Below are 144179 nucleotides of genomic sequence, written 5' to 3' on the forward strand. Positions count from 1 at the left end.
CCCATTTGTTAATAATCCAGGGCATTCTGAACGGCACTTTATTGATATGAACAATGCGAAATGAGAGTGTTCGGTGTACTGTGGTTTCATTTGTAAAATATATGGCTCCTGAAATTTTCATCTGGATTGCATAGTAGAGTCCCCAAACTGGTTATTCCTTTTCTGACAATTTGGGCTCCTGATTTCCTTTGATGGTGACAGCTCTAAAATTTGGGTTTATAACATTTGTTGATTCTTGGCATTTAGCAATTTGCTCTCAGTCTCCAGGGGGATATTGTAGGCACCTTACTAACTAGTTTAAGGTCATGGATAAGGAAAACTGTGTATCATCATTAGAAGATAGCCCTGCAGTCTGTCCTCTCTAATCATAAATGTTTCCAGAAAGATGGGGACTTTGGTTTTCATGTGGTTGCGTTTGGATTTTAATTTGCCTACCTCTAATGAGGTAGAAAATCCACCAAATGAACGATGGTTCTTCATATGTTGGGCTCTGTCTCAGGGATCAATCTTCCTTGACCGTGAGCTCCGTGAGGGGCGGGCACTCTGTCCTGCTCCCAGGTGAATCCTCATCACTTAGCCGGAGTCTGGTGCATAGTAGGTTCTCAGGAAATGTTCGCTCAGCCAACAAGGGACTGAATGGGTGACTCTGTGGAAGGTTCTATCAGTGCTTCCCCTACAGTTCCAGTTAAATGAAAGGTTAATGATCCACAGGATAAAAGTGTGCCCATAATACATGCCCCTGTCGGAAAGGCAGCCCAGTGGCCCTCCTTAAGCCCTCGTTTCTGCTCACTTGTGGCATCTAATTTCTGGTCTCGGCCTTTGGTTTTTTCACCTGGACTCATTCTGAAGAATGGGTCCCCCATGCACCGAAGGCTAGTTTGGGACCTACCAGTTTTGGAGACATAATCTTAAATTAAAAAGAAGCCAACTTTTGGTTTCCAAAGCACCTGAATGTCAATATATGAATTAATCTGTGCAATTTGGCAGTCCTTTGTTTTCACAGTCTGAAGACTTTCCAGGCCCTTTCTCTCGATGCTACCCAACTTGACCTAGGAAAGGGACTACTCCAGGAGGAGGCCAACAGATTTTGGCTTTGCCATCATGAATCCTAGCAGAGTAGGGTGAAGCGTGAATAACGTAATCCAACGTCTGGCTTACTCGTAGACCTTACGTCCCAAATCCAGCTGTTTCCAAATGTCCCATAAGCAAGACATCTGGGTGGTAGCCTGATTTTTCATTAGGCTGTGTTGGCATTACTGGAGATGTGGCTTCAAGGGATGGGGCTCCCACGGTCCCTCTGGGTCTCCCAAAGGCTTTAGCCACCAGGACTGAGGAGCTGGGTGATGGAGTGGGCACCAAGGACAAAAGCAAACTCTCTGTGTGTTCAGTAAAGGCCCATCAGATCTAGAGCAAGCTCATATAGCCCATTTCAGAGACCAGGGAGCCTGGAGTACCTTTCCTTTCAAGAGTTTGCCAGAGCTCTTTGGTTGGGAGGAGGGGTTGGCAATGAAACTATTGTGAAACTTTATTTCAGTTCTGAGGAGTCACATGGCCTCTCTTTAAATACGAGTTTGTCCATGCATAAATGTGAACACTGAAATTTTGTTAAAATGAAGTGCCCAAGTGTGCGGACTAGTATTTGCCATAACCATACCTCCTAGAGATCACAGGGAGACTCAGAGCAATTATGTCTCCCACCAACTATCTGTGTACATTTTACAGGTAATTGGCTACTGACAACTCATTACTTGGCTCCACATTCCTTCCTAGGTGCGTTCTTTCTGGCTTCCAGGGGCCAGCAGAGCTCATGAGTTGGGTGCCATGACAGTGACTTAAAGAAGTCTGGAGATGGTCCTTTGGAATAAATTTGCTCTCCTCTTTCTGAGGAGGACCCCAGCAAGGAAAGGCTAGGGATTGCCATGTGTCTGTTCTAGCTCCGTGGGTCTGTGTCTGTCTGCCATTCCTGGGACTGAAGTAGGCACCATTACTTCCCTTTGCTTGATCATTTCATTTGCCCTGAAGGTTAAGAGCAGCCAGGATCCAGGAGGAAAGAAAAGGCAAAGGGGCACCTTGGTCCTACTCTCCACCTTGGAGAGCACGCCAGAATCTTGTGGAAGCTCCAAGTCTATTCCTCATTGCTGCAGCAGGACGGTGGCTCTGGGGAGTACTTTTTGTGCATCTGTGAGTCCTCTTTACAGAGAGGCAGAGAGGGGAGTAAAAGTTGCTCCTTCGGCATCTGAGTACATCTGAATGAATACTGGTGGAGAGCTTCAGCAGATGGGGCTCCTGTGAGAAACAACATGCTTACAGTCCAAGCTGCCCAAATCTCAGTGGAGCCCAAAAGCTCAGGGTTGTGGCTCCTCACTAGGACACGTGGACTCCCCTGAAACATTCAGAGTTGGTTTTTATTTGTCTATTTTCATTACAGGAGATAAACTTTTTTACCTATACTCTAAGTCTTCTTGGCCTCCAGGCTTCTTTTTACTCAGTATTCTGTTCTCTGAGACCTTTGCTTTGCCTATAGTCCATCATGGCCTTTGAGTCTTGACCGGTCAGTTTCAACATCTCTTGCCAATAGATTCTGTGTCTTGGTGTTTCTTACAGAGAGAATGCAGTTGGCTTAGTCCCATGGGCTGAGTTACATTCTTTCGTAGCTGGTTCCTGTGTCAGATGGGTCTCCTGTCCACTCGGCTTACGTCAGAGGGCAGAGCGTGGATATAACACACCAATAGGGCTGAACATAAGGCAGACATGATTGCTGGGACTAGCAAAGGCAGGGGAAGTAGGTGGCCTTGGAAGTTTATGTCCGTGACCCATGTCATCCTGGACCCTTTGGGAGCCACTGACCTGGATGGGACTTCATTGTACCCCAAGAAGGGCCTATGACCAGATATTGGCTTATTCTGCCCTGGGACACCATCTGCTCCAAGGACACAATCATGAGTAGGCTGGAACTGCTCCCTTGGGGCCTGTGGATGGCCAGGGAGAAGTTCTTCTTGGTTCATGAGCTCATGCCTCAGGCTGGGATGGCTTCTGACACCACAAGGGGTCCCACGGAGCTTTGATAGCTCATAGCAGGTACTGCTGTGTGGTTGGGCTGTGAAGGGGACTCCATCTCACCATATGAGGGAGGCAGAATGAGAAGCAGGCAGGTTTTGGGGTATGAAATCCTTTGCTTTTTATTTTATAATAAAAAATTCTAACAGCATATGAACACTCTGTTCCCGGCAGAGGCCACGGATGTAGGAAGCTAATTAGAAAGTCAAGCATTAAGTGTCGACAGCAACAACTGAGCTGCTGTTCAGTACTTGTCTTTGCCTAACGCCTAACATGTGTGTGATGCAGTTGGTGGGGGTGGAGGGGGAGTGTGAGTCTGGGTTTTCCACTCGGAGTGACAGCGCACATAGACGTGCTCGCGTGGCCCCCAAATTGTTCAACAACAGCAACGACACAATACAGCAAGGATGAGGCTGGCTTTGGGGGCAGTTCCAAACTTAGGAACATCTTCATTTTTTTACTTTATGGAGGTTTTAAAAAATTTTATAGAATATGTGACAAATTAGTTTAGTGGATGGAAAGAGCTAAAATATTTCATTAGAAAAGACTGAAGCTAGTGCTTCAATAAGGATACCTTCAAACATACTTTTCAAAGCCTTTCGTATACAATCTGCCCCGTGCTCCTCACGCCCACCATGGATGGGTAGAAGCGCAGATGCTGTTGTGCTCGTTTCACAGATGAGGAGTCGGAGAACGGTTTAAAGGGAGTTGTCTAAAGCCTTGACTCTTTATGCCTTTTTCAAAATTTCCAGACCAGAGAATGATACTCTGATTCTGTTTGGTATAAACTTTCTCTCTGTTTGTAGGTGGGGGTGAAGTTAGACATAAGGAAGAGATGGGGGAAATCAGGGGAGGTCACAGTTAATTTATGTAAAATACACTGACAGCCTCCTGTAATTTATAAAAGTCTGGCCAAGGTCAGAGAATGAAAATAATCAATTTCTAGAATTCATTATATAATGGTTTTCACTGAAGTATGGGGTTGACCTCTGGAGACAAATTCCGCCACATCACAAATTCCCCTATCTGTGAAACATGCATAATTAAGCAACTTAACATTGTCTAAAAGAATTTGTTTCTGGCACTATTCATTCCATTTCCTGAATATTCCTTCCCAGAAGCCCCCTCCCTTTTAGCACTTACCATAGGATAGGATTCTATTCTGTAATCATTCACCTTAAGAAATCAAGAGATCTTCCAATTCTCAGGACACTAACTTATTATATTCAGAAGGGCAGAGCCACAATAATACCAATTCAAAACTAATTTTGTTTCAAAAGGCTCTACAGAGAGGCTCATCAGCTTCCTCATCCATGCAAGTGGGTGGCCATGAGCTACATTCACAGCACCTGAGCTAAGATCATGCAATTCAACTTACAAGTATTTACTGTCTGCTGAGCAAGGTGTGGGGCTTCTTGGGCCTTGACCAGAAATTGCTCTCAGACCCAGGATCAGTAGTTGGGGATGACCCGTGGTTGGGGCAGCGCTGGCCTGTCCCCCAAGGTTTCAAATGGGTGCATTCCCACATGATGGAAAGGTCAAGGATGACCTCTCTGCTCTGTGGCAGTGTCCACGGGGGCTGCTCACCGGCTGCGTGGTATTCTAAGAGTGCCTGTCAATTCCAGTCCTGAGGACCTTTCTTCGTTTTGAAGGTTCTGTCCACTTATGCTCCTCCTCTGTGTACCAGCCCCCAACAAAGGCTCTTACCAGATGGGTCAGTCCAGGGGGCTATGCTGGTCTTACATGACTCTGCCTCCTTGGTGACAGCTGAACGGAGAGGCACGTGACCCAAGGGTGGCTGGCTCATCCGTAAGGCGGATGAGCTAGACCAACCAGACTCTCAAGATTTGGGCGCAGAGACAGTAGTCAGAGAGGAATGGGTACAGGAAAGACAAAGTGGTGTGGAGTGGGTCTTGGGATGGATTTTCAGCTACATATACAATAATGAGAAAACAGAGAATGCTAGGAGGCCAAGGTAAGCAAGAGAACTGAGCTGACATGCAGAGAGAAACAGAGGAAAGTCTATATGGAGAGAGGATGCGAGAGAAAACAATGAGTTGGCTGTCTCCAGCCCTTTCCTGTATGGGTGCTGTGGTTAGTGTCTGTGAAATGGCCCTGTATTCTCTCCATCACCCCCCCACACTTTAGAGCTAGTCTGAATAGGTTTCTAGTCCTTGCAAAGGTCTTTGACTAGAATACCTTTAAGGCTGGACTGCAGGGGAGAATTTAATTTCTACCACTTGGACCCAAGTCAATTACTGCTCCAAGCTAAATTACTCTATTGCCCTAAAAGTGTTTGGCTGTATTTTGTAAGCAAGGTCCAAACTATTTTCTGGTGTGTGGTAGAAGGAAGAGATTAAGTTTAAATTATGTTTTCAGACCTTAGAAATAGAATTTGTTACTGTATTCATTAAACATTGAGTGCCTGAGTAGAAAAAGGTGTCTCATGTAGAAAAAAGCTTATTTTTCTACAATCAGTGTTTAACTTTTTGATCCGTTTCTCTAATTTCTGCCAGTTAGAGAAACACTTCTTTTTAGTTAGGTATTTAAATTCCTATCTTCCTCCATCTGTACTCTGATTTTTTTTTAAGTTAAAAATCTAACAATTTCCTATCCATTCTTCCATCAAGACTACTAAGAAAAGACACACCTTTCAGCTGAATTTTTAAATTAGCAAATAAACAATATAATCTCTGGGACCAGAGAATTGATTCTTAACATAATCCACCCGGTCTCAGTTGGCCCAGGCTGCCATAACGAAGTACCACAGACTGGGTGACCTTTAAACAACAGAAATTTATTTCTCGTACTTTTGGAGCCCAGACCTACAAGATCAGGGTGCCAGTGGGATTGGGGTCTGGTGAGAACCCTTTTCAGAGCTGCAAGACTGTTGACTTCCTACTGTAGCCTCATGTGGCAAAAAAAGAAGGCAGTAGGCTCTCTGGGATCCCTTTTATGAGGGCACTAATCCCATTCATGAGGACTCCACCCTGATAACTGAACTACCCCCCCCAGGCCCCACCTCCTAATACCATCATGTTGGGGTTAGGATTTCAACATATGAATGGGGGTGGGACACAACAGTAAGCCCACAGCACACCCTGAAAGAGAGCACTTCTGGTGCTGTAGGTGATCACTGCCATCTCAGATCCTAGGTACCTGGGCACACGACAGACTTCCAGGCTTCTGCACATGGGGCAGCCTTCCCTAAGGCAGAGCAAAGAATCTGTGGCCCCCACATGACACGTGGTCATGGCCTCCCTCCCTGCTCGTTTGGATCCATGGCACTGAGGAATGCACCCCTGTAGTCTTGAACATCAGCAGTTGAGGAGAACACCATTTCCTTGATGACTCTCTGGAAAAAGCCAAAATGCATTTCTTTTCAGGAATGCAGAAAACTCACATCAAAACAAGTTCTGAAAAATGTTTATTATGCCACAAACGCATCGTCCTCTATACACTTTATCTGAAGTCCTCTACATATCCAGTCATCTTTTCTCTTCACGAGAATATAGGGCGTCCCTCATCTGACCCTGGTCTACTGTTTAAACTTCCTAGCACAGTTCAAGAAACGTGTCACAGACAAGCGTGCAGGCAGCGTGGTGAAATGGAAAGCAAGTTGAATCATGAATCAGCAGGCTTGGGCTAGAATCCTCAAGCAGGTTGCTTTGCTTTTCCAGAAAGTCTTCTCCGAGACTGCCAAGGTCCTTCGTGGCTTCTTCAACCATCTGGAAGGTCAGGAAGAACGTAGAGCCTCTGGGCTCTCACAGAACTCTATTTTCACTTCCATGAGGCACTTCTGCCCATCTGTCTTTGCTCACAATCAGCTGTCCAGGCATCTGTCCCCTCCACGAGGTCAGGAGTCTCTTCAGAGAAGGGACCACATAATTTACCAGTCACAGAAAATCTAAAAATGGCAGCTGTCTCCCTGGTGCTGGAAAAATCATGAACAGATTGATTTCTTTTCAGCTTAAGGTTTTCCTCCCATATACTTTTCTTAAACCTGTGGTGTCTAGTTTACGAGTGTGTCTGATTTAGCACGCTATATTTTTAGTCATCTCAGTTGACTGACTCAGTACTTCCTGGGGTTCTGCAAAGACCGCAATGATTTGTTTCTCCGTCCTCTGAGCAAGCTAGAGCCGCACCACTACTAGCTGTAGGCTCATTCTCCGTAAGTCACTGGAACATCCAAAGCTCGGACACCGGCTTTGAAGTGTCTAGTTTCATCACACTAAGGTCTTGAAACTTCATTTTCACATACAGGATATCCAGGCATTTACCAAGTAGACAAAGTACTGGGTTGCTATCATTGCACTGATGAAATATTAATATTATTGATAAGGCGGGACAATGTGGCTGACTTTATCAGACTCATACCATTTGCATGAAAAGGCTGAGTTTCTTTGGCTCTTTGTTCATTCAAGTGCATTGAATACCTATTTGGATAGACTTAGGCGCTGTGTTAATCTGTCAATAAAATCTTACACCATCCACAGTGTTTTGCAAGCTGATTTAGGTTTTGGACTACAACAACTGGCCATTGGTAGAAATATACCATATATACACATGGAAATTACAAAAATACATTTTATTTATAGCTGATTTTTTTTTTTTTAAGTAACAAAAAACTAACACTATGAAAGATCGACCAGCATACCAAAAGGACACTACCTAATATCATCCGAACAAGAGACTTGTTTGGGGGGATTCCATGACACATCATCTCTGGAACTTTCCAGAAAGGGCAATTTGCCATTGGGAAATAAAAACAGGTTCTTTGAAAAGTCTGTGCTTTGACAGTTTGAATCTCCATTCTAATCAGTTCCACTCCTACTCGTCTCTCAACTTTTAAATTTCCACCTTCTCTCAGTAAAGACCAAAGAAACTCATGAGGAAAAATGGCAAGATGGGCTCAGAAGGCATGGACACAGCTGAAGCTAGATGGGTCATGGGTGAAGGCAGGACAGGACCTCATTCTCCAACAGACACCAAGGAGGCCCCCACCAGAGCTGGTGAGGGAGCCAGAAGGTTCCCTCCTTGGGGCCACCTGAAGTCGGTGGCTGGTTTGCTTAGGCATTGACGGTCAGCAGCTGGTGCCTCGGGGCTGCAAGGCAGTGTCCACCCAGAGCTCTGGAGACCGCCTCACCATGCCAGGGAGTGCCATTTGCCACATGGCGGTCCTAAAGTAAGCCAATGTCCTCCTGCATCCGTTGACTGTGGGGGCGGGGACAGAGGGAACTGGCAAACTCCATACACTTTTAAAAATGGTATTTACATCTAAACATAAATCAACAGATTTTCTACATTCAGAAGCTTCTATAAACAGAGGCTGCAGCCAGGGGAGGGGGAGACCGGGGATTCACTGTTTCTGCTTCGGAAGAGGCATCAGTTACTCTGTCCTTCTCTGTCCCTCGGCAGTGCATGCTGGACGTCGCTGTTGAAGAGACAGAGGTTTTCCTGCAAACGTTGATATTTCTTTTATCTCAAAGGAGAGAGAAGCTTTGTTCTCAGGCCACCTTCATTGCCGGGCAAAGAAAGACCTCAGATGTATGACTGGTTTTTTGTATAATCCTCAAAGCTCTTAGCATCCATTCTCTTTCAGTTAGATACGACCTTGCAGGGCACTTAAGTTCCAAAATGACAACACCTTTCCAAAAATATGTCAACCCAAACCCACCATTCCCCCTCAATCTTCTCTCTTCCTCGGCCTTTGTTTAATGAACGGGAGGAAAAAAGGGTCAGGACTATTTATAGGTGGAGTCATAGACAGTACCGATTTTCATCCAATTCATCTGACTTTGAATCTGAACCTTTAAAAGAAAAGGGCTCGAGTTTCTTGGCTGGAGTCAACGCCTCCTTGACGGACCGGAGGTGACTAATGATTACAGTCACGGCTGAATGAGAGAGAGTGCGTGGTCTGGCGCTTAATCAGATGCCTACATCGCCTTTAACACAGAAACAGGGTTAACATGCAGAACTCACCGAAGACAGAGCAATGTTCTTCCCCTTCCGGTGACTTATTAAAAAGTGGCCTTGGACAGGGATCGGCAGATCAGTTAGTGTCTCTTGTGACTAAGGCTCCGTAGGGAAATACACCACAGTTCAAACATTTAACTTCACAGACTATCAAACATGGGGTCCCACACGGGGACTTCTTGATGTACAATCAGCAGAAGAAGCCAAGAATCCAGTTGGCCAAGAGTGTCCTCGGTGGCCCAGAAGCCCAGTGTTCACCTTTTCAGAGGGTGAGAATGACTCCCACAGGGTCTGTGCCTCAAGTCCCAGCAGGTCAGGCCGAGGCACCGGAAGACTGTTTCCTTGGAGTCTGGAAGTCCCACGGGGCGGAGGTATTAGACCTGGAACTCAAACATGTCTGTCTGTTTCTTGGCCAGCTTGGCGACCTCCTCCCGGATGGCCTTCACAAGGGCCGCAGTGGAGATGTTGGTCAGGGGTGCGTCCGATGGGTCGTTCTCGGCCAGGCTCTGCTGAGAGGCCGCCGTGGACGGCCCCGGCGCCTGCTCCAGGCTGGGGTGCATGCCTGCGGGCTGGCTGTACTGGCGAGGGAGTCTGGACGGAGAGTTCTGCTGATATCGTGACCGGGGGTAAGCCTCGATGTACCCTGGGAGGGGGACCTGCAGAGGTATCGGGAGAGAAGGGAAGGGTCCAGGATTAGGAAGGGGCTCCAGTCACAGGACACGCTTGGTATTGGACACAGGGGTGGGGACTGAAGCCAAGGGAAGAGCTTTAGAAGAAAATGGAGACCATGCACCATTGTCCATATATAAAACCTGGAGTCTGCTCAGAACACAGGTAATTTGGACTCACTGGGTGATGCTGGGTGGATGGATGAAGTAGGGGTTTTGAACCTCGCTACAAGCAATTGGCATGTACCTGAGTCTACACCTGAATCTACCTGCCTAGCTTTTAACATGAGCACAATCCAGCAAACAAGTGTTGTTCTTCACGGACTGCAAAGAGCTCCGGGATTACCGACAGGAGACTCCTGACACGGAAGGAAAGCCCTGTGCTAAGGGCTTCCCACACCTTATCTCGTTTGATTCTCAAAGCAAGAACCTCAGAGGCAGATACTGTGGTCCTTATTTTACAGGAGAGGACACCAAAGCAGAGTGCCACAGTTGTGGGTGACATGGTTAACAGGCCACTGAGACACGCTTGGAGCAGCTCTGTCTGACGCCAGGGGCTGGGAGTTAGTTCCTGCACTGTCTCAGATCTGGGATGTGACCTGGGTTCCTTGAAAATTTTTCTCTTTTTATTCAATGTGGGAGACACATACTTTGATGCTTACATATACGGACACTTCTGGTGATAAGGACACGTCAGTGATCTGGAATTCAAGATAAACTTTCCCACAGAAACAGTGCCACAGGGGGGGATGGTGTTCCAGAACAACTCACAAAAGGCCTTTTTATCCCATAATGTTAGAGAGACCCCTGTGGGATGCATGCCTGTGGGCAACAGAGACACAGGGTGCTGTGGGGAAGGGACACGTGGGGGGAGTCAGGCAGCCTTCAGAGAGATGCAGCTTAGCTGGGTCTGGAAGATGAATGAACGGGCTGTGGCCAGGAGGTCAAGGTGGGAGGGGTTTTCTAGCAGAGGAAAAGCAAAGACAGAGGCACAGGGGTATGTGTGGAGGACAGTGTGTCCAGGAAGCTTCGAAGAGTTCGGACTGACCAGAGAGGATGTATGGGGTATGAGAGAAGCTCAGGGAAGACAGACAGGCAGGGCCGGATCAGAAAGCCACCGAATGCCAGGCTACAGAGTTCAGTTTTCTATGGCACGCTTCTCAGAAATACGGCATGTTCCCATTCTTTACAGAGACACTTGTCTCCCTGGTGAGGATGGAGTAGGATGGGGTTGGGTGATGAGTCAGAGATTTTGGATGGGCGAATGTACACCAGGAGAGCAGCCTCCCTCCACTCCCGCCTGAGATGTTCTGACAGCCCCCCCACCAAGCAGGCAGCTTTCTGAGATGCACGCCTGACGCCTGGCCTGGGGCCACCAGTGGGCGTCAGGCAGAGGAGGGGCCTGTATTTTAGAAAGGACACTGGAAATAGACCCACTGGAGGTTGAGAGAGTTCTGAGGCTACATCAATGGGCTAGGTTAGGGCCCGAGTGAGGGAAGAAGTGGTAGAATCGATGTCCCAAAGTTTGAGTCTTCAATTTCCCAAGACCTGGCAAAGAAAGACAAAGTGGCAAATGGGTGCTAATGGTGGGTGTTTCCACACAAGGGCAGTACATATTTCTGTACGAAAACCTGTATGAAACCCTGAAAACCAGGGTCGAACTGTCTGTGTCCTTGGGCCACAAGTGCTGGGAACGTATAAGCGATTGTGGGGAAACAGAGCCAAGACCAGGACAGAGGACCAACACATCAGGTCTCAGCTCAAAGGTCACTTTTTCCAGGACAGCCTCCCTTGCCCTACATTAGCCGAGGGCTCCCTGGAAGGTGCTTCCAGGCAGTTTCTCTAGAGTCAGTCATCGCTCATGATGTCATCCCGTCTTGGGCCATCAACTTCGTAAAGGCAGAATGGTGTCTTGCTTCTCACTGTGCACCGGTGCCCAGAATTATGCATAGTACACAATAGGATCTCTCAGAACTTGGGGTTCTAAGGAACATGGTCTGAAAATCACTGAAGGATGACCAGATGGTGCCCTATATTTGTGAGGGAAGCTGTTGTATCCCCTCTCCCTGCATTTCAAGTTCAGCTGGAGCTGAGAGTCAGTGTCCGACTCTCGAGACTCCTCAGCTCTTGGCGTCAAGCATCTTGGTGCCAGTGGCTGGCACAGGCCAGGGATGCCTGACTTCCACTCCAGTGGAGTGGAGAAGATGAGCAGATGAGAAAGTCTTTCTCCCCTAATATTAGATCCAGGCTGGAGCCATCACATCTTGCTCACCAAAATTTGGGGCTGGCAAACGCTACTACTTTCCCAGGCAGTGCCCAAGACAGGCATCATCTGTTGATCACAGCACACCTCTCCCAACCCTTCTCCATCCAGTGCCGAGGATGAATTCTATTAGTCAGGCCTAGGTTGAAGTGATTTGGTCTGAGCTACCTCTGGATGTCTGGATACCTGGGGATCAGGAAGGTCAGACACCCAAATGATGGGGGGGGGGGTTTCCTCCTTCTCATCTGGATGTGGAAGTGGACACCATCCCTGCCCCAATTTCTCAAGCTGACAACTGGTCCCTCTGAGCCTTCAGAACTGGTTCCCTTCTGAGTGGAGTACAGCTTTCTGTACTTTCATTCACGTGCAAGAAATCCCCCTGCTGTGGTTCCTGGCTACTATGCTCCATGTGCGGACCCTCCACCCTGCTTAACTGTAGGTGGTAATGGGGCTCCAGGAAAGACCCATTTAAGCCACAGTGATCATGTTCCTCTTAAATACAACTAATAGGAGACGAACTCTCCTTTGTTAGGAAGGCTGGGTTTTGGTTTGCTGGGTTCCTGTTCATCTTTAAGGCACTGTGAACCCCAAAGCCTCTGAAAGGGGCCCTAAACCTGGCTAAGTTATTATCTTGAGGGCAAGGGCCGAAGTTCTGGAAGGTATTTCCACTGACTCCTGCAGAGTACACAGTGGAACTTTCCATGTAGAGGGTGAACCGACAAAGCTGGATGCTTACTGCCTAATTGTCACAAGTTAAGTATCATCTATTTTCTGAAAAGCACACAGTATGTTTACATTGTAAGTGGAATTATGGAGTCAAGTAAGCTCTGAACTGATCAACACATACCCAGTGATTTCAGCTGTTTAAAATAGCCGAGCACGACAAAGGAAGCGAAAGGCCCACAAACCACCAAAACAGAAGCCATAAAGTCTCACATTAAGATTTGTAGACCTAACAATAGGGATTCCCTACAGTTACTCTTTTTTTTTTTTTTTTAAAGATTTTATTTATTTAGGGGCACCTGGGTGGCTCAGTGGGTTAAGCCTCTGCCTTCAGCTCAGGTCATGATCTCAGGGTCCTGGGATCGAGTCCCACATCGGGCTCTCTACTCCTCAGGGAGCCTGCTTCCTTCTCTCTCTCTCTCTGCTTGCCTCTCTGACCACTTGTGATCTCTCTCTGTCAAATAAATAAAATCTTTAAAAAAAAAAAAAAAGATTTTATTTATTTATCCGTCAGAGAGAGAGGGAGAGAGAGCGAGCACAGGCAGACAGAATGGCAGGCAGAGGCAGAGGCAGAGGGAGAAGCAGGCTCCCTGATGAGCAAGGAGCCCCATGTGGGACTCGATTCCGGGACGCCGGGATCATGACCTGAGCCGAAGGCAGCTGCTTAACCAATTGAGCCACCCAGGCGTCCCTCCCTACAGTTATTCTTAAAGCTTATTTACTCCAACTTGACAAACAATTCCAATGTGTTCAGATATGCCTCATTTGCAGATAACAGCCCATTAGGAAAAGCGTGTTTAAGGGTGAGTATATCTGTGGAAGCAGGGACACTGACCGCAATAGATGGTCTGGCTGGGAGCAAGGTTGAAAAAAGAGAAAAAACATATTGAGGCTTGTAGTAACTGCAAAAATAGTAGTTGGGAGATGTGTGGTGTTGGCAATCATCCTACCATCAGAGCACATCTTACAAATGTCATTTAAGTATAGTAAGGCATAATGATGATGTCGGATCATTTGCTAGAGACAAATTCAATTGTGTTCCTCTTTTAAAGAAGGAAGGAAGGATAAATTCATTCTAGAATTTTTTTTTAATGCAAGATAGCATATACTTTAAGTGCTTTGAAGATTAAAAGGATAAGCTTTGATTATCAGGAAAATTAATTTATATAGGTTAGCTTTACCCCGTTGATGGCATTCAGATGTGGCATCACTATGATAAGAACAGAACCAAGGCTGAGTTGAACCTGCAAAGGTAGAAAGTATGGAGCCCAGGAGTTTGGACAGGGAGAAAAATGATCTGGGCCTTGGGCCTCAGCATGTTTGCTAAACCTAGGATATATTTCAAATGTTGAGACCAAACCCTAAAATGACACACAGTATTAGGGAACCCTCAGATTGAGCCTGGGAGACCTCCTGCCTTTCTTATCATAGTGGATGGTCTCATGGAGGGATGGGGCAACCCACACTAGAGGCCATCATTGTGTTTTTGTTTGCTTGATTTTTTTCACTTAGCAGCCCTTGACAAGTGACTCTGAGGCAGGTTTGGGTGTGATTATCCAGGTTCAACATGTTGCTACCCCTCTTTGGTGTCCGCTAGGCCAGATCCACTGTGCCACATACGCCTACTTATGATGGAGGATGGAACCAGGCGTCCTGATAAGACGGTCCTTTGCTGGAAGTCAAGTGGAATGCCTTAGGATCTACTTGCAAAGTAATTCAATCTTGACTTCCTAAAACTATATGTTCTGGTATTTCATCTATAATTTTTACAGAATTTTAAAACTAAAAGGAACACAAGATGTTTGGTTGGTTCAGTCAGCTAAGCATCTGCCTTCGGCTCAGGTCATGATCCCAGGGTCCCAGCATCGAGCCCCGCATTGGGCTCCGTGCTCAGTGGGGAATCTGCTTCTCCCTCTCCTTCTGCTCCTCCCCCTGGCTCATGCTGACTCTCTCCCTCTCAAATAAATAAATAAAATCTTAAAAAAATAAAAAATAAAAGGAACAAAATTAATAAAGGCTTTGGAACCAGAGCGATGCAGGTTTGAATTTTGGCCTTAGCACCTCCCTACAACTGTGTGACTCTAGACAGGTCACCTGACTGGGCCTCAGTTTCCACATCATGGGAATTGTTAAATAAGGTAATACAAATAAAATATCTAACATGGTGTCTGGCACATAGAAAACACTCAAAAAATTATAGTGGTAATAAAAATTTATTTGATTAAGGTCACCCCGCTAGGAAGTGGAACCTGGACTGGAAGGTGGGTCTCAAGTCCCTCTGTCACAAGACATCCCACCTCACCACTCTGTCTCCTCTCAAATGACGGACGTTAGCCACCTGGTTAGTGGGAAGCAGGTTGAGATAACAAAACACTGTCTCAACCTCTCATCCATTTTCTCCCTTGAGCGTGTCTAGCAGGTAAGATTGTGAGGGAATCAGCAAGGGTCTCACCGAATCGGCCCACTGGCTTGGGAGCTCATTTTCTCCTGCATAGGACATCCAGGCCTGGTTCCTGTAGGACGAGGGAGGCGTCGGGATGAAGTAGCCGGTAAAGCCAGGTCTGTTGGCAGCTGGGATGGCGAACACTGCCGGCACTGTATTACCTGGTGTGGGGGAGATGCGTGGGGAAGATTAGACCAGCGCCCCACCTCTTGGGCTGGCCTTTGCACAAGCTGGGGGAAGCTGGGAAACGGCGGAGGGGAGGGGGAGCTCTGGCATGGGGAGAGGAGGTCATGAGGTGCAGAGGGGACCTCCACCTGCAGTCCTAGCCCCGCCCATCTGTTGGGACACAGACCCGGTTTTCTAGAGAAATGATGGTGCAACTCCCCTTGCAAATCCCCCAGCCCCATCCCAACGCCCTGGACCTACTGCAAGAAGGGACATCTCTGTGTCCAGATATTTTTTCTCCTAGGAGAAAGAGGTATGCTTAAAAAGGCAAGAAAAGGAGCCAAAAGGGATGGATTCCACTGATTGAATTTCTGGACTCAGTGAACGCTTTAGTAAGTGCTGGCAACCTAGTGCTTGCAGTTTTAGCCTAGAAGGTGTGCTTTCAAAAGACTGAGAAAACCACTTAGGGCATGGATAAACCTTGATGTTCATTTCAGCACTGTTTGTAACAGCAAAAAATTGGAAACAACCCACATGTCCTTCCTTAGGGGAAAGGAAAACTGTGGCACATGGTATCATTGAATCCATATGGAAGTTTCAACAAATGAATTAGAGCTACACATACCTACCCATCTTGAACCCAAGGCTGAGTTAAGAAAACAAAGGCAGAGGGAAAGGCACAGTTTGATGTCACTTGTGTACATGTAAAATACCAACAGCATTAACAGACACAACTGCATATACATACCCATGTAGCAAAAAAGTTAACACCCTCATTTAAGGATTGGGATTACCTCTGGGAAGAGGGGGAATGATATAGGGCTGGATAGTTCTATCTGTAATGCTTTAAAGATACATATAATTACAAAGAAACCCTGAAGTCTGGCAAATGTTAATGGATACCCTACCTATAACATTTTTCTTCCTATTTTGTCATATTTCAGATTTTTCTTTAAAGAAACAGAACAATAGCTCTGCAGGCCGGGGCTACTGAGGTCAGACATACAGTCGCCTTATTGACTGCTGAGGATGACAGGTAGCAGGTGGCGAATGTGGAAGTGGGGGGCAGGGCAGTGCAAAGAGCACACACACAGCACTGGGGTGCGGCTGGGGTGCAGCGCCGGCTTTTTTCAGGCGTTTCTCCTCTTGCCCACCTGAGTAATTTAAAGCCGACTGATCCAACTGCGCCACGGACACGGGGCCTCTGGACACCTGCGTGAAGGAGGCGCTGTCGTGCAGCTGGGCGGGCTCGGGCCCCACAGACTCGGCCATCCTGGTCTTGCTGCCCACGTCCGAGGTGGACCTGCGGGCGGAGAGGGGCTGCGTTAGCCGCTCCCCACACCTGCCGCCGCCACACCACCCAGAAGTTCCCGCCCGCCTGTCACCTCTGGGGTCACCTCTGGGAGCCGCGGGTGACCTCCAAGCCCCACGAGGGTGCGGTCCTCAGGCCTGGATTTGCCCCCCAGTCACAAAGGAGGCCAGCGGGCCCAGACCTGCAGCGGCAGTGGTAGTGGATCGAGCTGGAATCATTTTTAGATATTCAAGGTCAGTGTTCCCCTGAGGGTGGCTCTTGTGTCTCTGGGGAGTAGCCCACTTAATTTCCACATAAAAATAAGCCAGGCAATTAGCGCTGGGTATTAGCAGGGGGATGGTCGGCCTGGGAGGGGATGACATCATCATCAGCCAATGAGAAGCCTCTGTCTGGAGTGCACGCCCCCACCCCACCCCACCCACCCCCTCAGCCCCGCCCAGGGCTGGTGACCCGGGAGGGCATCCGAGGGCCACGTTCCCTGCTATTGCTGCTGCTGCTGCTGCTGCTGCTGGCAGCAAGAAGCCCAAGACTCGGGCTGCTCCCGGAACCAGGAGCCTAGCACTTTCTAAGCGTTATGAATGACAAGCACTTTTTTTTTTTTTTTTTGGTCCCACAGGCAAGCAGAGAATCCAGCCCATTAAAGCACATCGTATTTCCACTTAGTGCTCAGAAAACCAGCAAGAAGAGGGCTGCCTGGGCGCCACGGGGGCCAGCCTCTCCCCCTCTAATAAAGGGTGCTTTAGCCAGTATCTATCCTCCCCTTCACAGAGGGACTTAAGGCTCTCCTAAAATTAAAGTGGAAGGAGGCAAAGGCGGCCACAGCAGGTGGCAGGCTGCCAGCCCATATGGCCACCCTCTGAGCGGCAGAGGGTCTGTCACTGTTGGAAAAGAACAGAGCCACAGCAAGGCAGCTGGACAGAGAAGCCAAGTCTGGGTCCTAGCTTCCTCCCCATGCTGAGCCTCAGTTTCCCTGTTTGTAAAACAAAGGGGGGTGGATGCCCCCCCCCCCCCCCCAAGGCTCCTCCCTGCTCTAATCCTCTGAGCCTAAATGGAAAGCAGTGACCTGCTGGTATCCAGCTAGAGAGCAGACAGTGTGGAAGGGCGTGGGAAGAGATGGAGGGTTGAGAGAAGAAATAAGAAAGGGACACTGGCCCTTAGCAAATGGGCCACAAATGACTGCTGTGAAGCTTGTCCCATTAGAGCTCTCAGCAGTAATAAAAGCCCCCACCACTGCCCAGGGAGAGTGAAACACAGAGGCCGGCATGAGCTGACTCAGCTTCAGAGTGGGTGCTGGGGGCTCGGTAGTGTGGGGTCTCCTTTTCTTTCTCGCTGCCTCCCCTCTTTCTCCTGGCTGCTCCCCCACTTCCCTGGATTCCCACATACTCTCCCAGGTATCTGCTACAAGTTTAGAAAACCCTTCCCAGGAAAATCCCCGGGTTCTTCTCCATACACTCAGCCCCCTTGGAGGAATCTCTGAGTCTCTGCCATCAGTTAGACCCTTGCCCTCATTTTATAGAGAAGGAAACAGGGGGCCGGCAAGTTGAGGCCACTCGCCTAGGGTTACACGGCGGGTTAGGCTGGAACCTGGTCTGCTGCTTCCCACGCCACCCCGGGCTCACTGTGGTCAGGAGCTGGTGTCTACACACAGCTTGGTGTTCGAAACCCTGGAAAATTAGGGCGGGGTCATTTCCGGGGTGGGGGGGGGGATCATTTTTCTTCACTATTTCCTGTGATCCCCAAATAGGGTGTGGCTAGCATGTCAGGGGGAGCCTGGGGAAGGAGGGCCAGGGCACTGGCCTGTCCCTACCCCAGGGCCCAGCTGTTTCTTTAATCCTGGACCCTTGTTTCTTAATCCTGGACCCGATGCCTATTCTAGCATCCCTCAGTGCTCACTGGGTTTTTTCTTTCTTGCTTATCTTTATTTAAAACACAGGCTTGTCAGATCATTACAGAACAAAGACAATATATCATATCTGAGTTGTAGCTTTCTGAGTTTATCTCTTTATACATATCTGAGTTCCTGTGCTCTCAGCCTCCTGGGAGTCAAGAGTGAGGGTGGGTGCCTAGACGTGCCACTCGCTGGCCTCTTGGACACCACCCCTAAATGACAAAGGGGCTTCGGGGCACACACACGTGCCTGGAGCTGCCCAGACTGGAGGCAGCCATTGTAGTGGCCTGAGTTGGAATAATTTTCAGATGTTGCAGGTCAAGGGATGGGTTGGTTGACCCTGGGTTTCTTCAATTGTAGGTTCTACAGGACATTCCATTTCAAATGAAAAGAAAGTTGGTCAACCCTCTGTGTGCCCCCACTTACTTCGTAGTACTCGGGGTGTCCCAAGCACATGGTTATCTGTACAGGGGATGCACCCTGAATGGGGGCAGGCATGAAGGAAATCTGTCAGGTCAGAGTACCCGGGACCAAATCCTATCCAGACATTCCAGACAAGGCCAAGAAAGGAATGTGTTACCGCCTGAGAGAAGCAACAGCCACAGGGCCAGTCCGGGGAGGTACAGGCGGAGGGGGAGAGCCCATGACCATTTCAGGAAGCTGGGAAAACCTGTATGCCTGTGAAAGGGACAAGCAACAGAGGAAGATATGTTAAAACACAGTGTTGATCAACACACAGGTTTTTCTTACTGAAAAGGGAAGTATGGGGTACCTGGGTGGCGCAGTTGGTTAAGCGTCTGACTTTGGCGTGGGTCGTGATCTCGGGGTCCTGGGATCCAGCCCTGTGTCAGGTTCTGTGCTCAGTGGTGGGTCTGTTTATCCCTCTGCCCTCTGCCCCTCACCACCCGCCCACCCCCGCTTGTGCTCTTTCTCTCAAAAAAAAAAAAAACTTAAAAAAAAAAAAAAAAAGAAAGGAAGAAAGAAAAAGGAAAAGGAAAGCAAGCTTCCAGGTCAGATTTTTCTTCCTTCCTCCAACTCTGCCCTTAGCTCTTCCTTCAGTCCCCCAGCCCCCTCTTCTAGCTCATCTCTGACCATGCCGCCCTATGCTTGAACCACTGTGGTTATAGAGTCCCTGAGCTGATCTTAGAGTAAACCAAGTGCTTTCCTGCCTCTGGCTTTTATACATGCTGCTGTTTCTCCTTGGGATGCTGTCTCCCAGGTCGTCCCGGGGTTCCTTCCTCCATCTCGTTCAGCCAGCCCCATGCTCCCCCAAAGGCCCAGTTACTCTGTCTCCATACTCTGCTTTATTTTTTGTCATAGCAATTGTCATTCTCTGGCATATCATTGCTTATTTCTGTGTTGTCTGCCACCAGGTAGAGTGTAATGAAGGTGGGGCTTTATTGTCATCTCTATCCTGATGCTTGCCACGGGGCCTGGTATATCACCCATGATCAATAAATAGTAGATGAATAAATTAATGAATCACTGATTGCATTTTACTTTCTTATTCATGGAAAGCAGGTTTAGTGGGTGAAAGCCATGGGTTTACAGTCAGTAAGTAAGGGTGGAAGTCCTGGTTTGCGGACAAATAAGACTTTATGTCCCTAAGCAAGTTAGGAGGGGCCTCACTGTCCTCTTCTAAAATGGGGACAAGGATGCCTTGCTCCAAGGGGGGGGGGTGGCTAGGAAGATCAGGCAAGTCAGTGTAAGTATTTCACAATCTATAAAGCACTATTCAAAGATGAAAGGATTGGAACTGTCACAAAAGTGAAGACTTTAATCAACACGTGAGGGGATAAAAGGAAAACAGGCAGAGATAGACAGGATCAGAGAGCCAAGCCACAGCCTCCTTTAGCAAGAGAAAATCTGGAAATGCTGTCTGGGAAGACAAAGCTTAACTTGTGCTTCTCATTCATCTTTTTCTTTAGGTATCATGCCTGCTAGATCTCTTGAGGAACAGGATGACAAGACTTTAAGCCTGAAGGCATCAGGACAAAAAGCAGCAGCAGAGGGAATCCATAAATAGGGTTCTTTGAACTGAATGAGGTCTTCTCCCCTGCAGCATTTTAGCAGACTACATACTTGTAAGGGCTGACCCATGAGCTAACAACTAGATCCTAGATGAAACATACCTCTTAATGCACAGCGGGAATTGCAAGATGTAAGAGAAACCTCAGGGACCCTATGCACCACCCATTCCCTTCCCTCCCCGCAACCCTGCACACACCTCAGCACACTAAAACCAAACCATGAGCTGAAACCAGAGACAGAAGTAGAAGTATGCAAATATGAAAGGTGGGTTGCCTGGAAGACAAGTGCCATGTTGGTAAATGATTAAGAGCTCAGGCCTTGGGACAGGCAAGGGGGTGGGGTGGCAAGTGGAACAGAGAACCAATCTGCGAGGGGCTGACATTGGTCCCTTCCACGAAGGCAGGCTGGTAGTGCTCCCAGGCTCAGGCAGGAGCAATTTCAAGTTTTCTTTGGAGGCAAGCTCCCTAACCCAGGCTCTCAGGAATGGCACAGATTAAGATGAGCAGAAAGGAGCTCATAATCAAAGACCAGAAAACATAGGTGAAAGTCAGGAGAAAAACAAACAACAGATTTAGATCTTTAAGGACTTAAGAGTTTGCGATTTCTAAGTTTAAAACAGAAAACAGAAAGGTAAAAAATGTTTATAAAAAGTAAATGACCAAACAGAGATATTCTCAGGAATGATCGGGAAATTTGAAAAAGAACGAATAGGACTTTCAGAGGTGAAATGTACTTACTGAAAGAAAACACTCAACGTTGGGAAATGAAGAAATTGAGGTGCCGCAGATGAAGGGAAACTTAATAAACTAGAAAATGGAATTGAAGGAGTTACCAAAAATGAAGCACAAAGAGATAAGAAATAAAATGTAAAAGAGCAGTAAAAAATACGGAGGACAGAGTAAGAAGGTCTAACATGCAGCTAATCAAAGTCCCAGAGAAGAAGAGAGGCAATATTTTAAAAAGCAATGACTAAGAATTTTCCAGAATGGATAAAATCAATGAATTACTAAATTCAGGAAGTGCAATGTATCCCAAACAGGATAAATGAAACACACACCTGGAAACATTGTACCGAAACAGTAGACTGCTGAAGCAAAGAGAACATCTTAAAAGCAGACAGAGGGAAAAGGCATATCATCTACGAAGGGATGACATTTAAACTGACACTGGACTTCTCAACATCACCCAGAAGACCATGGAATGCAAAGTGCTCAAAGAAAATAACTGTCAGCCTAGGAGTGTACCAGCAATGCTCACTTTCCAGAACAAGAAAGAAAGAAAACATTTGCCCAGATCTAGGGGTACCAGCTGAGTCAACTTGGAAAGCTCCATTACTGTGCTGCATTTCCATTTTCTTTTCTTCTTCTTCTTTTTAATATTTTATTTATTTGACAGAGAAAGATCACAAGTATGCAGAGAGGCAGGCAGAGAGAGAGAAAGAGAGAGAGAGAGAGAGGAGGAAGCAGGCTCCCCGCCGAGCAGAGAGCCCGACGTGGGACTCGATCCCAGGACCCCGAGATCACGACCTGAGCCGAAGGCAGAGGCTCAACCAACTGAGCCACCCAGGTGCCCCCATTTCCATTTTCTGAGCATTAATCAATGATGTATGCTAAGGTCGTATTCAGGGAGTCAAACTCTGAAGCTCGACTAGATCCTAAGCTCCTTGGGTGTCAGCAACCATGGTACCCAGACCTTATGAAGCAAAATGTTTTGCACCTAATCATGCTTAATCAGTATTTGCTCAATGAATGTTGAGTGAACTGGAGTCAGGAGACCCAAATTCTCATCTTGATTCAGCTGTTCACTTTCTGCACATGTCAGTTGGTCTCTGCCCCTCATTTTTTGTCATTTTCCTTGTGAAATAAGGCCTTGGAGTAGCTATTGGCTTCCAAGCAAACTTTTCTATAGTCATGAAATCATTACAACATAACCTGAACACATACCCAGGTTAGGGCAGAGCTTCTGTGGTTGAAGTTGGTGAGGGGGTGCTGGTGAATTTGACCCTTCACTGACCAGCATGATGACAACTTGGGACCTCCCTGAACTCTAGGGTTTTGTTATCTTGTACTTCCTTATTATCATAAACCCTCAAGTAAGGACATGCCTTTCCCAAAATAGAGAAAGGGGTTTGGAGCCCCTCTTCTCTCTTCTAGCCTCTCTCACGATACTTGGTAGAGGAGACAGACGACCTATTTTTATCCCTGATTCCTGGAAGGCTTATTCTATGCTCAACAGTTTTTTCAGCCAAGAAAAAGCCTTTCTATGCCTGTATCTGTCCTGTTCACCAAAGAATGGATTAAATATCCTGAACTTTTGATAAGTACCAAGGGAATTCCTTTCTTTGGAAGATTTTTCCAGATACAGGAGATCAGACCATCGCCTTTGGGCTGTATCCTCAGGGCCCTGTGGTAGCCACAGGGATCATATAAAAAATAGAGCCTGTGTCCTGTGCTTGGGGGCTGAGAGAATGACCTCCCTTATGTCTTCCTCCCTCCCTCTGTGCAGGTTCCCCAGACTTCTGAGCCTTCACATTCTGGTTTCCCTTGTTATGTAGATGGAAATCTGGCTTCCTGCTCGCAGCGTCATGATTGGGATTTCACTGGAAGCTATTGCTCAAAACTGCTGTCTGGTTCCAAGTTCCCTGTTCCATGACAGTGGCCATGAGATGTCCAGCCTGGTACCCAAGGACACCGTCTTTTGGGATCCCTGCCCTTTCCCTAGGAAGGAGATCAGAGACTCAGAACTGAAGGCAGTTTTGTAAATAGGTCTGAGGTCTCTGAGGTAGAAGGAGCCTGGATGTGACTAGACTCGGCCACTCTTCAGGCTTCTTAGAAGGTTGGTTATAAGAGTAGAAGGGAAAAAGGTAACTACGTAGTTTGCTCAAAGTTTCAGTTGCAATGTTTTTGGGAGGTGGTGGCAGTGGGTCAAGGCCATCCTCTCTAGTAACCTTAGTTACTTGTTATAGTGCTCAAGGGGAGCACTACAGGGATACAGGTCAAAGGGGGCAGCCTGCAGCTGGAGGGACAGGGCAGAGGGTCTCAGGCTTTGCCTGGTGCGGGAAGGAGGACTGACAGGCCACAGTCGACCCATCCTCGTTGGAGGCTTTCATCCAGTACCAGCAAGCCAGTCCCCGGTCAAAGTGGGCGCACCAGTCTCTCCATACCCGCGAACAGGGCTAGGCTGCGTTGCCCCGTGCCCCCTCCGGTGCCCTGTGCTGACACTGACGGTACTGCTCCAGGCAAAACAGGCATCTACGTGGGGCCGCACAGAGCTTTACGTCCTGATGTAGGAACTAAAATCTTCCAGAAGGACAGTTCATACTTCGTTGAAAACAGAGGACTTGGTAATTGAAGACTAACCCCATGGTGAAAACCCAGGGCTTATCTTGGTCTGTCAGTTTACCATGAGCTACTGTTAGGGTCCTATCTAAGGTTTCCAAGGCCTTGGGACTCATAAAAGGTTCAAGCTGGAAAGAGAGCAGGAGACATCGAGACCATACCCTTTGCCTTAACCAAGGGGGGTACTAAAGCCGAGAGGTCAACAGACTTGTCCAAAATCCCATAGCCAGTTAAGGCCGCTGCCTTGCAACTCTGAGCTAAGGGTGGTGTGGTGCAGAGGGCTCGGGTTTGAAATCAGACAAAGCCAGGGTTGAATCCTGGCTTGATCCTTAGCAGCTGCTTGACCATGAGCAACTCATCTGTCTGTGCCTACCTTCTTCACCCGCTCATGGTGGCTATGAGACCCCAGGCCAAAGGCTGCTTGAAAGACTCATTTTGTATGTTAATGTGACATCTGGCACACAGTGGGTCCTCCACAAGGAAAACCACTTCCTTCTGACACCGGGGTAATCCTTTGATACAGTAGCTGTAGTAAGCAACACTTTCTTCTCCCCACAATTCCTGGAATCCAGGGCCCTCCTCCTACCCCAAGCAGCAAGGGCACCCGGCCTTCCTGCCCCAGGGAAGGAATGCCATAGCCACAGCCACTGAAGAGGGCCCAGAAGCCAGTTCTCATTGGCGTTTCAATAGCGGAAACTATTGAATTGAGGCTTTTGAATATCGAAAACCTAAGCCCAAAAGCACCCAAGGCCTAAAGTTGATTTTGAAAGAAGAGATTTGGAAGGAGAGGCACCTTTAGACTATTTTGCCTCTAGATGAGGTAAACACCCTGGGGTTAGGAAAGGGGGAGAGTTGGAGGGAAGCCAGAGGGCTTAGATGCTGATGGGTCTGGAGAAGGGGCTCTAGGTCCTGTCTCGAGGGGGTAGGGTGTGGGGGAGGGGGGGGGGGTGCTAATATGAGGAAGATCTAGACAGGGGAGAGGGATAGGGTGTGTGTGTGTGTGTGTGTGTGTGTGTGTGTGTGTGTGTATGGCAGGAAGTGGGGAGGGGTCCAGACAGAGCTTGCAAACAGAAGGCCGGGATCCAACTGTGCTCCTCCTGGACTAACAGCTGGAGATTAGATAGAAACAAGGACTCCTCAGGGACACCAGCCAGAGTAGTCAGAGGAAGACAAACTGAAACCAGATTCTGATGTCTTCTTCCCACCCCTTCACCAGGCTTTGCGTCATGTAAGACCCCACAATAGCTCAACTCAGGGGTAGGGAGGGAGCCCTTGAACTGAAATAGAGCTTTGGGCACATGGAGAAGAGAAAACTAAAGAAAAGTATATGTCCTGCTCCTCCTGAGTTTTGTGGGCCAAGTTTTCTCCAGACTTCATGTCCTGCGCCTCCCCTTCTCCCTTCCCATGCAGCCCTCCTGGATAAACTGTGGTTTTTATTCACTTGAGTGATTTTTCTAAGCTTCGAGGGTGTGCCTTTGCTGGATGTTGGATACTCGGCTGGCTTTCGAGGGGCCTTCCTCAGGGTGATCCAAAGGCAAAGATCCCCATGCCGGGGCTAGAGGACAGTGAGAGTGTGACCTGCTTTCAAGGACTTCCAAGAGTTGGACTGCGACCCACCAACCAACAGTGCGGGGGACAGATCCTCTCCTGGTGTTCCAACTGTTTCCCAGCCACCAATGACTTTGGAGCAACCAGAAGTGGAGGGAGCCCAGTAAAAACTGACACTGAATTTTCCACCCCACATGGCCAGATGCGAACTCAGAATGGATTCAAATCGGATTCTGAGAAACATAGGAAACGTAATTATCTCTGAAGTCAAGTATTGTGGCGAAGGCAGACTCATACCTGACAGGTCTGTGTATCTCATCAACAGAGGTTTTGTTTTGATTTTGAGGGGAGAACAAGAAAAAAAAAAAAGATGTGAAATTCTCAATTTCATCCTAATAGAGATGTCTCCCTACCAGTGGCAGTGATAGGAATGGGCGAAATCTTCTCGGGGTCAGCTTCCTTATGAGGAGATCACACTCTGACATTCTGGGGATCTGAGTCTCCCCAAAGTCTGGAGGACACCCTAAGGCCCACTGGGCCAAAGGGTGGAAAGTATGTGGGCTCTGAAGTCAAACAGTTCTGGGCTCCTACCCCATGTCTAGCCTCAACAACTGTGTGACCTTGGGCATGTTTTTTCAGTTATCTGAGCCTCAGTTTCCTCACTGAGCACAAGCGGATAACAATATTGACCTCACAGGATGCTAGTTAGATTCGAAGAAATAATGTCTACACAATACTTAGCTTCGTGTCAGCACATGATGGGAACTCAGTAGATGGCCGCAGCTGACATTGTTGTAATTATTACTGTTAGTTGCCCCAGGCAAGGCTGTACTTGGGAGGTGGTTTTAACGCTCCTGCCTTGCTCTGAATCCCCTTCTTTGACACCAACAGGAAGGACGAAGGATGTTTTCATTCCACTTGACACATCAGGGGCTGCCGGCAAAACTGATTGGTCGTTAGGTGTCGAGTCCATCCCTTCACAGACTCTAGGGTTGAAATGGATCAAGAGTTCCCCAAACTGCAACCCCGAGGTCCCAGTCTGGCGGCAGTAACCTTTTCCGTGATAGAAATGCCATCAGCCTGGCCTAGCTCATTTAAAACTACCAGCTTCATGGGGCACCTGAGTGGCTCAGTGGGTTAAAGCCTCTACCTTCAGCTCAGGTTATGATCTCAGGGTCCTGGGATCGAGCCCCACATCGGGCTCTCTGCTCAGTGGGGAGCGTGTTTTCTCCTTTCTCTCTCTCTCTGCCTGCCTCTCTGCCTACTTGTGATCTCTGTCAAATAAATAAATAGTTTTTTAAAAAAGATTTTATTTATTTATTTGACAGAGAGAGAGAGAGAGATCACAAGCAGGCAGGCAGGGGGGCAGGAAGCAGGCTCCCCGTTGAGCAGAGAGCCCGATGTGGGGCTCGAACCCAGGACCCTGGGATCATGAGCTGAGCTGAAGGCAGAGGCTTAACCTTCTGAGCCACCCAGGTGCCCCTAAATAAATAATCTTTAAAAAAAAAATAAAACTACTAGCTTCCAATGATCCTCCAACGGAGCTCCAAGTGCTTCCTTTTGGAAGCTGAAAAGTAATCATAGTTATCCTTCTAAATTGCCCCTTTTCCTATGGATTCCCACATTATCGTAGCACAAGGGGGCTCGGCAAGAACTCGGGTTAAGAATCATTATTTCTACTGTGTATCCTTAGCTATTTTTTTCCTTTTATGAAAATAGGGACCCCATGTGTTAGCAAAAAAGAGGAAGCCTTCCTCACAAGAGAAGTGCCTTTGATACTGTTCTGGTTTGATGGCCCATCTCTCTGCTGTGTTATTTCTCAGTTCTCTCCCAGTTTTCTCTCTCTCTCTCTCTCTCTCGGTGGCCTTATTTTTCAAGCCTAGAATGGTGATGTTGTTGCCCTTCTCAGCACCACAGCTAACCCCAAATTATGACAAACAGAATGATCTAGGCTTCCCTATGTCCCACAGTGAAATTTTCAGATGGTTTTGTTAAATTGAGGCCCCGTGGATGTGGATCCCATCATCGGCTGGAAGACCCTTCCTGGTGGTTTAGATTTTTTCGCTCTGAAATCAGATGTCTCTATGGATCCCCAGAGTCTGGCCTCCAGCCAGAGGGGTCTAGTTCTTCTTGAGAATTATCTCCCAACAGAAGTGAAGCTTCTTTGGGACCCCTAGTTGGGGCACTGGAGCCACCCCATAAAGGAATTTAACAGAGCAGGAGGAGGAAATGATAGAGTCTCAAATCGGTCAGGGGAAGGGATGAAACTAGAGGAATTCCCTGAAAAGGGCAGAATATTTTTACAATGATGACTACCATTGATCAAGCAATTTGAGGTACTGGGCATCACTGGAAGCCCTCTGATTAATACCAGCAAACAAATAGCAGGTGCTAAACTTTTTCCATCACTTCATCCTCACCGAGGCCGTCTTATCACCACCATTTCATGGACGAGGAATCCAAGACTCAGAGCTGCAGTCCCTGGCTACCGTCATTCAGCCACTGTGTGCCCTTCTACTCCAGGCTGAGGTCAAGTCCAGGGATGGGGTCAATGTACGGAGGTCAAGAAGGATGAACCCACGAAACTGAAGTCAGTATGAATCAATACAGACAGATACAGGTGACCCTTCCCAGGGATCAGACATTTAACAGCTGTGTATAAATGTGGTAAGATTCAGGTGTTTTCTAAATCTCAGTGAGAAAAACCCTTCTTCCCCCATTAGGGTTAGTACTGATTTAATGGACAATTAGAATTGTGCAAACTGTAACATGATGGCCAAAGGAAAGTCTTTTAAAGGTGATGGATCTGTAAAGCTTGGTGAGAATTTTTCTCTTTCTGAGAAAAGGATGTCTGGACTCCGGCTAATGGGAGCATGGCCTGTGTTGGCCTCACAGTTGCTGACACTCTTCTGGAAGGTCGTGCTTCTGGATATCCAGCAAACTTCCCTGATCTGGCAGACTCAGATTCCTGAGAGCTGGGCATGGTCCCCAAGTCTTCTATTTTAGATTAAAAACTATTTTAAGAATTTTGCATTGTATTCTACCCATATCTCAGAAAATGGGATGTAAAAAAGATGGCTGGTGTTTACCCTTTGTCCTTCATTGTCAGTACTCTCCAGGTTTGCATACCACAGATGGAGAAGAGAGCTCCAATAATAACTAGCTCTTCCTCTGACAATGTCTTACTGTCCTCGGCTTGGCTTTCACCAAATGAAAGACCACACTGAGCCTCAAACGTAAGTATTCTGGCCCATGTGGTCAGCCAGCTTCTCACTGCAGGTTGCTAAATTCGAATCCTTAATAAAACATTTTTGGGGGGCACCTGGGTGGCTCAGTGGGTTAAAGCCACTGCCTTCGGCTCAGGTCATGGTCCCAGGGTCCTGGGATCGAGCCCCGCATCGGGCTCTCTGCTCAGCGGGGAGCCTGCTTCCCTTCCTCTCTCTCTCTGCCTGCCTCTCTGCCTACTGTGATCTCTGTCTGTCAAATAAATAAATAAAATCTTTAAAAAAAAAAAAAACATTTTTGGGAGCCTAATCAGAGTGAGTCAACTTCCCAGGAGCTGATCCCTGTGAAGTGAATAGACAAGATAGAAATTCTGCACCTGCCGAACTAAGGACAAACGCTTGCGGATGGTGGTCCCCCACACACAGCCACCCTACCCTCGAGGTTCCATTTGAAATAAACCTGTCTCTCCTGATAAAGCTTAGACACTGGGAAAGGTTAAGGCTAGACACTGACATTCCAAAGGGAGGGATGAGAAGCAGGGTCAAGGGGAGACATCTCAGTGACTTGGAGGAGAGGGGGGAGTCTGGAGCAAAGGAGAACAACAAGGAAATTCACAACAGGCTACTTATTTACATAGCATAGCAATGATTTATTAAGTGCCTGTGTGGTGTGGACCATGGAGGGTAGGGGCATGAAATTATCACAAGGGTCCACAACCCCATGGATGTCCCAAATAGTCTATAGCAGATGAAAGAAATAAGACGGACGAGGAGGCAAGGTAACATCACACGAGGGAGAAGAGCGTGCTTGTTAAGAACACGGGCCCTGGTGCAGACCGCCTGAGTCTGGGTCCCAGCGGTGCCCCCTCCTGGCTGTGGGACCTGAACATGTGTGTAATCCTCAGTTCCCTCATCTGTAAAATAGGGAAAAACTAATACCGGCCTCAGTGGTCCATACGTAGTAAGGATGAAATAAATGAGCTAGCATGATCAAGAGCATACGTGTACACATGATCAAAACGTAATAACAGTAAAACAGTAACTGTTGGCTTTTGTTATGTCATCACACATCTGTTAATGAGTAACCCTCGGGAATAGGGCAGAGACTCTTACAAGGATGAAACCTACATATGTACAGTGCATTGTTTATTATGGTCCACAGTTTATCTGTCTTTTTAAAAAAGTATCTGTAGATGCTCTGGTAATGAGTGAAATGCACGCTAACTAAAATTCTGGTTTAAATCATGGAAGCTGTCAGTCACCGGGCGCTTTCTCCGACCCTGAAGTGCACTTACCAGCGAACGAAATAGGCATGACTGACACTGCTGTAGCATTTACTGTGTGCCTGGCATTCTTCTAAGAGCCTCAGATAGATCGACTCGCTTAATCTGTACAACAACCCTAGGAAGCAGGTTATTTTTCTTGCTAATTTTACCTGCAGAGAATTTAAGTGATGTCTCCAAGGCTAGAGAGTAGTGGAGCAGGGACTCCGAGTCAAACCTCCTGTCGCCTGAGCCTCTGTGCTGAACCACCAGGCCCGTGGCCCCCTAATGTGTCCCAACATTGAAAATGGGTCCCCACGCTGGGAAATGCAGGAAACCACCAGTGCATGAAGAGTGAGGTTAAGCCTTCACAGGAGGGATCGTCGAAAAGGAAATTCATTCTGCAGTGTATTACGGTTTGATGTAAGGGCTTCCTGTGTGTGTGCACCCACAGGCTTAGTCTTGGATCGTGGGTGGAGGATGGGAAGCGAGCCAAGAAACGTTTGTCTCCAAATCCCCAGGTGGTTTTCCCCTAGACATCCCAGGCCAGAGACCCCTGCGGGAACACATCGGACAGAGCTGACCCCCTGGGGTAGGGGGAAGGGACGTCTGACTTACCGGCCGCGGCAGACTGTACTGGTACATTTCTGGGCGATAGGTGGGCACCCACTGCACCCCTGCCCTGGGCCGCGTCATGGTCCCTGGAGCGCTGGTCACCACCTCCGAGTAAGGAAGATGCTGCGCTGAGCCATAGGCTTCCTGGTGCCGGCTCTGGCCTGCGTGGCCCGCAGATGCCAGGCTGAAGGCCTCTTCCAGTAGCATGTGCATCTGCTGCCGGACCTCGTCGATGGAGGGCTGGGAGCTGAGCGTGGACGTCTCTGAGTGGCCCTTCACCTGCCTTGACCTGCCGTAGCCGCGGGGCTCATTCACCCTGTCAATGTTGGTTTCCTCTATGATCTCAGGCTCCGTCTGGGGGATCAAACACACACCCATTGATTTGTTAATGAACTTTCCTTCCCCTTAACGCTGTCTGCACTTTAAAATGTTCAGCTGGGATGGGTGCTGTTAGGGACAGTGCTCATTGTTAGCACCTCCTCGCTGCCCCAGCCAGGAATCTAGCCCACAGGGGTGGTCAGCTAGCATTGGGCTCGGAAGGCCACAGGCCAGCTCTCCGTGTGCGTTTTACTTTTCTGGAGCTCCAACGGGGCAGCAGGCTTTGCTAACTGGCGTAAGGAGGATGAGAAATGGCTTTTCAATGACGACATTAATGGTATTCCCTAAAACCACTTTAAGCGAATACCATTTATGTTTATTTATGTTTAGAGACATTCTCCACCCTTGTGCCTTTCAGGTAAAAGAATCTAGAGCGTCTAGTGGTCTATACCCCAATGGTTGAGGGTCTGGACTCTAGATTCACTCCCTAAATGGTCCTGTGTCCAGCCATTTAGGGAATCGCTGGCTGCCTGACACCAGTTTTATTGGAGAGAGCAACAAAATCCTGCCTTTAGATCCTTGATCTCATGGTAGACAACACTACATCAGAAGCTCTGGAGCAAGGCCTAGCAACCTGTGCTCTAGCCAGCCCTCCAGGAGACTCTCCTGACTGTTCAAGAGGCCAACGGTTCTAGAATGTTCTCCTGCTTTCCTCCAGCGAACCTTTCATTTGGGGGGCAGCTGCAGTCCCCGAGTGGGCAGAGGCTAGGGCATCCCCAGCTTCCAGGGCAGGCTGCACGGTCCGTCCCATGCTCGCCTGCTAATGAATGCTTATTTAAGGAGTCCACCTGTGTCTGGGTCTCTGGGTCTGAGACTTGCTTCTGTGACACAGCCTGAGAGCGAGGCTGTGGGAGGATAGTTCACATTCACACAAGCATGTCCATGGCTACTACTGTCTGCTAGAAGAGCTCGAGGGTTCCGTGAGAATAAATCAGCACAGATCAGTTTACCAGCCTGTTCTCCGTCCATGCATAGTGACACACTGCCGCTTCAGCAAAATTAGTCAATACGGTTAAGTAAGAGTGGAAAAAAAAATTCTAAAAATTCATTAACCTTTGGTGTACTTATCCCACTCCCAAGCCTATTGGGGTGTGCATGTGAACTCCTAAACACACACACACACACACACACACACACACACACACACACACATCCATTAAAAAGATTTAGATATCTAGATCCTGGTTCTGGGTGCTTATTACTATTTTATAGAGAATGAATATTCTCCCACCTGGGTGCCAGAATTTAACAGTTAGGTGTCCTTGGGGCAATGTCTTAACTGAGGCTCTCCCATAAAGCAGGGCCCAAGATGTACTTTATTTACAGATCATTTGTTTTGGAAAACAATTCCAGGGAATAGGAGTCAGGGCCTAGAATGAGTAGACTGGGGGAAGGAAAAAAAAGCCAGTCAAGGGCAGGCATTAAATTAGTGATTGTCATGGGCAGTTCAGACTTAACCTCTCTGGGGGTCCTCCAAGGAACCAGGCAGAACACTCTTTAGGACCGTATGACAAAATTTTGTCCGCCAGCTCTCATCCCCCACTAGTCAAGAGTTGGCTCCAGCAGGTGTCCTTGAACTCTGAGATCTCTGCAGGCGTAGGGAGCAACAGGCTCCCATGGGTGTCCCATGGAACAGAGACAGAGTAGCCTCAGGGCAGAAGTAAAAGCTAAGGGACCACTAGGGCCATCAGGTTGCTGCTGCAGAGGCCAGATCTAAAGGGTGTTTTGAGAAGATACAAGACAGGGCATAAAAGATGTTCAAACCAGGAAAGTTACTTCGCTTTCTGTCACTTGAGTTCCTCATCTGTGAAGTGAGGATAGTAGTAGCATCTGCCTCCAGGGGTCTCACGAGGATTAAATACGATGATACATACAGAGATTAGAACAGTAGCATACGGCGCAACACAACGGCCGCCGTTGTCACCATAAGTGTTGTTATTATTACTTTTATATATTCAACTGCACCTGTTTCTCATGGAATTACTATGCATCAGTCTCTTGGATACATGAGATAGAGCACAACGAGAAAATGTCACCAGGGAACTCGTTCATAAAGGGAAGTCTCTTGCTCCTTAAAATCGGTACACAGAGGGTCAGAAATTTGTTATTTTTCCTATTTTGAAAACGTAAAGGCACTTTCCATTAGTATTAAATTAATGTAAGTGCATTAGAGAAGAAATAGAAAATGCAGAAAACACCAAGAAGGCAAGAGACATTTCCTGTAATCTATCTTATCACCCAGAGTTAAGGCTTGGCTGTAGTTCAAGATAAAAAGATGAGGTGTTTGGGTGCCTGGGTGGCTCAGTGGGTTAAGCCTCTGCTTTCGGCTCAGGTCATGATCTCAGGGTCCTGAGATAGAGCCCTGCATGGGGCTCTCTGCTCAGTGGGAAGCCTGCTTCCCGCCCCCCCCCCCGCCTCCTTATGATCTCTTTCTCTCTGTCAACTAAATAAATAAAATCTTAAAAAAAAAAAAAGATGAGGTTCTCTGTAAACCTTCAGATCTAGATTTATCAACAAACATCTACAGTAAGAATTGAGAATACTATTTTTATAGGAACACAAGCAAAAATGGGTTATGGAGTAGAAAGCAGAATTACTTTTGCCCTAGTAAACTCAGAAACGTTTCTTACCTGGGTGCATGCCCACAGGGACTCTTATCAAATGGGGATCTTTAGGGAAAGGCCCAGAAATGTACTCCCTGATGGTTTGCTGACACCTTCTAGGCTGGTGAATGCAACTTCTGAAACAAATTGCCTTCATGATGCAGAGAACATTCTGGAGAGAATTTCAGACCCTGAAAGGACTTTAGGAGACCAGTGAATCCAAGCCCCATTTCCAGATGGGGTGGTCAAGGCCAGAGTGGTTGAGGTAACTTCTCCAAAGTCATCCAGGGTGGCTGTGGCAGAGCCTGGCTCTCTCAGCTCCCATCCCTCCCACATCCTGTGGCACCATGTTGCCTGTTACATTTCCCTATCAGTGCTGTTTGCCGCCCATACACTGCCCTTCCTCCCTACATCCCCGTCTCCCTAATAAATAATGCATGCTTAAGGCCAACCTGCTCCCAGGTGAAAGATTAATGGCACTGGGGGGAGCTATGATTCTTCCCACCCCTGAGCTGTCCTATGCATTTCCAGTCATATTGGTGGATCTATTAGGTGAATTTATAGTTGTGCTTTAAGCAGGGCAAAAATATACTTCTTGGCAACAACTCCCTGCTCTGCCACTCTCCCAGGAGCCCAGGCGGCGGGGGTGGGGGGTGGGGGGCTGTGCCAGTTTGGGGGTTCTCTAAGTTTGGTGGGAAAGATATTGCCTTCGATGAGGAGGTGGAGACACTTTCTCCAGGCTCCCACTGCACCCACCCCATAATACCCCAACAGAAGTCGACCTCTGCTTCCCACCCCAGAGCTTCCATTTCGTATGGAAGGGGGCTTCCCTTTAGCTGGAGGGACCAGAGTTATACCCCAAGTGACCTCATAGGTTTGCTCTAGCCTCCTTCTGTTTTCCTACTGTTCTCACTTGGTTTTTCAGTCTCTGGACATCTACCAATGGAAACAAGATGAACTGTCATTGTGCCCTGGGCTTCCCCCTCCTCGCACTTGTATGTGCTTATTTAGTGTCCATCTTGCCCAAATCTGGATGCTCCCTGAGCCCATTTCACCTCTGTCTCTTATAAACTTAGCATACATAGTCAAAAAGCTTTGTGATATTAAACCAGTAAGAAATTCTGTCCAGTTGTCCATGGGGTAGAACCTGAGGTTAAGCTAAAGGACCCACATTCCCTGACATGTTTACTCCACTGCTGATGAGCTGTAGGACCACAGGCAAGTCAGGTCAACTCCCTAATCCTCAGGCTCCTCAGCTGTCAGATGCGGGAGCTGAACATTGATCTGGGAAGGACCTTCCGGTTCTCACATTTACTGTTTCTTGGACTCTGTCTGCCCCAGGAAGAGTCCTGGGTTTTCCACATGTGTTGCCTCACCCATCCCTGAGGACCATCTGGCTGTACCCATTTTCCAGATAAGGCATATCACCTCTATGCTACTGTAACTTGCTTAACTTGCCCCAAGCCCTCTCTCTAATTTGCACGTTTCTGAAAATACATTTTGCTTTTATTTGTCAAAAAGGGGGAGACAGGAGCAAAGACAAACCTCCCAGTGTGGGCTGATGGTTGACTTGGGTAAATGTTGGGGGCTGTGTCTGGGACAGAGACTTTATTTTTAAACCTCTTTAACTTGAAGTTTACCGTGCTTACTTCCCCAACCTCCCAAAGCATGGGGGAACTTTTTTTTTTTTTTTAAGCTATTTTCCAGGTTAATCAAGATAGACTTCAATAAAAATTCTAACAAATTAATCAGGGAATGTCCATTCATGGTAGGAAATTAGAAAACATGGATAAGCAAAAAGAAGACAATTAAAATCCCTCTAATCCTCCTTCCAGAAACAACTACTGTTAACATTTTGGCCTTTGTGTGTATCCTTCCAGATGTTTTCTATGCATATGAAATAGGAGGAAGATTATGGGGCTGGAGCCTTGCCATCACCTCCCCACTCCTCATCAATCCCCACCCCCACGCTCCCATCCTGGGCCAAAATGAAGAATGCAGGCTTGGCCCTGCAGTTTCTCCCCTCCCCCCCTTTCAAGAACAGCCCCAAGCAGGCCACCCAGATTCTCCAGCTATTGTGATGGAAAATAGGAAGTGGGGGAGAACAAGCAGGCAGAAGGGGTGTGGGCTGCAGGATTTTTAATTGGGATTCTGGAGAGAGGTGCAGAAGAACCTATGACAAAGGAACGGGAGAGGAATTTAGAGAATTTTGTGAGTATTACAGTGCATGATATAATCGCCTTCATGTATATGATAAATACGAGTAAAGGAATAGGTGTACTTAAAAATTACTTTTGTTGTACAGACACTCAAACTGAGCCATCTGGGTCATGCTTTTATAAACAGAACACACAAACATACATACATATATATGTATGCATATATGTAAGTATATAAGTTTTTTTTATAAAATGGGATTGTATGTAATATTTTGAAGCACTTTTCATATACAATATTGTGAAATGTCTCTGCCAGTAAATATATGTATTATAGGGAATAACTTTAAATGATTTCATAGCATTCTGCTATATGGAGTTTTCGGGCTATATGTAAGAGGATTGTAGGTGGGGTCCTAATATCTTGCTATAGAGACAAAGCTGACATAAATGTACTTGCGAACGACACTCTGCACATAACCATGGATTCAGCCCTAGTTTAGATCCCTACAAGTGGAATTATGGGGTCAAAGGATATGCACATATGGAAGATCTTGGACTCTTCACTATATATCTTCACTCAGCAGCAAAGGCCACTGGTATTTAGAAGAAATTAAGGCCATTTCTTCTCCACACCTGAACACGCGACCCCTCCCCCACTCGGGGTGTGAGCTCTGGTACTCACTGGAAAGAGTGAGAATCTGTGACCCTTTCAGTGTCGTTTTCAAAAGAGCACACCAGGACGGCTCACTCAGGGGCTAAGTATCCATGTAACTTCAGCTTCTCTGAAATACTACAGGACAAACTTGAAGGGAATGACAGCCCTACTGGGATCCCCACGTACCTTCTTTCTAGAAAATATTCCAACACAGAACACGGCTTAGGACACAGCTTAGTCTTACTGCCCAGTCCCGGAGCATATTCTAGCCCTAAGGCGTCACCAAAACTAAAAACTAGTTTTCTGGGGTGCCTGGGTGGCTCAGTCAGTTAAGTGTCTGCTTTGGGCTAAGGTCATGATATCAGGGTCCTGGAAATGAGCCCTGCATTGAATGGCATTGCATTGGGCCCCCTGCTCAGCGGGGAGCCTGCTTTTCCCTCTCCCTACGCCTCCCCACCCCCCTCATGCTCTCTCTCTCAAATAAATAAGTAAAATCTTAAACAAAACAAAACAAAAACGAACTGCAAAACTAAAAACTACTTTTCTATCAGACACCTAATGAAAGGACAAGCCATGGACCAGGAGAAAATACTAGGATTTGTAACCTGAACATATATGGAATTCCTGCATGTAAAGAACAGAAAGACAACTCAGTTTAAAAATTGGGCAATGCAAACAATGAATCATGGAACACAACATCAAAAACTAATGATGTATTATATAGTGACTAACATAATAAAAAATAAAAGTAAAAAAATGGGCAAATGGCTGGAATTGACATTATCAATACAAGAAGATATATAATGTGTCTCATAAACACACGAAGGAGTGCTCAACGGTGGTGGGTAATTAAGGAAATTATATCATTTCACATTTTAGCGTGCGATGGCTAAAATTAAGGTTACTAACAGCAAGTGTTGGTGAGGTTAAGGAGTGAAATCAGAACAATTTGGGCCTCCCACCAATGGCATAAGGAGGCTCAAATTGGTGGGAGGTTCAAATAGCCCACATACCTCCTAGACCTGTTTGTCGTTTCTTAGAAAGTTGAACATACACCTTATGACCCAGAGATTCCACTCCTACAGATTTATCCAAGATAAATGAAAACATAGTGTCCTGGCTCATTCCAGTTGCCAGAACAAAATGCCACAGACCAGGTAGCTTATAAACAACAGAAATGTCCTTCTCACAGTTCTGGAGGCTGGAAGTGGGAGGACACCAGCATGGCCGGGTAAGGGTCCTCTTCCGGGCTGTAGACCTCAGATGGAGGAAGGGGTCAGGGAGCTCTCTGGGCTCTCTCATCTGAGGGCACTAATCCCATTCTCGAGGGCTCCGCACTCATGACCTTTTTACTTCCCAAGGGCCCCACCTCCTAATACCAACACATCAGAGGTTAGGATTTGAGCACACAAATTTTGGGGGATGTAAATCTTTAAAAAAAAAAGGTGTAGGGGGGGTTCCTGGGTGGCTCAGTTGGTTAAGTGTCTGCCTTCAGCTCAGGTCATGATCCCAGGGTCCTGGGATAGAGCCCAGAGTGGGGCTCTCTGTTTGGCGGGGAGCCTGCTTCTCCCTCTCCCTCTGCTCCTCCCCACCCAGTGCTCTCTTTTGCTCTCTTCTCTCTTTCAAAAAAATAGGTAAAAATCTTAAAAAAAAAATTGGGTTGACCATAGCACATATGTTCATAAATGATGAAAATATTTACAGTAGTGTTTTCTGGTAGCTTCAAACTAGAAACAACCCAAATGTCCAACAACAGGATGGCAGACAAAGAGTGATCTATTTATGCCACAGAATACAACAGAACAGTACCCAGTAATAAAAAAATAAATAAATGACAGATGCATGGAACAACATAGATGAATTTTTTTTTTTTTTTTTAAGATTTATTTGACAGAGAGAAAGAGAGCAGAGGGAGAGGGGCAGAGTGAGTCTTAAGGAGACTCCACACCCAGCATGGAGCCTGACGTGGGGCTCAATGTTACGAACCTGAGATCATGTCCTGAGCTGAAACCAAGAAGAGGAGGATGCGTAACGGACTGCTACCCAGGCATCCCAGCATAGGTGAATTCTGAGCAAAAGAAGTCAGGCACAGAAGAGTACGTACCAAATAAGTAAGTAAAAATGCCATTTACATGATGTCCAAGAATAGGTAAAACTATGAAGGTAGATATCAGAAAAGTGGTTGCCAGTGGGGCCATAGTGCAGACAGAGTGACCTTCAGAAGGTGATAAAATTGTCCTAACATTTCGGTTGGACTGGTGGTTAAGAGAGCAATACAATGTTCATCTAGTTGTACACTAAACACCTATACATCTTATCATTTTTAATTTTGCCTTAATAAAACAAAACAAAATGGCTTGGGTAACATAGCTAGTTCTATGGGGATGGTCAGGGAAGGCCTCTCTGAAGAGGTGACATTTTGAAGAGCTGAAGGAGAAAGGGTTAGCCATGGGAAGATCACAGGAGAGCTTCGGGAAAAGTCCTGAGATAGGAAAGAGCTGATAGTATTTGAGAAAGAGAAAGATGGGCTGTTACAGGCTGAACTGTGAACCCCTCAACATCTAGCCTCTGGAACTGTGAGAAAATAAATTTCTGTTGTTTTAAGTCACCGGGTCTGTGGCACTTTGTAAGGGCAGCCTGAGCTGACTGACCCCTGACCCGTGTGGCTGGAGCCCCAGCTGGCAGGAGGCAGGGCGGGGCGGGAAAGGCAGGCAGGAGCCTGATCACGTACAGTCTTGAAGGCCGTGGTGAGAAGAATAGAGTGTTTTCAAAGGGCAATGGGAAACTCTTGAAGAATTTTAAGCATGGGAGAAATGTGATTGGAATTTACAGAAGGCGAGCTAAAAGGCTCTTGACGTAATGAAGGTAAGGAGAGACAGCAGGGGCTTGAGTTAGGGTGGTCATGGACAAAGAAGGTATAGATGAGCTCGAGAGATGTCTTGGAAGAGAGCTGACCAGACTTGGTGAGAGATGAGATATGGGGATGAAACAAAGGAAGGAGTAGAAGTTGAGACCTTTACCAAGAAGGGGGCATCTTGCTACTTGGATCTCCTTGATGTTCTCTGAGCTCCCCAGGCATGTGTTGTCCTCTGGGCCCTTCCACCTCCTGTTCTTTCTGCCCAAATGTTCTTGCCCCAAGGCTAGCCAGGCTAGCTTCCTTATTTCTGGTCTCTGCTCAAAAGTCACCCCCGCCCCCTCCAAGAGCCTTCCCTGGAGACCACCTATGAAGAGCGCCTCCTGTTTTTCTCCACGTCTCACCTGGCTTTATGCTCCCTCTCAGCATTTCTGACGTTGTGCTGAACATCTGTGTGCTCAGGTGTTTGTTACTTTTTCTTCCTACTGGAATATAAACTCCCTGAGGGCAGGGGCTTTGTCGTGTGTCCTGCTGCTTCCCAGAATGGCAAACAGCAGGACTTGAACACATCCTAGTTGAATGAATAAATGGAAATGCATCTTAAAAGAGAGGCTGGAGGATTTCTTTTTTTTTTTTTTTTTTTTTTGGAGGATTTCTGCTCAAAAGCCTCTACCAGGAAAAGACATTGCCAAGTGTCTAAAATGAATTCGATGTAGAAGCTGTTTTTAGGCAAAGAGGCTTGAGTGACTCACAGGCTCACAGCGACCCCCTGGCTGAATCCAGACAGGCCCAGAAGGCGACCCACCTCAAAATACCCATTGGCCCTAATTGACTAATGGGCTACTTACAACTAGGCACAGTTGCCAAAAATGGGAATATTTCATACGTCTATACCTTGCCATACCTCCCCATCTTCCCCCTTTAAAAATGGCCCCCACCCACTGCCTCTTGGCAGACAGCGTCTCTGCTGTCCTGTCCTCCGCTCCCTTGCGTGCTCCCTTGCTATGTGCTCCACATTCTATCTCCTTTGTTCTGTCTCAGCTGAATTCTTTCACAGCCCAAGCCACTGGCTTCTTCCCAATTGTTGCCCCGTATTTGGGGGGCCCCGTCTCCTGAGAGATGCCACATTTAGACACCACATTAGACAGCCTTATCTAGAATGGGAGCTGAAGAGGAGGGATGAAGGGTTCTTGATGATGTGGAGAACACAGGCAAAAGAAAATTTTAATTTCCTTACAACTTACAACCCATTGACAAGACCTTGAGACAAGCAGAGTGACCTTTCTCTAGGAACTCAACTGCCTCGATATTATTACTTACGCTTAACATTATCCTGATGTCCAAGATCCTGTAAGTCTCCACATATAAACATTCCTTTGGAAATGTCCTTTATCGTTATGCCCCAAGATATATGTTGGCAATCATCCTCTAAGCATATGGCCCTCTGATAGACATCTGAAGGGTCTCATGACTAAAGTTCTATTAGACAGTAATAAATGACCTTTTCCTGATAACAGCTAGCCCCTCAAGGTCCTGGAAACCTTGCTTCCAAATTCCTTAGAGACTTACACTATCCCTAACCCCCTTCCAACTAGAAAGTATATAATCGGTCCCACCTCACAACCCTGATGCAGCTCTTTCTGCCCACGGGTCCTGTCTCTGTGCTTTAATAAAACCACCTTTTTGCACGAAAGATGTCTCAAGAAGTCCTTCTTGACTGTTCGCTCCGAACCCTAACATTTTCACATCATCGAGGCCATTTATTCCAGAATTTCTTGAGTAAGACAGCTGTCTTACAAGACCATACTTCCCAGGACACACATGTCCACAACTGCACTTTGCCTCACCCAGGCTCTCCACTTACAGAATTCAAGAATTTGCCCCCTGTTTTTTCTTCACTGTCTCTCCAAGGCCCTGATTTTCAGCTCCGTGCCCACGGCTCCATTCAGCAAGGAGAACAGATTCTGAACAAATTCTGCAACTTCCCAGTAAGGGCCCAGAGACCAAGTGGAGGGTTCAGCAAGATCCATTTCTGGGCCATCTGGCCATGATGCCTTGATCTGGTTCTGTGTCCATTTTTCTCTCCACCAAACAGGGTCCTTTGGGAAACACAAAATTAGGGCTGCTTCTCTCCATCTGATGTCAGCTCTGGCCTGAGCAGCCCCAGTGCAAGTGTTGCCTGTCACCAAGGAGGCAGAGACATGCTTACAAAGCCTCACTTTCCCTGGTCCCCGGGGAGAAGCGCTCTCAGGGCCCAAGTCGGGGCAGCCACTTCCCCCTGAGCCTACCTCTCAAAAACTTCTCTGAAAACAAAAGGAGACTGGCACCCTTCAGAACAGGCAGGAGGGTTCAAATTCATGGTTTGGTGACTCCTTTTCTGCAATCAGCATGAGAACGGAATTTTTAAAAGTCTCAGCAAAATTGCACATTTCCCTGAAACTTCCCATCCCCCAAATCACATTCCCGGTTGGCTCTGCGTGGGCAACCAGCCCCTATCCTTAGGTGCGGTCCAAATCACCTCATTAACATAACAAAACACACATTAATACGCTCATCACTTAAATTCCAAGGGTTTTTGGAGCTCTGTGTCCTGAATAGTGGACAAAGACCAAATACACATTTCTTATTATAAATCACAAAATCACAACATGCGACAAAATTCCTAGCAGTCCTGAGATGTCCGAAGTGCTGGGATGGAAAAGAAACAAAAAACAGCGGCCCTCTCTCCCTCATGGAATCTGTTAGCATAGTTACAACAGCTGATGCTCACCGGGTGTTTTCTATGTGCTTTACCATTATTAACTCACTTAATTCTTACAACAACCCTATCAGGCAGGTGCCCTTTGTATCCCCATTTTCTGGATGAGAAAACTAGAGCACGGAGAGGCGGAGTAGGCCAAATTCATGCTTCTAGTAAGTCACTGAGCTAGAATCCGAGGGCAGCCAAGCTCCAGGACGACAAGCCTGACCATTCCACAGCATTGTTTGTTAACGCTGAGAACGAGGCGTGAGCCAGTCAATTAATTACAAATATCTTTTTAAAAGGATTCAACCTGAAAGTAAGCACATAAGGATGGCTTTTGCTCATGGGAAGTTGTTTCACTGGTAGCGTCTGAAGGGAGACATCCCTTGCTTTTTCTCATCTTCTTAGCCAAGCGGGTGCTGTGGGCAGCCGAGGAGACAGAAGGTCAGTTTTGAGAGCTGACACCACTCCATAACAAAACAGGCTCTCCCCAGCACCCACTCAGATCTGCTCTTTTCCTTTCGGGTCTTGGAAAAGCCAGCCAGACTCACAAAATCCCTCTTTCTCTCTCCATCTGGCCCTAAAACACAGCCTCTCACTGTAGCCAGGCCTTTCCAACCCCACAGCAGTCTCTAGCTCCTCACCTCACTCAACTCTCCCTCTACAGAGGGCCAACCAAAGATGAGAGGCGGAGACTGGAGGAACAAGTGACATGGAGGGTTATGCTGGTGTTGTTCCTTACAAGGTCCACCCACCACTGTTCCCGGAGTAGTGGATACTGCAATAGTCCCAGCACACATCCTCTCCTGGCCCAGCTCCCTCAGTGAGGTCTTACCCAGTGAAACCCATCAGTGTAAGCCTCCCCCACATCCCATTGCTACAGGGATGGATACATGGGTTGGGCACTTGACCTTCAGAGGCTCAGTGAGAGTAAATCCCATATACTTTGTTTCATGGCTGGGAAGGAGAAATTCTCTCTTTCATTGGTCCATGTAGTAAGTACGCTCCTGCAGCCATTTCCTAGTAGAGCCAACCTGTGGATAAAGATGATGCCTAAGGACAGTGCCACACAATGTGGAGGGATGGAACTGGAGCCCCAGCCTGACCACACCTGAATTTACTGTACCCAATACCTTCCCTTCATGATTTAAGATCATCTGGTTCGGGATGGGTTTTCTGTTACATCAGCCCAAGCGTCCTCACAGATAACCACTGCTGAAACAGAACTTAAAACGTAACACACATTTGTATGCTAGTCAAATCAATGAGTGTATGCGATTTGATAAGCCAGTCAAATCAAATGCGTATATGGCTCAGAGTTCTAAAGCCACCCTCCCCATCCGAGTCTCAGCTCAGGAATCCCGTCTGCTGGCTGACACACTTGTTTGCTCATTTGCTCAACAAATAGAGACACTGAATTTACTATGCGCCAGTTCCTGTTTCGAGTGCTGAGGCTTCCAGGATGAATAAAACATGATTCCTGTCCTTGAGGAGTCAAACAGGGAAAATAACATGTGTAAGTCTACAGGGGGGAACCCAGGAGAAAGGGCTTGGATGCGGGTGAGTCCCCCGTGCGACGGGAGCACCAAGGACAGGCGCCTCAATCAGCCCCACAGTTACGGGGTCAAGGAAAAGATTCCGGGGGAGAAAATGTTGAGACTCAGTTCTGCAAGCCTTGCCTGGGTCACTGGTCTTCAACCAAGAGCGGGCTTGGCCCCAGGGTAATGTCTGGAAACCTGTTGTCACCACTTCGCAGGTGCTATGGTAGCTGGTGGGAGAGGCCAGGCACGCTGTTAAGCATCGTACAACGCACGGGACGAAGAATTATCCAGATCCCAATCCAACAGTGCTGAGGCTAAGAAAGTTTGGCTGCATGAAGTAGGTGGGAAGGGATGTCTTGAGCAGAGGGGAGAACACAGAGATTGGAGTCAACATGACAGAGCTGGGAAGGGCCTGTGGGGCCAGAGCCAAGGGCAGGTGAGGGAGCGACAGGCATGTGCTACAAAGGCGCGCCTGGGGCCAGCCAGCACAGATGCCTCCTGGGCCCAGAGCGGAGGGTTCAATCTTAACCTGAGGGCTGTGGGGAGTTCCCGAAGGATTTGACACCAGGGTGTGTGTTTTAGAACACCTCCTCTGACAGCTGTAGGGCAGCTTCCCAAGTGGTGAGTACTGGGGCCAAGTGGTGAGTACTGGGGACCGGACCATCAGCAGCTACAGCACCGACAGGCACAGGCCTCCCATCCAAGTTCACTGCCCCAGCCTGCTGCAACTGCTTCTGCCGTGTCTGCATCTGCCTCCTCTACGAGTGTGGAGAAGCACTCGAGTGACTCCATCTTTCTCCCTTCCAGCCTCAGCCAGGAAGTACGATGGTGGCCTCACCTGTGAGGCTTACCTGCTAACGCCAGCAGAGGAGGTAGAAATCAGAGAAATTTGCCAAAAAAAAAATCAGACAAAGTAAAACTTTGAAAGGCCCTTAGATGATCCCTGGGGTACAGCATACGTGCCTGTGTATACAACCTTACGGAGTAGTATGTGAAAAGCAATATACCGTCTCTATAGAACATACGCAAAAACTCATTTCGGGGGCAACATTTAAATGCTTCCCTTAGTCTTTCAGGGCCCATGTTGCTGAATTCACATATGCTAAGTGGCTCCAGCACTGGTAAATGTTCACTAGAAGAAATGAAAGGGATGGCAGTTCCCAAGGAATTCTCATTAGCCCGAGGGCCTCCGGCTCCTGCAGGGGGCTTGGGGGCACAGGTGGGCTAGGGAGCACACAGGGCCGGGAGGAACTAGCGTGGCGTGCATGGCTCAGGACCAGAGGACTTTCCCTCCAGCGGCTGGGCACACTGCCAGTGGCCGGGCCTCAGCTGTCAGCTGGGAATTGCCTTTGCTCTCCCTGGGCATTGGTGGGAATCGGCAATGCCAATTCTCTTAGTAGCAATTGTCCTTGGCTAAAGACAGCTGCCTTGCCCAAGGACAGCCAGTGATGGTCAGCGCTAGAGTACAAAAGCCCAGATGCTTCACACACACGCTGGGAGCAACTCTGCAGGGTCACACGAGCTTAGCCGAGACCTTGTAATATCTGTACCACAGCCCAACTTTGCGCTCTGCCTCCTCTTGCCTCTTTCCCTTCCTCTACAAGTGTCCCTACCCAGAGCAGCACACAGGGGACCCCGGCCTGCAAGAGTCCAGGAGAAGCAAGATGGGTAGGCGGGCACCACGAGGAGAAGCAGGCAGTGTTCAGAGCACACGAATCCGAGAGCATAAGCAGGGAGATGGCACTCGTGTGCTTACAGCAGAGGGGAAGTTGTATGTCTCCTGCCCGGTGGGAAACGGCTCATGTGGGAGGGAAATCCTGGGCCTGTCGGGGAGGCCTGGCTCCCAGGGAGGTCACAGGGCCATCCTGAAACCTGGCCTACTTCCTCTCAAACCTGCCAACCAGAATCCACTTCTGGCTCCCCACTTCCCAAGAGGCACCCATCTCTGTGGGGGGAACAAGCATCTGGACAGCCACGGCCTGGTGAGATCTGGCCCACAACACGAGGCCCCTTCGCCGCCAAACCCCTCCACCTCTTTGTCTTGGGCTCATCCAGGGAGGCTGACTTCTTAGTATCAGATAGTCCCCCAGAATTAAAAACCCCTAAACTAGAGATGACCTATCACGCCAGGCTTGTTGATAGCTTAAGCTAGCTGGCAGAGGTAAGAGAAGGAGATTAAGGGCTCAGCGGGGAGCACACGTGTAAAACAGTTCTGGGTGGGCTGCTAGGGGGAGATGGTGGTGAGGACGGGGTCATCGCAAGAACCCCCAGTTCAGAGGGCAACAGGCAGGCTGCCTCAGAGGTGAAGGACCAAGTCCTCACACCCGACCCCTTGCTTCCCAAAGAAACCAAGAGCTGGTCGTGCCCTGAACTGGGGACCTCATGCAGCACGAGGACAGCCTTGCCCTTTCCTGATGTTAGTCTCTGACCACCATGCCCAAGCCGTCAGATGCTGGGGCAGGGGGGGGTGAGTGAGGAGGAGAGGCTGGCGCTGGTAATACAGGACTGACCCCCTGACCCCAGATTTGCCATCGGCCAAACCAGGCAGCCGGGGCTTTCCAGATCACACCGCATTCCTCAGTGCATGGAACCCGTCAAAACAACCGCTCGAATTTTTAGGCCTCCTTCCCTTCTAGTGACCACCGCTCACCTGGGACAGGGGAGCTGGCTGCCTTGTGAGGCGAGGGAGGCTAGTAAATAAATGCCCTATCGCACACCACTCGGCCTCGCAGGCCTTCAGCCGGTGGCTGGGGACCGAGCGCCGAACTCCGAGTGATGCTTTCATCTTCCCTGTAGGCCTCCTTGCCTCCTCTGGCTCTCCTCACTGCTTCCCAAATACTGCTCTGCCTGCTAATTCTCTGCCCATCTCTCCTGTACCTGTGATGGGGTTGGGGGGCTGGCCCTCGGCAACCTCCTTGCAGTGTGCATTCCTGCAGTGCCAAGGCTGACCGGCCAACATTCCCTCATGGCCCTCTCTGAGGCGATGACTGTGCTTGACCGAAACTGGGCTTCTGTCACAGAAGGCCCTGGTGTGCAGGCCAGACAGAGGAAATGAGGCAGGGCCCATCTTTCTGCCCCCTGGTAGTTCCCAGGCAGCAACCCCCGCCACCTCCCGGTCACAGCCAGCCCAGTGGTTTTGTTCTCAGTCACTCCCCGTACATTCTGCCAGGCCTCTGATGATTTGCAGAGTGTCTAACTCTTCACAGTCGTATTTGGTCTGTTCAAATGGCTTGAGGTTTTCTGTTTTCTGCAGCAGAACCTTGCCTGACATAGTATCCCTTTTTGTAGGTTTACGTCTACTTCTCAATTGCAAAACCGCCTGGTTTTCCACTAACATTTCCAAATGTTTCTCTGAAGAACGCTTCTGGAGTGACGGTGATTGTGGTCACCACCGTTGAAGCCTCAGCATCCCCTCTTCTGAGAGGTGTGAGTTTTGACAAGGTGCTGGAGAGAAACCTAAGGGAAGGGGCCTGTAGAGCTCTCTACTTCAGAGAGGGGAGCATTCTTTTTCAAAGGTACAACTCAGACGTTTCTTTTCAGAGTCTCCCTCACAGCCAAGGCACTTAGCTGACCCCATTCCCATCACATCTGAAAACTACAAACGTGAATCGAGGCTGAGGACGTACGTTTTTATTTCTGGGGAATGATTTGGTTATTCCTTGTCCTTTGGAAGCAAAGGTTGATTCCTCACTGACATAAAGGGATTACTAATTTGCCTGATAGAGGGAACATCACTTGGGTCTTTATTCTGCCTGAGAATTCACACGTGGGGCATTTTCTTTTCCCTCCTCATCACCTCATTATTTTCCGTATGACTTTTATTCAGGAAAAAACATTTAAAAAAATACTTTGAAATAGAGGTATTTTTGCTCTTAGATATTAGTCTGACATTATCTTTTCTAACTGTTTCATGCCCTGGGAGGAATTCATTTCAGTGCCAAGGTTAGTTTAAAGATCTGGTCTGGGGGCGCCTGGGTGGCTCAGTGGGTTAAGCCACTGCCTTCGGCTCAGGTCATGATCTCGGAGTCCTGGGATCGAGCCCCGCATCGGGCTCTCTGCTCGGCAGGGAGCCTGCTTCCTCCTCTCTCTCTGCCTGCTTGTGATCTCTCTCTGTCAAATAAATAAATAAAATCTTAAAAAAAAAAAAAAAAAGATCTGGTCTGGCCATCTTTCTAAAATCATGCCTTCGTCAAAAGGGGGTGCTGCCTTCTGGAAAATTATCAGACAGTTGAGCCAAAGGAATTGCCAGGAGTGTACTGCATCCCTTAGCTGTTAGGGGGACCAAGAGGTTAAGAACTGTTGCTGCAAAACACAGTGGCTCCCACACCCCTTAGAGCTAAGGGTCTATTTTGGGCAGGTCCCAGTACATCCTTGCTCTATGGAAACATTTTCAAACAATCCAGGCTTCCCTCAGTCCTAGGGCTAAGATTTGCCTGTGCTTTGTGTGTTTGTTTGCTTCTTTATTTATTTACTCACTCTTTTTTACATGCAGCCTTTCCTGTAGGGATTCTCACAAGGTCAGCTTTGGAGAAATTAAATCAGTCTCCCAGTGCTTCTGTTTCTATCACATCAAGGAGCAGGTACCCCCTGGTGATCCCTAACCTGGCAGAAATGACTGGAAATCTGGGCCTGGCTTCAAGATCCCCAGACCCAGTAAGAAGAATGACATGCTTCCAAATGACTGATCCGTTCACTGCTAGGCTAATGGATTCTTTTGTCAGAGGTGCCCTAGCATTTTTGGAAAATCAGGAGTTCAGAAAATGAATGCATTGTTTAAAGCCATGACTCTCCTCTTTTCCTCCTTTATCTGCGGGTCCATTTTTTGCTTTTGTGAGTTATCCATGCAAGAATTCTTGTGAGACCTGCCATCTAGCCTCTTGGTGAGATCGGAAGTATAGGATATAGAATCATGTGAACGCAGATATATAGTGTGATGGGTTTATATGGAAGCCCTACTGCATGGTAGTTAAGAGGAGAGGCTATGGAGTTGTGTAGACAAATTAGGTAATTGCTTTGTGCCTTGATTTCCTCATCTGTATAATGGGCATAAGGGGGTACATACCTGGCTGGTGACTACAAATTCCATTAGATAATCCACATAAAAAGACTAGAATAGAGGCCGGTCTACTGTGTGCAGTCAGTAAATGATGGCTACTTTTCATGTGATCAGCACAAAAGGCATGGGGAAAAGAAACAGGAAGCCATTGCATTCTTATAAATAACAGTCTAAATTCTTAAAACAGGTCCCTAGACAATCATTTTGTCTTAAGGAAACTTACCTTTGCTTATGTTTTTGAGACCACATGCAATTCTCAAGACACATATTCTAATTTTCTGAAATCAGAAAAATCTATTAGAATAGAGTGGGCTTCCCTTAAAGCAATCTGTAATTGGAATATTTATACATGTTTGGGGGGGGGTGAGCAACCTCCTTTTAAAAATCATCCGTATCCTTCTGTTGCCATATGTACTCACAGGGCATTCTAAAATTATTAAGTCACTACTGCAAGTCACGGCATTGTCTATGGTTAAAAGAAAAAAAAAAAAAAAGCAACACACTGTTCTCTTTTCAAAACTAACAGAGAAACTGTCCTATTTCCTCAAAGTGTAAAAATGTCCAATCTTGAAATACATTAAGAGTCTTATCATATACCTCAGCTACTTCTGAGCAAAAGAAGTCCCCCAGACCATGGGCACGTGGGAAGAATATTCACAGCCGGTACGGAGAGATTAAGTGGAAATTCAAATTTTTAACGACAGGCTGATTATCAAATTGCTGACCGGCTTTAGTATAAAAGATTTTTATGAGGAGAACAATTAGTGTTGAGTAATTTCACCTGGAGTTAAAAAAAAAAAGATTTGCCTGAAGCATCTAGAATTTTATAAAACTAAAATATCAATTTGTTTTATATGAAAAAGGAAAACAGAAATAAAAGATAAGGTTATCATGACCAACACAAACATCAAGGGTAAAGTATCTAGAAATTCAAATTAGGTAGAATATCTCTGTTTTTAATGGAACAATTAAAATTCCCTCTTCAATCTTTTGTAGCAAACAATGACCAATCCTGAGTGGAGGAAAAAAAACCTTCTTGCCTTCAAATTAGCACAGTACATTTAAGAAATTGAGTGTCATTTTCAAAGTACAACCTCGCAGATTATAGCCAAATTTTATCCAGACATTTTTGAATCCTAATTCTTGATACAAAAGCTTTTGTTTGTAATTAGAGAAATGTTTCAGGAGAATGGGAAAGAAACCTTTTCCATAAAACCCAAAGGTAGACCTAAGGCCATCTGAAATTCTGGGGCGGGGTGAAGTGTTATCCAATATCCTCTCAGGGTAGCATTTCCGTGAGCTCACGGATGCAACTACGTTAACAGGCCAGGAGCCATCGGATTTGAGACACCCACCGCCTTGGAGCTCCTCTTCTGGGGAAGTGCAGTGGGATTAGAACAATTTTTGCTGTTTGGAGACATGACTGCACATAAGCATGGTTTGCATCCTATGAAATCACCAAATCTCTCCGTTGGACATCTGATTGTTTCCATGGCATATTGGGGAGTTATGAAATCAGGAACAAATCCAACTTCTCCACACTGCCATGGATTAAAAGAAGCCCGTGTTCAAATGAATTCTAACCTACAGCCGTGGTTCCTACTGAGCTTTAAGGAGAGAGGGGAAAAAAAATTAAGGACATTTGGAATCACTGTTGACTTAAGATCAATACTGTACTATTCCTAAAAGAGTTGGATTTAGGAATTAAAATCCTTTTAGCAATAATTTGTCACTCTGACCCATTCCAAGTCATGTTACTCTGCAAAATAGGTAAAAAGGAATAATAAAATAGCAAACATTTTGGTGCACTTCTAAATTCCACAGATATACAGTACAGTGAAACATTGTGGGATGCTCTCTCTCCTTTGTTTTCAGGGGAAAGCAAAGCCTATGTTCACCTTAGCCCAGCAGCGACTTACATCGTATCCACTGTTACGGATCCCGCGCCGGGGTCGCTCCCGAGTCACCAGAAGGTCCATCTCTGTCTCCCCCGGACTCGGGCTGTTCAGAGACTGCCGGCTTCGGTAGACAGAGTTCTTCATCGGTTGCCTGAAGAAAATCCAACAACTGTTATGATGCAGCAAATGCCTTGACAGATGGAATTCTCCACGGATCCAAACTACAGGCAACCAATGAAGGCTTTGGATTTGCCTTAGAGATCTCAGTATTCATTCCATTTGTTCTCTGGCCATAAGAGGCCAGAGGAATAGTGGAATCAAAGTTTGTTTTTGTTTTTTGTTTTTTGTTTTCCCAGAGGCTGTAACCATTTGGCTTAATTGTAAATAATCTGCTTATGGGAACCAGGTAACTAACCTATTGCAGTCCTACAACTACATCTGAAATTCTGCCTCCCGGCAAGCCCAGGGGCTCTCTCTTGACCTCTAAACCTGCTTTTGTTGACTGTTGACTCAGCAGCCTGCTGTTCCTTTTAACCTTTCTGATTTCACAGACAGGGTTCTATGATGTGTTAATAAACCCTGCAGCTAATGGGCCTCTTAATACTGTGAATATTGATATTTTCTTTCCTAACTTCCGCACAGGGGATTTCTTTCTGGGCTAAGAAGCCATGAACCAAGAGGCAGTTTGGAGCTGAGCTCATCCATCCATCCATCCATCCATCCATCCATCCATCCATCAATCCGTCCATCCAACCATCCATCCATCCAATATTCACCAAGTGCCTACCATGTGCCAGGCACCGTGGAAGACAATGGCGATTCATAGTGAACAAGACAGACATGGCCCTGCTCTCTTGGAGCTTCCATTCTAATGGGGGAGACAGATAATTTGCATGATTATTTCAGAGGATGATGAGTGCTATTACGAAAAATAAGATGTGATGGAAGATGGCTAACGTGGGGGACAACTTCAGACAGGATGGTTAGGGAAGGCCTCTCTAGAGAACGGACAGTTCACCTGAGACCCAAAGAGAGCCAGCCACATGCCAACCTTGCACAGAACATTCCAAGCCCAGGGAGTAGTACGTTGAGAGGCTCCACTCAGCTCCCTTAGGAAAGACATACATTTGTCACTGTTTACATTTGCCATTTCAGGAATCTTTTTGAGGATGAAGAAAGGAACAGGAACACAGTGAGGGTTGTGGCTGTGCTTTTCTCCTTCCACACAAGGCAACTCTTACAAGTCGGGAGTGAGGCCCAGTGGGGATGGGTGGTTCCACATGGCACTGCAGGGTGCCAAAGGTGGCTCTCCCCTTCCACCTGCCAGTAGGTTTCTCTCTGTGAATATTGGCATTTCGGAAAATCTGTCTTCAGAGAATCCCCCCTGCCCCAGCACCTGTTTCTTGTCTCCATCGTAAGATTCTATCCATTCATGGGTTGAAGGTGAGGAGGTTATATTATTTATTCCCAGTGACTACGTGGGAAGCCAGAAACCTGGCAGGTAGACATAAACATTCCTTTTCAAGATCACACACCCAGTTAGTCATAGCATGACAGTCACACGCTGTTAGCTTAGAACAGACATTAGAATGCCCAAGGCAATACACTACCGTTGCAATTAGCCTGAGGAATAAAATAGAGGCTATTAGACCTATCCCCTCATCACCAGGATCTTACTCCTGTTTAGAGGGCCTCTGTGATCTCTGCTTGCCTGATACCCATGATGACCTTCTTTCTGTGGGAGCACTCTGATGTTCTTTGGAGGCTATCCTTCCTGAAGGAGTTGGCCCGGAGCATCAAGCATCACATCCCCAAGGCCACAATGATCGGTCAGAGGATGGGCACATGAGTTGGTCCCAATGAGACTGAGTTTCAGGGCTTTCGCTAGAGCAACCAAGAAAGAGGCATTCTCTTGGCCTTGAAGTTTCTGAGAAGATAGGATATAGGTAGGGAGTTGCTGGCAGCCAGTTTGCCACTATGAGGTAAGAGTCTGAAGAGGGACCAGCAAAGAGTGATGAGAGAACAAGCTAAATAAGGGGGACATTGTATGAACCCTTGGATCTAGTCATGCCTTAAGCCTTGACCTTTCATGTTCAATCACAAATTCTCTTTTTATTTAACCAGTTTGTTCCGGATTGCCATCATTCACAACCCAAAGAATCCCGACTAATATAGGGCCTTAAAACCAGTATTATAAACTGTGCCCTATGGTTATCTGCAATTAGAAGCTTCCTTTAGGAATGGAGCACAACCTTGTGAAACAGAGTGATTCACCCTTAAAGGAAGACCCCAAAGAATTCTCATCCTTGACCTAATTACAGATCGCTTTTTGAAAAAGCAGGCTTCACAACTGTCCTGAGATTGCCAATTAACCCATTTAGAAAAGATTTACTAATAAGGGTGGTGGGGGAGTAAACACTAGGATTAGGAATTGACATTTAAGTAGGCTATTTTGGAAGTATTAGAAATACAATAGCGAGATTGTGTGAGCCCTTTCAAGAACCATGAACGTGGGTGAGAACTTAGACATTGGGGTGCATGCCAGTCTGCTTTTACATCAAAGACAATGTTCCATTATGGTACTCATTTGAAAGGCTGCATTTAACATGGATCTCAATGGACCAGACCACCCACATGCGCCTGGTGCATAAGCAACTGCTTAGAAATAAATTAGGCTCTTGGGTAGAGGAATTACTTATTTTAATCAAATAGAGTTCCACTAGGTATATTCATTTCTTGTGGGTATTTTGTGGGCATATTCTTCAAAAGTTAATAAATTTTGAAACTTGCAAACTTGAAAAGTTTTTTTTTTAACCTCTGAAAATATTGCTGGGTGGATAGTAATACATTTTATTTGTACTTTCAGGGGCTTTTTAATCCCAGGATAGTTTAAGAAAGTAGTTCTCAAACTGTGTTCTATGGGAACTTAGGGTTCCATAAAGATGAAATGTAGTCCCTGAGAAGGAGCAGCTCTGGTTTCATGAAAACAACTCCATCTTTATTAGTTATTGCCTTAGTTTGGGTTCCCTGGAAGCAGGCTCTGTGATGATTTGAGTACAACTGGTTTACTGGGGAAAGGCTTCTAGGAAGCACAAGTTGGGAAGTGGAAAAATGAGAGAGAGAAGGGAAGGAGGCCAACAGAGGGTATGAGATAGTATTTTGGGCAACCAAGGCCTCAAACTTACTGGAGAAGTGTGGAGAACAGTTGCATTAAAATGGAGGCTTTACTTTATGTAGGTATGGCCAAGACCAACAGATCAGAAGGCAGCTGCCATGGAAAAGACAGCTTGTTGTACTCAAAATTCCAAGAGGAAGGGACCTGCCCTGGGGTTCCACATGGGAGAAGCACCAGGGTCAATCACAAGGCAGAGGCTGTGAGGGGAAAAGGGGGGCAAGAGGCTTTCTTGTGGTTTCTTCGGGGAGGAACAGGCAAGGCAGGGTAAACAGGCTTCGGCTTGGATGGCTGGGATCATTTCAGCAGTCTCTGGGGCAGAGGGGCCGTTCCCAGTTGTGGGGTAACTAGCCTGCAGGTGATCAGGGCACAGGGACTGGAGCCCAGAGTGGGAGAGCCCTATGTGAAGGAGAAGGTTGGGGGATGGGCCCCGGCTTGTTTGGTTCACATAAAAAAGGTGTACTTGGCAGGTGAGCCCAGTACTACCTCAGAATTTGCCAGATGGCCCTGGGAGGGGCGGTTTCTCCAGAGTCGGCCAGGCCCCAGATGTCGAACATCCAACAGAAGCTAGAAAACGTGGTTATTATGACAGTGTAGCTTACACTCAGAGTTCTCTTGCCAGGGTGTTTCCCCATCAGCTTGTATCTGTCCCTGTCCGAAGCCCCTATGGGGCCCGTCAACCACGCCACATTTCTGGTGGGGGCCTCCGAAAAGTCCCCTGGATGGCAGTTAGAGATGCCTGCGGGCCGTAGGGCGCTGCTGGATGCGGGCTGCCCGGGAGCAGTGGGGGCCAAGGGAATCTGTGGGGAGGCGGCTCTGCCAGCATCTTCCTCAGTTACGTGACGACGGTCTTCGTGCCTCCAGGTAAGAGTTTATAACATAAAAATGGGGGTGTTCTTCTGACTTTAAAGAAAAAGCTGTGAAGACCCTTTTAAAAGATGTTGGGATGAGTCAACATTCGGAACCTAAACGTTGTCTTTGATTTGATCTAATTTAGGTCTCGGGGTAAAGTCCTGGTTACTGTCGCTGCCCCTGGACTGGAGGACGCGTTCCTCTCGCGTCCCTTGCCATGGAGAGGTCACCGAGAGCAGAATCTCTGCAGAGCGGAACTGGGAGCAGCAGTTACGAGGTAATTCCAGAGTGTGAGAACAGGCGCCACACACTGGCAGTGGCCCCGGCCTCACCGGCAGAGTGTGACCGCAGTGACACCTCAGAGCTTACCAAGCCGCCGTCATTCTCTTTTTCTCTGTGAATCCTTCCCTTCCCAATCCCATCCCTTGCTGATCTCATCTCCATTCCTCCCCCCTCCCCCCACCCAACTTGTAGTCTTCCGTACTTTTCCCTTCACTGGCGGAACAAATTTTAACATTATTTTTAGAGTCATTCAATCATTTCTTCCACAGACATTCATGGAGAAGGGACTACACACTCAGGACATCAGCAGGCTAGGGAAGGGCCTTGAGGATCCAGCCTGAACTTCTGCTGGGCAATGGGATAGATCTCGGGGTGGGGGAGGGGTGTTGTGTCCATTCTCCTTACAAAAAGCTCCAACCAAAATTTCTTATGTATTTCCCAAATAACCTCCAAGCTAAGTTCCTCTTATTTGCACACAATCTTTGATTCATTTTCCAAGTGGCAGCAGGAAACCCAGGAAAAACAACCCCGCCCCAGTCTATAAAAGACTGCTGAGCTAAAAAATCCCCAAGTGTGACCTATAAGCTAAAGAAGCCGCCAGCCTTCCTATAAAACCCATAGCCTTCTTCTCTTTGTTCTACACTTACCAACACGGGGACACGTGCATTGTGAGCCCTGTCAAAGTGGGATTTTCATACTAGCTTATCACACCCATCGAGTCTAATCAGAAGCATGATGAATGAAGCCATGGTTTCAAATTCCCTCTTTATTAAAAATAAATTATGTCAATTCAATTACTAAAACTCAGCCCTACCTCCCAACTTTATTTTGTGGCTTCCATCCAAGCCTGTCACACAGTCACTTTTGCTTTGAACAAATGGCCGCTCAGGCCGGGAGCTGTTCTGTCTTGCCTCATCTGCGAAGGGTGACTCTGCCAATAGGATGTACGGGGGCGTCGGAGAGCTGGCATGCCCAGAGCCAGGGGGCTCTTGCCAAGGAGAATGTATATTTGGAAGGGAGGGTCTCGACCCATAAAAATGCTTCCAAGGAGGGCTTTAGGGTGGGATGGAAAAGAAGAGAGATGGTCATGTTCAGCTTTGCTAGCCTCTTCTCCTTTACCCAGTAGGTGAGGTCAATCTGCTTAGTTAGCAACAAAGCTTGGGATAATGATGGGGTGCCTGGAGGCTCAGCCGTTTAGGTGCCCGACTCTGGATTTCGGCTCAGGTCATGATCTCAGGGTTGTGGGGCTGAGCCCTGCGTGAAGCCCTGTGGCAGCCTCCACGCTCAGTGGGAAGTCTCTGCTGGAGATTCTCACTCCCCGTCTCCCTCTGCACCTCCCCCTGCTCACTCTCTCTTTCTCTCAAATAAATGAATAAATACATCTTTGAAAAAAAAAAAAAAAAAGCTTGGGGATGATGCCAGTTCAAACCCCTGGCCCTGCCCGCCCCCCCGCCCCCAAGGCCAGCTCGCCCCCCTTACAGACCATCACATCGCAAACACCCATTGCACTTGTGAGTAACAAACTTCTCGGGTAGTTATCTTTTTCCTCCCATCAGACTGGAAGTCTCATAAGAGCATTCACTGGGCTGTTCTGCCCACCATAGAATGCTGAATGAGTGGAATGAATGAATGAATGAATTTATTTCTAGGACCACGAGAGCAGTCAGCAACTTGTTCGGTGCCTCATGCATAGTCAGTGATGATCAATGTCAAATAAATGAACAAATCTATGAATTACAGAGAGGAACCCAGCACAGAGCGCTGAGTCGCTGTGCGACAAGTACCTACTAAAGCTGAATGAAAGGGTGAGGCATGAAATTGGCATTCCTTATGCAAGAGCCACTAGTTAATTGAAAAATACAATGTCCCTTGATCTGGAAGTGGCATAACCAGGCAGGTGGTAATTGTATCTTCACCCAGCTCTGAAATGGCTACTGGTTTGAAATATTATTGAGCTAAACGACAATTGTGGTTGTTTACCCAAGTATTTCTTTTTTTAATGGCTTCAATTTTATTCTTTTCTAAACCCATTATGGAGCACCAGCTCGCACGGACCAGCATGGTCCAGATCACCAGCCAGCAAAGATCACAGTCGTAAGGTAACAGATAGAGGGACCAAGACCTTGTTACCCAGGGCACCCTCTGCCCTCAACCCACTAATGGGACAGGGACCATCAGAGAATCCCTTAGACACTGTACCTGTTCTTAGGCTCAGCAAATGGGGCACAGAGTTCTGGGTCTGGATCCAAAACGTGCTCAATTTCCTTTTGGGTTTTCTCGTACATCTTTTTCCTTTCTGTCTGAGCCTTGCTCGTCTCCACTGGGGGGAAGTCATAATAACCCTTCCTCTTGGCTTTGAGGCGCAGCTTGTTCCGATAGTGCTCGATGTCTGACTTCTGCTTCAGGGCTTTGTTCACCTGGGGAGAGAAAGAGTCTCAGGCCACATCCAACCAGGCATGGCCAACACATGGGAGGTTGTCATCAGGTCACAATTCCTGCAAAAGCTGTCCTAGGCTTCACCTCTGGTCTTTCAAGCCAGCTAGACCCACCTGTGTCCCATTTCAAGGCCAACGCACAATAGTGGGTCACAAACAAAATAGAGCCTGACACTCACATACGCTACTTGGACCTTCCATCAGGGGCTTCTTCTCCCTACTCTAAGTAAGTCTGCTCAGGCCTTTGTAGTGTTGGGCTAATCTCACCTACACCCTTTAGATTCCCCTGTCTGGAAGCTTCTGACTTGGAAGCCCAGCTGGATCCTGGTACTCCACTTGTAGTTCCAGCCCTGAGGAACCCAATGGCCTCCCCTGGCCATTTAGCTCATGCTCAGTTGGACAAGATAGCCAATTTCCAAAGAGGCTGAGTTGGGACGAATGGAGGGAGAAGGCAGAGTAGACGTCCTATTTCCAAGTTCTCTCTATCAACCTGCATTAGGAGCTTATTTTTGTCAATCTGTATCTTTCTTGAGAGGTAATTCTGAAGCCTTGTATGGCCACTCATGTCAGTTAGTTCCTACTGGATAGGGCAAAGCCAGTCTGGTCATATAGGAAGGAACATGGCCAACACACCTACACACCTTCTGACCGGTCAAAGATACAAGCAGATGGCTATGCTAAGTAAATAAATAACCAACAATGAGGACGTTATACCCATGGGCAGAGCTGACTGGTGAAATCAGCCTGACATCTACTGGATGATATATGGAGGCTCATTCGTGCTGTTTGTAATCAGACTGGATTCTATTAACATAACCATATATAGTGTCATTATTATATTCTCTTTAAAATAATCTTTAAAAGAGTTTTCTGTAATTCATAAACAGAAAATTCATCTAGTGATAAGAGAGAGATCTATAGGATGAGGCCCAAGGTTCACTAACACAGGCTCTACTTTAGATGTTTTATATTTATGGCATATTTTTTCTGACCTTTGCCAAGGTCTCCCCACCCTGGGCCTTAACGGTATTTTTCGGCTGGTAGCATTTCACAGTCTTCATTGTTCCCTCATTCTGCTTGCCACCAAGAAAACTAGGCAAAGAGAAGGAGCTAGGATGACATCTTCTGAGCCAGGAATCCCATTTCTGGAATCTCTCCTTAAGCAACATTCCAAGAGGGCTTCAAAGTCAGAGATGAAAGTTAACATCACCAGTAATCAGACATATCAGTATCAAGGGCTTGATGCCCACAAAAGGGCCCATCAACCCCGTGGTTATGCCAAAAATGCATAACTACAATCCAATCACAAGAAAACATCAGACAAACCCAGACTGAGAGACATGGTCTATGATAACTGGCCGGTACTCTTCAAAAGAGTAATGATCATGAAAGACAAAGAATGGTCACAAAGAAGGACTGAGGAACTGTTCCAGACTGGAGGAGACATGACTAAATGCCATGTGGGATCCCAGACCAGATCCTGGGACAGGAAAGGGACATTAGTGGGAAAACCAATGAAATTCAAATGAGGTCTGTAGATTAGTCAATCACAGAGTACAAATGTTAATTTCCTGGGTTTGAAAATTATTCTATGGTTATGTAAGATGTTCACACTCGGGGGTGCCTGGGCGGCTTAGTCACTTAGGTGGCTGCCTTTGGCTCAGGTCATGATCCTGGGGTCCAGGGACTGAGTCCTGTGTCAGGCTTCCCCGGCTCTGTGGGAAGCCTGCTTCTCTCTCTCCCTTTGCCTGCTACTCCCCCTGCTTGTGCTCACTCATGCTCTTTCTCTGTCAAATAATTAAATAAAATCTTAAAAAAAAAAAAGATGTTCACACTCTGGGTAGCTAGGTAAAGAGCCAATGGGGCTCTCTGTACTGTTACCACAACTCTTGAGTAAATCTAAAATTATCTCAGAATAAGAAGGTTTTAAAAGTCAAGCATGACATTACTCAGATATAATAACCAGAACCAAAACTAAACCACAAATTACCAGGAAGATTTGACCAATGGGCGACCAGTTTTCCAATCAATGGTATACCTACTCAACGAGGTCATGAACAATGATCATCCCAAAGATAAGAGCAACAACTGCAAATGTTTAGATATGGGGCGCCTGGGTGGCTCAGTCGGTTAAAAACATCTGCCTTCAGCTCAGGTCATGATCCTGGGGTCCTGGGATTGAGCCCCATGTCGGGCTCCCCGCTCAGTGGGGAGCTGGCTTCTCCCTCTCCTTCTGTCACTCTCTCACTCAAATAAATAAAGTCTTAAAAAAAGATATGATATAAAATTGTCTGTATGAGATTCTAAAATATACATGAGTTTGTTCAAAAGTCTGGGGAGGTGGTACAGAAAATGAAAACAGGATATGTAAGGGTAGTGAGATTATAGTGGTTTTTCTTTTTTCTTCTGAACATTTTATGTGGTTATTATGTTTTCTTTAAAATAATTTTTAAATGAATTACCTATAATTCATAAAAGGAAAGTTGATGGCTTTGGGGTTGTGGTTTCTTCAGTGAAACAAGCCAACCCATAAGAGAAGAAGGAAGAAAATTCTAAGACAATCTGTCTTAAATGCTACAAAGCAGTAAATTACAGAGAACACTTCAGGGCTCGTTTCCAATCCAAATGCCAGCAAGGTCCGTTCCTCTAACTGCCAAAATGTAACAGGTATCCATTTCTGGACAGGTAAAATACTCATCTGTTTTTCCTTCTGGGACAGGGTGATGGGCCTGGCAGAAAAAAGGAGTTGGACGTTGAATTTCACTGAGATCTAGAACATGTCCCCATGACAGTCACATCAGGAAGCTGGGGTGAAAAAATCCCGGCAAGGCACCCATTATCTAGGTCCACACTGGGCAGACGTCCTAATCAAGAGCACTTACCAGGTTATTAGTGACCCCCTCAGAGGCCTCCAGTCATTGGGCTTGTGTATCAGGTGGGAGAACTGCCTAAGGAAAGATTCAGTGGGCATGACTGGCTTTGAGAAGACTTGAAGGTTCCCAAATTATAGAACCAAGAGACATAAGACGATAAATGATCAATGAATCCATGCTCATTGGCTGACTAATAACAACAACAACAACAATAATAATAATGTACTGATTGTACATTACAATCTGCTATGCCCTGTTCTAAGTGTTTTACCTATAGTAACTCATTTGATCCTCCCAATAGCCCCATTTTACACATGGAAATACCGAGGCATCAAGAAATGAACTAACCTGCCTAAGGCCACATAAATACTAAGTAGAAGACCTTGGCTTCAGATCCTTGCAGGATAGCTTGAGAGTCCGTACTCTTCTAAGCACAATGCTGTTTTTCACTGACATGCTGCAGTAAGTCAAAGAGAGGGAAAGAGCACTGGACAGGGAGCCAGGGGGCCTGAACACCACATCGGGGCTTTCACAATATCCACAGTGTGCTTCTGAGCAAGCCGCTTGACCCTCTGGCCTCGGTTTCTTTGTCTAAACTATGAGGAAGTTGGCATAGAAGTTCTCTGTAGATCCATAACCAGTGAAGTTCTTTTAAAAATTGATGACCCTCGGGTCTCGCCCACCTCACCACAGTCCCCCACTGCCCTGTGCCCTCCATGGGGCCAGGCCCCTGTCCCCACTGCTGGCCCACTCCCCCTGCATGGGGCCCAGCAGCAACCCACGCCTGGGGCTTCCCAGGTCGGAGTTGTCTTCCCAGCTCCCCAAGAGGAAGGAGGGATATTTGGGGCATAACAAGGCCCCTGCACCGACTTGACTATGACTGTCTTGGTGATCCAGCCCGCACCCCCTGCAGGCTGAAGCAGGCCCGGATCATCTGTCAGGTCAGGTCCCGGCCACATCCCCCTTTTCAGGGAGGACTAGAAGGCCTGGGAGGACTCTGTCCCCCACAATCTCTGCTCCAACTGATGCTTCTGCAAGGTGCCTAAAGATCCTGCAAAGCCCGAGGCCAAGGGCAGCATCTGGGTGGTCACCGTGAGCCTGATCCCAACCCAGGCGCTGTGCTGGTGCTGGCAGAGCAGGGGCACGCGGGGAGATTCTGCCAAGGACCCAGGCCCCTGTGTGAGGCACTGCTGGCCCTCCCAGCTGCCCAGTGCCCAGCCATCCCTTGGTGAGGGCTCCAGCAATAAGTCTCGCTGGGCAACCCCTGAGGGCATGCCATGGAGCAGCCCAGGTCCAGCCGACTCTGGACACAGTGGGCAGGAGGTGGTGCCCACCCCACCCCTGCCCTCTGAGTGACCTCTGGGGCCCCCTGACCCCTCTCTAGGCCCAGGAGAGCAGAGGGTAGACTTTCTAGGAGGCTACCACCCCTCTCCCCTGAGCCCACAGCCTGGCCTGCTACTAACTGCAGGGTACCTCAGAGCCCAGGGGACCGTCTGGTGGGAGTCACAGGGCCTTACTTTGGGCAGCTGCCAACTCCTACTTGCCAACCTCCACTCACAGTGTGGTCATGCTTTTGGTTCTCCTACTGCCCCACATTCTGTCCCCAGTGCTCACCCCTTCCATGAGCCCAATCTACTAGGGGGGTAGCCCCTGAAGCCCATGGCCCTCCTGGGTTGTTCTAGGACCTCGAAGCTCTCTTCCAGGGGATGCCACTCCACAGGGGCATTTGTGATGTGTGGGTCAGCAGCTCCAGGCCCCAGCTGCCTCCATCCCAGTCTGGCTACCCTCCTGGCACAACCTGCGAGGCTCCCAGAGTAGGGCTGTTCTCCTCTCCTACCCCTTCCTGCCACCGGTGGTTTGCTGGGAAACCAAGACCAAGAGGACCAGGAGACGTCTGTGGCCACAGCAGCCTTGAAATCCTGATGTGGTTTACAATGCCCAGGTGTAGAGGGGCCTGGCATGTTCCTCGAGGTGTGATGGGAAAAACACTTTCCAACCTTGGAAATCTCTACCTGTTGTAGGTAACAATTGCAGTCTGCAGACAAATGAAATGAACAATTAACACAACAGCTGGACAAGAGAGAAAACCTGAAGCAGGTGTGTACCCACATGTCAGGTAGGTGCCCATGTGCGGGTTCCACGTGCATGGTCATAAAAGCTCAGAAACATTTCCGCCCACCGCCACTCTGCTGCGGGGGATGGAGGAATGGCAGATACTCTCTACCTGACTTCCTCTCTTGCTCTTCTCTAAACTGCCCATAGCTACCATCCATCCATCTGTTTCCTTTAGTCAAATCACGAGTCTCTGAAGTATATTACAAAATTTTTTCAGTCTCTTTAGAAAACTGATTCACATCCTGAAATGCACTGATAGCCTCCTGGAAGCAGGAAAACGGTTGGTTCAAGCTGGCTAAAAAGTGTTAAAGTCATCTCAAAGCTCCTGTAGTAGGCGACATTCCTGCCTGTAGGACATTTTCTTCTCTAGTCCTTTATCAGTTTGAGCCCCTTTCATCCCACTACAGCTGACAACCCATGACGAAAAGGTTAAGAGTGTTACCGAAGAAGACGGAAGGTTGTGTATGTGTGTAAGGGGATGGGGAAGAAGTTCTGATGTTTCTCTTCATAATTACAGTTAAAAAAAGTAAACTCTATCCTCAACGTGGGGTTTGAATTCACGATCCCAAGATCAAGTGTCACGTGTTTTACTGATGGGGGCACCCAAGTGCCCCATAACCAGTGTTTAAAAAAAAAAAAAATCATCCAATAAACTCATTTTGGGTGACTTGCCTCCTGATTGGTACCACTGAGACCTGCACACCCAGAGGTAAAAATGACTGATAGAGCCCTAGACACCACACGTAACCCGCATCCAGTTCGCCCAGATGGTGTTCCCCGGTCTGAGTCCCCAGAGGCCCAGCTGCACTGGTCCCCAGACGCTCACCTCGCCATTGAGGGCCGCCGACTCCTGGCTCCTGTCCGATGTGGGATGCACCACGGGGAGGGCTGTGGGTTTTATGGCAATGAGCTGCACGGATCCGGAAGACGTGTCAAAGGGATCGGCAGCCGCCTTGCCAGCGTTGTCAAAAAGCACGGCTCCATCCTCTTCATCACTCGCCAGCACTGAAGCACAACATAAACACATTGATTTTTTTATTGTGTGGGGATGCTGCATGGTCGTGGGGGAATCTGTGTAAGGCTCCCTGGCTGAGGACCTTACATTACTCATCATGGCCTCGGGAACCACAGCGTCGGGTTCGGTGCCAAGGGCTCACTACTGTTCAAGGACTTCTCTTAAATTTAAGATCTATACTAGTCATTCCTTCACCGCATTATCAACGGGTAGGAAAGAATCATAGAGGTTTGAATTGAAACAGCAAAAATCATCCTTTCAAAACCGTGACAAATGTTTTTTGAAAAAAAAAAAAAAAGTAAATTTTTTTCTCTGTGTTTGAGTCGGAGAGGAAAAAAGTACAATTTGGCCGAAGCTGGCAACTATTCTTAAAATATGACAGTCAATGGAATAACAGCATTCATTCCAGTCTCTGGCACCAAAGCTGCCCGTTTTCGCCCAAGGTTAGGCAATGAGTCTTCCCTGGTCAGCCGGCCGTAGGAATTACGGCTGATGCTCTATTTTGTCTTTCTCAAGGCTGCTTCTCCAATGATTTCAGTTTGGGGTTTTGTCATTGGTTGAAACAAAAGAAAACTAAGAAATAACCTCCAGAGAAACGAATATAACACTATCGACAACTTCCCTAATTAAATAAAGTGAATTCCGCCTACACTCTGTTAAATTAATTCTCCCCTCTGACAGATAATTCCGCTCTGATTGCTGAAAGACACCAGTCTGCCTTGTGTGTCCATAACTAAGCTGCGGATGAAGTCCCAGAGCCGGTGGGATCTTGCTGATTGACTTGTGCTTAAAGCACTTTCCCATTAGGTAGCTCTAAGAATGACAGTTTATTGAACACGGCTGGGCGAGAGACAAATGGATCCCGTTCAAACAACTAGACCAGTGGGCAATTTGGGAGCAAAATAGGTGTTCTGTAAAATATGAATGTAAGAGAAGTGTATTCATCTTTCCTACTGCTTGCTCAAGACATTGGGATGTTCTTTAAATTATTGAGAAACACATAGTTTGTATCATATTGTCACTTATCATAATCACAGATTTGCCAAAGTAAGCGGAGTAAATCGTTATTGTACGATGTGGCTCAGACTCCATAGAGTCTAACAGTGGGCTATAATTGGAGTGTTTTTTTTTTTTTTGGTTCTGTGAACTTATTTGCAAATAGGAGGACGTGAAACAGCCAATGACAGAAGAAAAGCTCTACACACACGTCTTTTTGGAGTAGAGCTCTGCTGGGCAATTCCTGCCTGATCACCACCTATATCCCACCTGGACAACTGCTATGACACCATCTACAGCAGCCAGCCTCCAGGACGGCACCCAGTAATTCTCACCTCCAGATATTCACAGCCACAATGAATAGTACTGAGCTGTGTAACCCCTGGGGAATTGCAGAAATGACAAGGCTAGGTCATAAAAAACAAAAAAAACCCTGTGGATTCTATCTTGCTCTTTCCTGAATCACTTATTCCAGGGAAAGTCAGCTGCCCTGTTACGAGGACACCAAGCAGCCCTATGGAGAGGTCCATATGGCAGGACTCTGAACCTCCTGCCGACAAGCCACCTTGTAGGTGGAGTCTGCAGGCCGGGTCAAGTCTACGGATGACCACAGGCCAGGTCAACATCCTGACTGTGACCTCCTGAGCCGGAACCACCCAACTACGCCACTCCTGGATTCCTGACCCAGATAGAACAGGACAGAATAAACATAGATGGTCATTTTTGGTTGCCAGTTGTTGGGGCCATTTGTTACACAGCAGTAAGTACCTCATATACCTAAATAATCTCCCTTCTGGGAGCTTCCACTCTTGTCGTCCTGCCCAAGATACATAGTCACAGCAGCCAGGATGGCTATCTCTTTGAAGGGTAACCAGATCACAGTACTCCTCTGATCAGAACCCTCCAAAGCCTTCATCTCTCTTAGAATAAAACCCAGAGTCTTTCCTCTTTGGCCCTGACCACATGGTCGAGCCTATTTCTCTTATCCACTCTGTTCCAGCAACAACAGCCTTCTTGAGCACACCTGGCTTGTTCTCACCTCTGGGATTTTGCATTAGGTGTTCCCTCTGCTCAGAATGCTCTTTCCCTAGATTTTTTTTTTTTAAATTTTTTAAAAGATTTTATTTATTTATTTGACAGACAGAGATCACAAGTAGGCAGAGAGATAGGCAGAGAGAGAGGAAGGGAAGCAGGCTCCCTGCTGAGCAGAGAGCCCGATGCGGGGCTCCATCCCAGGACGCTGGGATCATGACCCGAGCTGAAGGCAGAGGCTTTAACCCACTGAGCCACCCAGGCACCCCGTCTTTCCCTAGATTTTTGCATGCCCAGTTCCTTCTTATTTTTCAACTGCAGTTTGAAAAAGCCTTTCTTTATCCACCAATCTTAAATAGCCTGCCCATCACCCAGGTACATTTTCTTCTTTGCACTTATCACTGCTGATGTGTATTGATTTAACCTGTCCCCTGCCCCTTCCCCTGGAATAGAAACTCCACCTTTTAAAAGGCTGATGCCTATTGCCTTTCATGAGGTCTCATGTGCAATTGGCTTTTAGTAAGGGATTTGTTGAATAAATGAATTAAGGAATGACAAAAATTTCCTGACTTAGAAAAGGAGATTGTAGGAAGTTGTTAGTATCTGCAAAACAGGTGAACACGTCAAAGTTAAAATTATGCTATCACAAAACCGTTCAGAGGGTGAAGAGATGCTACTCAGTGTTTTTAATGATTCTGGGTTGTGATACCCTCGCTTGCCACCCTGTGGACAGGGTAAGGAGACAGTATAACTGTAATGGGACGGGAAAAGGGTATCCTGGAAATTGTATGAACAGTAGTTCTTTTCCAACCTTATTCTTGAAAAATATTCAGATTTGCACAATAATCTCTCCAGGTTTAAGAGAAAGATAATTAGCTATCCTGCCTCCCTCCCCCAAAAGATTATGTAAAAAGACATTATATTAAATATTGATATATGAAAGTGAGGGAGTCCAAGAAGTTCATGGGCATATTTGATGTATAGTTTGTCCCTAAAGGGAAAGATGTGAGAGAATGCTAAAGGAAAGGGCCGCAGTTAAACTGTGGAAGTGTCCCACATACCATACACCACCAGCATCGTCATAAATGTCACCGGCCCCGACCTCATTGTGTCTTAGTTGCACTTTTGGTTTTAACTAGCATAAATCAGCAATCTAATTTCCTTCCTTCTTTCCTTCCTTCCTTCTGTTCATCCTCCAATCCAATAAAATACACTATTGATACTTTGATGAGCTCTGACGTCGTGGATAGGATATGGTATAGCGGAGCCTGTGATAAAAAGGGCGAGTGGAGGTTCCATGCAAGACCCAGCCTAGAATTCTGATGTGCTTTAGCATCTGTTGGATTTTAGAGTGAACAAATTGGTCCTATCATTTCTGTTTGAAAATTTCAAGCTGAACCCCACTGAATAGGAACCTGCAGTGAAACAGAGGCCACCACCCGTGGAAACTCACTGCATTTACCTCTGGCAGAAAGACAGTGCAACAAAGTACCATGAACCTGGAGAAAGGATGGCTTTTTAATAGAACAAACACATTAAAACCTCAATCTCGTGCCATAATTGGATTTTATTCATGCACCCGGCTCTTGTTATTTCTGATATTTAAATAATCAAAGTGACCTAAACAATAAGGAGGCAAGCAGAGCTGTGGAAAACAAGAACAGAAGGTCGGCAGGAACATTTTGGGCAGGTCAGTGTCTCACCAGCAAGGGTGGGGAGTGATGGGGATGGAAACAGGCCTTGCTCCCTCCTTTTCTATGGATTAAATGCAAGGGAGAGGGAAAGTCATCATCTCGTAAACGTGACTTACTGACAGAGGAGTGAGTGCATTGTACATTTCTAAGCAAGAAAAAGGCATAGAACAGTAGGTGCATGGATTCATTCTCTAAAAGAACAAAGCAGTACAACAAAACAGATATGTGTGTGTTGTCATACGCATAGGAAGAAGGTCTGAGAAAGACACAGGCTAATTTATTCAAGGTCATCTGAGGACTGGCGTGGGTGATGGGACATGTGCGGGAGGACAGACTTTGACCTGACTTCATATATCTCTGGGAAGACTTCCGTGAGCTGGCATGGCAGAGAGCTGATAGGTAGGATTTCTGGTGGTCCCGGGCAGGGTAGATATTCCAAGAAGACCCCACATGCCATGCTTGATCTGGGTGTAGAAAGCAGTCTCTGTTACAGGGCATGGGGAATTCAGGAGAAGAAGAAATTCAAGAATCAAATCGGTAGGACAATTTAAACCAGTGCTTTACATAATGGCTAGAAATAAGAATGAGGTCCACATTTGCCCTGCAGAAGACAAATCCGTTGTGTCATTATCCCTTTTCTTACTTTCTTTTTTGGGTCAGAACAAAGAAATCAGTGACATTTGGAAACAAAGGAATATACTGGCACTAGTCCAAGAGAGAGACCCTGAATCCTAGTCCATCAAATTCCTGTCTACCGGAGTGCCAGATTATTTGGCTTTTCACCTGGCCTTTCTGCAGGATCCCACCTTACAACCCATTGAAATCTGAAGGGCATTTCTTTGGATCTGAGTGGCAGCCTGGGATACTCGAACCTGGGCTTCAGCCAGCCAGCACCGCAGGGGAAAGCCCATGGAAGGAGGGTCAGAACAAAGGTGGGTTGGGGGCGGGGTGGGGGGGGGGCGGAATACAGTCATGTCTGATGGATGCCATGTAGAGATGGTGTCACAACACAATAAGGCGGCTCCAATGACGTATAAATAAACCCTATCCCCCAACCCTTAGAGGGAGGGAAAAGATCTGTGCGAGGGAGAATCCAGCCAGTTTTGTTTCCCTAGAGAATAAAGGCAGAAGCATGGGCTGATTTTTGTGATGACATTATCGATCACCGTGTCGTTTCCTGGGAGAGGTGGCTTGGTGATACCTGGTTTCCCTGGCCAGACTGAGCCCCTGAAACTTACCAAGGGAGTCAGGGCAAGAAAATGAGGGGAATCTCCAAGACAAGCAGCCGTTCGGAGATCTGATCCTCTTGTAGATCTGGTTCTAGGCATCCTGTCCACTCAGCCAAGGATTAGAAAATTTCGCAAAGCAAACATCAGTGCATTCTGCATAGGGCTTTTCTAAAGCACTGGGCAATTCCATAAGGTCAGGGAGCAGAGGGCACGAGAGTATAATTCAGAGAGGGGGGGTCAGCCTCCTGACTTTTCTGGGGCGCACCAGAGAGGAGAACCTAGGGTGCTTGTGAGTGTGGGCTTGTGTGTGTGTGTGTGTGTGTGTGTGTGTGCAAGTGTGTGTGGGATGGGCTCGGGGCTGGTGTTGGCAAGGAAGGCTTCTCACCATTTCTCTTCCGTGCCTCCTCCTTTGTCACTTTCTGCTGTGCCATGACATTCTGGGGCGAGCGCCTCCCTGAGCTGGGCTTCCCTGATTCGTTGCTGATGACAGAGCCATTCTCACTGGGCGACCTGCTGGAAGTAACCATAGCAACAGGAAGACGGTAAGTTCTGACTCCAGAGCCTCCTCTCAAGGTTATTTTATTTGCGGTTTATGTCTGTCGCCTTTCATTCTGGCTTTATCCACAAAGAAGAAATGATACAGGAAAAGAAAAAAGAAAACAGCAAAAAACAAAACAAAACTAGCCCCACACTACCGCAAGGGGTAAGTGTCTGGCCATGGTGAAGTCTGTTGTTTATAGGGAGTGCTTGGCTCTGCAGAGAAGTTCAGCGAACGCGGCCCTCAGGTCCCATCTCTGTTCCATTAACCCCCAGTGACTGTGGAAGCAGTGGGGATGGTGTTTGGAAGCAGGCCCCCTTTTTAAAACACAGTGCTCTGAAGAGGGTTGGAAAGCGCTGGATTCAGGGGGCATCTGCGGGCACATGCATAAGACATAAGGTTCTCTTTGGTGATTCCCTTTACGGAGTAGACCTTGACCACTGAAGTTGAAGTCACCACGTCACTGAGTTTGTCACTTTGCCTCCCACACGGGCACGCGTGTGCACACACATGCTCTGTAACTGTGCTAACAGGCGAACCAATTTGAGCTGCTCAGCCCTTCAGGAGGTGCTTCGTGGGCACCAGCTCTGCCGGGCGTCAAGCCACGTGTCCTGGTATACAGAGACACCAAGACACCCCCCCATGTTCTCCAAGAGCTCCCCATCAGAAGCACCAGCTGGGTGCCAAGGGCTACACAAATGGTTTCAGAACTCTTAGTGAATCGTAGGGACAAACCACTGGTCTGGTGATTGTCACCCTTGTTTCGCAAGTGAAGGATGTGACGCTGGAGGTGGGCGGTTTTGTCCCAGGCTGAGGAACAGTGGGAAGATCCTTCCCGCTGAGGAAGCGGCAGATCCATTCTCGAAACCAGGGTTCCTCCTGCAGGTAGGGGCTCTCCCCACATGCCAGAGCACCTCTCCTTCACAGTCTCCTAAAACATCCCGGTTAGAGCCCTGGGCAAGCCAGGGGCCGTCTCCCCTTCTCTTGGGGCCCATTCTGGTCTTCTGGGACTCTCTGGGAAATGGGCTTTTGGAGCCCCTGCTGCAGTTCGTGCTTCCTTAGGCCTCAGATTGTCATAAACACCAACTGCCTTCCCTTCTGTGGAGACAGTCAGGGGCAGGTATCCAGAGGCCTCATCGAACCCCATATTCTTCTACCGTCAATGGTCCGAATTCAGAACATAAAGGCATCCAGCCCCTACGATGGAAGATGGGCTGGAATGACATGGAACCCTTGACCAGTAAGTAAGCAGCTTCTAAAGTGGATGCTCCTCTTTCTTCCCCTCCCCCCTCTCTCCCCATCCTCTGGGAACTTCAGCACCCCAAAACCACCACCAGTGAAAGGGCCGGCTCCCATTCACAGGATGAGGCCACATCTGCCCAGGGGTTCCACAGAACAACGGAGCCAAATGAGATGGTCCTGGCAGACGTGCCTCAGGCCAGTGTAAGTTTAGGAAGTCTTGTTTATTATCTTCCTTCTTTGGATGACCTAATGCACTTCAGCATATCAAAGGCCCTGATCAGTTCTGTAAAGAGACTCCTTTCCTTTGGTTTAATCCAGCATTTCCAGGTTTATTTGGCCCCAGATCTCTTTCACCATAAGACACTAATATAAAGAATACAGCTTGGGAAAGTATGGATAAGGTATTCATTTATCAAATATACATTATTTGCCCAACAGCTCTTTGATCACTGAGTCCTAGATGTACACAGACACGTCCACAGAGAACACAGAAGCCCTCAGATTGTTTACAGAATGGCACCTCCTCTTCCAGCTGGCTTTATTGGGACAGCAAGACTCTCACTGAGGTCCAGAGAGGAAGGAAGAAGAAAGACTTCTTGTAACCTATTTTATGTTCACAAAATACTTAATGGTATTTGTAGCATTTGCATATTCTTTCTTCATTTGATCCTGAAACGATTTTCTGGCTGTTCCTTTCACTCCAGGGAAAGGCATGAATGAGCACATTTCTGGAGAGAAACTACACCTCTGCTTTACTCTTTCATCAGCTTATAACAGTATGTCTACATGGGGCCATCAACATCTGGTCAAAAACAGAAAGTGAAATTTGTATGTGTCCATGTCCACTCACAGGGCAATAGCAAAGATGTTTCTGAAGGCAAGAAAGGGCCACCTGTGAGGCTATAGTTTTAGGCTGTTGAACTCAGTAGGCCCCCTTCTGGGGATATGGGTGTACGTGGAGCTTGGATGAAGGGGTGAGGAGGATTAATCAGTTGCTGAACAGTTATGGCCAATCACCAAATTGAATGGCCGTCCCTACGAGGTTGATCCTCACCCATTAATCCTGGCCGCAGACCAACAAAACAGCATCGCCAACAGCCTTAGCTAGAGGGACAGGGCCTGCAACGCTTGTCTGTTTGCAAGCGGCTGAATGCTCAGATTTCAGTTTTAAACCAGTTTTAAAAAATAGATTTAAAAATCGAGATATTTTAGCGACCATCAAATTTCTGGTTTCTCCTGTTTTTTACTTGTGAAACTTTCTGGATCACCTAACAGACCCATTCAGAGGGGTCATGTGGTCCTCTGGCAGGAACCAGGCAGGAACCTGATGTGGCAAGATGGAAAGCCAGAAAAATAAATGCATGATGAGTTTGCTGTTGGTTTTGGCATCTTTGTTTCTTTCCCTAATGACTCCCATGGTCAGCTGAACTTGAACAGAGGTGAGCTTTCTCGAATAGCTTTGGCAATGACAGAGCTAGACCTTAGCAAAATTCTATTTTTACAGTAACATTATGAAGCAAGCATAGAAATCATTCAGTGGTGTAGACATTGTTTTCTTTATCTGTATTTGTTTCATAAGCTATTATTTCTTTTATTAAAGATTTTATTTATTTTTTATTTATTTGACAGACAGATCACAAGTAGGCAGAGAGGCAGGCAGAGACAGAGAGAGGAGGAAGCTGGCTCCCCACTGAGCAGAGAGCCCAATGCGGGGTTTGATCCCAGGACTCTGAGATCATGACCTGAGCCAAAGGCAGAGGCTTTAACCCACTGAGCCACCCAGGTGCCCCTAAGCTATTATTTCTTAATAAAATTCCCAAGGTAAGTAATTGAATTTGATTACCAAAAGTAGACTCCTTGCTAATTCAAGAAGAAATGCTTGTTCTAAAAAAAATTTTTTTTAAATAAATTTTTATACAACTTAAATCACTCAGCTAGAATGGGTAAAAAGGAATTTTTATTCTTCCCAGCAGTGCTGTGTTAATATCCTAATTTCAGTAATTCTATTTATTTCTTTTCAGGGTCCTCTAGTAGGTGATAAATAAGTTGTATTTGCCTTTATTGTATTTGGCAAAGATCATAATGAGAATAATTACTGTAAGCAATTCTATTTGCCAGTCAATTCAGATAATTCATCTACTGCTTTGCCGTATGTTTCAATTCTTCATGCTGGGGCAGACGGTTGTAGTTGTGATTCTGATTTATTCCCACCTCCCCGTAACCAAGCTTTGGTGGTCTCCTCCCATCTTAACTCTGGACTAGACCATGTGTCTTGCTTTGGCCAACAGGACAGTAGCAAACATGACACTGGCGAAGATTTGAGAAGTGCCCGCATTTGTGAGAAAGCCAGAGTGAGCCTGCTAGAGAATGGGAGACGCTAGAGAATGGGAGACCCTGTGGCAGGGGGCCCCAGTTACCGGGCCAACCTGGCCAACCTACTGCCTGACTACAGATGCATGAGTGAGCCCAGCTAGATCAACCAAGCCTGGCTCAGCCCAGAACCACCACGTACCTGAGCTCAGCCAAAATGGCCAACCCACAAAAATCACGAGCTGAAGAAATGGTGGTTGTTTTAAGCTGCTAAGCTTTGGAGGAATCTGTGGCAGAGCAATTGAGAGCTAATCCATATCTCTTCAACCTTCGTTCCTACCCAAGCTGGAATCCTACCTGCTGTTTCTCTCTAGATCTTTCTGAGGTACCAAGAACTCCTGGAGGGAAAAAACACAGAGTCTTGTTGCATGACTCCAGTGCAAAATTTGTGTATTTGACACAGACAATCCTTCCATCCCCCTTCATATAACTCCTTTCTCTTGGCTTCTTGGAATCCATTCTTGCTTTGTCCTCCCCATGCCTTTTTTTCCAATGCTTTTTGGTCTCCTATGCTGATTCTCCTTCATCATCTGGACCTCTAATCATGGCAATGTTCCAATTCCAGGTCTTGGATCTCTTCTCTACCTATACTCTCCTAGGTGACTTCGTCCAGTGTCATAGCTTTAAATAACTAAATGCTGACAACTCCTCCATTTATATTTCTACTCTGGACCACTCCTCTGAACTGCACATTCATTTAGCTAGTTGAGTTCTGAGGACTTTCACTTGGATGTCTAAGAGGCATGTCAAACTTACCGTGTCCACATCCAAACTCGTGATCATCTCCTACAGATTTCTTCTCTTCCGGTCCTCTCCAACACAACCTGTAGCAAATGTGTCCCCCTCTATTTCCACTCCTCACAACAATCTATCAGCAAAGCAAGGCTTGTGAGCTCTTCCTTCAAAAACGTGTCTAGAATCCCATCATTTCTCACAGCACCGCGCCTTGGCCCACACCGCCATGTCTCACCGGGACTATATAAACAGCCTCTTGATTACCTCTCTGCTTCTACTCCGTCTCTCTACCATCTGTTGTCCACACAACAGCCAGAATGAGCTTTTACCACTGCAAGTCACAGCATGTCACTGTTCTTCTCGAAACCTCCAATGACTTCTGATCTTCCCTCACAATAAAATTCCAAGTCCTGACTTTGGTCTGTAGAGCTTGACATGTTCAACTTCAGGCAACTTCTCTGACCCATCTGTCACCACTTCCTCCCTCGTTCACTTCGGCCTCCTTGGCCTTCTGGCTCTTCTTCAAGCACGCGAAGAGATTTCCTCCTCGGGGCTTTGCACATGCTGTTCCATCTGCTCAAAATATCTTTGTCCAAGATAGCCTTGAGGCTTACACATTATTTCATTCAGGGCTTTCTCAAGTGTTACTTAACCAGAAAATCTTTCCTTGACTTCCGGGCTAAAATAGCATCATGCCCCCGCCCCCTTCCATTGCTCTATCCTCTTACCACGTTTTGGTTTTCTTCTCCATACCCATCACCACCCAATGTACTGTGCATCTATTTCTCCATTTGTTTATTGCCTAGCTCTCCCCACCAGATTGTAAGCACCACGAGAGTAGGAACTGTGTCTTGTTCACTGCAGTATCTCCATGGAAGAGCATTCAGCAAATATCTGTTAGGTGAAGGGAAGGAGAGTGGGAAGGAGGCAGGGGTGATGTAGCTCTCCCAACCTCCACTGTGGTCTCAGGCAAAGGAGAGAAGGGACTTGGCAATGGGAGTTGGTTTGGCCAGCCAACAGGGCTTGCCATAGAGAGTTCATTACCTTTTTTTAAGACTATTGTAAAGTCCTTACAGCCAGTCTCCTGGCCTCTAGCCTAATCTTTCCCATCTATCATCCACACTGCTACTGGAGTAGTGTTTCTAAAATACAGGCTGGACATCACTGTCTTGCAGAAGAACTTTCAGTGGTTTCCCACTGCCCAGAGAATATAGGTCAAACTCCTGAGTGTGGCCATCGAGCCCCTCCACAATTTTCATCCATCTGGTTTCATACTTCACTGCACCCCAACCACTGTGAACTATAAACCCTAGGGACATTCACCAGTGCATGAATGTGTGCTGGTCCCTCTTTTTTCCCAGCTCCTTTGGACTGGACGCCTTTCTCTCTCCCCAGCTGTTGACACTCCACTCACCCCCTGAGGCCCAGGTAGAACACAAGCTCCTCCACCACCTTTACCTCATCAGAATTAAGCTCTTTCTCCTCTCTTTCCATAGCACTTCGTTTAGACTCCCCTATGAGCACTTACATGTCATGCTTGGTTTCCAGATATTTCTCTCTCTGTCCCTCTGTCATGAGATCCTTGGGGTCAGGACTCAACTGCAAACCTTTCTGTAGCCTTTCCAATGCATATCAAAGTGCTCTGCTAATGGTAAAACTCCTAAAATTTTAAAAAAATGTTTATCTATTTATTTTAGCAGGGGATGGGCAGAGGGAGAGGGAGAGAGATAATCTCAAGCAGACTCCCCACCGAGTGTGGAGCCGGATACAGGGCCCAATCCCATAACCCTAATCCCATGACCTCACAATCATGACCTGAGCTAAAACCAAGAGTCAGATGCGTAAACAACTAAGCCACCCAGGTGCCCCCTCCCAAAAAGGTTTTCCAGCTCAAACCACGAACTCTTGAAAAATGGCCAGATAAAAAAATCCAACTCTACTGAATCAAGGGCACTGTTTCTAAGACAATTTAAAAATACAAGTGCGACACCAGTGCCCAATTCATTGTAATACATGTGAAAGCTGAAACTCTGCTGCTGTGGCTGATCAGTGACATAAAACCTCCCAAGGTGCGGCTCATGAGAAGCCAGTGTTATGATCCTTGTCATCGCTCTTAGTCTCCTTCTCAAACATTCAAAACAAGCATGGCGGGGAATTTTATTTTTTATTAACCTATAACGTATTATTTGCCTCAGGGATACAGGTCTGTGAATCATCAGGCTTGCACACTTTGCAGAACTCACTGTAGCACATACCCTCCCCAGTGTCCATCACCCAGCCACCCTCGCCCTACCCCCCACCCCCAGCAACCCTCAGTTTGTTTTGTGAGATTAAGAGTCTTTAATAGTTTGTCTCCCTCCTGATCCTATCTTGTTTCATTTATGAAGGGGAATTTTTGAAGAGAAAAGTAGTATTAACTCAAGGGCTTCAGCTGCTCTCACCATCAATTATTCCCTTTGCTGGGGGTGGGGAAGGCAGAAGTCGGCCCCATGCCTACCTCTTTCTGGTTTCAGTGGACTTGGCCGTCTTGATGGTGCTTCCGTCCTGGGTGATGTCTCTTTCCTGAGAGGCAGGAGGATCTCTAACAGGGAGTGGAAGGACCACCGTTTCCTGAGTCACAGGGACGACCTCCTCGTCTGCCCCTTGCTGGCCCAGGTGCTGCTTGGCATAATCAAAGCCTTGCACAGGCTGCAAAGAGGAAATGGATCTGTGGTCAGATTTCTGAGTGTGACTCGAAATGATGGCTTTAAGAGAAGAGAGTGCATGAGACAGGACCACACTTAGCTCTCTGATGAACAAGCATTAACTCAAATCTCCCCCCGTAATTCCTGTCTGCAAAATCAGAATCTGTGCTCATTCCACTCAGCTACGAATCTCCCTAGACAAGACTTACTTGGAAAAATGATGTCTATAAGCAAGACCCAAGTACGTGTGTGAGAACAAACTTCTCTCAAGAATCTTAAACCACCAATTTGAAGTCACTAGATACTGCTCATGAGCGACTCTTAATTGGTATGTGAACGTCCTGTCATCCCCGAACTCTGCTTTCACATGGCTTTATGCGTAGTAAGAGGTGTGTGACTTTGCCAGGTGGCTTGAAAGCTGAACCTCAGTTTTCTCATCTGAGAAATGAACACCATCAGCTCGGCTTTACCTATACCACCCCTGAGTCTTAAAGGGGAATAGAGGCTCTGAAAACAGCGAGAAAGAAATGTGCTTCCACATGTGAGAACCACCATTAATAATAAAATGGGATTTGTGGAATCACTCGACTCCAGACCTACGGCTCTCCTATGATTCATTACTGGGTAATTAGCAAGGCTTTTATTGCACAATGTCTGAAATCCCAAATGAATAGGGCAGCTGTGAGCAAAACCCAACAGACGTCTATTAGTGGGGCAATAAAAAACCAAGAGGCGTGTTTAAACAATTCCTGAGAGTGTCTCTGTTCTGTTTTCCACCCCAGAGCAGCACAACAGTGATTCAGGGCAGGACAGTGGGGTGGTGGGGAGCACCAGCTCTGAAACAGGCTGCCTGGGTTCCACTCCTGGTTCCCCCACGTATTAGCTAGGTGACCTCGGGTAAGACATTGAAATTCTCGGCACTTTGGTTTCCTCATCTGTGAAATGGAGATCATAGTAGGGTAAACAGGATTAAATGTATAAGTATGTGAAAATGATTTAATCACCCTCAAAGACACGCTGCGCAGATTGAGTAATAAATGCATGTTCAGCATTAAGTGACATGCCTGCCCCATGTGAAGTTCTTAGTCAGTATTAGTTAATATTGTTCACCTTCCTATTAAATCACAGGCCAGGTGAAATAGAAATCTGTGATTCTCTTCAAGAAAATCTGGGGATGAAACTCAACCTCCACCACGTGGGTTCCCTTAGAACCTGACACGTGAGGACACTCGCCTTCAGCAGTGAATTTGGCTAAGAAGTGTAGCGAGGAGCATCCAGCTACACGGAATGGTCTAGGGCTGTGGCCCAATGTGTCAAATCCTCCTACCGCATCTCAGGACAAGAGGGAGTTTTATTGCTAAATCCAGCAAGGCTTCCTTACATCAGGCTGTCTGTAGCTTGGCCATGGACCGTTCCTCCAATTCCCAAGGAAACTCCCTGTGGTAAGTGTGCGCAGCCTTCCCTCTGCACTTAGACACATAACCCGACCCAGACGGTGACCCCAGACATTTTGTGCCAGGATCTGGCAACGCGCTTCTGAAATAGTGTTTGTCTATTCATTTCCCTCCCTCCGGTGGGGCCACATGAAACAGAATGAGCCTTTGAACCGCCTAGTCATGCTCCTAGACTACTGGATTGCCTGCTCTTCCAACCGACGGTCACCAAGGGGATTCAACGGAAATGTTTCTAGAAGCTGACCTTTCCTCCCCAGGTCCACTGTTTTATTGTCTCCTGGCTCGGTCTTGTTGCTTCCATTCACATCTTTTCTAGGCTCACCCCTGACAAGCTTCTAAAGCTATTTCTCTGGAAACCACTCTGGTCATGTCACTCCCCCATTAAAATTGTTTCATAGCACTCAAACCCTTCAGCAAGGCATTCAGGCCCCACACAGCCTGGCAGGACCCGCCTGCTCAGCCATACTTCCTGTGGGCCCCTTTTCCGTAGTACTCCCATGCCTCCATGACCCTATTTAGTATAGGGGTCAGGGACTGCCAGGGACTGTGCCTGATGCTGGAGATATGAAGATGAATAAGAGCGGGCCCCCACCCTCAAGGAGGCTTTGATACTACTGGTAGAGTGCCGAGTGCGTGACATCAATTATCACACTTCATGCCCACTGTGGTTCAAAGAGGTGTGTATTTATTATGATGAGTCCCCACTTTAAAGATAAAGAAACTGAGATGTGGAGAGGTTAAGCCACGTCCCCAGACTACGCAGCTGGTCTGTGGTGAGGTCAAGATTTGCATCCAGTTCTGTGTGATGCAGAACCAGAACATCTAACCACTGCCTGGTGATTCTTCCCGTGGCCTCTCCTCTCCTTCTGCAGCCCGCCATCTTGGTTGGGCATCTGCTACTGTACTTGGCTTGGCTCCTGTGCTGAGACTCCTGGTCTGGGCAAGGAATTGAGAGTCTCTAATGATAGCTAAGATTGCCCAGGAACCTAGAGAACAACAAGCTGGCTCTGGCCTTCTCCCTCTTGCCCCCACTCTTCCTGTATTTGGCCCTCACCCTTTACCTTGGGTTGAAGTTATCTGCTAGATACTTCAGGGGACTGGGTTGACGATGAGTGAGCAGAAAGAGAAACATTAAAGAATGACAAGGTCAAGGGTGGCCTACTGTTAATTACGTTAATAATAACAGTTCTCACATATGTTCAGTACTTACAGCTCGCAAAACACTGACACCTCTTTTCATGCCCACAACCACCCTGTGGGGGAGCAGGGCAAACATCACAGTCTTCATTTTACAGGTAAGAACACAAAAGCTCAGAGAGGTTCAGTGACTTTCCAAAGATCACACAGCTAAGTGGTGAAAGACTCAAGACTAGTCCCTTACTCTTCTGACTGGTGGGTAATGGTCTTTCAACCTTCAATTTGAAAAGTCACCTGTGATTTGTTAATTGCCCTTGGACACACACTAGTGACCTCTGACACTATCATAATCATGACACTATGAGATATCATAAAGTATCTGTAGTTGCTTCAATGAGTTTTGTAAAATTATCAGATCAAAATATCCCCAACAATTTCAAAGGTAGACATGTTATCCTGACCTTTTAAGAAAAAAGCATGTATATTAATAAAGGCCAACCAATAGATGAATGGATAAAGAAGACGTGGTTCATATATATATAATGGAATATTACTGAGCCACCAAAAAGAATGAAACCTTGCCATTTGCAATGACATGGCTGGAACTACAGGGTATTATGCTAAGCACAACAGGTCAGTCAGAGAAAAACAAATATCATATGATTTCACTCATACATGGGATTTAAGAAACAAAACAGATGAATAAGAGGGAAGGAAAGAAAAAATAAGATGAAACCAGAGAGAGAACGAGACAAACTATAAGAGACTCTTAATAACAGGAAACAAACAGCAGTGTTGGAGGGGATGTGGGTGAGGGATGGGGCAACTGGGTGATGGGCATTAAGGAGGGCATGTGATGTGATGAGCACTGGGGGTTATATACAACTGATGAATCACTGAACTGTACTTCTGAGACTAATAATACACTACATGTTAATTAATTGATTTTAAATTTAAAAAATAAAGACCAACTTGTAGGTAATATTTATGTGAGGCACAGCTCAAAGTAACTTTCATAGCTCAGTTAATCTTCCCAACAACCTATAAGTAAATATTGTTATCATCCCCCATTTCACAGATGGGAAACTGAGGCACAAAGAGGTTAAGTACAGGTCACACAGATAGTATGTGAAAGAGAGGAAACAGCCGGGTGTCTTTAGGGAGTGACTGACCTGTCCTGAGCAGATGGTCATGCCAACCATTGCGGGCCCTCCAAGCTCCATCCTGCATCTGGATGTGGCCCTAACTACTTTCCCGTAAGGCTGCCTGTTCCAGGGAGCCATGTTCTCATCAATTATATGAAGGGAACCACTGGGCAAAGGCTGTGAATCCAATGAACAAAGAGTAAAGAGAAATGAACCGGGAAAAAAGAAGGTCACAAAAACCCTGATGCCTGGCCCTCCAGCATTTATCATCTTCTCAACATTCAACCTGCAGAAGCCCAGCTGACCACCAAGGTTAACAGCGTTCTGTCTATGGTACCTTGTCTCTGCAGAAGGGTGGTGGTGTGCACGCGCCGGCCTCGGCTCCCAGGACAGGCGCGCGTGCGCACTCACTCACCTCCCCTTAGCCTCTCAAGTCTATTACCCAGTCTCAGCAGGGATCCCCGGGAATGTCGTCGGCAGCCTGCATTCTAAAGATGCAGGGATGTCCCTGGAGACGAGGCGGCCATCCTCCCGCTCTCTGGATTGGTCACAAAGGCAAACTTTTTCATCCCACCCTGTCCCTTGGCATTAAATGAATTCTGCTCACACACACGGGTGGCGAGGAGTGATGCAGGCGGCTCTGTCCTCTCAAACACTGCAGTGTCCCTGGGTTGCAAGAGCAGAAGGACTGCAGTAAGAAAGAGGCAGTTCCACCCCACTGGCTTCCTGGGATAAAAGGGCTTTGCAAATCGAAGCCCTGCCTCATCGAGGGAGAAAACAACCAGCGCGCCACCCGCAAGTGAAGACAGAACGTAAATCATAAATCGGCTTGGTTGTCAACATCGGCCAGGCATCTCTTCAAGCACCACGCCCCAGGTAGGAACATGGAAGGGGCGATGAAAACCCACAAACATGAATCTCTTCCAGCTTCCAACAGCTTTCCAGCCAGAAGGTGTGCTGAAATCGTGGGCTGCCCACCTCACCTTGGCAAATTAATAAAATTCTGGCTTAATCTGTAACACAAAGTTGGCATCTACAACATCCGTGTGGCAGGTTTTGCATTCCTGGGCTCGGCTGCAATTAGATTCTGGTAATTACTGTTATGTCTGAAAGGCTCAGTTTGTAACTAAGCTAAGATGGGAATCAAATACCCCTTCTTGGAATGGTTTCATGTCTCACTGCTTAGACCATTGCCAACACAGTGCTGCTTCTGGAAAGCGGGTGCCTTTGGGTCGACAGAAGCAGAACAACATTCTTTGGAGTTCGGCTCTTTCATAGACGGAATGTCTGATCAAACTGCAGCATTGTAACAGGTGAATTAGTTTAATAAACAACAAAATCCATTTGACTTCCTTTGCCCAAGCAAGGTGCGACCATCCAGAAAGGACTAGGCAGGCATGACTCCTGGCAAGGACCATCTCCATGACATTCATTCCAACAGAACGGAATTCCTTTTGCCATTTCATTCCTGCACAGGTGGAGAGAGATCAGAAGTTCTGTGCTGAAAGAGGAGTTTACCTGCCAAATCTCAGTGTTCAGGAAGGTGTATAATGGGGATAGAGCCCAAACACACAGGTCTGAGCCAGAGTTGCTCCTCTGCCGCTAGTTAGGCGACTTTGGACAAATTCCCACAGTTGCTCTTTTCCTTTGGGTTTCTCAACAGTAATATGAAAATTATAAAACCTGGCCCGACTGCGACCAATCTTATAGGGCTGCCGTGATGAGCTAACGAGATGACAGACCCAGAAGAAGCCAGCAAATGGTGGGGCGTTACTGAAACATCAGGCATTAGAGATTATCATATTTTCCTCAGAGAGTATCAGGAAGGGAGCTATGTGACTGGAAAAGTAGCCTTCGGAATTTCCAGAGTCCGCTCCGCTCCCAGTCACCAGAGGTGTGGCAGCTGTGCAGGGTGGACGGGCTCCCAGCCAGGCTTTGGTGGACCTGCTGAATCGGTGTTCGATGGCCGCTGGGCCAAGGCTCTGCAGCTTGCCCGTCATGGCAGCCTTTGGCGATAAGCCGCTCCAGCCAATGGAAGGACCATTGTGAGAGTCATATGAGTCCCAAAGAGCCCTGCATTCGGAGCTAACAGACCTGGTTCTGCCATCAGTTGTGCTGCTTACTAACTCTGTGATCTTAGGTTGCTTCTCTACAAAAGGAGGTTGTCAGATTAGGCGGTCTTTCAGGTCTACCTAGCTCCTGATTTTCTGTGCCTCAGTTTCCTCACCTGCAAAATAATGGCCTTTCCTTAAAGCATTGCTGGGAGGATTAAGTTGCTGTCCATAAAGCCATCGGAAGCACTTATGGTGAAGGCAGAGCATTAGAGAAGCATTCGTTATCATGTCCTGCTTATAAACATAAAGGGTGTACAACGATGTGAATATACTTAACAACACTGAATTACACACTTGAAAAGGGTTAAGAGGGTAAATTTTATATTATGTATAATTTGCTATAATTTTTTAAGGACTCAAAGAAAGAAAAGTTCTCCTCCAAAATGAGGGCTTGCTAGAATGTTTCTGAAGGTATTTGCAATGGCCTCAAAAGCCAAGAGAGAAAAGGCAGGCAGAGTCCCTCCTCACCGCCTCACGCACCTTTGCTCTCTGAGGCAGGTTCATCATGGTGTCTGGCTTGAAGTCGTTCTTGTTCTTCCGGCAGAGCACGGCGGTGATGATGATGATGATGACCGTGACGACGGCGATGGGCGCCAGCACCGCGGCGATGATCCACAGGTTGTTGGGTGGGTTCTTCACCACGGCTGTGGGAAAAGCAAAGGGAAGCACATGACAAGGGACACTAGCAGAAGGAAAGTAGCCCCTACACCCCTGGTCCCAAGTCATGAGATTGTGACATGAGGGCCTAGGATCAGAAAGGCTCTTGTCTTGGGCAAGTAACTCAAGATCTCTGAGTCTCTGTTTTCTCATCTGTAAAATGAGGCTATTACTTTGTTAGGCAGCCGAGAGATGAGGGACAGGTGGACCTTTGGTGTGGTCCCTAGTAGGTTCTCAATAAATACTAGCCTTCACTATTACTAAGAGAAAGAGGAAGATGGATGGTATCAATTTTCCCTACAGGTGATGTCCATGAATCCAAAGAGAAGAGAGAAGACATCTGAGGGTCAGAGTTGGACTAGAGGCAGGAAGCAAAGGCCACGGAGAGATGTCTCTAAACACTGGAGTGAAGTCACCTCTGAGTGAGTGATTAAAAAACACAGCTGAGTAGATGGATCTACCCCCACCAAGTGTGTCTGGGGAAGCTTGGAAATGCCTTGGTCTAATCATAAGGAGCAGGTTGCTCTCAAAGCCAGAGTAAGGAGTAACTGAAGATATTTTCAGTAGGAAGAATGTGTTATTAGGCCAGGAGGTGCTTCTTTGGAGGTGGGTTTGGAACTAGTTAACCTACAAAGGGCAACGGGGTGATGGTCATGCTCTATATCAGGACAGGGATTAGGGGCACACGGGTGTATACATCTGTCAAAAATCATCAAGTGATATACTTAAGATCTGTACATTTTACTCTATATAAATTTTACCTAAACATCATAAACAAGTATTGAATTCTAGGCAACGATATGCATGCTCAAGTGTTTAGGGTTGAAGTTGCTGATGTTTGTAACTTATTCCAAAATGCATCAAGAAAAAATAAGATGGATTAATGGCTGGATGGAAGGACAGACAAATAAATATGTGAAAATGAAAGTATAGTAAGATGGAATCTAGGTAGTGGGAACAGAGGGTGTTCACAGTATGGTTCTTTCAACTTTTTTATAAAGTGGGTTAGGAAAATGTAAAACAGAAAAAGTCTTTGGCATAAGATGGATGAGTCTCCCCCATGATCACTGGCAGAGAAGCTTAGAAGATGCTTTTGTCCAATCAAAAAGACCAATGTGTTCTTAGAACTGGAGTAAAAAAAAAAAAAAACCGTAACCAAAACAATCATTTAGAAAGAGTTATTGGAAGGGAGTGGGTCTATAGGAAATCTAGAAGAGAGAGCCAAAGGGCAGTTAAGAACTTGCCATGTCATAGGAATGTATCCCAACTGGCAGATGTGGGGAATCCAGCTGGGGTAGGTCTATCCTGGTGGACAAGATGGCTGCAAGTGGCTGTTTCAGCTTATTGATATTGTCCCCTAATCCCACCCAAGTTCTCTGCTCTCCTACACCCTAGATAATCTCAGAGACTCAAGGCTTTAAATACCATGTATGCTGGTGATGTTCAGGGATAGATCTCCAACCAGGACGACTATCCTGAACTCTAGATTCCTACATCCAACTGCTAACTCAACTCCAACTGGATACTTAAGAGACATCTCAAATTTACTATGTCTAGAACCCAAGTCTCAATTTCTCCTCCAAACTCATTCTTCTTGTGATAGTCTCCAACCCAATAAATTGTGGCTCCTTCCTTCCAGTCATTCTGGTCAATACCTTTGCTATCAATGTTGACCCTTCCCTTTTACACTCACCCAACATCCTATTCATTAACAAACTTTGTCATCTCCACCTTCTAAATAAATCCACAATCTGTTCACTTCTTTCTATCGCTGCTCCCACTGTGGTCCAAGCTACCAACATCTCTTATTGAATTACTGCAGTGGCCTCCTACCTGTCCCTTATCCTCTATAATCTATTTGCAACGCAGCAGCAGAGTAATCCTTTAGAAACTCAGATCACAACACTCCTCTGCTCAAAACCTTCCAGAGGCTACCACTCCCCTCAGAGTAAAGGCCAGAGTCCTTATAATTTCTAGAAGACCCTAAGTTATCTGCTTTTCCAACCACCCCGTTACTTCTCTGGCCTTACCGCCCACTGCTCTGTCTCAGGACCTTTGCACCAGCTTATACTTCCACCTAGAGTGACTCTTCACCCAGACACCCGTGGCTCCCTCGCTCACTTCTTTCAGGGCTGTAAACAAGTGTCACTACATCTGCTCTCTCTCAGACAGCAATCCCTGCCCCCAGCATTCTCCGTTCCCCTCATCCTACTCAATTCTTCTCTTAAGCAGCGCCTCTCAAACCTGTGCATGCCAAACGCCTGGGAATCTTGTTCAAATGTACGATTCTGATTCTGTGAATTGGGGCGAGGCTTGAGATTCTGCCTTTCTAACAAGCTCCCAGGTGGTGTCCATGCAACAGGCCCCCAGGCCACACCTGGAAATGTAAGGCTTTAAAACAAGCATTACTCTCTGATATGATACATATGTATTTGCTCATTCTCTGTCTCTGCCTCTGCCTCTGCCTCTCCATTAAAATGTACACTCCAAGAGAGTCGGGAGGTTTTTTTTTTTTTCTTCTCTTGTTCACTGTTACACTCCGAGGGCCTAGAACAGGGTACTCAATTAGAAGTTGAATGACTGTATAAATGAACTACCATTATCCCTGTTGCAATTTGGCTCCCCATGTAGGTATTCGTATGGCAAAGACTAAGGGCCAATTAAAGAAGTCCCATCTCTTTGGTAGTTCTAGTCTATATTTTAAATTAATATACTACCAGTCTGGTTTATATACCAGTCTTTTCTAAGTCTGCTTAGCATAAGTTGGTCCTCCTGGTCCTGCTGAATTCCAAGGGCTACTAGACCCACAAAGCTGAGGACAAGACTCTGGAACACTTTAGAGACCCCACTGGCAAGTGACGCAGGATGAGTCAGCTGGTCTTTCTCTCCAACTTCAACGGCTCCTCATTAGCTAAGATCTGCCTCTCATCCCGCAGCACTAGGATCTGGAGTTCTTTAGTATAAAAAAACTTCTTTTCCATAGTTTTTATCCATCAGTGATTAATCACATTATTAACTTCTGAAAACAGCTCATTAGATGATATGCTTCTGTTGACATCAAACATTTAATTGCTACTGCTTTTAGTAATTTGGTATTTACGAGTGAGTTTGATGCCATTAACATTTTTTCTTTAAGATTTTATTTATTTATTTGACAGACAGAGATCACAAGTAGGCAGAGAGAGAGGGAGAAGCAGGCTCCCCGCCGAGCAGGGAGCCCGATGCGGGGCTCGATCCCAGGACCCTGGGATCGTGACCTGAGCCGAAGGCAGAGGCTTTAACCCACTGAGCCACCCAGGCGCCCAGCCATTAACATTTTTTAAAGCTTATGGTTTCCATGAAATATAACCGTATGCCTCTTTTGGGTATGCTATTCTATCGTGGTGAAGAAAAATGCAGAGTGTATCAGAACATGATACCCTAAATGTATATTTCATTAGCAAGAGTTAATATTTACATGTGTCTTGCTTTTACTTGGTTTTATCATTTTGGTGTCATGTTCCTTCTTGGTGCAGTATGTAAAATCCTTTCACCTCTATTTAGATGGAACAGAATACATTTATCATATGTATATTAGTAAATTCATTTAACGGTCAAAAAGATAGTAAAATTAGGTCAACTGAAATCATTCAAACCCAGTGCATTCATTGGTACAGTGATCTAAAACTGCAAAGTCATATACAGAAGCAAACAGGCAGGAACGGCTATATAATTTGCCAGGACTTGGGGAGAGAAAGGATAATAAAGGGCAACGACACATTCTGAGCCTCTGCTGTGCGTGAGGCTCTGTGATAAGTTCTTTGCTCGGGTGCTATTCTTACCCTCAATTTGCAGATGAGGAAACTGAACCCCAGGGAGGTTGGATGGTTTTAATGAAAAGTCATCTCTCTGAAATAAACAGTTTGCCAGTTCTAAGTTGGAATGGAGAGAGAGAATGTGTGTGTGTGTGTGTGTGTGTGTGTGTGTGTGTGTGAGCACACACGTGCAGGGGAGGGTCTGGCCCAGGGCCCAGTCACTGGCGAGCACTCAGTCCATGTCATTCTCCTGCCCAAACACTCCCGTGGCTCTCATTCCACTCGGGGTGTGGTCTTTGGGGCTCAAGCAGTTGTGGTCCCTCACGTGCACCCTGACCTCACGATGTTACTCTCCCCCATCAGCCACATCCTCGCTGGGTCTCAAACCCTCCCCCTCGGTAGCCCCAGGTGGCTGCTCATAGATCTTCTTCTTAAACCCCCAACCATTTTAAATCATGATCTTTATCTCCTTGACACCCCCTGGCCTCCCCTGCTTCATTTTTTCCCAAAGCACTTATGAGCATCTAACATTTTACTTGCTCGTTTTGCTTATTTGATCTGCCCATTCAGGAATGGAAACTATGGAGGGCAGGGGTTTTGTCTGCTTTGTTCACTGCTATCTCTCCAGGGCCAGGAGAGCGCCAGGCACATAACAGGCTCTCAAAAATATTTGTTGAAAGACTGAATGAACACAAATCCCCTTTGCCAAAGGATCAGTCTATTGCTTTCTTGAAGTGACATTTTTTGTGGCAATGTCTGACAGCCAGGTAAGGTAAACCAGTCCCCACTCTGGTCAGCCTCATTGTGGGGAGAATCTTCCCCACTCCAGCAGCTGGATCACTGCTGTGAAGGGCGCCTCCTTTCAGATCAGGTGGAGCAGGTGCAAACCTCCATTGGAAACATGGTCGATTCAGTAACGTTTGCTGTTGCCCATTACTCAGAGGTGATGGCGGGGGGCAAGGGGGCATCGCATTCTCCATCACAGGGCACTGCATGCAGGGCGCTGCACCCTGGCCCTAGTGATTTAGAGACACTAGAATGCACAGAATGTTAATACTCTCCCTTCAGAGGGACAAGGTGTTTGTTCAACACCACAATTCTCCATTTAAGGTGTTGATCTCAGGTTCACATTGCTGGCTGATTTCAAAACTTCAAAACTATTAAGAGAAAATGGCACCACATCCGCCAGGAAACCACTCCCACCAAGGTCACCAACCATTGCCAAGTTTACCAAATCCAGTTCACCTCTGTCTTTATAGTACGTTGCCTCTCAAGAATCGAAGTTGACACTGTAGCTCACTTCCTTCCAGGACATTCCTTTCTTTGCTTATTTCTGGACCTTGTGCTCTTCTGGGCTCCTTCCCACCTCCCTGGCTCCTACTTCTCATTGCGGGCTCTAGCTCTTCCCTCTTGTGGACTCCCCAGCTATACTCATGGCTCTTCTGGTTCATCTCACCTGTTCCCTTAGCTCTGTCACCTGTGTTGATGACTCCAGGGTTCTAGCTCCTGAGCTCTGTGTGGATGTCTGATAGACATCTCAACCTGAACGTGTCCAAACTGAACTCCCAATTCCATCTCCCCACTCTTGCTCCAACTCCAATAAAACTCTCTCTCCTGCCTCTCAACATATGACAGCACAAGCAGCACTCAAGCAAACATCTGGGAGTCATGCTTGATTCCTCTGACCCTGACCTCCTCCCGCCACACACAGAATCCATTGTCTTGCCCCATCAGCTCTGTCCCCCCAGAAGCTCCCAAATCCATCCACTTCTCTGATCTCTACCTTGAATACCTTCACCTCTCTCCTGGGCGCTTGCCATGGTTTTCATTCCTGTCCTCTACAATTCGTTCTCTAGCTGGAGAGGGAGAAAGAGCTGAGGATGGAACCCCAGGGAACTCACATAAAGACGATGCAGCAAAACCGAAGAAGCAAGTTGCCGACCTGACCAGATGTGGGGACGGAACCCACAGGGAGGGAAGGAGAGAGGCACAGAAGAAGAGACTCTGGGTTAAAGACATCACTTAGAAGCCGAGATTGCACAGGGTGGCCATCGTTTTGGGCAAAGCTGCGTCGGTGAGGGTGTGCAGGCCAACAAGTGACTCTGCACCAACAAGGAAGCCGGACTCACCCGGATGAAGGCAGGAGATGAGCATGAGAGGCAAACCACAAGCCAAGAGCCAGGTTCTTGAGGAGTGTGGACACCAGCTGGGAAACCCATGGGAGAGGACGACCTTCCGTGCCCGGTGCTCAGCAGGCTGCCATTCTAAAACATCCACCACGGGGCTCTCTCACCTTTGTCATCGCCATCCACCTCACTTTCTGTGTAGGCCTTGTTTGCATCCCCAACATCTGGGTCACCACAGACCCTCCTCACTAGTCCTGCTCCTCTCATCCCGGACGCTGCTGACAAGTTAACCTCTGCAAATACTAGGTGGTTCTAATGACGCGAGTCCCCTGCCCAGAAATCCTCAACAGCTCCCCACACAGTCCACTGTGTTATGCTCAATCTCCTTCTCCCACCATCTAAGGCTCCAGTCTCCCAAGCAATATCCCTTTCTGAGCTCATCAGCTCTTCCTCGAGTTTCTGCTCTGCAGGGGAGTCGGACCCCTTGTTAATCAAGCATGCCCAGCACTTCTCACCTCCCTTCCTTTGCTCCTGTAGCTCCCTCTTTCTGGAATACACACCCTTCCTCTCCTGCTGCTGAAATCTTAGCGTGTAACCCAGTTGAAAACACACAGTTGAGGTCAGATAGATCCAGATTCATATCCTGGCGAACCAAGTACCAGTTCTCTTGGTGTTGAGCCGGTCGGCAAACTTTTCTGAGCCTACGGTTCCACAGCTGGGATTTGGAGTTGAAGGAGGTTGCCCCAGTGAGAGCGGAAACTGAGGAAAGTGCTGTAAGGCAGCGGGCATAGTGCCTGCCACCGAGGGGGCAACTACTATTTCTCTTGCGCTTTCTCTGTTCATTTTTTCTGGGTGGCCCTTCAGAGCAGACTCCCTCCCCTGAGCCCTGGATCCCTCTGCCTCCTCCCTGCACTTCCCCTCATTCTGCTCCTTTGTATCTGCATTCACTCCTTCTCTGCTCCTTAAAGATAGTGACCAGGTCTTGCCCCCTTCTGTATGTCCAGCAGCACCCAGCACAGTTCATGCAGGACTCCGTAAATGCTCATTGAACCAAATTATCTTTAACTCCCCAGCAGACAATACAATCTCAGCCATGGTGATTCTTCTAGGAGAAAGAGTGGGTAGGACTTGCGGGAAAGCAACACCATTATCATCATCCTAATACCCAAAACATATCCCTCACCCAAAACCTACAGCTTCAAACAACACAGGAAATAGCTGACTGATTTAAGAATCTTCTCCAACACAAATATGTTTAGGTCCGGGTCCGTTAATGTTAGTTTGGGGCATCACTTTAATTTGCAGGAAATATTTAATGGTGTTAAAAATAATGAGCAGGAAGACTATCCCCTTACGGTCAGCTTGCAGAAGGACAACATGATGCAGGGTCAAGGCCATCCTTTGGGAGTCAATGGTGCTCAGGATCTTAGCAGCCGCAGTCCCCAGCAAAGGCTTCCCGTTGTACAGGGTGTAGTAAGTCAGCTCCGCTGGGTCCTTGGGTCCCGGCACCCGCTGCATCTTTACCATCTTTCGGAAAAAGAGAGGCCATGTTTACAGGGTATCCTGAACCAACCTGCCATTACCGGAGCGATCCATAGGCTCTCTCCCGATTGCCGAAGTCTTCCGTGGCTACCAGGACCCGCAACATATATTTTAGACATCAACCTCTGTGTACCTCCCTATCACCAGCATCTCAAGAAGCCCTGCTATGGCTGGAGGGAGAGAAAGGGAGGAGAAAAAGGGTTTGAAAATATAAACATCTGGAAAGAACAGCTTGAGACTGGAGAAGAAAACGCTGAAACGCTGATGTCTTCCAGCCTCCAGAGAACTCTGGCCTCATTTGGAAATAGGCCTGCACATTAATTCAGGGCATGTTAGGTTATTCTCAAACAAGATCGCTAATTTCAAACTCCTGCAATTGCCAGGAAGGAAAGAAAAATGAACTTATATGTCTGTAATTCAAAAGATCTCAGATAAAAGCAGGACTTAAAGTTCCTTTTCTAAAATAACCTTTGTTGCCTTTTCTCCTTGTACAAGTGATACATATTCACTACAGAAAATTTGAAAACACAGAAAAGCATCAGGAAGTGAAATAAAATAAGAACAATTTGTAATCCCTCCACCCCAAGCTAATTACATTATTTTGGAGCATTTGCCTCTATTCTTTGTTTTTTCCACACAAACCTTTTATTTATTATTTTACAAAATTATTGATCTTATTCTCTATATAGAATCACACATTGCTATTTTTCCTTGCATCCTTATGTGACCTTAAATGCAACAAAAGCATAAGTGGTTACACAGCTCTCCAATGCTCACCTCATAAACTTATTTAACAAATCACTTAAATTGTTACTCATTTTTCAGTATTGGGGCTAATTGATCATCATTATAAATATATAAAACATAAATTTTTATATCTACATAATGTTCTACTATATGCATGCCTCATAAACTCAATTAACACTACATTTTTTAATGGTTTGTTATCAAGTTTTCACTACTATAATTAACAACTGATAAATATTATGGTATAGCATTTTCCAAAGTGTATATTATAGATTATGAGCTTCATAGGATGTTAAAAGATACTACAGAAATGTTTATAGCAATATTGGTCACATCAGCAAAAAAAACCCACAAAAAACAAAAAACAAAAACCTTGAAAATTCAAAAGTAACTAACAGTAGAAGGGATTAATAAGCTATGGTATAGTCACACAATGAAATATTATAGAGTAGTATAAATACCACACCTATTTGTATCAATACAGGTGAATACAAAAGTCTGATAATGAGCAAAGGGAACAAATCACAGAATATAAAATTCAAACACAGGCAAAACCAAATGATGTCATGTTTAGGGATACACAGATGGATGGTTAAATCTCACAGAAAATACAGGCATGACTTAAAATTCAGAAACACACTCAACTCTGATAGAAAGGAAAGGAGTATGTATAATCAGAGAAGACACATAAAAGGCTTCTGGGGTAAGGTAAGGGGAATGTTCTTATGCTTTGGGTTGTGGCTTCCTTTTATTAGTGTTCTTTGAAGTCTACATGACTTGATACTCCTGTGTATGTCTGCTGTACATAACAATTAAAAAAAGATACTACTACAACCCAATAAAAAATAGGTTTTTAAAAAAACTAACCAGACAATTCACAAAGGAAGGTTAGCTGAATAGTCAAGGAGCATATACAAAATGCTCAATGGGGAAATTAAAAGTAAAACCACAGGACTCCACTATCACCCAGCAGAATGACTGAAATAAGGGCCGACAACACCAAGTGTTGATGAGTGTGAGGAGTAACTGGAACTCTATATCTTGTAGGCGGGAGTGAAAATGGTAAACTTTGGGAAAAGGTCTAGCAGTTTGTCAGCTAACATACACCAATCCTAGGAGCCAGCAATTCTACTCCTACACACTTAAGAGAAATGAAAATCTATAGCCATAGAAAGACTTGTAGAAGAATGTGTATAGCAGCTTTGTTTATAATAGCGGAAAACTAGAAGAGGTCTACAGGTCTCTCAGCAGAAAAATGGGTAAGCAAACTGCAGTATATTCAAACAAGGGGAGGTTACTCAGTGATAAAAAGGAATAAACTCACGAATAACACAACATCATGAACCTAAAAAACACTACATTGACTCAAAAAAGCTTCACACACAAGAGAATTTACTTATGTATATGAAGTTCTAGATCAGTCCAAACTGATCTATAGTGTGGAAATAATAGGTTACCTTAAAGGGTAACGTAGTCACACCATTAATCGTAGAACCTAGATGGTGAGTTTATTGGTGTTCAGTATATAATTTTTTCACTTTTGTGTGTTTAAAAATGTTCATAATAAAATGTTGGAGAAATAGAGGCATTACTAAAAATAAGGTTCTTATTGGCACTTAAATTTACAAACCAGTGTGCTGAATAAAATTAAAGGATTTCTTTACTGCAGGTCTTTTTAGAGTCTTTGGCATGCCAGTAGGCCTTGGGAATCTTCAAGAAGGGGCTACAGGATAAACCCTTGCCCAGACTGATGGGGCCACAGAGCCCCTTTGCCCCAGGACACCTTATAGGACCATTTTTCTGGACACTGAGAAACACTGTTCTACTCTCTCATCTTTGTGTTCACCCCATCTCCTCAGAATGAACTTCCAGGAGTAAGTTCATGACATCTAGGAGGCTGTCGTCTAAATTGCTCACTTGCCCTCCACAGAGGTCATATCCATTTACTGTGCTTGGAAGTGCCCATTTCATCGCAACCTCACCAACACTGGATAATACCATTAGAAATCTTTGGCAGGTGAAGATGGTAACTTGTGGTGGTTAAAATTTGCATTACCTTGATGGCAAATGGAGTTAAACGTTTAAAAAAAATGTTTACTGATCCTATGTATTTCTTCTTCAGACTCAATTTTTCAGATATGTTCACTAGAGAAATATCTTTACTTTCTAGACATATACATTTTCATATTCATGAAAGTGGCTCATCTTTTAAAATTATCTGAGCCCAGCAAAAAGGCCTCTGGGCGGAAGGATGATGTAAAGCTATGCCGAGTGAGTTTTATTTGGGAAATTCAGGCATGTCATTCCTGTCCCTTCTGGAAGAGGAGGGAAGGACAGTGTTTGTACAGAAAGGTAGAAGGTAAATGGGCATTCAAATATTTAATAACTTCACTCAATTTCAATTTCAATTTCATAGCAAATTCTTCTTACCAAGATTTCTCCAAGAGCCATGTGAGAAGGTCATCTACTGCCTCTGTAAACTAGGGATTTGCAGAAATAAATCCCTCCTTACTTCACTCAGACTTTCTGGGCAGCTATGGGGCCACACACATCGAGTACTCACAAGAAATGAGGAAAGACTACCTCGCTGGTCTCTTTTTGACATGTAGAATGTGTTATGTTTCTTAAGTTTACAAATAATATCAGGATTACAGGGTTGTTCTTTCTCTCCCTTCAGCTGAGGCAAATCCCATTTCGCTGTCTGAGTCCCAAAGGTTTCCTTTCTGTTATTTAGAGAAGCGTGAATTACAGGGTTCACATGGACCCCACAGAGGGTAAATCATAACCTGGCACGAGAACTTAACCCTGGCTTTACCTGGTCCCAGGCTGTCACAGACTACAAAGACTCCAACAGAAAGCAACAAGTAATAGGACAGGGGACCAGATTCACCAGCTGTGAATGGAGGGCCCCGAGTCTCCCTCCGGGGCATGATGCTAGACTCAGGCAGGGAAGTGCATTCCAGAAAATGAGTTCTTTGTACTTTCAAAATTGCCTGGGGACACGATCTGCAGACAGACTGGAGTAATGGCTGTAATTTCCTTTAAAACGCTTCCTCTTAGACGGGGTGATATCTATGTATGTCTGGGTTAAGTTACACCCTCCATGTGGCAATCGCCAATCACCAGTTCACATTCCAGAGGCAGAAGGCTAGATTCCAATTAGGAAACCCACACCCCCGAGGCAGCCACCAGCTCTGTTTCTGGACTCTGACCCCTTGCTCCAGGAGCCTTGCTAATTAGCATAACAAACATTAGCCATCCATTCTCAGCTTCAGTGAAATTAGTGGTATTCAAGATATGAGGATTGGCTAGAACTTGCTAGAGATGCTCCCACTCTGGCTTGAACTGAATCCAGAATCTAAAGAAGCTTGGCACCTCTATCTTGGGATGGCCATGGAGTCTGACCATTCCCTCTGACGCAGACTCGGAGTTGAGTGCTTACAGATTAGCCAGGAGGTTCGAGGAACGGACTGATAGGAGGTGATGGGGGATGGCAGGGAACTCGGAGAGGTACATTATTAATCCAGTTACCACAGCGAGTAGCTAATACTTAACTCCATGGGAAGGCTCTGGCAGACATTGAACACACACATTTCGGAATTCCCCCAGCCAGGAAGCAAGAGGGCTGTCTGTTGTATTCACACCCTCGCCGCTCATGAATTCCCAGGCACTTCAGCCATTTCTGGCTTCTGGATCTCAAGAGTGGCCCTTCGATAAAGGGGCAGCAGTGGTATGGAAGGCCACTGGCATTCGGTAGAGACGTGCCTGCTATGGTTCCCTTGCCTAAGTCCTTGCGTGGTCCCCTGTCCGTTAGGGACGTGGAGGGCTCTGTTGGTTGAAACTGACTAAGGATCACAGAATCCTGCCCCTGGAAAATTGGTTTGTGTGTCTGCCACCCACAGGAGTGGATGGCCCCGAGGTCTGGGACTCCGTCCAGTCTCCCGAACAGGTTGGGGAGCAGTGCTTGCTTCCTAGTAACTTTTGTTTAATAAATATGTGCCCATGTACAGAATTTGTTCTGAAACCTTATAGTCTAGGAGGGAGATAGTCAGGGGAATGTAGCTCACTCTCACCCTCCCACCGCCAAATCCGATGGTCATGACCATGAACCCCCCCAGACCTAAGGGCCCTGTTGATGACCTGCTCCTCTGCACAGCAGCATGGTTTACTCGGCCCCAGGACGCTCCCGCACGTCCAGTAAAAGAGCCCAGTGGCTCTGGCCACACCCACCTGTACGGTGTAGCTTCCCAGGGTGGTGGCCCGTTTGAACCGCCGGCCTTGTTGCTGGGACATCATGAAGAGCTGGGCCAGGCGCTGCTCCATGACCCGGGCAAAGCTCTGGTTGTGCAGGCCCACCAGCGAATTGTCCACGCCCTGGAGCACTGTGGAGGCAGAAGGCAGAGGGGCAGCTCAGAGGACAGAGTCCGCGCTGACGCAGAAACCTCGGCCAGCCCTGGGGCCTGCACCAGCCATGCAGGGCCGCGGGCCCTATCTCATGTTGGGCTTGGCCATCCTTACCCAGTTTCACCCTCACGACAGCCCCAGGAGTTAGGAATCACCGTCCTCATGTTACGGATGCTGGAAGGTTATGGGATTTGTCGAAGACCATGCAGCTAGTGACCGGTGCCATCAGGCTTCAAACCCACGCTTATGTAACTGCAAAACCCAGGCTCTCTCCTCCATGAGCTGTGACACACCTAATGCTGTTGTACTGAACCCACACCTTATTTAAGATGTTCTGTGTTGTTAGATCATATGGGAATACAGCCCAGCAGGTGGTATGACTAATCGCAACTTTCCCTGGTTCCCACTCAGAAGGCCTAGCTCAGGGCTACCCTCACCTCGTCAGGAGCTTTGCGAAGGCATCGGGGCTCTAGCCTGCAGCTCGGCCCCTCACACCTCGACAAACCACCCTGTTCCATGTCCTCATCTCCCCCTCCTCTAGGAGGTCCTTTGGGGATGCACCCCAAAAGTGACCCACAGCCTCTCAGGTATAAAGCAGCTTAGAACAATGCCTGGTGCACAGATAGTACATGAAACTCCTCTTTCCAGCCCTCCTGCATGGCTGGGTTTCCTCTATACCCTGAGCTCTCTGGAAAGGTAAGGGTTAATGATGGGCCTCCAGGCAACAGCTCCTGGATGCATGGAGGAGACCCCCATGAACACCAGGAACATCCCAGGACTGAAAGGTCACTTCCTACAGGAGCGATTTCCTTTTGCCGTCTACACCTAAAGCACAGTCCTTCCTCCAAGTCCCTTGGGCAATGCAGGGCACCCCAAACACACAGACATTGTCTCCAAACACAGTCAGCCCTGAAGTCAAGAATGTTAAAAAACAACAACAACAACAACAAAAACCACCCCTTATCTTTTTAAAGAGACACAAACTTACAACAGGCTGGGGATATAATATAAGATTTTTCATTCACAGAATTTATTCTACCACAGTCCAGCCAAGGGCCATTCATACCACCCATGTACAGGGATATGGAAACAGCCTGAACAGAAAGCACGAGTTGTCATCATGAGCACGTTCTGCGCAGGCCCAGAACAAGCAACGGGCAGCACCGCGATCCAGAAGATGATGCTGCAACTGATCAAGAGAAAAGTAAAACCCACAGCTGAGTCTCCGAAATTACTTCTTCAAAGCCACAATTGCCCAATAATCCCTATGGAGGGCATAAAGCAGCTCTCTTTCTAGGGTCCTTGTGAGGGACTCCCAGCTCGTCTGTCAGCAGAATTCCTGCAAACAGAGAGAAGACAGGTTGGCACCATCCGCTCTGTGGCCGGTCCCGGAGAGGCCCCTCAGAATCCGTCTGACACAGCTGTCAGGCTGGGGAAGGCCAGCTTACCTCCTGGCCCCAGAGAGGAGAGCCACGTTCCTGCAGCGTCAAAGATATGCCTCTAGTAAAATTAAAGAACCACTGCTGAAAGATTACTTTTTTTTTTCTTTTTAAAATCAGCTCCAGGGATGCCTGGGTAGCTCAGTTGGTTGGGCCGCTGCCTTTGGCTTGGGTCATGATCCAAGGGTCCTGGGATGGAGTCCCACATCGGGCTCCTTGTTCATCGGGGAGCCTGCTTCTCTCTCTGCCTTGCCTGCCACTCTGCCTGCTTGTGCTCTCTGTCTCTCTCTCTCTCTCTTTCTGACAAATAAATAAAGTCTTTTTAAAAAAAAAAAATCAGCTCCACACCCAGCGTAGAGCCCAATGCAGGGCTTAAACTCACAACCCTGAGATCAAGAGCTGAGCTAAGATCAAGAGTCAGATGCTTAACCAACTGAGCCACCCAGACGTGCCCCAAGGGATGACTTCTAAGTTGGCATCTCCTGACTATCAGACCAGAGCAAGAGTGGGGACACAGGATAGTCAAAGTGCATCATCATGGGTTACTCTAAGGGAATCTCAGTGATGACTCAAGGGCAGACATCAAAGAAAGGGACAAAGACCCCAGGTGATGAAAAAGTTCTGGAAATAGGAAGTGGTGATGGCCACACGGCACTGTGAATGTACTTAATACCACTGAACTGTACACTTATACGTGGTTAAAACAGTAAATTGCGGGGTGCCTGGGTGGCTCAGTGGGTTAAAGCCTCTGCCTTCGGCTCAGGTCATGATCCCAGGGCCCTGGGATCGAGCCCCACATCGGGCTCTCCACTCGGCAGGGAGCCTTCTTCCTCCTCTCTCTGCCTGCCTCTCTGCCTACTTGTAATCTCTGTCTGTCAAATAAATAAATAAAATCTTTTAAAACAAAACAAAACCCAGTAAATTGCATGTGATGTGTATTTTACCCCAATTTTTTTTTAAGATTTAATTTATTTATTTGACAGACAGAGATCACAAGTAGGCAGAGAGGCAGGCAGAGAGAGAGGGGGAAGCAGGCTCCCCGCTGAGCAGAGAGCCCGATGCGGGGCTCGATCCCAGGACCCTGAGATCATGACCTGAGCTGAAGGCAGAGGCTTAACCCACTGAGCCACGTAGGCGCCCCTTACCCCAATTTTTTAAATTGAGGGAAAACAAAACTCAAACCAAACCACAGCCTTCAGGAAGGTGCAGGAGGCCATGGGAACCTCCTGCAGAGTTACATGGAACCTACAGCAGGACAGTTCCCATGTGCCTCACCGCTGTTTGTAAGGAGAACGTGTCCTCCTTAGGAGGCAGCTGGAGAAGAACTTGGGGTTGGAGCCAGGGATCTGGCTTTGCATCCTGGCTCTCCCCCTTGCTGAGTACCCTTGGGCAAGTCGCTTAGTTCCTCTGGACCCTGGTTCATGACCTGAAAACTCAGGGATCCTAATCTACTCCTGATTGTGTCATTAAGGAGAACAGATACTTTTAAAACAATGCTTCGAGCGGGAGCTACAAAGACTTGCGATGACGTCCATAAATGTTAGCTGTTGCTGTTTGCTCAAATGTGCCCCTTCTTGGTGAGACACTTTTTTCCCAGAGGAAGAAAAAACTATGTTCCCAGATGGTGGCTTCTTTCCTTTCCCCTGAGAAGTGCAGCGGGCCTTGGGCTCCCAGCCCTCTCTGCCCGCCTAGAAGGGTTTCAAAAGGGGGGTGCGTGTCTCAGAGTGGCCCAGAAGCAGGAGGGGAGTTTGGATGCTGGCCCAGGTGCCCAGGAAGACAGCATGCTTCAGTACATCCGCCGGAGGCCCTGGGCACCCCACTTAGCCACCACGGACTTGGTCTTACAGGAGGCGGGCAAGTCCCCAGCTGTGATCATGGGAGCTCTCCAGAAGATTCAGGGGCTGTTACATCACTGGTTTGTTAGTTCTTCTTTATTGACGACTGCACTGGGCTCTAAAATTCCAACAGTCAGCTTGGCCTGGTTCAGCTGCCTATATTGAAGCTGAATTGTTTTATGTGTCATTGAATCCCATACATTCAGAGCGAAAAGAACCAGAATGCTTAGCTCCTATTTTCTCACTCCACAGGGGACAGCGTGACACCCAGAGGGCCTGAGTGACCTGCTCAAGGACACACTAGGTTAGCAGCAGCAGGGCTGAGACTGGAAGAAATCCTGAGACTGCTGGGTCTGGGATATTCTGAGGCTGGTGGTGCACTAAAGACCAGTGGACAAGCCTAAGATGAGCTCTGACCTCTGTGAGGCAGCAGCATTAAGTCTGTGTCACTATCTTGCCTCCTCCATACAGCCCTGACCACAGGATCCATGCACAGCAGAGGGGGCCGTAGGAAGTGCCCTAACTAAGCCACTGCTTTTCCACCAGTGAGCGTCCCATGCTCAGAAAGGGGAGAAGTGTACAGAGGGCAAAAACATATATATTTTTAAAAGATTTTATTTGTTTTAAAGAGAGAGAGAGAGAGAGAGAGCGCACGTGCACATGAGCGGGGTAAAGGGCAGAGAGAGAGGTAGAGAATCCCAAGCAGATTCCGTGCTGAGCACAGAGCTCCATGTGGGGCTTGATCTTAGGACCCTGAGATCATGACCTGAGCCAAAACCAAGAGTTGGATGCTGACCCGACTGAGTCACCCAGGCTCCTCAAAACACATTTAATATAAGTTTAGTGGGAAAGCAGGTGGAAACACGTCATTTCATAATACCAACAACAGCAAGGACAGTTGCTCCCCGTCTGCTGAGCTGTCAGCAATGAGCAGAAGACAGAGTGCCCATGCTGGATTTCTGGGAGCCAAGGGTAGAGCGGTTTCAAGGAGCTGTGCCTCACAGCCGGATGAATAAGGCTATCTTCATCTCAGGTCCTAATCTCCTACCCGTTCTGTAAATGATGGTCAAAGGCCAGAGGTGGCTGCCATGAGTGTAGCAAGTGGGTCCTGAGCCCAAGGGAAGAAAGGAGGGTCATGCTGAGACTGCTTCTAGCCCCTTCCGCCGGCACTGACACAACTAGCCCCAAACACAGCGGCAGGGGCCACTGTTCACTCTGATCACCAGCACTATATCCGCAGGTGGGCAAGGGTGACGTCCCAGGATGACTTTGTGAAGGTTACGTCATTAAAACAGAGGCAGGACGAGACCCAGGTACACACGGAGGTTGTCAAGGGCAGCCTGTATTTAAGGGCAGGTGTGTTGCCATTTAATGGAAACCTCACAGTTCATAGAAGCAGAGACATCTGCAAAGTTAAAAAGCAGTGTTCCTGGTGGAGGAAAAATCAGGAACTTCCTGATTTTGGAAGTGTTACATAACCTGCTGTTTCAAAAATGCATCTTCCTCTTGGGCATAAACTCTGGGTTTTTCCTTTCTTTCTTTTCCTTCTTTCCTTTCTTTTCTTTCTTTCCTTTTTTTCTTTTCTTTCTTTCTTCCGAGAGCACCAGGGGGCTGGGGGAGGGGTATGAGGAGCAGAGGCAGAGAGAGAGAATCTCAAGCCAACTCCATGCTCAGGTCCAAGCCCAATGCAGGGCTTGATCTCAGGACCCTGAGATCATGACCTGAACCAAAACCAAGAGTCAGAAGGACACTTAACTGACTGGGCCACCCACGTGCCCCTTTTTTCCTTTTAAAACACATTTCTTTAGTTTCCCTTCTTAGCAGGTAAAATAATCTCTGCATAGCCATAGTTCTGTGGGGGAGAAAGAAATGCAATTTTCTGCAGTTTCAGAGCGGTCTTGAGCAGGCCTCCCTGAGCAGTGGGTGGGCTCCTTTGGTAGGAATCTAGGCAGCATCCTAGCCATTGCTGCTTGGGACAGCACGTGAGAAAGGGGATGGGGCAGGGATGATGGGACGGAGGTTTCCAGTCACACCCTCCATGACTTGTAGGATCTTCCTCCCTCTTTGTTATGGGTTCAATTGTGTCCTCCCACAACTCATAGGTTCAAGTCCTAACCCCGCATACCTCACAATGGGACTGTATTTGGAGACAAAGCCCTAAAAGAGTTGATTAGGGTAAAATAAGCTCCTATGGGTGGGCCCTAATCCAGTATACCAGGTGTCCTTACTAGAAGAGGAGGTTAGGACATAGACACACACAGAGGGAAGACGTAAAGGAAAGACGGCCATCTACAAGCCAAGGAGAGAGGCTTCAGAAGAAACCAAGCCTGCTGACACTTTGCTGTCAGACTTCCAGCCTCCAGAATTATAAGAAAATAAATTCCTGCTTCTGAAGCCCCAAAAGCCTGTGGTACTTTTTTATGGCAGCCCCACCAAGCTAATATCCTCCCCTCCACCCTCCACTGCTATGGACAGCTGGGCTGGTCACTTCCCCCACAAACATCTGTCTTCTCTGCTCCCAACGCTTGTTTCTGTAAGATTTTGAGAGCAACTGTCTGGCTTTGGAAAAACACAAACAAGAACTTTTTTTGCTGTTTCATAAAGCTCAGCTGGGAAATGTCAAGGAAAAAAAGAAAATGTCACCCAAATACCCTCTACTTCCATCCGCCCTCACTGTCAGGACATGCCTGGGCTCCACCAGGACTAGTGTAGGTGTGGGGCATGTGCCAGGGGAAAGAGAAAAGTGCATGCCCAGCATTCCTCTACCTTTCACTGGGGTTTTTTTTTTGTTTTTTGTTTTGTTTTTTTTTTTAAGATTTTATTTATTTATTTGTCAGAGAGAGAGAGAGAGAGAGAGAGCGCGAGAGTGAGCACAAGCAGATAGAGTGGCAGGCGGAGGCAGAGGGAGAAGCAGGCTCCCTGCTGAGCAAGGAGCCTGATGTGGGACTCGATCCCAGGACGCTGGGATCATGACCTGAGCCGAAGGCAGCGGCTTAACCCACTGAGCCACCCAGGTGTCCCTTTCACTGGGGTTTTGTAGGGCAGTGTGGAAAGGCCTACCATCTTTAAGTAAACAACCATTCCCATGGATGTTCCCCAGACATCCACAGGTTACCGCCATACCTTCTGATTGGTCTACATTTTGCAAAGAGGATGCCAGTGGACTTTATAGGTTGCTGTTTCGAATGTTTATCTAATAAGATTCACCTTCAGTGATATCTCTTCTTAGCCTTATTTACCCACTTCTGGCCCTATGGAAGTAATTCCCTGACATAAAACAGGACCAAAGAAAAGCTGCTGATCCTATCACTGAATGCCATGCAGTTTTAATTATTATAATTATAATAATTACTATTTTTAAAATTTTGGTGTCTTCTTCTGACATGCAGTTTAAAAAAAAAAAAACAAACCAACCTGATAGGGGGGAAGGAGAGTAAAATAAGAGATTACCTGTAATTACCCAATAGTCTCTGGTTGTTTCTGATATATCAAGGTTAGGATATTCCAGCGCTAAAACAAAGAAGAAACACGCCAAGTTAGTTTCATGGGTTTTATGTGCAAATATTATTAAGGAAAATGGACATAGGTGACAAAATATCAAACAGCTAAATTTGGCTTTAACATTCTCAGGGAACTCCAGAACATGCAGGCCAACACTATCTTGCTGTTTTGAAAAGTAAAATACTCAGTAAAGGGCTAACTTTCAGATGAAGAGTTTTCTAGGGTTTGTGGATTTCTGTTCTCTTTTTTTCCATCAAAAGCTTCTTAAGTGGAATGTCTTCATTATCAAGACTCACAGCTAGAAGTAACTCTGGCTTTCTTTGTGAAAATTTCCCAACCATCACTAATGTTTTTAGGAATGATTATCTCTTGAATGGATTTTTCCAGTGTCAAGGACTAAGCGGATTATTAGCCAAATGTTTGTGACAAAAAGTCCCATATTTTTGCAGGTATGGTGACCATAAGAGTTAATTCATGGAAAGGGTTTAGTGCAGTGCCTGCCACCTAGTAAGTGCTCAATAAATTTTAGTTGTTGTAATTATCAGAATGTCAAGAGGAAAGAAAATAAATTCTTCACAGCTGCCATGTGACATAATGAATGCCATCTTTCCTGAGATCACCTTTCCCTAAAATCCAGACTCATCTTTCCTTACTATATGGAAATTCACAAAAGCCTGCCGTTAAACATTCAAAACAAATTTCTTAGTGGCTACTCTGTGCTAGGTACATCCACACACACCCTTTTATTTAGTCACAGTATCAAATGTAACCACAGAAGGAAAGAGAAGCAATCTTGCTAATATGTGTTTAAAAAAAAACAAAACCAAACCGTGACCAGTGACCTTGAGAAATGTATCAACAATTGAATTTAACAGCACCAATCTTGACTTCCTTTGGCTACCAAGTAAGTGTTTGGGTACATAATGTAGGCCGCGTTGTCTTTGAAGTCTGTGCCTGCTGCACGGTAATGAGGGTTATGTAACTGAAGCGTCAGAGGAAGACAGGCCAGGGGACTGACTATGGAGAATTCATGCAGCGAAGTCACGATGCTGATTGCAAATGAGCTGCGTTGTGATACCTACAGCCAGGGCAAGGGCCGAAGGCCGGGCAACATTTGCTGATGGCAGAAGTGGGGGAAACCATCACAACCCAGACTGCCACAGGGACAGATGCCCTACGGGGCAGTTACTATCAGTTCAAAGGCGAGCAGCTTGGGTTCAAACCCCACGTTCCACGTCTCATTAGCTACTTGAGAGTGAGCATTTCGTGAACCTCTTGGAACTTCAGTTTTCCCCTTTGCGAAGCGGGGCTCGCTTTGTACTCCCTTACAGGGTGCTCTGTGAGGATTCGACAACAGAAGATATACGAAAGCTAGAGGCGCCTAGCGAGGGCTTACTTTCAATGTGCAATCAACTTGTCATCAATTCAATCCTGGTTTATCACCAATTCCAGTTATTTTATGATAAAAGAGTTAGTATGTGCAATAGATGTTTGTTAAATGGAGAAAGGACCCTGGGGTCTCAGGGGAAAGGCAGCGTCCCCGTGTGGTGTGGGTATACTCACGTTCAGCAATGGTGAGCGGTGGGTAGGTGAGGTAGAACCCAACCAGCTCAGCCGAGAGCTGGCGGAGGAGGCTGCTGGCGACCGTGCCGTTGAGGAAGGAGCTCCGATTGCCCACCACGTACACCAAGGTGACTGTCTGGGAGGCGTTGGATGTGCTCACCATCTGAATGGACACAGGAGGGAAGGGGAGGGAGACACGCCCCATAAGACGAGGGTCTGTTTCATGGAGGCCGTGGGAGAAGTTTAAGCAGAAGTTGAGGGGGGGGAATGAAAGGAAGGGGAAAAAGAGCAAGGAAGAGACAAGAATAACAACACTCATCATTTATGGTTACTCTCTGCGTGTCGGGCCTCGGGCTCGTGGTCTCATTCAAGGCTCACCACAGCCCTGTGAGGGGAATCCAGTTAGGACTCCATTTTACAGAGGAAACTGAGGCCCAGAATGATCAAGAGACTCGCACCTGATCATACAGATAATAAGTGATGTAACTAGGATTCGAACCCAGGCAGTCTGACTTCAGGTTTTAACGGGTGTGTGTATCTTTTCCAGGGGCTACAGAGCCTCAGGTTACTTTTATGGTTCTGAAAATACAAAATAGAGCATAGAAATGTTACATCTAAGAGGGCTCAACTGCTCAGAGAAAGCCTGAGTTAAATTCTGGGGGAATCTTTAAGTTCCTACATAGCTGATCACCAGCTTAGGGAACAGACAGAGTGATTAAACCTGATTCCAAAAGGAATTCAGAAATATAAAATAGCCTCTTTAGAGAGTGATTACATTTCCTGCGACCTATTAAATTCAATATAGAATATGTAAATATTACTATGAGATGGTGTGGTTTTCTTCTCGAATTTTGTCGAAGTCAGTTTTTCAGTTACTGGAAAATGCTGTTTTCTGGGTCAATGTATGGACAAAAATATCCCACAGATGAGATTCGAAAAACAGATGCAGTAGGAAGTCATTTGATTGGGTGAGACTTTTGTCTTGGCGTCTGCACCTCCCCCTTCCAGATTCGCCCGCCACCCACCCACCTGCGTTCTGTTCTGCACCCCCAGAGGCAGACCCTTGTGGACCACCTCAGTGGGCTCCTTTCCCTCGAGCTTCAGCCAAAAGGAGCTCGGGCGGATATGGGACAGAGGGAGGAGAGTGAGGTCTGAGAACTGGGCCGGGGGACTCCCTCCCCACAGCATGGCTCCTGTAGGGGAACTCTGGCCTCTGGCTTCCTATAACTGCTCCCTCTCCTCACCTCGTCAGGCCCCAACACTTACAGCCTCTGGTACTGCACTCACCCCGTGGTTTCCCTAGAGCCTGCCCATACTTCTGCAAAGGGTTCCTTTTATTGGACTTTCATCAAATTACCTTCATCTGAGTGTGCCCCCTCTTCCCATAGGGAGCTGACTGAAATCCTGTCTTTCCCAAACCTTTACACATTCAGACATAAATACTCCTGCAACTTTTCTTTTAACTGCTATTTTTAAGACAACTGTCAAGAATAGCTTCTTCACATTCTTTCCCACTTCTCCCCATAAGTGGAAGTTTCTATTTAATTCTCTACCACAGAGCCTATAGTCCCATGATTTAGGATACACTGAGTCAACACTTCCGGTCAACTCTTTCTCTCCTCTCTGGAAGTATTTTGGGAAAGTGGTTGAGCCACAAGTACTCATGCCTCTCTTTCCCAGGGAGCCAAAAAGAAAGGTGCTTCTTTTTGAACAATTCAAAAGACCTCTCCGTACTGCCATCTGCGAAAATAATAACTAAAATAACTTTTCAACCATTATCTCTAGCGTGAACATTCTATTTTTTGCTTTTCAACAAAACTTAGTCTCACTGGATCCCAAAGAAGCCCATAGAATTTGCAGTATGGATACCTCTACACATATACACTCAATCAGGTAAATTGTAACTTAAAAAAAATTGTGGCAAAATACACATAAATTTCATCCTGTTAACCATTTTAAGTACACAGCTCAGTGGCACTATGCACAGTGACAGGGTTGTGCCACCATCGTCCCCATCCATCTCCAGAACTTTTCATCTTCCCAAGCTGAAACTCTGCACCTATTAAACAACTCTCCATTGCTTCCTCTGCCAGCCCCCGAAAGCGACCTTTGTGTCTCTCTTACTTTGTGTCTCTATTAATTTGACAAAACTGAACACCTCTTATAAGTGGAATCCTACAGTATTTTTCTCTTTGCGACTGGCTTATTTCACTCTGCATAATGTCCCCCAGGTTCGTCCAGGTCATAGCATGGATCAGCATTTCCTTCCTTTTCAGATATGAAGAACATCCTGTCATAGGGATAGAAGACATTTCTTATCCATTCATCCATGGATGGACGCTGGGGTTGCTTCCATCTTTTGGCTCATGTGAATAATGCCGCTATGAATATAAGTGTACAAATATGGTCGAGTCCCTGCTTTCGATTCTTTGAAGTATATGCCCAGAAGAAGCAGAATTGCTAGACCCTGTTTAATTTTTTAAGGAACCACGATACCATTTTCCACAGAGCTACATCATTTGAGATGCTTGCCAGCAGTGTCCAGAGTTCCAGTTGGTCCACACTCTTACCAATACTCATTATTCTCTTTTTTTATAATAGCCATCCTAATAGATGCAAAGTGGCATCTCATGGTTTTGATTTGCATTTCCCTCACGATAAGTCACAGAGAGCATCTTTTTCATGTGCTCATTGATCATCTACAGATCTTTGGAGAAATGTCTATTTAAGCTCGTGGCTCATTTCTTTATGGGGTTGTTTTTATATTTTTAAGTTGTATGGGTTCTTCATATATTCTAGATATTAGCCCCCTATCCAACATATGATCGGCGATTATTTTTTCCCGTTCTGTGACTTGTCTTTTAATCGTCAGTTGTACCCTTTGATCCACAGAGGTGTTTAATTTTGGTGAAGTGTGCAATTTTTCTATGTTTTCTTTTGTTGCCTATACTTTTGGTGTCCTATACAGGAAATCTTAGCCAAATTCAGTACCATGAAGTTTTTTCCTCTGTTTTCTTTTAAAGAGTCCTATAGTTCTTGCTCTCATGTTTAGGTCTTTGATCCACTTTAAAGTTAATTTTTGTATATGGTATTAGATAAAGGTCCAGTTCCCGTCTTTTATTTGTGGCTATCCAGTTTTCCAATACCATTGATTGAAAAGACTGTCTTTTCCCCATTGAGTGGTCCTGACACCCTTGTCAAAAATCATTTGACCATATAGGCAAAGATCTATGCTTACATTCTCTCTTCTGTTCCATGTCTATATGTCTGTCTTTATGCCACTACCACACGGTTCTGATTACTATAGCTCTGTAGTAAGTTTTGAAATCAGAAAGCATGAAACCTCTGACTATGCTTTTCTTTTTCAAGATTGTTTTGGCTACTCTTGGTTCCTTGAGATTCCATATGAATTCTAAGATGGATTTTTCCATCTCTGCATTAAAAAAAAAAAATCACTGAGATTTTGGTAGGGATCACACAGAATCTGTCGATCGCTCTTGGCAGTACTGACATCTTAACAAAATCAAGTCTTCCAATTCATGAACACAGAGTGACCCTTTTTTTTTTCTTGGTCTTAATAGTCTCATTTTTTTTATACCTAAGAAAAGCATGACCAGTCTTGGTGACTATTTAACACTAGTTTCATCAATAAGAGGTTCACAGGCCTGAGACCAAGGTCATCTCAGTATTCCCTGAAAGTCATGCCCTGTTCCCAGTAAAGCAGAGAGCACTGTCCTACTACCCCTTTACTCTCAGGCTCCTGTGGCTTCTGACATTTTCTCTTACTTCCCACTCACTATGCCACAATTCATTTAGCTAATTAGACCTTAAAAAGGCTGGTAGAATGGAAGGCTGTTGTTTTGCCTACACAGAATCCATTCTCCTTTCCTCTATGACGGAGATTTCCTCAGGGAAACACCTCTTCTCTCCAGCTGGGTTCACGTGCTTTGTTTGAGTGGGGCTGCCCCACCCAGTTCCAGGAGTGGGAAGAGTCAGGCCTGGTTGATTGGGACATTTTATCCCCTTGACCATAGTTACTACTCCAGAAATGGGCACACAGCCCACATAGGTCCATTGAGAGCTAATCCCAGGATTTTTACTGGAATGCCACCAAAAAAGGCACTTTGGTTCCATAAGACTGTGAGCAATAAGGATGAGATAAACCTGAACGTGCCAGGGGCCACCCCATTGGGCCGGAAGATGATGCCAGCCCAGGGCAAGGCCAAGTGACAAAGAGAGAATTTCTGGAAGAAATCACATAAGCACCTGAATCAAACTGGGCCCGAAGGAAATAGGGTGTGAACCTTTTAGTTATAGGAGTCAATTACTTCTTTTTACTTAAGTCTTATATGCTTGGATTCTGTCATTCATAACCAAAAATGTCCTAATTCGGTCTACTGTAATCTAACTCCTAATACCAATGCCATACAAGTTTTTTTAAAGTTACTTTTTCATCAACTCTCTGAACAAATTAAATATTTATGTGGTCAGAAAGAATCCAACATGTTCCCCAAATTATACGTAATACAATAAAATGGTAAGTTATTAATTATTCAACCAGGTTCTAGAATAAGCCCAGGGGGAATGGTTAGCTCGTAGCTACATATATGCATGATGTAGGGGCCTAGAGGGTTCAAAAATCCAGGCAACAAATTCGTCCTGGGCTTCCTGTCAGCCATGGGAAAAAGCAAAACAAGGTTAATGAAATAATTCACCCAATTATCCATTCATTTCGAGAGCTGCTGAAATGTTCAAGAACATTTAAATCTATTTAGAAGCAGTTTTCAAATGGTCTGTTATAGTCTTTTCCGAAGACACTTGGTTACTTGCTTTACAAAGTTTCATCTCGTGACTCATGACTATCACAGAACACAGAGAAAGTGTCCTTAAAGCCAAAGGCAACTTGTTTATCTTGGTGTCTCTCCCAGTGCCTGAATGAATAGCAGGTGCTCAATGGGTCTTTGCTTCCTGAAAGCGATCAGAGAATGCCCTGCCACCAAGCCCTAGCCAGAATCATGCACCTGTGAGGATCACAAATCCAATTAGAAAGAAAAGATCTCCCACAAGGGAGCTGAGTCATACTTCTTACATAAATCTTATGTTGGTGACACGTTTTTAAGATCTTAATCTAATATGAGCCAAATCATAATGAGATACTTCCACATAGACGTTGGATAAATCTAGAAAAGGAAAGCTGCTTGTTCAAATTAAATTGTGTGCTTTCTACATCATATTGGCTTTGCTGATAATTCGCTTATGCTAAATGTCCATTTCAAAACTACTGGGTTTCATTGCAAAGGATTTAGTTCGGTAAAAACAGAGGCATTGGGTTGTACAGTTAATCAGAGAGATTTGGGGGTTGGATGAATACCATTAAATAGAATCTGTCTTGGGCCATGTGGGTGGCTCAGTCAACTGAGTGTCTGACTCTTGATCTCAGCTCAGGTATTAATCTGAGAGTTCAAGCCCTACACTGGGCTCTATGTTGGGTATGGAGTTTATTTAAAAAAAAAAAAAAAAAAGTTGTTAGTTACATAATTGCAAGAAAGTGGGTCTGAGAAAAGTTTTTGGTGGCATGCCTACTCTAAGTCCAGGAAACTGAAATATAATATGCCAGTAGTGGGATTTTCCTGGGAAAAATTCATGTGTTTGCCAAACGTTCCATAGTATAGCACAGTGGATAAGATTATGGGCTTTGACTCAAGTCCTTGTTTCCTTCTTTACCAACCGTGTGACTTTCTGGAAGTTTCTTAGACTTTCAGTTCCGTCTTCTGTGAAATGGTGATAATAATACTTCAGAAGGATGTCTTGAGTTTTATGTAGCAAAATATTTCTAAAACACCTAGCACCGTCCTGGCAGATGGTGAGCCCCAAACTTAAAATGTACATGTATATGTGTGTGTATTTATTTAAACTAAGGTGATTGTTCATATGGATGTCTGGAAAATAACTCAAAGCAAATCACAGGACAGGCAAAACTTGATGCATTAGCTATTCAGAATCAACTCATTTTAGGAGACATCTGACTTATTTTATGAGACTGTATCTTATAAGGTATATCTAGTTCAATTTTTAAAGTAGTAAATATATTGGGAAGTCTGGGGGGCTCAGTCAGTTAAACATCTGACTCTTGATTTTGGCTCAGGTCATGATCTCAGGGTCGTGAGACTGAGCCCCGTGTCCAGCTCTGCAATGAAAATGGAGCCCTGCTTGGGATTCCCTCCCCTACTCCCTCTGCCCCTCCCCCTGACTCATGTGTCCCCACTCTCTCTGTCTAAACAAACAGACAATACAAAATAAAACAAAATAACATATGTATTGGGAAGGCCTGAGGAAGCTTCCCCTGGGAAAACAGATATAAAATCCCAAACCATAGCAGGTTATAGAGCTAACAGCATTCCTCCTGTCCCAGACTCCTTATCAGTGCTGGGGCTGACTCGACTCAGGGGGCCCCAGAGTGGCACCGCCTCCTATCTACACCCCCTGCCCTAAATACAGAGTACATTTACACCAGACAGCTTTGAAACAGGAGACCAAGTCACCTCTTGCCAATATTCGCGTTACGCTTGGCGTCCATCAACTACACCACTGACGCACCCTCCTTCTCACCTGAATGGTCAGGTTGCTTTTGGTATTCAGGACTTTCCTCTCAGCATCCTGGAAGGCCTTCTGCAGCCGCTGCTCCATCGTCTGAGCAAACTTGCAGGACTGGATGTTGTCGGACTGGCTCACGAACTGCAGCACTAGAACCAGAGTAACGGGTCAGCACTCACCAGAGCTGTGTGTCTTGGTCTTGGACCTCACAGCGGTCATCACATAAAACAGCCCGATTTTACATCCGAGAAATCGGGCAAATAAGGACGGACAAGGTTTGGCTGTAGTGTTGGAAGTGAGCCTTAAAATGACTTATAATAGAGAAGAATCAAAAGCACGATCAAACCTAAGGTCCCCCCTGATGGGAAAGATTTGGGGATCATTTGGTTGGACCATGCAGACATCTGCTCCAAGAATGATACAAATCAAAGAGAGATCACGCCTTCTATTTCTTTGGAGGGGGGAGAAAAGTCAGCTGATCAGCATCACTAAATTGGTCAAGTCTTTGAATTTCAATGGTTTCCCCATTTTCGTGGTTTGCCAGTCACCTGATCAGAATCACGAGGGAGCTTGAGAAAAAGATTCCAAGGCCTAAACTCAGAGACTCTGATTTGGGGGCATCTGGGACGTGCTGCTCCGAAGCATAGATCTTATGGATGTCCAGGTCTTAACTGCTATTCAAAGGTAATACAGAAAAGAATTAAAAATATGGTGCTTGCTGCTCATAAAGTACAAATTATATAAACTGAGAAGGGAGGCTCCCGCAAAGGACTATTTCTAATAAATCCAGGATTGGGAAGTTTAAGTTTATGTGCAAGGAACTTGGACAGTTCCTTAGCAGGGCCCTTTGAGGAAGGTACACAGGACTTTAGGAAATGACAGAGCAGCTAGTACGGGAGTCTTTAAACAGGTGTCCTCTTGATACTAACCCTGATTCCAGAATGGAGGGGAATCCTTCCTCTCTGAGGTACTTGCCTGTTCTCAGCTGGAAGTAGCCAGCAGGCTGGGGATTCCACGGGGAGGCAAGGACTGCCACCGACTGCAAGTTTGGGGTATGCTGCTTCAGATCTGCGGTGACGTTGCTGACCCCGTAAACACCCAGCATTTCGATCACTACAGCAGGCAAGTACACCAGCCTCCCCTTGGTAGCATAATAACCCACGGTGATGTTATGAGAATGTTCCAGAATGTCCACCTACAAAACAGACCCATAGGACTCAGTGTTAATTTCCACAGTACTTTAAGTTCTTCTTGGTATTTCTTAGACCCACAACTGTTGTTTAGCATGGCTGGGGAACAAGTTGTTCTTATTCAACAAACACTCTAATAATCCTATAAAGCATATGCAGACTGGCAAGTCTCAAAACATCAGAATACAACAAAACGCAATTTATTTCCAACCTACATGGGATTGAATTAAATCTGGGGGGATTTTGTTGATTCCTTAAATGCCTCAGTACAATCCTGTGAGCACCAACGGTCACCCAAGAAGGCAGAGAGGAGATGGCAGGCAAAAGAGATTTCCAGAGACGAAAGGCGGGGAAAAACAGCTTTCTTATCACTTATGAAAATTAAAAGGCAGAAGTGATAGATGAAGTGAGGGCTTCTTTAGGATAGGGATTAGGTAGTAAATGAGGTGAATTCCTCTTTCTAAAAGCTAAGAGAAGAACTATTCAGACTTCAGTCCATTCTTGGCTCGTAAGTTGGCTCAGGACCTAGGTGAGGATGGGGAGGGACTGAGGACAATCTCTCTTAAAACTGAGTCCTAAGAGACACTGATGCACTGAGTTCTTTCTGACCCAAATGGAAGATTTTGAGGCTTTAGATTTTATTCTTATTTCATTTTGCTTTTTTAGTGTTTTTTAAAAAAAAAAGATTTATTTCTTTATTTGAGAGAAAACGACTAAGAAAGTGGCTAAGAAAGTGACTCCTCACTCCAATCCTAATGATCTTGAGAAGCAAGTATCAGATTGGGGATTATTTATTTATAGTACCTCTCTAATGCTGGCTAATCATATGTTTAAACAAAAAGACATGGGGGATATCAGCCTTAGAGCCTTCCTCAAGCAATAATGTCTAGCTTGCATTTACCAAGTTATTACTATTACTCTCATTTTTATGATTACCTTTTATTTGTGGCAAATGATCCAGAGTTCCACCCGTAATATCAAACATCCTTTCAAAAGTTTTTTTTTTTTAAATGGGCCGATTTTTAAAAAATGAATTCATAACTAATTGTGACAGTGGTCTGCAATGAGATGCAGAAAAGATAAACACTGAAGGTAGTTTGCAAACAACTAAGTTTGAAAATTACATGTCAGGTGACCAAACAGAAATGCTCACATTTTCAACTTTCAAGTAGTTTCTGGGGCAGAAACCACAGATGCTTTTCATGAAATGAGTTTCTCTCTCTCTTTCTCTCTCTCTCTCTTTCTTTGTTTTCTCTCATAATTATACAAAAGGGATTGACAGGGGCGCCCAGGTGGCTCAGTCAGTGGAGCATCTGACTCTTGGTTTCGGCTCAGGTCATGATCTCAGGGTCCTGGGATCGAGCCCCGTGCCAGGCTCCCTGCTCAGCATGGAGTCTGCTTGAGATTCTCTCCCTTTCTCTCTGTTCCTCCCCATCCTCCAAACCCACCCCCCCAACAAAAAGAGATTGACAATGACCAATAAACTATGTAGCAAACCTCATGTCTAGTCCTCGGTGTGGTCGTGGAGACCATGAAGCTGAATGCAGCTACAAGACAAGCCTCAGAGGGAAAAGCCGGGCCGCTATTTCTAAGTGGTGGAAAGGGCCATCCACCAACTGCCAATCACATTTAGGGCTTTACAACTTGGCATCAATCCCAAAGAGTGCAAAGAGAGGGTTCCATCCCTTGGCTATGCCATGGGAATCAGCTGACAGTTGTTAAATAGTACCTGGCATTAAAGTGTTTGGGGGAAAAATGTTTTATTTCCTTGTCTGCTGCTGGCTATGGAAACAAAGTTGGACTCAATTTACAATAATTTTTAAATGTCCAGAAATAAATCACCATTTACAATGCTGAGGAAGATGAAGGGAAAAGCAATGGACAGTTTCTTGAGAATTAGACTAACAATATCAAATACTTTCCCTAAACAATGGGATAATGGTATGATTTAAAACAGTATATCCAGGCTTGAAAAAAAAAAGACATAAGGCAATTAACCTCCATTTTCCACCTCAAAATTTGGCCTTTTCCTCTCCAGTCACCACATATGAGCTATTTGCCAAAATGAAGGAAGATGTTACTTCTGACATGTGTGGTCATGGTACCCAGAGAGGAGGAAAATCTAGACGTACTCGGGGTCCAAGAGGAGGATGTAGAGGGCTTAGTTTAATTACAAAAGCGAGGGGCTTACGTGAGCCGAGACGTCATTCTGGTGGAAAGCCTTCCGTAATGCCTGTGTGAGCCCTTTGGCTACACTGAACTTCAAGGTTTCACTGATCTGCACTCTCCTCTGGGTCAGAAGGAGAACTGTGGGACCAAACAGAAGCACGGTAGTCAGGGTAAGGCAGCAGACCCCCTCAGGAGCTCCCCTCTCCTCTCCACCCTCCACCTCCTGCAAGTTCTGAATAAAGCTGGTGACCGCAGGTCCAACCAATGAGAGCGGCGGGCTGGGATAGTAGCTCTCTCAGTCCCACTCAAGTCCCAAGAAGGGAGGCCTCATATTGGTGTGATCCTAGAGGAGAGAGAGCTAATATGCTGGCTGCACTTCATTTCTGACCAACGCTGCCTTTGACTTTGAAAACTGGGTTCAGCGGTGCCTGGCCCCAATGGGTCTGTAAGAAAATGCGTGCAAGAAAATTCCGACAAGAGCGTTCCCTGACAGCCTGCTGACGTGCAGGCCCTGAGTGAGGTCCTGCAGCCTAAAACAGCCCTGAATGAGGCAGGGGCAGCCCCGCACCCTATAAGTGGGACTGAGAGCGGGATAGAGACCTGGGGTGGACAACAGGCACCTGTGACTGAATGTGACAGGTGTTATTTGAAGGGAAGCCTCCGATGCTGTCTGAGGCTTCAGGAGGAACATCCAGCCCAGACTTGGGCAAGGGGGTGGGGTTCAGGGAAGGTTTCCTGAAGCTTCCGCTGAGTCCTGAAGGTAACAGGGAATGAGCTAGGCCAATGAGCTAGGAGAGGGACACCCCCCACCCCCAGCCATTCCCAGCAAAGAGAAGACCAAGAGCAAAGGCACAGTGGTGAGAAGCAGTGCCTCTCAGCATACATGTTTAGGCTTGGTCCTGCTGGCTCCGGGAAGCGAGGGGTTTTCAGTGAAGGCATTCGTTTTAGAGAATTCCGTTGCCTGCAGACTGGAGAACAGATTGGGGGGGGTGGCTAGTCTAAGGCAGAGAGATAAATTTGGTTGCTGTTGCAGAAATAGAGGTGAGTGACGACAGCGTGAACCAGAGAAGGGGCAGTGGGGACGGAGAGAAGGGGTATTCAAGGATTTAGAACCGAAGGGCCCCTGTGGTGGGCCAGGTGTAGCTGGGGTGATGGAGAGTGACACAGAAGTGGGGGAGAATGTTCCAGACTTCTGCATCTAGGTGGTTGGGGTGGCCTGCCTGTCAGAGGAGGGGGAGTGGAAAACCAGATGGTATAATTTCTTAAGAAACAGAAAGCGGTAGTGTACTTTCTGCTATACGCCTAGTTTCACAATTTCCCATTTTAGGATAGGGTATGTCTCAAGATATAATTTCACTTAATCCTTTGTGGGGCGAAGAGGAAGGCGGGACTCGAGCATTGAGCATTGGCATGCTCTTTCAAATAACGTGTCTGGTGATTTTTAGAGCAAACACTGCCACTGATGAAAGCACCTTGGCCTTCCTGGCCTGCTGGGTTGCCACTGGGAGGTGCCAGCTTGAGGCAACAGACACCACCCAGCTTTCTCAAGGCCTCCTTTTCAACATCCGAAGGAAGCTCGGGCACCCTCATCACATAGCTGTACTTTTACTATCTGCCGACTGACAAAATAGCTAACAAAAGCCTTTCTGAATTCTGTAGGGCTTCCGATATTTGCCATCTTACTAACCAGCTCATTCCTTTATGTGACACATCCCTGATTTGTTCTGCAGGAAAACTTGCTACACGTTCATTTTCTCAGACCACCCTCCTCCCCCCACCCGGCATTAGTGGCTTCCCCAGGGGCCTCTGATATCGGGATGGACCTCGGGACTAGACTCCATGTTCCATAAAGCTCCCCCTCTCCGCCATCACTTATGATAAGGACCAGAGATTCTCAACCTCAGCACTGTGACATTTGGGGCTGGATGATCCTTTGCTGTAGGTCCATGGGGACCTAACTCCCTTTCAGGTCACAGACACAGTCTCTGGACATGGCCTGATGCCTTCTGGGGGAGAAGGAGCCAAACTGTCCCTGGTTGAGAACCACTCATCTCAAAGAACTCAAATAATTCTGCTACATCTCTGAGACCAGGGCATGATTGCTACTTTCAAGTAAAATCAGGACAGTGGACTCTCACCTGTCTTCACCAGGAGCTTACTGGACATCTGACACTCCAGGTTGGACGCCATTTTGCCGGTGGTGACCACGGAAGTTGACGCAGCGGGGAGAGCAGCATCTGTATTTCCCGCCAGCGCAGGTGGCAAGCGGGTGGCCCTCACTGGTGCAGTGACGGACGTCAAGGCTGCTGTGATGGTCAGCGGGCGGGCGGTGGCTGCCCGGGGCATGTCTGGGTTGGTGGGGTTGGGAAGGCCCGTGTGCATGGCTTGTGGTTTCCTGGGGAGGTGTGTCGTGGACAGCAGGCCAGAGGCGGTGCCTGTGTTCCCTTGCATGGCTGTGTGAGCACTCATGGTGTGTGCTGTTCTGGAAAACATGTAGGTTGGCATGAAGGAGAAGGTCGGATGCACCGCCCCCGCTGTCGTCTTTGGACCAGGCGCTGTGTTGTTTGTGGCATTTTTAGCTAGAGCAGCGGTCCAGCTGCTCTTAACTAATCCTGAGGCCACGGCCGAAGGGTTACTGCCAGGGCCCTTGGCGATCAGGGCTGCAGACAGCGCCCGTGGACTCGATTTCCCCAGGAATGACGTAGCTGCAGTGGTGGCTGCTGCTATTGGTTCCGCCCTGGATGACACTGAGGGGTCTGCTGCAAAGAGGAAAAAAAGCAAAGTCTGTCATTGGTTCGCAGGGTGCGTGTCACTTGTGGTGGTGACAGATGGATGGAACTTGCGGGTTTGCTGGTGAGAAAAGTCTCTGTACTCAGGAATTTGGGCAAAAGGGCTCTAGGTTCGTTAAGTCAATTACCCACAGTGAGAACGTCCCTTACAGAAACCTGTGGTTGGCAATAAGGATGTTTAAATTCTGAATGGAGCTCTTTCTCACCTTACGCCGGGGTTCTGTCCTAATAAACCTATCATAAGTTGAAAATATCATAAATCAGAAATGCATTTAATACACCTAAGCTACCGAACATCCTGGCTTAGCCTAGCCCACCTGAACCGTGCTCGTAATACTTACCGTAGCCTACAGTTGCTCAAAACCATCCGACACAAGCCTGTCTTACAATAAAGTGCTGAATATCTCACGTAATTTGTTGAACACTGTACTAAAAGTGAAGGAATAGTGGTGTGGGTACGAGATGGTTGTAATCGTATCATTGCTGACCTTCATGGTCTCGTGGCCGGCTGGGAGTTGTGCCCCGCTGCCCTGCCTGGCACCACGGGAGAGGACCATACCAACTTATCGCTAGCCGGGGAAAAAAAATCCAAATTCAAAATTCGAAGTGTGATTTCTACCGAATGCCTATGACTTTTGCACTGCTGTAAGCTGAAAAATTGTAAGTCAAACTCTTTTAAGCCGGAGACTGATTGTACTTTCAAAAAACTCAAGTCAGCAGAGGATAAAGGACAGGACTTTTGGGGACCCCTAACTTGTTCATCACCCTCAAGGTGTGTTTCTGCTCCTTCTAAGCAAAGCCGGGTGTCTGTGTTGAACTTGAAGGTCCTTTGTCCACAGAAGCAGTCCTAACTATTTTGGGGGTACCAGGAAACCAACTACCTGCATACGTGGCTGCACCTGTCCATTTGTCGGGGCCCCAAGAAGCCAGCAGCACTTTGGACGGGGTCCTGAATCCGGCCCTGCTTGGTAGAGGAGACTCAGCCGTCGTGTGATCTCTCAAAGGACTCTGGAATGGTGGAGAAGCGCTTATCTCAGGAGATGGATAGACATCACTGGAAATGGAGAGACTCCTATCCATTCCGTCTGAAAGCACTTCGTGGATGCAGGCCACGGAAGTCAGCCTCGGAGAGGTTGGCAAAAGAGCAGGTGTTGCATGCCCAGGCAGCTGCAGACGGGGATGAGACGCAGCGTGTTGGCCTGCGGGTGGGTCCTCTTCAACCTCGGCTGTTTGGAAGTCTCTGGAATAGGCACCGGTTAAGGACACCACGTCTGTTTGGTTTCCAACCATGGTAACCTCTGACTGTGGGACAGGCTGGTTGGCGCTGGTACAAAGGGCAGGATGCTGGACGGTGAAGCCTTCTGCAGTCACTAATGGCTCAGCAGTAGCTCTGAGATCCGAAGATTTTATTGTTCTGGCAACTGAAGTTGAACCACTGGGAGGAGGAGTTGAAGCTGACCGAGTTTCCCAACGGGTGGAGTGAACTGTGTGCCCATTTAAATCATAATTTGTCTGCTGCTGCAAGCCAGATCTCATTGGCTGTATGGAGAGGGATCCAGTTTCTGTGGGAAGAGAACTCCCGAAAACATCTGTGGTCGCTGGCTTTAAAACACGTCTCATTGTTGAGAAGTCATAGACCTCAGCGGAGGAGGGAAATGCTGTCGCCTGTTGGGACATTGGGACTGGCGACTCAGAGAGGCCTTCTGCGGCTGCAGGAGCCTCTGGGTTGGCGCTGGACGAGCGGGGGGTTGGGAGAATAGTCTGGGGACCTCGTACGGACGGCATGGAAGGGAGCGCTGATTCTGAAGGGAGGTTTGTTCTCAGTGTTGTAAGGAGAAAAGATGAAATACGATCCGTGCTAGAATCAGAGGGGAACCCATTTACAGTGTGAAGACTCAGAATGTCTTTTCTTGGAAGGGTCTGGAGAGCAACTGTCAAGTTTGCCTTTTCGTTTTTCTTTAAAACAGCTGTCACGCTCTCTTCCTCCCGCAGGAGAGAGGCCCAAGTTGCAGAAAGGAGATCGGGAGATTTGCTAGACTGGGAGAAATCTGTAGCTGCGGTCGGAGGGGACCCGCTGGTGCCCTCTTCTTGAGGAGCTGGCTTTTGGGGTGCGGTGGATGGGGAAGCCTGATTCTGCGCCAGCTGGGCGAAAGTGGGTAGGGAGGGAGAGTCGGCTGCTGTGATGTTCCATGCCCCAGAAAGGATGGCTTGCCCTTGGCTGGAAGTGGGGAGAGGCAGAGGAGAAGGCACCAACGAGGAAGCCGTGTGTTCTGCAGAAAACTTGGGCCCTTCAGAATTCTCTGGAGTGGCTGGCAAATGCAGTGGGTGAGTGGAGTCATTTGCAGTAGCAGGGGCTAGCTTTCTTGTGGTCGTTTCCACTGCCCCAGATCTTGCAGTCTGGGAAAGCAAAGACACAGCCTCCTGGGTCACAGTGGTGGCTGCTGCACTCTTAGAAGTCGGCAAAGACACCTCACTGTGCACGCCCTTGGCCACCCCAGCTTCCACAGAGTGGGTGGATGTAGGACTTGAAGACCCTTCTGCCACTGCCTGTGAAGGCGGTCCATCTGGACGCCGAGGAAGACTTCCAGGTACTAGGGGAATGGGAGGCAGGTGGGCCAGTTCTGTCATGGAGCTCAACAACTCAGGTGAGGGGGAGCCTGCGGAGTGAGGACCTGCTGTGGGGGGCAGCTCGGGCCTCTGTCCTGTGGAGGATCCAGAAAAACCTAGATGAGGGATGCCTAGCAAATCAAGGGCATTTTTGGATGGAGTGTGGTTCATTTCACCAGCGAATGGGATTGGGGAATTAGCTATGCTCTGACTTGAAGAGGAGCCAGGAGGAGCTGTTTGGGGGAAGAAAGGCACTTGGGTGGGTCGTTCAGCTGGTTTAGAAAAGATGATGGAATGAGGTGAGTCAGGAGCCAATGAGGAGGGTGAAGGTGGAGGGAGAAACGGGAGCACGACTGATCGTGGGGCATGTTGTGTTGTAACGGAAGGAGTCCCTACCCATACTGGCTGAGATGGGATCATGGACAAGGAGGGGAGCATGCTGGTGTGAGGCAAACCTGACATGGAGGCTGCGTCTTTTTCCCCTTGAGATCTCGGCTGGACCACAGACTCCGTGGAATCCTTGGAAGGCTCGAGGAAGGCGCTATGGCCACTTCCTTGGTAAGGGGAGGAAGAGAAGTCCCCGTGAGCCCTAGCTCTGCGGTGTGTCTTCGGCAGAGGTGTTCGGGGGAGCTGCAGCACGCTCGTGTTGTCAGGGGACGGTCCCGGAACATTCTGGATTCTGGCCGCTGCTAAGGAAGACTGGACTTCTGAGAAAGGCCATGTTGGTGAGATCGGTAACGCTTTCCCATGAGGAAATGACTCTGGGGTCGGGCTGACTGTTATCTGTAGATTGTCTACTCCTGAGAAACAAAATATCACATGGTCAGGCATCAGCAGATCACCAAGTGCCTGCTTTGGAAGGTCCTGGAGGTCCTGGAGAGAAGCGATGGGCATGGCAGGCACCACCCCCATCTCACAGAGCTGTGCCCCAGTGCAGAAGACTCATTAAACATATTCAGACAATGACGTCATTACACAGGTGCAAATGCAGCAGCTACCCTCCGGGGCAGGGATGGTGAGCCACAGTCTCTGAAAAAGTCATATTTGAGCAAAGATGCAGAAGACACCTGTGTATCTTAAATCTTTTGTTTTTTGGTATCACCGACAGAGTTGGACTGGGAAACTCACAACCTAGAAAATCAAAGATCAACGTGACCACCTGCCATGGCCAATGACACCAAAATGAACCTGATGCAAGAACCCAAAATGCAAAATGAAAGAACTGTGTATCTGGATGCAAATGTCATTTTAGGACCCTAAGTTTTGCTTTCTGAAAGATAAGCTATTCACATCCAACGGAGGACTAGAGACACCTCACAAGACCCAGGGTCACTACAAGCACCGCCAGAGAACTCAGATGGTCAGCACCAACATTTCCTGTATAAAGCTGCAGGTAGAAAGGAAAGGAGGGAGGGGCTCAAAATGGTGAGCTCCACAGGAAAGGAGGCAAGGACATAACTGAGCAGAAAGCTGGAAATTTCATGCTCGGGAAGAGAAACAATCTTGCTGGATGATTCTCTGGTCCCCCTTTCCATGGTTCTGCAGTGTTGATGGTGTTCATGACCCCAGAGGTGGCCAAGTGCCCTTAAGTCATATTTTAAATTAAGAATTAAAAAGAAAATCTACTTTGAGAGCTTTCTCCATTATTACCTAAAAACCTCAGAACTACCTGACAGAAATAAACCAAGGGGAGTTGAAGTTATGAAATCTGGTTTGAAGTGGAGTGGGGTGGGTAGGTGAAGATGGGTGATATACAGGAGCAAATTTGTGTTTTAGAACAAGCATTCTGGCTGTGGAGTGAAGAACAGAACAGACTGGAAAGTGGTGGGCATGGATAACAGGAGAGAACAAAAGGAACCCCTCTGTCCTCACAGTGGTCCAGGCATGGGATGGCTGGAAAGTTGTGGAAAAGAGTTGAGCCATGGTAGAGGACTGAAATAGGTCATCCTCGATGATCCCTTTCAATTTTCAGATAATCTAGTTCTTTAAATGTGTGTGTGTGTGTGTGTGTGTGTGTGTATGTGTGTTTTAATGGCTGCAATTTCTCCTGTATGCCTCCCATTAAGAGGTGAGGTCTATGTCTCCTCATCCTGGAGCTGAGTGGCCTGAGACCATTCAACCAATTACCGTATGGCGGAAGCAATGCCACATGACTTCCAAGGCTACCATCACAAAAGGCCAGACAGCTTCCACTTGGCCTTTTGGAAGGCTTGTTCTCCATATATTCCTTCACTCTTCCTCCTGGAACTAGCCACGACTCTGTGAGCAACCCAAGCCACCTGGTGAGGCCATGTAAGTACTCCAGGCAACAGTCCCAGCTGAGCCAAGATTCCCAGTCATCCCTGCCCAAGCACCAGCCATGTAACTCAAGAAGCCTCCAGGTAATTCTAGTCCCCAACCGTTCAAGTCACCCTGGCTGTTTCAGTCTTCCCTACTGTGTCCCCAAGAATCATGAGGCAGAGATAAGCCATCCTCACTGTGCTCCATCTGGATTCCTGAAACCATGAGCATTATAAAATGGTAGTTTTTACCACACTAAGCTAGGGGTGGTTTGCTATGCAGCAATAATAACAAATGATACAGGATTGTGTCCCTCACTTCTGGGAAATGAACCTCTATAGCTTTAATGAGATTCTCAAAAGGATTCAGAAGACAAAATACAGCTAAGAACTCTTCATTTAAATGAAAATTACTTCTGCTTTATACACAAGATTTTAAAATTATGTCTATACTAATAAATAAAATATACTTGTATTAATTGATGTATCATGGAAGGGGAAAAAGGGAAGAAAAAATTTTAGGGGGAGAGGAGAGGTAATTTATTAAGAAGGGAAAAGTAAATTAGGAGAAATAGGGCAAAACCAAATTACAGAAAGCTTAAAACACTCAAAAAAGGCAGTGAAGTCGAAGTGTGATATAGGATGGATATAGGAGTACATTGGACACACTCTACAGTGTTCCCATGATCCCTGTCTCTTGGTGGTCATGCCTTTGTGTGACCCCTCTTCTCGAGTATGAGCAGGACCTGTGACTTGCTTCTAACCAACAGAATATGGCAAAGTGATGGGATATCACACTTGTGTTTATATTATCTAAGACTTAGTCTTGCTAGTAGACTTGCTCTCCTTGATGGCCTGATGAATTGAGAGGCCCTACTGGGAAAACCCATGTGGCAAAGGATTACGGGCAACTTCTAGAATTGCAGGCAGTCTCCAGGAACTACGAGCAGCCTCTCAGAGCTGAGGATGGCTTCCCATGGACAGCCAGCAAGAAGCTAGGACCTTCAGTTACGGACACCACAAGGAAATGAATTCTGCCAACAACCTGAGTGAACTTGGAAGTAGATCCTTCCCCAGCCAAGCCTCCAGATGAGAACACGGCCCAACTGACGAGACAACTGCAGCCTTGTAAGACCTCTTGCAGAGAACCCAAAGAAACTGTGCCCATGGAAACTGGGAAATCATTAATGCATGTTATTTTGAGCCAGAAATTTGTGGTAATCTGTTATATACCAACAGAATCAGACAGACACGTTGGAATGTTGCTATGAAACAGGTTGTATTCTTCTGTTTAAGTCCCATTTTTCATTTGATCTTAACCAAAAGGCCGAGAAGTGATTTAAGTCCCATTTTTCAAAGAGAAAAAGAAGCAACACCATTCTAATCAAATTACTGAATTCTTTTTTTCTTAATGAAATCTGACTCTCCAATCCATCCCCTTCTCTTGTTTAAAACCCCTAACTTTCTCCTACTTAGAATAACCTGAACTACTCTTTGCAGAAAACTGCGGTAACAGTCTTGTTAAAAAATGCACAGAAAGCAATGATATGTCCCACATACTAGAGGGGGAGATGACAGACAATGGTGTTTTCCTGCATAAGCCCCTAACCAGCGATCCTTTCTGAACGTTAAAAATATCACTCATTCTAAAGAAACCCCACAAAAACACAAAAACAAAACCAAAAAACAAGTTATCACTCATTCTAGGGACAAGCCAACAATTACCTGTGTTTGGACAGTGTGTCTCACAAAGGGACTTGTATTCTAAAGAATTTTAAAAGGAAATAGCTTAAATGGTAAAACATTTAAGGAGGTTCTGGATAAAGAAAGATGGGGAGCAGAGATGGATTTATGATGGAAATAACTTGCTTACTAAGTTTGCATGGAGTCCCATCAGGGCTAAACTTACCCTTGAACTAAAGTTCATTAACTAATGAAACATAAAAGGGGTTGTTAGGAAGTGCTTGGCCAGGTTGGAAGCAGAATGTCAGAAATGGTGAGAACTGCCTCCCTAGTCTCCCCGGACCTCAAGCCCCCACGGGTAACACCCAGATACCTAACAATGAGTTGTTTGCGCCTCTGTCCTCCCAAAGCCCTTCACACTGGCAGCGCATCGTTCCCACTACTTGCACAGAATGCCAGATCTGGTCTCCAGGGCTGTGTGCTTAAAGTATTCCCATGGCATAGCCTACAAACCTGAACCTCGTAAAGGCCCATAAGTACGTCAGGCTCCCCTGCTACTTTTTCTCTGCTCTGAACTTCTCTCTTCAGTCCCTCTGACTGTCAGTCCCTTGTGCATGGCTATTTTTGTCCCAGACCCCAGGAGAGACCCTACTTTCCAAAGTCATCAGAGTCTCCTACTTAAGAAATATTCTCCATTCAAGATCCAAGGGCCTTCCAGTGCTGCCCTGGATGGCTTCCTGGTTTCCTCCGACTACTGGAAGGTGGCCGTAGCCATAGCCCTTTCCCACTCAGCGCATCCTTCCTTTGCCTGCTGGAGACACCGAGGAGAAGGAGGCCTTCCCACAGCCAGCCTGGGACACTTTGCCAACCACGGTCATGAAGCCATCCGCTTTGTCCCGTTCACTGCCCACCAGCAGGTTTTCTTAATTGCAACACTTAAAAAAAAGCAAACCTTATCAACAGCAGCTCTAGAATGAAAGAAACCAAGACAACCAGTTAATAAACAAGTATCCCAAACCCCTCGTCCTTGTATGTCAGAGAAAAATACCGGCAGCTTTCAATCAGGCCTCAGGGTCAGACTGCCTGGATTCAAATCCCGCTCCTCCATTTGCTAGCTGTGTGACCCTGGACAAATTACTTAACCTCTCTGTGCCTCTCCCTCATTTGTAAAATGGGGACTATTCTAATACTTACCTCATGGTAACTACATTACCATGAAATTGTTTTAAGTATTAAGATGAGGTCATACAGGGACGCCTGGGTGGCTCAGTCAGTTGAGCATCCGACTCTTGATTTCGGCTCAGGTCATGATCTCAGGGTCGTGATATCAAGCCCTGCATCAGGCTCCGGGCTCAGCGAGAAGTCTGCTAAAGTTTCTCTCTCCCTCCCTCTCCCTCTGTCCCTCCCTGTGCGGCGTGCTCTTTCTCTCTCTCTAAAATAAATAAATACATCTTTAAAATGAGGTAATACATGTAAAGTCCTTAGAATAGTGTTTGGTACATAGTGTTCCCAAAATGCTAGCTATTACTGATATTGTTCTTGTTATCATTACTTGTTTAGTCCAGCATAGGCATGAATGGACTTCCTCAGAGGCCTCGGATGCTAGTCAAAACTCAGAAATGCCTTGCAGATCGTGCGCTGTCACAACCCCACACGACTGTGGATCCCCTTATGGTTTGCAGAATCTTGTCATACCTTCATCCCACCTTGTTCCTCACAGTATCTGGGAGGTGCAAGATAAAAGTTCTTACCTCGATTTTACATGCAAGCAAACCATGCCCCAGGGAGGTTAAAAGCTGGCTCGGCCAAGGTCACATGGACAACTACCCTATAGACAAGTATGACTCATGTCCTCTGACTTCAGAGCCAAAGCTCTCTGATCTGTGTGGGAAGGAGTGGGTCTTCCTCCATCACCAGGTCCAGAGAGGGCTCCGTCCTCCCAGAGGGACCCCAACAGTCTGGAGCCCACATGGCAGCCTGAGTGTGTCTCCTGAGTGTGAGGCCGAGTCTCCTTTTGGTGCTGCTTTGGCAAACATTACTGAGCATAGCTCTACGTCACCGAGACCTCGATTCCCAGAAGGTCAACAGAGATGAACTGAGCAGCACCTCTCTGTGGAAGCACCTACCCCTGACCCACGGTTCTGAAGTGTGGCGCCTGGGACATTCTTCTTGACACGGTTTCTCTTGGGGCTTTTTCAATGTGCTGGTTAAACACAATCAGACTGCCATTCCTTGAAGCGATGCCAGCAAATAGATGACTGTGTTTATTGCTTCTGCAGAAGCTTTTTAACTATCAAAGCTCTTTCACAGCAATTTTCTTTAAAAAAAAAAAAAAATATATATATATATATATATATATATATATATAGCTTTCAAATCCTTTGTGAACAGGTTTAAAAATAAAATTGATTTCCTCCTTATGACAGTAATACATTTACTCTTTTTCATTTTTTTAAAGTCTCACTTTATGTGATCATTACAGAAACTTTAGAAACAATGGAGTTGAAGGAAAAGAGTCCCACACATCCCGCAGCGCCAGCCACCGGCATGTCCCACCATGTCGGGAGAAACCACAGTTCACACTGTGATGAACTGTGCTTCTAGATTTCATTCTTGGAAGAGCTTTGGTTTATGTGTTTTCAGACCTGTGATCACATTGCACATTCAACTTTGCACCTGCTTTTGGTCTTTTTACATTATTTTAAGGCATTTTTTCATATTGGATAAGGCCACATGTTTCTCTCGGTAAGACAAGGTATTATAATTTGTTTAACTGCCTCCTGATGCAGGTTATTGGGGCTCCTGGGTGGCTCAGTCGTTAAGTGTCTGCCTTTGGCTCAGGTCATGATCCCAGAGTCCTGGGACTGAGTCCCACATGGGGCTCCCTGCTTGGCAGGAAGCTTGCTTCTCCCTCTCCCACTCCCCCTGTTTGTGTTCCTGCTCTCACTCTCTCTCTGTCAAATAAATTTTTTAAAAATCTTAAAAAAAATAAAATATAGGTTATTTATACATTTTCAGTTTTATAAATAATAGCCTCATCTCCTCCCAATTCTGTCATCATAATTACATTGTGGCAGGTGGGACAGCTGTAATGACCCCCTCTTATGGACAAGGTCACCACCCACATCTAACTTGAACACCATCTGCATCAGAAGTAAATCAATGGGACCTGGGGTCTCTCTCCTTCCCCCCCACTCTGCCATCATCCTGATTCTTTCTGATAAGGTCATTCATAAGTTTAAAAACTTCACCCCAGGGTGCCTAGGTGGCTCAGTCCATTAAAGGTTCAACTCTTGATTTCAGCTCAGGCCATGATCTCAGGGTTGTGAGATCGAGCCCTGTACTGAGTACTTTGTCAGGCTGAGCGTGGAGCCTGCTTCAGATTGTCCTTCTCCTTCTCCCTCTGCCCCTCCCCACTCACACACTCTCTTTGAAAAAAAAAACAAAAACAAAAACAGAACCTCACCCCACTGTTTAGACAGCCTAAACCCAACCATCGAAAATGCGATTAACCACCAAAAACTGATCCTCCAAAACAGGATAATCCTATCAGCAAACTTTTCCAAACCTTCCCATTCGTTTTTGCTATTTCATTCTAACAGCCCTAAGGGGAGTTGAAACCATTTTAATCATTAGACAAGAAAGACTGGAGATGTAGGAAAGTCTGAGCCAAATGGAAAGCAGTAACAGCGCCTTAGAAAGTTGGGCAAAAGGCGTATTACTGGACTTCACCCCATGTTGAAAATGTAAATGAAAACTGCTTCTGAGTGATCATCTCATAATTAAGAGATCACTGTTTCCACAACTCGTCATTTTTAGCTCTATTAGAGTACTTTCTCCTTTCTGTTTAGAATTATAGCCAATTACCTCCCTTATTTGCTCAATCACTTAGCCATTTAACACCCAAATCCTTTCTCAGATAATCCCTCCCTTATGCAGATGAACACTGTAACCCTTACTGGGAAGATGGTCAGGTGTCCCCGTGAAGGGTTTGGGATCTAGAATCAGAGCCGCTGGCTTCACAGCCCCCCTGCCTTGTTCCAGCTGTGCCAACTTAGGCAAGTTACAGACCTCTCTGTGCCCGTTTGCCCCTCACCCGATGCATGTAGTAATAATCTCTGTCTCACGGGTCGTCTTGAGGCTGAATGGCATTAACCCACGTGGAATATTTGGAACACACCCTGGTACGTGGTCAGCAGTCAATACAATGTTACTTCCCATGATGGTCATCAGGGAGCACAAAATCTAATTAAGAGGGTTCAGAGTCATGCCTTTTTTTCTAAACTATGGTAACAGGAAATGATTATACTCCTACTTCGCGATAAACTTACTCAAACTTCTCAGGCATGGTTCACATCTCTTACAGTGAATCCCTTGTCTCCAGCTGTAATTCTGCAATGAGTGCCTGGTGATCCACCGGGCTTTCCTGGCATTAGTAAAGGCTCACTGAGCCTCTGCATCGGGTTTCTCCCCTGAAGTCTGCTTATTCCCACAATCAAGCATGTGGTTTTTGAAATGACTTACTCGGCACAGTTGCAAAGTAAACACTTTCCCATTAAGATTGCTTACAAACCGGGCACGTGAATCTCACTACAGCGAAGGCTGAGATGCAGAGAAGGGAAGGCAGAGGCAGAACAAGAGGTTCTTGCGTACATGTTCTCAGAATAAAGAAATACACATATATAAGGGAATAACTTTCATAACCCAAATTAATCCAGAAATGAGCAATTGAAACAAATTAACATAGGAAAAAGGAGGCACTATTGAAAAAGGCACCAGGACCAGAAATATTTGGCTGAGTTCTACCTACCTTTTAAAAAAAACAAGGTGATGCTAACATTATTAAACTAATCAGGCCTTTGAGATATATGAAAACATCCCTGATTCATTTTATGAAACCAGTACTGCTTTAATATCAAAATCCAAAAAAAGATATATTAAGGAGACAAACAATAATCAAAAATGTAAAGAAATGCAGGGCAGCCAAGCAAAAATGTGGTGGGGGGGAGGAAAAGATTACAGTAAAAAGTAGAAACCCATGTATACTCCAGGATCACATATATGCAATTTTATAAAAAATGTATGTTTTTATATAATGATAAATCATTTAATGCACAAATGATCAATTAATAACTCAAAAATTTATAAAGTCCATGACAGTCCACACAGCACACAAGCACTGAACAAAACATACTAGACACAAAAAGAGAATGTTAAGACTTTTCATTGCATTTGAGGTGCAAACAGTATAATCCTAGGCCAAACTCAGCTCTCTTCAGTGTTTTCCTAAAGGTTATTATTTGCAACCCCAACATTGTGTCATCTCATTGTTATTCATGATAGGCAGAGACCTTCCCCTTCACTTTGCATCTCCAGAGTATTTTGTTAGATTGAAAAGACAATAGTCCCGTATTAGGGACATCCAGACAAACTGACCGTCTCTAAAACTGAGAACAAGCCAAGGAAACCATGTCCCAACAACTGTTCCCATAAGTATTGGTTCCACAAGACACTCTGAGGGCACAAGGGTTTTGTATTCAAAATAGCTTAGGAAATCTCTTCCAAGAGATTCACAGTACAGACAAGGACCCCAAAGTCTCCAAAAGACTAACAGTAAACAGATGTTATATTTAATCTAGAAAATCCCCAAACGAGTTGACTGTGGAACTCTTTCTTCTTTTTTTTTCTTTTTTTTTTTTTTTAAAGATTTTATTTCTTTATTTGACAGACAGAGATCACAAGTAAGCAGAGAGGCAGGCAGAGAGAGAGGAGGAAGCAGGCTCCCCGCCAAGCAGAGAGCCCGATGTGGGGCTCAATCCCAGGACGCTGGGATCATGACCTGAGCCAAAGGCAGAGGCTTTAATTCACTGAGCCACCCAGGTGCCCCGGAACTCTTTTTTTGCATGATACCAACTACTACCCCAAGGAACCACCATTCTGAAGAACACCTTGGGGGAATTCTAACTTGAAATCCTTTCAGGGTATAAAGTATTGCCCTTGAGCAATTTCAGATGCAGAAAAACCAAAGAAGAACTGACCAGAGGACTAAACCCATCCTGGAATCTGAAAACATGCTCTTTGAAATTACACAGCTGGCCTGCCCTGTTTCACTGTCTGTTTCATCAGACTTATTCATGGACTCTTCTACTGATGTTCATCCCTTGAGACCACATAAGGCTGAGTACTAAGAGATCTGTAAAGTTCTGTGTAACAAATGTAAGGGACCATCATTATGCAGACCAGCTCTAATGTCTTTTTGGGGTATTAAGTTGATTTGGGTAAAATGATAATATCAGCAGCTGGATTGTTTTCCCCCTTGACTGGAGACATACAAGAAAAATGCTCTACTGGGAAGGCTGTGTGACACCCCATGGATACCGATACAACTAAACTTTGAATCTCTGCAGGTGTCTGTGTGGGGACCAAGAAGCAGAATATGCTGCCCCTATTCATGTCAAATGTTATTATTCATCTTTAATTCATATTCATTGATGACTGATATAGACATAAGTTTTACTATCACATAAGTGATATTCATTAGTTATGAATATCACTACCAGAATTTGTTAATTCAGATGTTTATAAAAGGAAATTATCAACCAACTCTATTAGGACTGAATAACAACTAAACTAACCACCTTTAAGGTAAAAAAGAAGAAAATATTTATTCTAAGTAAGTAATTTTCAAATCCTTCAGAAGTGCCAAAACCCAAAAAGATAGCCAATATGCTCATAGCAAGTAAATTTCACAAATTGTTTGGTCTAGTGTTGACATATGTGGTCCTACCAAGGTAACATTTTTTTTTAAATTCTATAATTTAGAAGTTTCTGAGACAACATATTCTCTCATTTGGTATAGAATGGTAAGATCTACCTATTTTAATTTTAAATTTATTCATCAAGAAAAGTTTCACTTCAATCTCCCAGTGCCTTGGTTTGTCTAGTAATAACCCAAATCATTAGACATAATTGTTCAGCATTGGCAATGGGTGTTCCTTCATCCTTCTCGACACCAGGACAATCTGTGACTAACAACAGATGAGATGTCTGGCCCAGAAGTCGGGGTGCCCATAAAAGGGAAGCAGAATGCTGGTGCTCTCCCCACCTGGCCTACCCAGAACAGATTCAGATCTTGTCCAGGAGGAGCCTAGGACAGACTGCACACCATTTGGTCAGCAGGGGGGGACATGCCAAGTATGTCTCTGTAACTGCCATCTGTGTGAAAGACAAGAGTCCGCAATAAAAGTACCCTACCACAGATGTGAGACTTATCCTCCCTACACTCCTTTCATTAATCTGAGTACCTACTGTGTGCCAGATACTAGCACTTCCTGAATGTTTCCTGTAGTCCACTTCTGTCCTGTTTACAAATATGAACACATTTCATTCTCGCAACACTACTATTAGGAAGATACTTGTGGTGGTTAATTTTTTTTTTTTTAAAGATTTTATTTATTTATTTGACAGATAGAGATCACAAGTAGGCAGAGAGGCGGAAGCAGACTCCCTGCTGAGCAGAGAGCCTGATGCGGGGCTAGATCCCAGGACTCTGGGATCATGACCTGAGCCGAAGGCAGGGGCTTTAACCCACTGAGCCACCCAGGCGCCCCTGTGGTGGTTAATTTTAAGTGTCAAATTAAATTGCAGGTGAATCAGGCCTCCCACCCAGGCACAGTGGGGAATTTGGAACCACAGGTAGGAAAATAAAAACCAGAGCAACTCAGGGTACTCTAAATTCCAGTTGACCTGTAAGCAGGACACCAGGACACACCAAACACCCACGTGCCAGGCACGTCTATCCCTACTGTCTTGGATCATCATGGTAAAGAAAAGGCATACCAGCAGGGGGCCCCTGGGAGGCTCAGTAGGTTAAGTGTCTGCCTGTGGCTCAGATCTAGCCCCACGTCGGACTTGCTGCTCAGCGGGGAGACTGCTTCTCCCTCTCCCTCTGTGCTCTCTCTCACTCTCTCTCACTCTCTCCTTCATTCTCAAATAAATTTTTAAAAAAATCTTAAAAAAAAATGTCTCTTGAAGTCAAGAGTTTCTCTAGCTTACAATTTTCCACACCTCTTGCTCCAGTATAAATTTAAATCCATGGCTTCTTGAAGTTAAAATGTACATTATTATCCTCCAGATAAATAACATACATTTCTATCTTTTACCCTGAATGGTTAGAGCTATTATTTTCACAGTAAATAATTGTAAGAACCACTGCCAGTGAACTAGTGGCATGTATTGTTGACTTCTTACAAATACCAAGAAGAATTAAATGTTTCTTGTGGCACATTGGTTGGATTGTTAATTACTTGTAATTGAGCCTCAAATCCTGGCTCTTTTCAAAAATAAAAATAATCAATAATAACAAACATGTCACTGTAGCATAATATAGCATATTATATAGCCTCCATTAAGATCTATTTTCTCCCTAACTGGATGGAAATATTGAATAATTTAACCCAAAACCTATTTCAGTAAAGTGAATTTGTTGGCTGAATTGCTTGTGTGGTAGTGATACACATGTCTTTATTCCAAAATTTGAGGATTTATATCAGGCAGTTCCCTCTTTTCAAAACAGCCAGTCTAGTTAAGAATGAATTCCCCCAAAAAAAGTGCTACACGTGTGAAAATATGTAATTTAAATCAGTGTCAGAACTATTGGGAAAAAATGAAATTTAATAACAAAAGTAAAGATTACTTTATAGCTTTAATTGCAACCTTAGAGCATTTTAATGGTGCTGAACAATGAAACTAACTATATAATGTCAAAGCAACTAGAAAGCAAAAGACTAACTTTATTCTGTGAATCCATAAATCAGGAAATGTTACAGCTCCTGGGCTTATAGACACTTTACACAGGACAAGACCAGAGCCAATCTGCTTGAAAAGCAATTAACAGAGCAGATTAACACAAAGAGTCTCCAAGATGTAGTCAACTCTGCTGTGATTTTATCTATGTCGACGAACTCAAAGATACAATTAATGTATGATAAAGATCATACTCAGGGGAAGTAGTAGAAGCTTCATACATGAGCCAGGAGTTCTGGAGTCCCATCATGGTTCTCCTACCTGCTCCCTTTTAGACACGGAGCAAATCGCTTTGCCTGACTGGGCCCCATGTTCCTCGTCTCTAACACAAGAGGGCAAAATCAAGTCATCGGTAAGAGCCCATACATTGTGACATGGCTTAAGTCAAGAAATCATTTTCAAATAGTTTTATCCCCCTAGACATAGATTAATCTTACCCAACAACAATTTTTTCTTTTGCCATGTCCTTTAAGTGTCTTTTAATCTCCAGATTTCCCTCTCCTTTCCTTCTGTTTGCTTACAACCTATCTGATGAAGAACTTGTGTTTGCACAGTTTGCGCTGGGCTGATGCACGCTCATGGTGCAATTCAGCATGTTCCTCTGTCCTCTGCATTTCCTTTAACTGGACCATTGGCTCCAGAAATGAAAATATTTAAGTCTGCACTTTTATGAACTTATCATACTTTAAAATGGAAGTCAGTAACAACAACAGGAAAGCATTTAAACATTGTCTGTATGAACCACACCCCCACTCTTCCTCATTCACCTAAAGCAGTACCCCTTTCCAATGAGGAATAAAATGATGGCCATGTTCTCTATGAACACCAAGGTACCTATGCCTTAGAGATACAGATTTTATCCCAGGTCTGAGCTTTGCAAAGGTTGTAAATTTGTCTCCTTTATTTTAGACCTATAGCTTCCCTACCTACAGAGATGTTATATAATAAGGTGGGGTTGCCATGGGGAGACTGCCATCAGTAACCATTCGGGGAAGAAGGCTTTGGGCAGAAATAATAAAAATATGCTGCCTTAGAAGTTTAAGCCCATCTCTCCTGGCAAAATGAACTCCAGAAGGCAACTTAAAAAACAGCAACCAGCAGGAAAGGCAGAAAGGAAGAGATGTTTCCTAGCATCGTCATCGAGGAAACAATGGTGCCAGCAGCCATTACAGCTGCATCATCTGCAAAAATGAGCCCTCCGTAGGCAGAGCAGATGTTCCAAAGCTGTGTCATTTGTAAATATAGATGAGAAATGTAAACTGAAGATGTGACCTCACTCACTATCATATTTGAGGGTAACAGCAATTAGGAACATTGAATGTAATTTGAGCTGAGACTGCAAGGATCTTTTTTCTAGTCCAAATATAACTGCAGAAAACATATTTTCAAAAAGTAAAATAACTCTCACTGTTGCCTGCCACCACACAGTTGCAAAGTGAACCAGGCGAATTCTGAGGCTCCCAGACAAACATGGCTGATTCATCTTTGCTGAAAGAGCGGTGGATTCTTCAGCCACAGAAGAAATTAAAGGCTGGCCTGGACTTAGGTCAGGAAGTAAGAAGAGTTTTTTTAAAGGAATGAATAATTGGGAAGAAAAGGGCAGAGGAGGGCTTTTATTATGTTGTCTTTCAAAATTTCAGGGAATCAGGAATAATGGCTTCACACATCCCTTCTCCCTAAGGAAAGTATGAGGAAGGAACGATGGTAGACATCTGGGCCTCCATTTCTTGCTCAGAGATGGCTAATGAGTCACGTCTCAAAGGTTGGTTGCCTCCAACTGATTGGCAGTGACTGCCTGACCTGTTGTGGAGGATTCTAAAGGCAGTCCTGGATCAGCAGGGAAGCATGCTGGGATCAATTAGTAATGTCTGCTATGGGTGCTGTACTTGTGGAATGACAGCCAAAAGTGGACAGATATTTAGCATCCTGGAAAAGGTGATCTCTAAGGTTACTCCCAGCATCTAGCCTAGGTCCATTCGTTTTCAGAAAATGAAACCAGGCCCAAGGGTGACTAAGTGACTTGACCAAAGTCTACCACTGGGAAAGTGTGAATGAGAGACTGCTCTTGGGTTCCCTCTGACAGAGTTCTTTCCACCACCAGACATATCATGTTACTTTTCTGAAGCATCAACTGAGAGACTGAGAAGGAGAGAAAATGAAAGGAGGAGAAGAAAAGGGAGGAGGTGAAAGTATGACCAAATGAAAAAGAGAAAGAAATCAGCAGGATTCACAGACAGGGGCCAGGAAATAGACATCATTTCCAGGCTGTCGGTGGGATGCAAATAAGCCATTTCCACAGCTGGTGAATCAAGGACACTAATGATTTCCTCCTCGCCACCCACCCGAGAGAACCTCTGTATCACCTGCCCCTCTCTATCTCTGAGCATCAGCTCTCATAGCCCCAGCTGAGAAGACTGCTCATCACGTGACTGTGGCTTCTTGACCACAGATGCTTGGACCAGGAATGGATAACTGGTCCAATCTGGTCTAACTGAACTTTTCCCCAGGAATTTGAAAAGTGGGACCTGGAGACCTTGTCATTCCATGTCGGATGCTTGCCTAGGGAAGTGACAGAAGACAGGAAGCCATGTTTGGTACACATATATGCCACAACAAAGAACGCTGATTTGGAAAGAGAGAACAGAAGAGATGAGATGACTTGCAAGTGTGACACTCACAAGAGAGAAACTTAGAGAGATTAGCTGCTCTAGTTCCACATTTCAGGCAGACTCAGCCATACTCCAACCACTGGGTTCCATGAGAGACCCTTGAATGCTTTCCAAAATAGAAGGCTTTTTATTTTTGTTCAGGTGTATTCTGCTCCTTGCAAGCAAATATAACTCCTGATTAAGTCAATTAAACCCTGCTTGGTTTCTATTTTCTGAATGTAGTAACACTGCTGTAAGGGAGGGGAAGATGAGAAATGGTATTTTATTAGGCGTTCAAATGTTCTTAGGAAATCCAAATTAATACAGTAACATTTTCCTTCTATCCACTAAGTTAAGCATTTGGGCAAGAAATCAAATTAATAAGATATTGGTTTATTAAAATCTATTTTGACCATTGGCTCCACAGATCAAAGTGAAACAATTTACATTATTTATTTATTACCACGCATTTCCGACATAACCAATTGAGAGTTTGGGCAACAAAATCCTGAAAACATGGCAGCCATTTGCTATTCACAAGTTACTAAAAATCCCAGATGGTAAAGCCTTTAAAATCAACTGCAGGAAAAATCAGTGTCTGTCTCCTGAGCAAGATTCTGGAGCCATAAAATTGGCTGGTGGTGTACAAAGAGTTCATAAAATTGTGATTAAGTAAAGCACCAGCAAGTGCTTAGGCAAAGCCTGTTGAAAGACTACTCCACAGGCTCCTTGTACAAACGCAAAATGATACCAAGTCAGGAGAAATCAACTTTTCTAAAAGATAATTCACTTTTGCAGACTTTTGTAGATTTTGTAGATTTTCAGTGAAGTCCTCCAAATCTGGCACAGAAAATGAGAACAGTGAGGGGAAACCCACTGGCGATGTCACCAAGGCCAGCGTTGACAATGGAGATCTGTAAAAAGGGTTGATCGGTCTGTGGCATCTGCCACACATTCTGGTAAACTAATTCTCCAGACTAAATTTTTCATTGTTTTAGATTTTTTTAGTTTAGTTTTTTTAGTTTTAGTTTATTTTTTAAGTTTAGATTCATCTAGTTTTGCTGAGTGTATTCTTCCTCTAGCTGACTCCAAAACCATGTTTAATGTTTAATCTCCAAAGAGATAAACCTCCGGCATCTTCCAGGTTGTACATCTTTCAGTAAACTCCACTTTCTAAGCAAGGTGCCCTTGTCACTGGTGCAGAGAGAGCTGTAGCTTCAATTCCCTTTGTTTACCTCCTTGGACACCTATCTGTCCAGAAGCTTTAGACTGGGGTATGAATAAAATTATTCAGAACAGTTGGGGCAGTCCTGATTTCCACTCTCAGACAGTAGAGGGTTTTGTACAAGGTAAATGACTCATAAATGGCCATTTTATCCAGCTGTGGAAGACACCTTTGGAACATCTGTCCAGCACACAGCCCCTTCTTTACAAAATATTCTCTTTTAAAAACTTTAAGATGGTTCGCTACCATCCTCTATTGCCAGCTGGCAATACCAGGCCCAGGGGATGTCCTTCACTCCTGGCCTTGCTCCAATCAGGCCATGTCTGGACCACAGAGTCTTCTGTTGGTTGTGTGTGGGACACTGGACTCCATGCTGCCATTTCATGTTGGCTACTTGTACCAGAGAAAGTACCACGGACCCAGAGAAACATACAGGAGAAGACAGAGAGAGAAGCAGAAATGAGAGAAGGTGTGGGGCAAAGAAAGCGGGACAGAAGGGCAGAGACAGAATAGGAACTTGGTCGCCCTTGATATAATGGTTCTTCTCTCACCAGGCCCAGATGTACCCTCTCCTGGGATGTACCCTCTGCAGCCTTCCAGGAAAACCCCCATCTCTGATTCAGCTCATGCAAATGTCAGTAGCAACCAAAGGCTTGACCATCCAAGCCTTATGCACAGCTGCAAACCACCACCACCCCCAACTTTGTGAGGAAAAACTCCTGTATCTCCAGTATAAGATTCCACTTCTCTATCAGAGAGTCTTCTACTGAGTTGGAAATACTTATTTTATTTCCATTTTACCCATTTTTGTAGTCCCAAATACCTCATAACACCTGAAATTCACTTTTTCTTCAAGATGCTTGATAAGATTTTATTATAAGTCTAGAGACTGAAATGAAATATTCCCAGCTGACACTTCTGACTGCTGTGTGGGGAGAACCTGGGAGAAGGTTGTCCTTCTATCCTCTGTCCCTCATGTCCTGAGGTCAACTGCACCGCATCATCAACAGAACACTGTGGGGAGGGGGCCAGGGCCAAGGTGTGACACAGATAAAGGTTGCACAAGCTCAAGTTTCTCTTCTCTGTGCAATGGGCTTTTAGGGTTTTTTCCTTCTTTCTTTTCTCTCCCACCCAGTTCCAGTGGGTATGAACATGAGCCCTACGATCTGACAGACCAGATAAAAATCCCAACTCTACATATACTTGCTGTGTGACCTTGGGTAAGTCACTTTACCTCTCTCTGTGCCTCAGTTTTCTCACCGATGAACTACCTCCCTCACATAGTTGGTGTAAGAAGTGAAAGAGACAAAACGTTAAAAGGGTTTAGAATAGAGCCTGCCACACAGGAGATAAAGAAGAAATGGCGTGCACACACAAACACACAAATGGAGTGTTAATCATAATAAAGAATGAAATCTTGCCATTTGCAACAACATGGATGGAGCGGGAGGGTATAATTACCCTGAGATCCTAAGTGAAATAAGTCTTGCAGAGAGGGGCACCTGGGTGGCTCAGTTGGTTGAGTGCCCAACTCTCAGTTTGGGCTCAGGTCATGGTCTCAGGGTTGAGAGATCAAGCCCTGCTTTGGCTCCCCACTCAGTGTAGGGTCAACTTGTCTCTCTCCCTCCCCCTTTGCTCCCTCCCTGCTTGAGCACCCATGTGCACATGCTCTCTCTCTCAAATAAATAAATGAATAAAGTTTTTAAAAAAGAAGTGACTCAGGGAAAGACAAATACCATATGATTTCATTCATCTGTGCAAACAAAGAAAAAAAGAGACAAATAAAAAACCAGACTCTTAAATATACAGAACAAACTGACGGTTGGGGAGGGAATGGGTGAAAAAAGTAAAGGGGATTAAGAGTACACTTACTGTGATGAGCACTGGGTACTGTACGGACTTGCTGAATCACTATATTGTATACCTGAAACTAATATAACATGGTATGTTAATTATAATGGAATTTTAAGAATAAATAAATAAAATTTTGTTTAAAGATATTATTTATTTAATAGAGAGCACATAAGCAGGGGGAGCAGCAGGCAGAGGGAGAAGCAGGCTCTCTGCTGAGCAAGGAGCCCGATGCAGGACTTGATCCCAGGATCCCGGGATCATGACCTGAGCCAAAGGCAGACACTCAACCGACTGAGCCATCCAGGCGCCCCTAAATAAATTTTTTTTTAAAAGATTGGCTATCCTTTGCAGATAGGTGTGACCATCTGACTGAGTTCTCACCAAAGGAATGTGAACATAAGTAAGGCTCTTTTCTTACAAAGAAAAAGAAAATGCTGTCCCTGTACTCTTGCATACCCTTACTTTGGGTTGGGACAGAAGACATGTAACCGGTAAGCCAGCTTCTACTGTATAAACAAGGAGCACATCTTAGGAAATTGCTGAACAGTGAGAGAAAAGAACCTGGGTCTCTCTGGATGGCTTCACAAAGCAGAATGAGCTCCTTGCATTGAACCTCCTTTCTTTGGAATATTAATGACACAGAAATAAACCAGATGGTCTGGAAAAAAAACGGCTATAATATTCATTAATCATGACCACCACTGCAGCATGGGAAGGTAAATATTGTAACAAAATGCTGGCTAAATTCAAAAGTCTAAATGTGTTTATTTAAAAAATAACAATGATGCCACTGTAGCATAATTATTATCCCCATCCACTAAATTGGCAAGCATCCAGTCACTCTGAGAAAAATGCCAGGATATCTACCCTTCTTGTCTACTTTTAAATCTAAATCTTCAGTGAAGATTTCTTGCAATAATATAACCAACTAAACGATCCAGCCACTGGAATTGTGCCAAATCATCTACCATGTTAAAATCAGAATATTCTGAGATAGGCCTATACCTACAGCTGTACATTATCAAGATTACCCAGGAGAAATGGCTAACTAGCTTATGAAAAAGACCCAGGCATGTTTCTTACTTAGAAGAAGCTCTCCGGGTAAAGGGTCATTCTCAACCTTCCAGTAGCTAACATTTGTGATGTATGTATTTGCACCGTACCTGACTAGGCTGAGTCATTTAGATGCATTAGTTCATTCAAGCCTCACAGCGATGCTAAGGGAGATACTCATACCCTCATTCTACGGGTGGGAAAGCTGAGCTCAGAGAGCTGAAAGCAGAGCAGGTAAGAGTTACAACCTAAGCTAGCGAGGGAGACAAGGCACATGAACTTGTAAAGCTGATTCCAGAGTCTGTGTCCTTGACCTCTGCCATCTGTGCAAGGAGAGTCCACAGACAGGCTCTACAGAACACTCCAACACCAGTGTGTATCTGGGACTTAGATTTTACAATCATCCATCTTGGGTGCCAAGGCTTTGTGTTTTATTTTATGAAGGACCAGAGAGCTTGGATTCACCCGGGCTACCATGAATTTCAATGTTGAGATGGAAGTGCGCACAGATGCTCAGAGATACCGCATGACCGATTCCCTTATCAACAGGGATTCCTCCAAAACTCTCCTCCAGTGTCTTCTAGCTGGAGGTCTTGTTTCTTTCTGAAAAGCATTTAATTTTAAGGAGTCCAGCTACTTATGGATATTTATCGTACATTATCTCATTAATCCTCCCAACAACACTTTGACTCAGATATTATTGTCCCCATGTATCAGCTAGACTTGCAGACAAGCCAGCATAAGCAGGAAGGGGTTACCAAAGGTAATAAATAAATGGCTTAAGGAATGGCTTAAGCTTCCACGAACACAGCCGAAGAGTCAGGATGCTGTAGAAAAGAAGCCAACACAGCCATGCCTTTGCTCTCCTGGAGAAAGAGCCATAGCCGAAGTGTAGCCTTTGATTCTGGGTATCACGGAAGTACCTCCGATTGGCTGACCCTAGCTCACATCCAGAACCCTCTCTGTATGAGAGCCCTGGAAAAGTAATTTTTAGTTTTCCAGGTTCTGAGGTCTAACAAAGCACACTTGGAAAGAGAGGGCAGGAAATGGGGTTTCCAGTGGTGATCTGCCTAAGTGGGACTTGAACTTGGGCTATGTGACTCCAGAGCCCATGCTCTTAACACAGTGTCATGCTACTCCCAATTGCTTTCTTTCCTGTTTCTCGTCTTGGTGGTTCCCAAAACCCGGCTTAGCTTCTGAGGGCAGCCACCCCAGACCTACTGAGTCAGACTCTATAGGGTCAAGGTTATCCACACATGAAAAAGCTCCACACTTGACTCACAGGATCAGCACTCGTTTCAGCTGGTTTCTTACCCACCAGGAGCTCAGAGCTGTCACATCTCCATGCTGTAGGTGATTTTCGTAAGCATCGCAGACTCCCTGTCCTCTCTGGCTATGTCCACATCCTCTCTAGCATCAGCACAACTCAGCTTTCACAGCTGCCTGCCCCTGTTCTAGGAGCTCTTGTCTTTCTGGTGAACATCTCAGAAGCCTGAGTCCAATACTGGTATCCCTAAAATCTGGTTACTTTAGAGACACAGTCCTGGGATTCTAGAATCAAGCCTTTCTATGCTGTCGAAACCATTCCCTATGATGTACACACATGAAAGCTCCTTCTGCATTTTCCTGGTCCAAGCGCGACCATCAGTTTGCTATAAGCAGTCAATTTCCAAAGCCTTCTTCAAAACCCCTTCTTACTTGGTGCTGTACATGCATTTCTCCCCTGTATGAACACAGCACTTGCAGAGCAATTTCTGAAGCAGAGAAGTGCGTCCACAGAGGTGCGCGGTGGAGAACACAGAACTTCCTGGTGGGGGAGTCTTTTCTACTCGCCTCCACTTCCTGGGGACGGTCACAGCCACATTCCCGAGGGCAGCCCGGGATGGTGGAGATAACCACATTCATTCCAAACCTAAATCACACTGTGTCCTGGCTATAAATTCCACCAGCAGCAGCAGGTGTGTGCTGCAGAGAAATAGCTTCTGCAATTAAAAAAGTGACATTTTAATGGATTATGCAGATCAACTAAAGCTCTAAATCATATAGCTCCTGCCTTAGATGATCTCAAGAACACAGGCCAAGCCAGAGGAGACAGCATAAACACTATGAAAATTTTATTGCTCCTGATGACCTTTTTATAGTTCACTGTGAAAAAGAACATTAACCTTCACCTCCAGAGAGGCCTCTTTCTGCTGCCTAACAAAGGTGGTGGTTCTCCTCAGTAATAACGTGTGAGCTTGCTTGACTTTGTACTTTTTTTTTTTTAATCGACTATAGTCCCTGTGTGGTACTTTACATCCCTGCCTGTGAATTATTTATTTTATAACTGGATGTTTGTAACTTTTAATCCTCTTCACCTATTTGTACTTCTTGAACATCACAACCGTTATCTCATCGGGTCCCGTTGCCACCAGAAATAAAATAAACGCTCATTTTTATCCATGGAGTGCGGGATGAGAATAAAGGGGGAGCAGGTACAAGACCCACCAGAGGCAAAAGGCACAAACAAAAACTAAACTGGGGCCGAGAATATGGCTTTGGTGTTTTCTATTTGCCAATCCTGCAGGGTAGGCTTGGCCTTTCCTCCTCGAGTTAAGGTAAGGAAGGAATCCTTGTCTGTAAAGTCTGTGAAGAGGACAGAGGTGCCAGGAATTCATTACAAACACAATGCAGTGAGTATGGAAAGTGCTAGAAAAGCGATGGAAACCCAGTAGTCAGGGACTCCTCAGTGGACAGGCAAGGTCACAGAGAAGGTAACATAACCCACTGGTCTCACTTCAGAAAACAAGTCACCCTCTCAATGCCATTTAAGAGTTGAACTCCCCCAAAGAGATGAGAGAATCAAAGAGTAGAAAGGAAGTAGAAAGGAAGCCATCTGCCCCCATCCTTTCATTTCATACATAACGGAACTAAAGCCAGAGGTTAAATGACTTGCCCAAGATCACACAGTGTTATAGACCAAATTGTGACCACCCCCCAAATTCATACTGAAGCCCTAATCCCCAATGTGACTGTATTTGGGGATGGGGCCTTTATAGAGGTAATTAAGGCTAAGTGATATCATAAAGGTAGGGCCCTAATCCAACTGGACTGTTATCTTTCTAAGAGGAGAAATATACCAGGGACCCATATACACACAGAAAAGGCCACAGGAGGACACAGCAAGAAAGCAGTCTTTGGCAAGTCAAGGAGAAGGGCCTCAGGGGAAGTCAACCCTGCCAACACCTGGATTTTGGACTTCCAACCCCCAGAACTGTGAGAAAATTAATTTCTGTTGTTTAAAGCCACCCAGAGTGTGGTACTTTGTGAAGGCAATCCTGATAGACCAATACACACAGCAAGGAAACGGGCAGTCCTAAGGCCAAAGCTCAGGCTTTCACCTTCTTCAAACAGCACTCTTGTCCTTTCTCATTCAGAGAACGCATCTCATAGGGATTTGCAAGATAGTGGTGGGAAATGTTGGGGTGCACAACAGAGATACCCGTTTCTCATGCCACTGTATGAGGTGGCATAATTCGTGAATGACTAAATACTCAGCAGGCTAAGTACAAGATGTAGTAAGGCTGGAGGGGTAGGTGGGAGGGGAAGGTTATGAGCTACATCTGGGTTATGGGGGAAAGCCTGGGGTAGGCAGAATGGGGGCAATGAACCTGGATAGACACTCGGGTATAAATCTTCAGCTCTGGTGATCTGTACATTATACCAGTAGCCACTGGTTTTTTAACCTTTCCTCCTTTCTCAGCAGGAAGCAAAGTAGAGCAATTTATTTCTCTTCTCCTTGCCTCTGCTCCCTTTGGAGAGTGAGACTCTAGTGGATGTCTAGAATAAGGATGGGGGAAGGAGCAGAGGCCAGTGCCTGGGGCTACTCACTGCAGAAGCCACCCTAACTTGACAGCAAAGTTTTAACAGCATGCTGTGTTGGATCACGTGAACTGCCTTGGTCCACACCCAATCCCACCTGTTTCTCGCACACAAAGGCTAGAAAACCAAAATGTATGCTTCCCAGAATGCCCTTGCTGCTGGGGTTTTGAGTGCAAAATCGGTTCCATCAAGGAGAGGCACTGCACAAGATGTTGGTCTGAAGCTAGGTCATGTGCATAGAAAGCAGGAGGCATCACATCTACTCTTGGGCTCTGGGCTGTGTCTACAGCCGCATGATTCTCCAGCCGCCAACTCTGGTAGCAGCTCCGTGATTATGCAGAGGCCTCATTCCTCAAGATAGTTTTGGAAGCTATTTCTGAAAGCTCAGAAACTCACTCATGGTTGAGCACTTATTCTGTTCAAGGTATTTTATACATATTGCATGAGTCAATCCTCAAAAATCTCTTGTAAAGTAGGTATGAATATCTCCATTTCACAGGCAACGACAGCTCACACAGTGGGTAAGCTACTACTGCCAGGAGTTGGAATGAAAACTGCAAAGTGTCTACACCCACACAGCATACTGTCTACACCGATGTGACAGTTCAGCTGACTTCCCTGATAGGACTTTACAACTCCACTGCCTTCACCAACATGACTTTACTCTTCCGGGAAACTCTTGGCCAGGAAGACAAAAGTTGCGCCTAACTTCCCCCAAACCTACATACAACCATCTGATATTTCAGTGTATACCATCAAATGCCTTTTGATATTCTAAGACCCTTTGAAATACTTGCCCTGCTGTGACCACTAATCTGAAACTATTATACCTTAATCCTCATCTAATCCTAATCCAGGACCCTTGAAACCTCGTAAATACCCCAACTGTACTTCCCTCACTTTGAGATGCTTTGCCTGACTGGAGCAAGCAATGAGCTCAACCTTGTCTTAGACGCAGGTAATCTGATGGGATTTGGGGGAACCAGTATTCAACAAGACCCAAATCTCCTTGTGTACTTTCCACGGTGCCTTGCTGTTTCCCACTTAAGGTACTGCCACAGCAGCAATTAGGAGTTTTCCCTGGAAATCAAGCTGCTTGTGAGTTTGGCACATAAAACTGAGCAGGGGCAGACCTCATTCCTTCTAAGGGCCTGCGAGGCTCTTCCCAGGCATCTTGCTCTCTGTGCTCCATCTGTCCCACCTCCGGGCCTGAGTGTAGGGGGAGGTGAGTTCCTGCAACAAATTGGACTTTGACCTCAGTAGATTTAAGAAAGCAGAACTCCCAGATCAAGTGAAGTCAAATTTCTGAAGCCCTTTAAATATTTTTATGTTCTTCCAATGGGCCCAAATCAGGGTGTTTTTATAGTTTGACTATAGCAGAAATGGTGATGAAGCCACACATCTGCTTGACAAAATATCAGATGGCTTTCTGATACCAGCGCCTTGTGGTCCCATCATGTGCTTTGCACCAAACCTCCACAAGCTGAGGCTGCATCTCCAGGAGAGTAGTACGAGGAAGTAATACTCACAAGTCTGCCTCTGGCCCCTACTGTCTAGCTCACAAGCACGTGTGCATATGGTACTCTTATTGGACAGAATATTGCCCTGGAGTTTCCCCATTTTACAAAAAAAGAAACTTAGTGTCCCCTCCCCTTTAAATGGCTCAATAATAAAAGGCAGAGCCAGGACCCATCCCAGTTTCCCAACTTCAGATAGAGCTGAACACACCCACCATTTCCAGAACACATCCAGAACACATCCACCATTGGACAGCAGTGCAGAATAAGTAAACATTATTAGAGTCAGACTGCCTGGGTTCAAATTCTGGTGCTGCCACTGTAAAACTGACAGCCATGGGAAAATTTCTGAACTCTCCCTGTCTCAATTTCCTCACCTATAAAATGGGGACAATAACCAACCTCTCAGGGTTGTTGTGTTGACAAATTAATAGGACCTATGCCATACATAATTTACCCTGAATAATGCCTAGCACATGGTCCGTGCTCAATAAGTATAAGTTATTGTTATTATGGATGTCGAACATTCGAAACTTTCACTTTGCCTCTGAAATATCTGGTCGTCTTGGAATCATACTCTCGGATGCCAAAATTCTGTCCATAGGAAAACAAACCCAGAGCCGTAGCTACTAGTGGGAAGGATCCAAGAGAAGACTCCTTTTCACTAATTGTTACAAATATTGCTACATTAACCTCCTAGAGAGCACAGATGGTGAAAGGAAGGAACTGTCCCCATTGCTCTCAGACCTGAAATCTCGAGAAGACCAGCAGACATTACAGGTG

General features: G+C 46.2%; 1 protein-coding gene across 1 annotated transcript; it reads right to left on the minus strand.

Moving 5' to 3' along the window:
• Nucleotides 1–7660: 7660 nt before the first annotated feature.
• LOC111150149 (KIAA1549 like) lies at nt 7661–118642 on the minus strand. The gene is made up of 20 exons (XM_022507539.1): nt 116764–118642; nt 115214–115834; nt 113098–113213; nt 110692–110911; nt 109732–109865; nt 103123–103285; nt 101509–101568; nt 94611–94762; nt 89447–89618; nt 81995–82158; nt 75478–75668; nt 68481–68608; nt 62956–63134; nt 56906–57123; nt 50422–50551; nt 30517–30867; nt 19076–19173; nt 16450–16598; nt 15140–15291; nt 7661–9689 (listed from the first exon to the last, which is right to left on the minus strand). The coding sequence occupies exons 1-20, from the start codon at nt 118640–118642 to the stop codon at nt 9408–9410; spliced, it is 5559 nt and encodes a 1852-aa protein (XP_022363247.1). The 3' UTR covers nt 7661–9407.
• Between the last annotated feature and the right edge of the window lie 25537 nt (nt 118643–144179).

Source organism: Enhydra lutris, unplaced genomic scaffold (genome assembly GCF_002288905.1).
Source record: "Enhydra lutris kenyoni isolate GAN:26980312 unplaced genomic scaffold, ASM228890v2 scaffoldscaffold22, whole genome shotgun sequence".
Lineage (NCBI taxonomy): Eukaryota > Metazoa > Chordata > Mammalia > Carnivora > Mustelidae > Enhydra > Enhydra lutris.

Coding starts and splice junctions, on each gene's coding strand:
- LOC111150149 (XM_022507539.1), bottom strand. CDS start 118,642: ATGAACCACACTCCATCCAAAAATGCCCTTGATTTGCTAGGCATCCCT. Junction 110,912..113,097: donor AGAATGACGTCTCGGCTCAC/GTAAGCCCCTCG, acceptor TCTGTTTTGTAG/GTGGACATTCTGGAACATTC. Junction 63,135..68,480: donor GGAGGCACGGAAGAGAAATG/GTGAGAAGCCTT, acceptor GTTGTGCTTCAG/TGCTGGCGAGTGATGAAGAG.